This window comes from Oncorhynchus nerka, unplaced genomic scaffold (assembly GCF_034236695.1).
Source record: "Oncorhynchus nerka isolate Pitt River unplaced genomic scaffold, Oner_Uvic_2.0 unplaced_scaffold_1351, whole genome shotgun sequence".
NCBI classification, from domain to species: Eukaryota; Metazoa; Chordata; class Actinopteri; order Salmoniformes; family Salmonidae; genus Oncorhynchus; species Oncorhynchus nerka.
Window position 1 is genome coordinate 1 of NW_027039996.1, and position 129,761 is coordinate 129,761.

The window sequence follows — 129,761 nt, forward strand, 5'->3', positions numbered from 1 at the left end:
CACTCGCCAGCAGGACCCCCTATTGGCCAGCACTCGCCAGCAGGACCCCTATTAGCCAGCACTCGCCAGCAGGACCCCCTATTGGCCAGCACTCGCCAGCAGGACCCCTATTGGCCAGCACTCGCCAGCAGGACCCCTATTGGCCAACACTCGCCAGCAGGACCCCCTATTGGCCAGCACTCGCCAGCAGGACCCCCTATTGGCCAGCACTCGCCAGCAGGACCCCTATTGGCCAGCACTCGCCAGCAGGACCCCCTATTGGCCAACGCTCGCCAGCAGGACCCCCTATTGGCCAACGCCTCTCGGCCCCCAGCCTCCCTCACTCCTCCTGTCACCTTGACACAAAGCCTGCCCATTCAGACCCCACCGATGGGACCGCCTGAGGTGTCAATCTCTCCTGACCCCGCCCCTGAACACACCGGGCGGAGCCACGGCACTTGGCCAATCACAACGAGCCACCGCCGCCAGGGTGAGTTGCCGGGACTACTGACGCCACACACAGATTCTCAACCGTTGATATTTGACCAATCAGATCAGCCGACAGCGGATATTTGACTGATTTGATTCACTGAGTTGGAGGCGGGGCCTTACATGGTGTCAGAGCCACCAATCAGATCAGCCAACAGCGGATATTTGACCAATCAGATCAGCCGACAGCGGATATTTGACTGATTTGATTCACTGACTGATTCATTGGTGTTTTTGTTTTTTTCTCTCAGTGAGATGGAGGCGGGGCCTTACATGGTGTCAGAGCCACCAATCAGATCAGCCGACAGCGGACCTCAGGTGAGACACACCAGTTGTATTAGAGGCTACATTATGACCTGTCGTAGCCTCTGTAATCTCTGAGATTTCTCTCTGATTGGTTCCCCAGGGATACCACATGCCTATGATTGGTCACCCTCCACCCATAAGGCCCTCCCACCCATCAGGTCCACCTCCACAGCCCTCCCATTCCCACAGAGGAGGACCCAGACCACCTTGGGACAGGTACGACACGGATCAAACAGGACTCTAGAATATAGAGGTCATAACAGGACTCTAGAATATAGAGGTCATAACAGGACTCTAGAATATAGAGGTCATAACAGGACTATAGAATATAGAGGTCATAACAGGACTATAGAATATAGAGGTCATAACAGGACTCTAGAATATAGAGGTCATAACAGGGTTACTGTAGAATACAGGACTCTAGAATATAGAGGTCATAACAGGACTCTAGAATATAGAGGTCATAACAGGACTCTAGAATATAGAGGTCATAACAGGACTCTAGAATATAGAGGTCATAACAGGACTCTAGAATATAGAGGTCATAACAGGACTCTAGAATATAGAGGTCATAACAGGACTCTAGAATATAGAGGTCATAACAGGGTTACTGTAGAATACAGGACTCTAGAATATAGAGGTCATAACAGGACTCTAGAATATAGAGGTCATAACAGGACTCTAGAATATAGAGGTCATAACAGGACTATAGAATATAGAGGTCATAACAGGACTATAGAATATAGAGGTCATAACAGGACTATAGAATATAGAGGTCATAACAGGGTTACTGTAGAATATAGAGGTCATAACAGGACTATAGAATATAGAGGTCATAACAGGACTATAGAATATAGAGGTCATAACAGGGTTACTGTAGAATACAGGACTGTAGAATATAGAGGTCATAACAGGGTTACTGTAGAATATAGAGGTCATAACAGGGTTACTGTAGAATATAGAGGTCATAACAGGGTCACTGTAGAATATAGAGGTCATAACAGGACTATAGAATATAGAGGTCATAACAGGACTATAGAATATAGAGGTCATAACAGGACTATAGAATATAGAGGTCATAACAGGGTTACTGTAGAATATAGAGGTCATAACAGGACTGTAGAATATAGAGGTCATAACAGGACTATAGAATATAGAGGTCATAACAGGACTATAGAATATAGAGGTCATAACAGGACTATAGAATATAGAGGTCATAACAGGACTGTAGAATATAGAGGTCATAACAGGACTGTAGAATATAGAGGTCATAACAGGGTTACTGTAGAATATAGAGGTCATAACAGGGTCACTGTAGAATATAGAGGTCATAACAGGGTTACTGTAGAATACAGGACTATAGATTATAGAGGTCATAACAGGGTTACTGTAGAATACAGGACTATAGAATATAGAGGTCATAACAGGACTATAGAATATAGAGGTCATAACAGGGTCACTGTAGAATATAGAGGTCATAACAGGGTCACTGTAGAATATAGAGGTCATAACAGGGTTACTGTAGAATACAGGACTATAGAATATAGAGGTCATAACAGGGTCACTGTAGAATATAGAGGTCATAACAGGACTATAGAATATAGAGGTCATAACAGGGTTACTATAGAATACAGAGGTCATAACAGGGTTACTGTAGAATATAGAGGTCATAACAGGGTTACTGTAGAATATAGAGGTCATAACAGGGTTACTGTAGAATATAGAGGTCATAACAGGGTTACTGTAGAATATAGAGGTCATAACAGGACTATAGAATATAGAGGTCATAACAGGGTTACTATAGAATATAGAGGTCATAACAGGGTTACTGTAGAATATAGAGGTCATAACAGGGTTACTGTAGAATATAGAGGTCATAACAGGGTTACTGTAGAATATAGAGGTCATAACAGGGTTACTGTAGAATATAGAGGTCATAACAGGACTATAGAATATAGAGGTCATAACAGGACTATAGAATATAGAGGTCATAACAGGGTTACTGTAGAATATAGAGGTCATAACAGGACTATAGAATATAGAGGTCATAACAGGACTATAGAATACAGAGGTCATAACAGGGTTACTGTAGAATATAGAGGTCATAACAGGGTTACTATAGAATATAGAGGTCATAACAGGACTATAGAATATAGAGGTCATAACAGGGTTACTGTAGAATACAGGACTATAGAATATAGAGGTCATAACAGGACTATAGAATATAGAGGTCATAACAGGGTTACTGTAGAATATAGAGGTCATAACAGGGTTACTGTAGAATATAGAGGTCATAACAGGGTTACTGTAGAATATAGAGGTTAACAGGGTTACTGTAGAATATAGAGGTCATAACAGGGTTACTGTAGAATATAGAGGTCATAACAGGGTTACTGTAGAATACAGGACTATAGAATATAGAGGTCATAACAGGACTATAGAATATAGAGGTCATAACAGGACTATAGAATATAGAGGTCATAACAGGGTTACTGTAGAATATAGAGGTCATAACAGGGTTACTGTAGAATATAGAGGTCATAACAGGGTTACTGTAGAATATAGAGGTCATAACAGGGTTACTGTAGAATATAGAGGTCATAACAGGGTTACTGTAGAATATAGAGGTCATAACAGGACTATAGAATATAGAGGTCATAACAGGGTTACTATAGAATATAGAGGTCATAACAGGGTTACTGTAGAATATAGAGGTCATAACAGGGTTACTGTAGAATATAGAGGTCATAACAGGGTTACTGTAGAATATAGAGGTCATAACAGGACTATAGAATATAGAGGTCATAACAGGACTATAGAATATAGAGGTCATAACAGGGTTACTGTAGAATATAGAGGTCATAACAGGACTATAGAATATAGAGGTCATAACAGGACTATAGAATATAGAGGTCATAACAGGGTTACTGTAGAATATAGAGGTCATAACAGGGTTACTATAGAATATAGAGGTCATAACAGGACTATAGAATATAGAGGTCATAACAGGGTTACTGTAGAATACAGGACTATAGAATATAGAGGTCATAACAGGACTATAGAATATAGAGGTCATAACAGGGTTACTGTAGAATATAGAGGTCATAACAGGGTTACTGTAGAATATAGAGGTCATAACAGGGTTACTGTAGAATATAGAGGTTAACAGGGTTACTGTAGAATATAGAGGTCATAACAGGGTTACTGTAGAATATAGAGGTCATAACAGGGTTACTGTAGAATACAGGACTATAGAATATAGAGGTCATAACAGGACTATAGAATATAGAGGTCATAACAGGACTATAGAATATAGAGGTCATAACAGGGTTACTGTAGAATACAGGACTGTAGAATATAGAGGTCATAACAGGACTATAGAATATAGAGGTCATAACAGGGTTACTGTAGAATATAGAGGTCATAACAGGGTTACTGTAGAATACAGGACTATAGAATATAGAGGTCATAACAGGGTTACTGTAGAATATAGAGATCATAACAGGGTTACTGTAGAATACAGGACTGTAGAATATAGAGGTCATAACAGGACTATAGAATATAGAGGTCATAACAGGGTTACTGTAGAATATAGAGGTCATAACAGGGTTACTGTAGAATACAGGACTATAGAATATAGAGGTCATAACAGGGTTACTGTAGAATATAGAGATCATAACAGGGTTACTGTAGAATATAGAGGTCATAACAGGGTTACTATAGAATATAGAGGTCATAACAGGGTTACTGTAGAATATAGAGGTCATAACAGGACTATAGAATATAGAGGTCATAACAGGACTATAGAATATAGAGGTCATAACAGGGTTACTGTAGAATATAGAGGTCATAACAGGGTTACTGTAGAATATAGAGGTCATAACAGGGTTACTGTAGAATATAGAGGTCATAACAGGACTATAGAATATAGAGGTCATAACAGGGTTACTGTAGAATACAGGACTATAGAATATAGAGGTCATAACAGGGTTACTGTAGAATACAGGACTATAGAATATAGAGGTCATAACAGGACTATAGAATATAGAGGTCATAACAGGACTATAGAATATAGAGGTCATAACAGGGTTACTGTAGAATATAGAGGTCATAACAGGGTTACTGTAGAATATAGAGGTCATAACAGGGTTACTGTAGAATATAGAGGTCATAACAGGGTTACTGTAGAATATAGAGGTCATAACAGGACTGTAGAATATAGAGGTCATAACAGGACTATAGAATATAGAGGTCATAACAGGGTTACTGTAGAATACAGGACTGTAGAATATAGAGGTCATAACAGGGTTACTGTAGAATATAGAGGTCATAACAGGGTTACTGTAGAATATAGAGGTCATAACAGGGTCACTGTAGAATATAGAGATCATAACAGGACTATAGAATATAGAGGTCATAACAGGACTATAGAATATAGAGGTCATAACAGGACTATAGAATATAGAGGTCATAACAGGACTATAGAATATAGAGGTCATAACAGGGTTACTGTAGAATATAGAGGTCATAACAGGACTGTAGAATATAGAGGTCATAACAGGACTATAGAATATAGAGGTCATAACAGGGTTACTGTAGAATATAGAGGTCATAACAGGACTATAGAATATAGAGGTCATAACAGGGTTACTGTAGAATACAGGACTATAGAATATAGAGGTCATAACAGGACTATAGAATATAGAGGTCATAACAGGGTTACTGTAGAATATAGAGGTCATAACAGGGTTACTGTAGAATATAGAGGTCATAACAGGGTTACTGTAGAATATAGAGGTCATAACAGGGTTACTGTAGAATATAGAGGTCATAACAGGGTTACTGTAGAATATAGAGGTCATAACAGGGTTACTACAGGACTATAGTAGAGGTCATAACAGGACTATAGAATATAGAGGTCATAACAGGACTATAGAATATAGAGGTCATAACAGGACTATAGAATATAGAGGTCATAACAGGGTTACTGTAGAATACAGGACTGTAGAATATAGAGGTCATAACAGGACTATAGAATATAGAGGTCATAACAGGGTTACTGTAGAATATAGAGGTCATAACAGGGTTACTGTAGAATACAGGACTATAGAATATAGAGGTCATAACAGGGTTACTGTAGAATATAGAGATCATAACAGGGTTACTGTAGAATACAGGACTGTAGAATATAGAGGTCATAACAGGACTATAGAATATAGAGGTCATAACAGGGTTACTGTAGAATATAGAGGTCATAACAGGGTTACTGTAGAATACAGGACTATAGAATATAGAGGTCATAACAGGGTTACTGTAGAATATAGAGATCATAACAGGGTTACTGTAGAATATAGAGGTCATAACAGGGTTACTATAGAATATAGAGGTCATAACAGGGTTACTGTAGAATATAGAGGTCATAACAGGGTTACTATAGAATATAGAGGTCATAACAGGACTATAGAATATAGAGGTCATAACAGGGTTACTGTAGAATACAGGACTATAGAATATAGAGGTCATAACAGGGTTACTGTAGAATACAGGACTATAGAATATAGAGGTCATAACAGGACTATAGAATATAGAGGTCATAACAGGACTATAGAATATAGAGGTCATAACAGGGTTACTGTAGAATATAGAGGTCATAACAGGGTTACTGTAGAATATAGAGGTCATAACAGGGTTACTGTAGAATATAGAGGTCATAACAGGGTTACTGTAGAATACAGGACTGTAGAATATAGAGGTCATAACAGGGTTACTGTAGAATATAGAGGTCATAACAGGGTTACTGTAGAATATAGAGGTCATAACAGGGTCACTGTAGAATATAGAGGTCATAACAGGACTATAGAATATAGAGGTCATAACAGGACTATAGAATATAGAGGTCATAACAGGACTATAGAATATAGAGGTCATAACAGGACTATAGAATATAGAGGTCATAACAGGGTTACTGTAGAATATAGAGGTCATAACAGGACTGTAGAATATAGAGGTCATAACAGGACTATAGAATATAGAGGTCATAACAGGGTTACTGTAGAATATAGAGGTCATAACAGGGTTACTGTAGAATATAGAGGTCATAACAGGGTTACTGTAGAATATAGAGGTCATAACAGGACTATAGAATATAGAGGTCATAACAGGACTATAGAATATAGAGGTCATAACAGGACTGTAGAATATAGAGGTCATAACAGGACTGTAGAATATAGAGGTCATAACAGGGTTACTGTAGAATATAGAGGTCATAACAGGGTTACTGTAGAATACAGGACTATAGATTATAGAGGTCATAACAGGGTTACTGTAGAATACAGGACTATAGAATATAGAGGTCATAACAGGACTATAGAATATAGAGGTCATAACAGGGTCACTGTAGAATATAGAGGTCATAACAGGGTCACTGTAGAATATAGAGGTCATAACAGGGTTACTGTAGAATACAGGACTATAGAATATAGAGGTCATAACAGGGTCACTGTAGAATATAGAGGTCATAACAGGACTATAGAATATAGAGGTCATAACAGGGTTACTATAGAATACAGAGGTCATAACAGGGTTACTGTAGAATATAGAGGTCATAACAGGGTTACTGTAGAATATAGAGGTCATAACAGGACTATAGAATATAGAGGTCATAACAGGGTTACTATAGAATATAGAGGTCATAACAGGGTTACTGTAGAATATAGAGGTCATAACAGGGTTACTGTAGAATATAGAGGTCATAACAGGGTTACTGTAGAATATAGAGGTCATAACAGGGTTACTGTAGAATATAGAGGTCATAACAGGGTTACTGTAGAATATAGAGGTCATAACAGGACTATAGAATATAGAGGTCATAACAGGGTTACTGTAGAATACAGGACTGTAGAATATAGAGGTCATAACAGGGTTACTGTAGAATATAGAGGTCATAACAGGGTTACTGTAGAATATAGAGGTCATAACAGGGTTACTGTAGAATATAGAGGTCATAACAGGACTATAGAATATAGAGGTCATAACAGGGTTACTGTAGAATATAGAGGTCATAACAGGGTTACTGTAGAATATAGAGGTCATAACAGGGTTACTGTAGAATATAGAGGTCATAACAGGACTATAGAATATAGAGGTCATAACAGGACTATAGAATATAGAGGTCATAACAGGACTGTAGAATATAGAGGTCATAACAGGACTGTAGAATATAGAGGTCATAACAGGACTGTAGAATATAGAGGTCATAACAGGGTTACTGTAGAATATAGAGGTCATAACAGGGTCACTGTAGAATATAGAGGTCATAACAGGGTTACTGTAGAATACAGGACTATAGATTATAGAGGTCATAACAGGGTTACTGTAGAATACAGGACTATAGAATATAGAGGTCATAACAGGACTATAGAATATAGAGGTCATAACAGGGTCACTGTAGAATATAGAGGTCATAACAGGGTCACTGTAGAATATAGAGGTCATAACAGGGTTACTGTAGAATACAGGACTATAGAATATAGAGGTCATAACAGGGTCACTGTAGAATATAGAGGTCATAACAGGACTATAGAATATAGAGGTCATAACAGGACTATAGAATATAGAGGTCATAACAGGGTTACTGTAGAATATAGAGGTCATAACAGGGTTACTGTAGAATATAGAGGTCATAACAGGGTTACTGTAGAATATAGAGGTCATAACAGGGTTACTGTAGAATATAGAGGTCATAACAGGACTATAGAATATAGAGGTCATAACAGGGTTACTATAGAATATAGAGGTCATAACAGGGTTACTGTAGAATATAGAGGTCATAACAGGGTTACTGTAGAATATAGAGGTCATAACAGGGTTACTGTAGAATATAGAGGTCATAACAGGACTATAGAATATAGAGGTCATAACAGGACTATAGAATATAGAGGTCATAACAGGGTTACTGTAGAATATAGAGGTCATAACAGGACTATAGAATATAGAGGTCATAACAGGGTTACTGTAGAATATAGAGGTCATAACAGGGTTACTATAGAATATAGAGGTCATAACAGGACTATAGAATATAGAGGTCATAACAGGGTTACTGTAGAATACAGGACTATAGAATATAGAGGTCATAACAGGACTGTAGAATATAGAGGTCATAACAGGACTATAGAATATAGAGGTCATAACAGGGTTACTGTAGAATACAGGACTGTAGAATATAGAGGTCATAACAGGGTTACTGTAGAATATAGAGGTCATAACAGGGTTACTGTAGAATATAGAGGTCATAACAGGGTTACTGTAGAATATAGAGGTCATAACAGGGTTACTGTAGAATATAGAGGTCATAACAGGGTTACTGTAGAATATAGAGGTCATAACAGGGTTACTGTAGAATATAGAGGTCATAACAGGACTATAGAATATAGAGGTCATAACAGGGTTACTGTAGAATATAGAGGTCATAACAGGGTTACTGTAGAATATAGAGGTCATAACAGGGTTACTGTAGAATATAGAGGTCATAACAGGGTTACTGTAGAATATAGAGGTCATAACAGGGTTACTGTAGAATATAGAGGTCATAACAGGACTATAGAATATAGAGGTCATAACAGGGTTACTGTAGAATATAGAGGTCATAACAGGGTTACTGTAGAATATAGAGGTCATAACAGGGTTACTGTAGAATATAGAGGTCATAACGGGACTATAGAATATAGAGGTCATAACAGGGTTACTATAGAATATAGAGGTCATAACAGGGTTACTGTAGAATATAGAGGTCATAACAGGGTTACTGTAGAATATAGAGGTCATAACAGGGTTACTGTAGAATATAGAGGTCATAACAGGACTATAGAATATAGAGGTCATAACAGGACTATAGAATATAGAGGTCATAACAGGGTTACTGTAGAATATAGAGGTCATAACAGGACTATAGAATATAGAGGTCATAACAGGGTTACTGTAGAATATAGAGGTCATAACAGGGTTACTATAGAATATAGAGGTCATAACAGGACTATAGAATATAGAGGTCATAACAGGGTTACTGTAGAATACAGGACTATAGAATATAGAGGTCATAACAGGACTGTAGAATATAGAGGTCATAACAGGACTATAGAATATAGAGGTCATAACAGGGGTTACTGTAGAATATAGAGGTCATAACAGGGTTACTGTAGAATATAGAGGTCATAACAGGGTTACTGTAGAATATAGAGGTCATAACAGGTTACTGTAGAATATAGAGGTCATAACAGGGTTACTGTAGAATATAGAGGTCATAACAGGGTTACTGTAGAATATAGAGGTCATAACAGGGTTACTGTAGAATATAGAGGTCATAACAGGGTTACTGTAGAATATAGAGGTCATAACAGGACTATAGAATATAGAGGTCATAACAGGGTTACTGTAGAATATAGAGGTCATAACAGGGTTACTGTAGAATATAGAGGTCATAACAGGGTTACTGTAGAATATAGAGGTCATAACAGGGTTACTGTAGAATATAGAGGTCATAACAGGACTATAGAATATAGAGGTCATAACAGGACTATAGAATATAGAGGTCATAACAGGGTTACTGTAGAATATAGAGGTCATAACAGGACTATAGAATATAGAGGTCATAACAGGACTATAGAATATAGAGGTCATAACAGGGTTACTGTAGAATATAGAGGTCATAACAGGGTTACTATAGAATATAGAGGTCATAACAGGACTATAGAATATAGAGGTCATAACAGGGTTACTGTAGAATACAGGACTATAGAATATAGAGGTCATAACAGGACTATAGAATATAGAGGTCATAACAGGGTTACTGTAGAATATAGAGGTCATAACAGGGTTACTGTAGAATATAGAGGTCATAACAGGGTTACTGTAGAATATAGAGGTCATAACAGGGTTACTGTAGAATATAGAGGTCATAACAGGGTTACTGTAGAATATAGAGGTCATAACAGGGTTACTGTAGAATACAGGACTATAGAATATAGAGGTCATAACAGGACTATAGAATATAGAGGTCATAACAGGGTTACTGTAGAATACAGGACTGTAGAATATAGAGGTCATAACAGGACTATAGAATATAGAGGTCATAACAGGGTTACTGTAGAATATAGAGGTCATAACAGGGTTACTGTAGAATACAGGACTATAGAATATAGAGGTCATAACAGGGTTACTGTAGAATACAGGACTATAGAATATAGAGGTCATAACAGGGTTACTGTAGAATATAGAGATCATAACAGGGTTACTGTAGAATATAGAGGTCATAACAGGGTTACTATAGAATAATGGTCATAACAGGGTTACTGTAGAATATAGAGGTCATAACAGGACTATAGAATATAGAGGTCATAACAGGACTATAGAATATAGAGGTCATAACAGGGTTACTGTAGAATATAGAGGTCATAACAGGGTTACTGTAGAATATAGAGGTCATAACAGGGTTACTATAGAATATAGAGGTCATAACAGGACTATAGAATATAGAGGTCATAACAGGGTTACTGTAGAATACAGGACTATAGAATATAGAGGTCATAACAGGGTTACTGTAGAATACAGGACTATAGAATATAGAGGTCATAACAGGACTATAGAATATAGAGGTCATAACAGGACTATAGAATATAGAGGTCATAACAGGGTTACTGTAGAATATAGAGGTCATAACAGGGTTACTGTAGAATATAGAGGTCATAACAGGGTTACTGTAGAATATAGAGGTCATAACAGGGTTACTGTAGAATATAGAGGTCATAACAGGACTGTAGAATATAGAGGTCATAACAGGACTATAGAATATAGAGGTCATGACAGGACTATAGAATATAGAGGTCATAACAGGGTTACTGTAGAATACAGGACTGTAGAATATAGAGGTCATAACAGGGTTACTGTAGAATATAGAGGTCATAACAGGGTTACTGTAGAATATAGAGGTCATAACAGGGTTACTGTAGAATATAGAGGTCATAACAGGGTCACTGTAGAATATAGAGGTCATAACAGGACTATAGAATATAGAGGTCATAACAGGACTATAGAATATAGAGGTCATAACAGGACTATAGAATATAGAGGTCATAACAGGACTATAGAATATAGAGGTCATAACAGGGTTACTGTAGAATATAGAGGTCATAACAGGACTGTAGAATATAGAGGTCATAACAGGACTATAGAATATAGAGGTCATAACAGGGTTACTGTAGAATATAGAGGTCATAACAGGGTTACTGTAGAATATAGAGGTCATAACAGGGTTACTGTAGAATATAGAGGTCATAACAGGACTATAGAATATAGAGGTCATAACAGGACTATAGAATATAGAGGTCATAACAGGACTATAGAATATAGAGGTCATAACAGGACTGTAGAATATAGAGGTCATAACAGGGTTACTGTAGAATATAGAGGTCATAACAGGGTCACTGTAGAATATAGAGGTCATAACAGGGTTACTGTAGAATACAGGACTATAGATTATAGAGGTCATAACAGGGTTACTGTAGAATACAGGACTATAGAATATAGAGGTCATAACAGGACTATAGAATATAGAGGTCATAACAGGGTCACTGTAGAATATAGAGGTCATAACAGGGTCACTGTAGAATATAGAGGTCATAACAGGGTTACTGTAGAATACAGGACTATAGAATATAGAGGTCATAACAGGGTCACTGTAGAATATAGAGGTCATAACAGGACTATAGAATATAGAGGTCATAACAGGGTTACTATAGAATATAGAGGTCATAACAGGGTTACTGTAGAATATAGAGGTCATAACAGGGTTACTGTAGAATATAGAGGTCATAACAGGGTTACTGTAGAATATAGAGGTCATAACAGGGTTACTATAGAATATAGAGGTCATAACAGGGTTACTATAGAATATAGAGGTCATAACAGGGTTACTGTAGAATATAGAGGTCATAACAGGGTAGAATATAGAGGTCATAACAGGGTTACTGTAGAATATAGAGGTCATAACAGGGTTACTGTAGAATATAGAGGTCATAACAGGGTTACTGTAGAATATAGAGGTCATAACAGGACTATAGAATATAGAGGTCATAACAGGACTATAGAATATAGAGGTCATAACAGGGTTACTGTAGAATATAGAGGTCATAACAGGACTATAGAATATAGAGGTCATAACAGGACTATAGAATATAGAGGTCATAACAGGGTTACTGTAGAATATAGAGGTCATAACAGGGTTACTATAGAATATAGAGGTCATAACAGGACTATAGAATATAGAGGTCATAACAGGGTTACTGTAGAATACAGGACTATAGAATATAGAGGTCATAACAGGACTATAGAATATAGAGGTCATAACAGGGTTACTGTAGAATATAGAGGTCATAACAGGGTTACTGTAGAATATAGAGGTCATAACAGGGTTACTGTAGAATATAGAGGTCATAACAGGGTTACTGTAGAATATAGAGGTCATAACAGGGTTACTGTAGAATATAGAGGTCATAACAGGGTTACTGTAGAATATAGAGGTCATAACAGGGTTACTGTAGAATATAGAGGTCATAACAGGGTTACTATAGAATATAGAGGTCATAACAGGACTATAGAATATAGAGGTCATAACAGGGTTACTGTAGAATATAGAGGTCATAACAGGGTTACTGTAGAATATAGAGGTCATAACAGGACTGTAGAATATAGAGGTCATAACAGGACTATAGAATATAGAGGTCATAACAGGACTATAGAATATAGAGGTCATAACAGGGTTACTGTAGAATATAGAGGTCATAACAGGACTATAGAATATAGAGGTCATAACAGGACTATAGAATATAGAGGTCATAACAGGGTTACTGTAGAATATAGAGGTCATAACAGGGTTACTATAGAATATAGAGGTCATAACAGGACTATAGAATATAGAGGTCATAACAGGACTATAGAATATAGAGGTCATAACAGGGTTACTGTAGAATATAGAGGTCATAACAGGGTTACTGTAGAATATAGAGGTCATAACAGGGTTACTGTAGAATATAGAGGTCATAACAGGGTTACTGTAGAATATAGAGGTCATAACAGGGTTACTGTAGAATATAGAGGTCATAACAGGGTTACTGTAGAATATAGAGGTCATAACAGGGTTACTGTAGAATACAGGACTATAGAATATAGAGGTCATAACAGGACTATAGAATATAGAGGTCATAACAGGGTTACTGTAGAATACAGGACTGTAGAATATAGAGGTCATAACAGGACTATAGAATATAGAGGTCATAACAGGGTTACTGTAGAATATAGAGGTCATAACAGGGTTACTGTAGAATACAGGACTATAGAATATAGAGGTCATAACAGGGTTACTGTAGAATACAGGACTATAGAATATAGAGGTCATAACAGGGTTACTGTAGAATATAGAGATCATAACAGGGTTACTGTAGAATATAGAGGTCATAACAGGGTTACTATAGAATAATGGTCATAACAGGGTTACTGTAGAATATAGAGGTCATAACAGGACTATAGAATATAGAGGTCATAACAGGACTATAGAATATAGAGGTCATAACAGGGTTACTGTAGAATATAGAGGTCATAACAGGGTTACTGTAGAATATAGAGGTCATAACAGGGTTACTATAGAATATAGAGGTCATAACAGGACTATAGAATATAGAGGTCATAACAGGGTTACTGTAGAATACAGGACTATAGAATATAGAGGTCATAACAGGGTTACTGTAGAATATAGAGGTCATAACAGGACTATAGAATATAGAGGTCATAACAGGACTATAGAATATAGAGGTCATAACAGGGTTACTGTAGAATATAGAGGTCATAACAGGGTTACTGTAGAATATAGAGGTCATAACAGGGTTACTGTAGAATATAGAGGTCATAACAGGGTTACTGTAGAATATAGAGGTCATAACAGGACTGTAGAATATAGAGGTCATAACAGGACTATAGAATATAGAGGTCATAACAGGACTATAGAATATAGAGGTCATAACAGGTTACTGTAGAATATAGAGGTCATAACAGGGTTACTGTAGAATATAGAGGTCATAACAGGGTTACAGAGGTTACAGGGTTACTGTAGAATATAGAGGTCATAACAGGGTCACTGTAGAATATAGAGGTCATAACAGGACTATAGAATATAGAGGTCATAACAGGACTATAGAATATAGAGGTCATAACAGGACTATAGAATATAGAGGTCATAACAGGACTATAGAATATAGAGGTCATAACAGGGTTACTGTAGAATATAGAGGTCATAACAGGACTGTAGAATATAGAGGTCATAACAGGACTATAGAATATAGAGGTCATAACAGGGTTACTGTAGAATATAGAGGTCATAACAGGGTTACTGTAGAATATAGAGGTCATAACAGGGTTACTGTAGAATATAGAGGTCATAACAGGACTATAGAATATAGAGGTCATAACAGGACTATAGAATATAGAGGTCATAACAGGACTATAGAATATAGAGGTCATAACAGGGTTACTGTAGAATATAGAGGTCATAACAGGGTTACTGTAGAATATAGAGGTCATAACAGGGTCACTGTAGAATATAGAGGTCATAACAGGGTTACTGTAGAATACAGGACTATAGATTATAGAGGTCATAACAGGGTTACTGTAGAATACAGGACTATAGAATATAGAGGTCATAACAGGACTATAGAATATAGAGGTCATAACAGGGTCACTGTAGAATATAGAGGTCATAACAGGGTCACTGTAGAATATAGAGGTCATAACAGGGTTACTGTAGAATACAGGACTATAGAATATAGAGGTCATAACAGGGTCACTGTAGAATATAGAGGTCATAACAGGGTTATAGAATATAGAGGTCATAACAGGTTACTATAGAATATAGAGGTCATAACAGGGTTACTGTAGAATATAGAGGTCATAACAGGGTTACTGTAGAATATAGAGGTCATAACAGGGTTACTGTAGAATATAGAGGTCATAACAGGGTTACTGTAGAATATAGAGGTCATAACAGGGTTACTATAGAATATAGAGGTCATAACAGGGTTACTATAGAATATAGAGGTCATAACAGGGTTACTGTAGAATATAGAGGTCATAACAGGGTTACTGTAGAATATAGAGGTCATAACAGGGTTACTGTAGAATATAGAGGTCATAACAGGGTTACTGTAGAATATAGAGGTCATAACAGGACTATAGAATATAGAGGTCATAACAGGACTATAGAATATAGAGGTCATAACAGGGTTACTGTAGAATATAGAGGTCATAACAGGACTATAGAATATAGAGGTCATAACAGGACTATAGAATATAGAGGTCATAACAGGGTTACTATAGAATATAGAGGTCATAACAGGGTTACTATAGAATATAGAGGTCATAACAGGACTATAGAATATAGAGGTCATAACAGGGTTACTGTAGAATACAGGACTATAGAATATAGAGGTCATAACAGGACTATAGAATATAGAGGTCATAACAGGGTTACTGTAGAATATAGAGGTCATAACAGGGTTACTGTAGAATATAGAGGTCATAACAGGGTTACTGTAGAATATAGAGGTCATAACAGGGTTACTGTAGAATATAGAGGTCATAACAGGGTTACTGTAGAATACAGGACTATAGAATATAGAGGTCATAACAGGACTATAGAATATAGAGGTCATAACAGGACTATAGAATATAGAGGTCATAACAGGGTTACTGTAGAATACAGGACTGTAGAATATAGAGGTCATAACAGGACTATAGAATATAGAGGTCATAACAGGGTTACTGTAGAATATAGAGGTCATAACAGGGTTACTGTAGAATATAGAGGTCATAACAGGACTGTAGAATATAGAGGTCATAACAGGACTATAGAATATAGAGGTCATAACAGGACTATAGAATATAGAGGTCATAACAGGGTTACTGTAGAATACAGGACTGTAGAATATAGAGGTCATAACAGGGTTACTGTAGAATATAGAGGTCATAACAGGGTTACTGTAGAATATAGAGGTCATAACAGGGTCACTGTAGAATATAGAGGTCATAACAGGACTATAGAATATAGAGGTCATAACAGGACTATAGAATATAGAGGTCATAACAGGACTATAGAATATAGAGGTCATAACAGGACTATAGAATATAGAGGTCATAACAGGGTTACTGTAGAATATAGAGGTCATAACAGGACTGTAGAATATAGAGGTCATAACAGGACTATAGAATATAGAGGTCATAACAGGGTTACTGTAGAATATAGAGGTCATAACAGGGTTACTGTAGAATATAGAGGTCATAACAGGACTATAGAATATAGAGGTCATAACAGGACTATAGAATATAGAGGTCATAACAGGACTATAGAATATAGAGGTCATAACAGGACTGTAGAATATAGAGGTCATAACAGGACTGTAGAATATAGAGGTCATAACAGGGTTACTGTAGAATATAGAGGTCATAACAGGGTCACTGTAGAATATAGAGGTCATAACAGGGTTACTGTAGAATACAGGACTATAGATTATAGAGGTCATAACAGGGTTACTGTAGAATACAGGACTATAGAATATAGAGGTCATAACAGGGTCACTGTAGAATATAGAGGTCATAACAGGGTCACTGTAGAATATAGAGGTCATAACAGGGTTACTGTAGAATACAGGACTATAGAATATAGAGGTCATAACAGGGTCACTGTAGAATATAGAGGTCATAACAGGACTATAGAATATAGAGGTCATAACAGGGTTACTGTAGAATATAGAGGTCATAACAGGGTTACTGTAGAATATAGAGGTCATAACAGGGTTACTGTAGAATATAGAGGTCATAACAGGGTTACTGTAGAATATAGAGGTCATAACAGGACTATAGAATATAGAGGTCATAACAGGGTTACTATAGAATATAGAGGTCATAACAGGGTTACTGTAGAATATAGAGGTCATAACAGGGTTACTGTAGAATATAGAGGTCATAACAGGGTTACTGTAGAATATAGAGGTCATAACAGGACTATAGAATATAGAGGTCATAACAGGACTATAGAATATAGAGGTCATAACAGGGTTACTGTAGAATATAGAGGTCATAACAGGACTATAGAATATAGAGGTCATAACAGGACTATAGAATATAGAGGTCATAACAGGGTTACTGTAGAATATAGAGGTCATAACAGGGTTACTATAGAATATAGAGGTCATAACAGGACTATAGAATATAGAGGTCATAACAGGGTTACTGTAGAATACAGGACTATAGAATATAGAGGTCATAACAGGGTTACTGTAGAATATAGAGGTCATAACAGGGTCACTGTAGAATATAGAGGTCATAACAGGGTCACTGTAGAATATAGAGGTCATAACAGGGTTACTGTAGAATACAGGACTATAGAATATAGAGGTCATAACAGGGTCACTGTAGAATATAGAGGTCATAACAGGACTATAGAATATAGAGGTCATAACAGGACTATAGAATATAGAGGTCATAACAGGGTTACTGTAGAATATAGAGGTCATAACAGGGTTACTGTAGAATATAGAGGTCATAACAGGGTTACTGTAGAATATAGAGGTCATAACAGGACTATAGAATATAGAGGTCATAACAGGGTTACTATAGAATATAGAGGTCATAACAGGGTTACTGTAGAATATAGAGGTCATAACAGGGTTACTGTAGAATATAGAGGTCATAACAGGGTTACTGTAGAATATAGAGGTCATAACAGGGTTACTGTAGAATATAGAGGTCATAACAGGGTTACTGTAGAATACAGGACTATAGAATATAGAGGTCATAACAGGACTATAGAATATAGAGGTCATAACAGGACTATAGAATATAGAGGTCATAACAGGGTTACTGTAGAATACAGGACTGTAGAATATAGAGGTCATAACAGGACTATAGAATATAGAGGTCATAACAGGGTTACTGTAGAATATAGAGGTCATAACAGGGTTACTGTAGAATACAGGACTATAGAATATAGAGGTCATAACAGGGTTACTGTAGAATATAGAGGTCATAACAGGGTTACTGTAGAATATAGAGGTCATAACAGGGTTACTATAGAATATAGAGGTCATAACAGGGTTACTGTAGAATATAGAGGTCATAACAGGACTATAGAATATAGAGGTCATAACAGGACTATAGAATATAGAGGTCATAACAGGGTTACTATAGAATATAGAGGTCATAACAGGACTATAGAATATAGAGGTCATAACAGGGTTACTGTAGAATACAGGACTATAGAATATAGAGGTCATAACAGGGTTACTGTAGAATACAGGACTATAGAATATAGAGGTCATAACAGGACTATAGAATATAGAGGTCATAACAGGACTATAGAATATAGAGGTCATAACAGGGTTACTGTAGAATATAGAGGTCATAACAGGGTTACTGTAGAATATAGAGGTCATAACAGGGTTACTGTAGAATATAGAGGTCATAACAGGGTTACTATAGAATATAGAGGTCATAACAGGGTTACTATAGAATATAGAGGTCATAACAGGGTTACTGTAGAATATAGAGGTCATAACAGGGTTACTGTAGAATACAGGACTATAGAATATAGAGGTCATAACAGGACTATAGAATATAGAGGTCATAACAGGACTATAGAATATAGAGGTCATAACAGGGTTACTATAGAATATAGAGGTCATAACAGGGTTACTATAGAATATAGAGGTCATAACAGGGTTACTATAGAATATAGAGGTCATAACAGGGCTATAGAATATAGAGGTCATAACAGGGTTACTGTAGAATATAGAGGTCATAACAGGGTTACTGTAGAATATAGAGGTCATAACAGGGTTACTGTAGAATATAGAGGTCATAACAGGACTATAGAATATAGAGGTCATAACAGGGTTACTGTAGAATATAGAGGTCATAACAGGGTTACTATAGAATATAGAGGTCATAACAGGGTTACTGTAGAATATAGAGGTCATAACAGGGTTACTGTAGAATATAGAGGTCATAACAGGGTTACTGTAGAATACAGGACTATAGAATATAGAGGTCATAACAGGGCTATAGAATATAGAGGTCATAACAGGGTTACTGTAGAATATAGAGGTCATAACAGGGTTACTGAAGAATACAGGACTATAGAATATAGAGGTCATAACAGGGCTATAGAATATAGAGGTCATAACAGGGTTACTGTAGAATACAGGACTATAGAATATAGAGGTCATAACAGGGTTACTGTAGAATATAGAGGTCATAACAGGACTATAGAATATAGAGGTCATAACAGGGTCACTGTAGAATATAGAGGTCATAACAGGACTATAGAATATAGAGGTCATAACAGGGTTACTGTAGAATATAGAGGTCATAACAGGGTTACTGTAGAATATAGAGGTCATAACAGGGTTACTGTAGAATATAGAGGTCATAACAGGGTTACTGTAGAATACAGGACTATAGAATATAGAGGTCATAACAGGGTTACTGTAGAATATAGAGGTCATAACAGGGTTACTATAGAATATAGAGGTCATAACAGGGTTACTATAGAATATAGAGGTCATAACAGGGTTACTGTAGAATATAGAGGTCATAACAGGGTTACTGTAGAATATAGAGGTCATAACAGGGTTACTGTAGAATATAGAGGTCATAACAGGGTTACTGTAGAATATAGAGGTCATAACAGGGTTACTGTAGAATATAGAGGTCATAACAGGGTTACTGTAGAATATAGAGGTCATAACAGGGTTACTGTAGAATATAGAGGTCATAACAGGGTTACTGTAGAATATAGAGGTCATAACAGGGTTACTGTAGAATATAGAGGTCATAACAGGACTATAGAATATAGAGGTCATAACAGGACTATAGAATATAGAGCTCATAACAGGACTATAGAATATAGAGGTCATAACAGGGTTACTGTAGAATACAGGACTGTAGAATATAGAGGTCATAACAGGGTTACTGTAGAATACAGGACTATAGAATATAGAGGTCATAACAGGATTACTGTAGAATACAGGACTATAGAATATAGAGGTCATAACAGGGTTACTGTAGAATATAGAGGTCATAACAGGGTTACTGTAGAATACAGGACTATAGAATATAGAGGTCATAACAGGGTTACTGTAGAATATAGAGATCATAACAGGGTTACTGTAGAATATAGAGGTCATAACAGGGTTACTATAGAATAATGGTCATAACAGGGTTACTGTAGAATATAGAGGTCATAACAGGACTATAGAATATAGAGGTCATAACAGGACTATAGAATATAGAGGTCATAACAGGGTTACTGTAGAATATAGAGGTCATGACAGGGTTACTGTAGAATATAGAGGTCATAACAGGGTTACTGTAGAATATAGAGGTCATAACAGGGTTACTGTAGAATATAGAGGTCATAACAGGGTTACTGTAGAATACAGGACTATAGAATATAGAGGTCATAACAGGACTATAGAATATAGAGGTCATAACAGGACTATAGAATATAGAGGTCATAACAGGGTTACTGTAGAATACAGGACTGTAGAATATAGAGGTCATAACAGGACTATAGAATATAGAGGTCATAACAGGGTTACTGTAGAATATAGAGGTCATAACAGGGTTACTGTAGAATACAGGACTATAGAATATAGAGGTCATAACAGGGTTACTGTAGAATATAGAGATCATAACAGGGTTACTGTAGAATATAGAGGTCATAACAGGGTTACTATAGAATATAGAGGTCATAACAGGGTTACTGTAGAATATAGAGGTCATAACAGGACTATAGAATATAGAGGTCATAACAGGACTATAGAATATAGAGGTCATAACAGGGTTACTGTAGAATATAGAGGTCATAACAGGGTTACTGTAGAATATAGAGGTCATAACAGGGTTACTGTAGAATATAGAGGTCATAACAGGGTTACTATAGAATATAGAGGTCATAACAGGGTTACTATAGAATATAGAGGTCATAACAGGGTTACTGTAGAATATAGAGGTCATAACAGGGTTACTGTAGAATACAGGACTATAGAATATAGAGGTCATAACAGGACTATAGAATATAGAGGTCATAACAGGACTATAGAATATAGAGGTCATAACAGGACTATAGAATATAGAGGTCATAACAGGACTATAGAATATAGAGGTCATAACAGGACTATAGAATATAGAGGTCATAACAGGGTTACTATAGAATATAGAGGTCATAACAGGGTTACTATAGAATATAGAGGTCATAACAGGGCTATAGAATATAGAGGTCATAACAGGGTTACTGTAGAATATAGAGGTCATAACAGGGTTACTGTAGAATATAGAGGTCATAACAGGGTTACTGTAGAATACAGGACTATAGAATATAGAGGTCATAACAGGACTATAGAATATAGAGGTCATAACAGGACTATAGAATATAGAGGTCATAACAGGGTTACTGTAGAATACAGGACTGTAGAATATAGAGGTCATAACAGGACTGTAGAATATAGAGGTCATAACAGGGTTACTGTAGAATATAGAGGTCATAACAGGGTTACTGTAGAATACAGGACTATAGAATATAGAGGTCATAACAGGGTTACTGTAGAATATAGAGATCATAACAGGGTTACTGTAGAATATAGAGGTCATAACAGGGTTACTATAGAATATAGAGGTCATAACAGGGTTACTGTAGAATATAGAGGTCATAACAGGACTATAGAATATAGAGGTCATAACAGGACTATAGAATATAGAGGTCATAACAGGGTTACTGTAGAATATAGAGGTCATAACAGGGTTACTGTAGAATATAGAGGTCATAACAGGGTTACTATAGAATATAGAGGTCATAACAGGACTATAGAATATAGAGGTCATAACAGGGTTACTGTAGAATACAGGACTATAGAATATAGAGGTCATAACAGGGTTACTGTAGAATATAGAGGTCATAACAGGGTTACTGTAGAATATAGAGGTCATAACAGGGTTACTATAGAATATAGAGGTCATAACAGGGTTACTATAGAATATAGAGGTCATAACAGGGTTACTGTAGAATATAGAGGTCATAACAGGGTTACTGTAGAATACAGGACTATAGAATATAGAGGTCATAACAGGACTATAGAATATAGAGGTCATAACAGGACTATAGAATATAGAGGTCATAACAGGACTATAGAATATAGAGGTCATAACAGGACTATAGAATATAGAGGTCATAACAGGGTTACTATAGAATATAGAGGTCATAACAGGGTTACTATAGAATATAGAGGTCATAACAGGGCTATAGAATATAGAGGTCATAACAGGGTTACTGTAGAATATAGAGGTCATAACAGGGTTACTGTAGAATATAGAGGTCATAACAGGGTTACTGTAGAATATAGAGGTCATAACAGGACTATAGAATATAGAGGTGATAACAGGGTTACTGTAGAATATAGAGGTCATAACAGGGTTACTATAGAATATAGAGGTCATAACAGGGTTACTGTAGAATATAGAGGTCATAACAGGGTTACTGTAGAATATAGAGGTCATAACAGGGTTACTGTAGAATACAGGACTATAGAATATAGAGGTCATAACAGGGCTATAGAATATAGAGGTCATAACAGGGTTACTGTAGAATATAGAGGTCATAACAGGGTTACTGAAGAATACAGGACTATAGAATATAGAGGTCATAACAGGGCTATAGAATATAGAGGTCATAACAGGGTTACTGTAGAATACAGGACTATAGAATATAGAGGTCATAACAGGGTTACTGTAGAATATAGAGGTCATAACAGGACTATAGAATATAGAGGTCATAACAGGGTCACTGTAGAATATAGAGGTCATAACAGGGTTACTGTAGAATATAGAGGTCATAACAGGGTTACTGTAGAATATAGAGGTCATAACAGGGTTACTGTAGAATATAGAGGTCATAACAGGGTTACTAGAATAGAATATAGAGGTCATAACAGGGTTACTGTAGAATACAGGACTATAGAATATAGAGGTCATAACAGGGTTACTGTAGAATATAGAGGTCATAACAGGGTTACTATAGAATATAGAGGTCATAACAGGGTTACTATAGAATATAGAGGTCATAACAGGGTTACTGTAGAATATAGAGGTCATAACAGGGTTACTGTAGAATATAGAGGTCATAACAGGGTTACTGTAGAATATAGAGGTCATAACAGGGTTACTGTAGAATATAGAGGTCATAACAGGGTTACTGTAGAATATAGAGGTCATAACAGGGTTACTGTAGAATATAGAGGTCATAACAGGACTATAGAATATAGAGGTCATAACAGGACTATAGAATATAGAGCTCATAACAGGACTATAGAATATAGAGGTCATAACAGGGTTACTGTAGAATACAGGACTGTAGAATATAGAGGTCATAACAGGGTTACTGTAGAATACAGGACTATAGAATATAGAGGTCATAACAGGATTACTGTAGAATACAGGACTATAGAATATAGAGGTCATAACAGGGTTACTGTAGAATACAGAGGTCATAACAGGGTTACTGTAGAATATAGAGGTCATAACAGGACTACTATAGAATACAGGACTATAGAATATAGAGGTCATAACAGGACTATAGAATATAGAGGTCATAACAGGGTTACTGTAGAATATAGAGGTCATAACAGGACTATAGAATATAGAGGTCATAACAGGACTATAGAATATAGAGGTCATAACAGGGTTACTGTAGAATATAGAGGTCATAACACGGTTACTGTAGAATATAGAGGTCATAACAGGGTTACTGTAGAATATAGGACTATAGAATATAGAGGTCATAACAGGGTTACTGTAGAATACAGGACTATAGAATATAGAGGTCATAACAGGGTTACTGTAGAATATAGAGGTCATAACAGGACTATAGAATATAGAGGTCATAACAGGGTTACTGTAGAATACAGGACTGTAGAATATAGAGGTCATAACAGGGTTACTGTAGAATACAGGACTATAGAATATAGAGGTCATAACAGGACTATAGAATATAGAGGTCATAACAGGGTTACTGTAGAATACAGGACTATAGAATATAGAGGTCATAACAGGGTTACTGTAGAATATAGAGGTCATAACAGGACTATAGAATATAGAGGTCATAACAGGGTTACTGTAGAATATAGAGGTCATAACAGGGTTACTGTAGAATATAGAGGTCATAACAGGGTTACTGTAGAATATAGAGGTCATAACAGGGTTACTGTAGAATACAGGACTATAGAATATAGAGGTCATAACAGGGTTACTGTAGAATATAGAGGTCATAACAGGGTTACTATAGAATATAGAGGTCATAACAGGGTTACTGTAGAATATAGAGGTCATAACAGGGTTACTGTAGAATATAGAGGTCATAACAGGGTTACTGTAGAATATAGAGGTCATAACAGGGTTACTGTAGAATATAGAGGTCATAACAGGGTTACTGTAGAATATAGAGGTCATAACAGGGTTACTGTAGAATATAGAGGTCATAACAGGGTTACTGTAGAATATAGAGGTCATAACAGGGTTACTGTAGAATATAGAGGTCATAACAGGGTTACTGTAGAATATAGAGGTCATAACAGGACTATAGAATATAGAGGTCATAACAGGGTTACTGTAGAATATAGAGGTCATAACAGGGTTACTGTAGAATATAGAGGTCATAACAGGGTTACTGTAGAATACAGAGGTCATAACAGGGTTACTGTAGAATACAGGACTATACAATATAGAGGTCATAACAGGATTACTGTAGAATACAGGACTATAGAATACAGAGGTCATAACAGGGTTACTGTAGAATACAGAGGTCATAACAGGGTTACTGTAGAATACAGAGGTCATAACAGGGTTACTGTAGAATACAGGACTATACAATATAGAGGTCATAACAGGACTATAGAATATAGAGGTCATAACAGGGTTACTATAGAATATAGAGGTCATAACAGGGTTACTGTAGAATATAGAGGTCATAACAGGGCTACTATAGAATATAGGACTATAGAATATAGAGGTCATAACAGGACTACTATAGAATACAGGACTATAGAATATAGAGGTCATAACAGGACTATAGAATATAGAGGTCATAACAGGGTTACTGTAGAATATAGAGGTCATAACAGGGTTACTGTAGAATATAGAGGTCATAACAGGGTTACTAGGACTATAGAATATAGAGGTCATAACAGGGTTACTGTAGAATACAGGACTATAGAATATAGAGGTCATAACAGGGTTACTATAGAATATAGAGGTCATAACAGGACTATAGAATATAGAGGTCATAACAGGGTTACTGTAGAATATAGAGGTCATAACAGGGTTACTGTAGAATATAGAGGTCATAACAGGGTTACTGTAGAATATAGGACTATAGAATATAGAGGTCATAACAGGGTTACTGTAGAATACAGGACTATAGAATATAGAGGTCATAACAGGGTTACTGTAGAATACAGGACTATACAATATAGAGGTCATAACAGGACTATAGAATATAGAGGTCATAACAGGGTTACTGTAGAATACAGGACTGTAGAATATAGAGGTCATAACAGGGTTACTGTAGAATACAGGACTATAGAATATAGAGGTCATAACAGGACTATAGAATATAGAGGTCATAACAGGGTTACTGTAGAATACAGGACTATACAATATAGAGGTCATAACAGGGTTACTATAGAATATAGAGGTCATAACAGGGTTACTGTAGAATACAGGACTATAGAATATAGAGGTCATAACAGGGCTATAGAATATAGAGGTCATAACAGGGTTACTGTAGAATATAGAGGTCATAACAGGGTTACTGTAGAATATAGAGGTCATAACAGGGTTACTGTAGAATATAGAGGTCATAACAGGGTTACTGTAGAATATAGAGGTCATAACAGGGTTACTGTAGAATATAGAGGTCATAACAGGGTTACTGTAGAATATAGAGGTCATAACAGGGTTACTGTAGAATATAGAGGTCATAACAGGGTTACTGTAGAATACAGGACTATAGAATATAGAGGTCATAACAGGACTATAGAATATAGAGGTCATAACAGGACTATAGAATATAGAGGTCATAACAGGGTTACTGTAGAATATAGAGGTCATAACAGGGTTACTGTAGAATATAGAGGTCATAACAGGACTATAGAATATAGAGGTCATAACAGGACTATAGAATATAGAGGTCATAACAGGGTTACTGTAGAATATAGAGGTCATAACAGGGTTACTGTAGAATATAGAGGTCATAACAGGGTTACTGTAGAATACAGGACTATAGAATATAGAGGTCATAACAGGGTTACTATAGAATATAGAGGTCATAACAGGGTTACTGTAGAATACAGGACAATAGAATATAGAGGTCATAACAGGACTATAGAATATAGAGGTCATAACAGGACTGTAGAATATAGAGGTCATAACAGGACTATAGAATATAGAGGTCATAACAGGGTCACTGTAGAATATAGAGGTCATAACAGGGTTACTGTAGAATATAGAGGTCATAACAGGGTTACTGTAGAATATAGAGGTCATAACAGGGTTACTGTAGAATATAGAGGCCATAACAGGGTTACTGTAGAATACAGGACTGTAGAATATAGAGGTCATAACAGGGTTACTGTAGAATATAGAGGTCATAACAGGGTTACTGTAGAATATAGAGGTCATAACAGGGTTACTGTAGAATATAGAGGTCATAACAGGGTTACTGTAGAATATAGAGGTCATAACAGGGTTACTGTAGAATATAGAGGTCATAACAGGGTTACTGTAGAATATAGAGGTCATAACAGGGTTACTGTAGAATATAGAGGTCATAACAGGACTATAGAATATAGAGGTCATAACAGGACTATAGAATATAGAGGTCATAACAGGACTATAGAATATAGAGGTCATAACAGGGTTACTGTAGAATATAGAGGTCATAACAGGGTTACTATAGAATATAGAGGTCATAACAGGACTATAGAATATAGAGGTCATAACAGGACTATAGAATATAGAGGTCATAACAGGGTTACTGTAGAATATAGAGGTCATAACAGGGTTACTGTAGAATACAGGACTATAGAATATAGAGGTCATAACAGGGTTACTGTAGAATACAGGACTATAGAATATAGAGGTCATAACAGGGTTACTGTAGAATATAGAGGTCATAACAGGGTTACTGTAGAATATAGAGGTCATAACAGGGTCACTGTAGAATATAGAGGTCATAACAGGGTTACTGTAGAATATAGAGGTCATAACAGGGTTACTGTAGAATATAGAGGTCATAACAGGGCTATAGAATATAGAGGTCATAACAGGACTATAGAATATAGAGGTCATAACAGGACTATAGAATATAGAGGTCATAACAGGGTTACTGTAGAATATAGAGGTCATAACAGGACTATAGAATATAGAGGTCATAACAGGGTCACTGTAGAATATAGAGGTCATAACAGGGTCACTGTAGAATATAGAGGTCATAACAGGGTCACTGTAGAATATAGAGGTCATAACAGGATTACTATAGAATATAGAGGTCATAACAGGACTATAGAATATAGAGGTCATAACAGGGTTACTGTAGAATACAGGACTATAGAATATAGAGGCCATAACAGGGTTACTGTAGAATATAGAGGTCATAACAGGGTCACTGTAGAATACAGGACTATAGAATATAGAGGTCATAACAGGACTATAGAATATAGAGGTCATAACAGGGTTACTGTAGAATATAGAGGTCATAACAGGGTTACTGTAGAATACAGGACTATAGAATATAGAGGTCATAACAGGACTATAGAATATAGAGGTCATAACAGGACTATAGAATATAGAGGTCATAACAGGGTTACTGTAGAATATAGAGGTCATAACAGGACTATAGAATATAGAGGTCATAACAGGGTTACTGTAGAATATAGAGGTCATAACAGGACTATAGAATATAGAGGTCATAACAGGACTATAGAATATAGAGGTCATAACAGGGTTACTGTAGAATATAGAGGTCATAACAGGGTTACTGTAGAATATAGAGGTCATAACAGGGTTACTGTAGAATATAGAGGTCATAACAGGGTTACTGTAGAATATAGAGGTCATAACAGGGTTACTATAGAATATAGAGGTCATAACAGGGTTACTGTAGAATATAGAGGTCATAACAGGGTTACTGTAGAATATAGAGGTCATAACAGGGTTACTGTAGAATATAGAGGTCATAACAGGGTTACTGTAGAATATAGAGGTCATAACAGGGTTACTGTAGAATATAGAGGTCATAACAGGGTTACTGTAGAATACAGGACTATAGAATATAGAGGTCATAACAGGGTTACTATAGAATATAGAGGTCATAACAGGGTTACTGTAGAATACAGGACTATAGAATATAGAGGTCATAACAGGACTATAGAATATAGAGGTCATAACAGGACTGTAGAATATAGAGGTCATAACAGGACTATAGAATATAGAGGTCATAACAGGGTCACTGTAGAATATAGAGGTCATAACAGGGTTACTGTAGAATATAGAGGTCATAACAGGGTTACTGTAGAATATAGAGGTCATAACAGGGTTACTGTAGAATATAGAGGCCATAACAGGGTTACTGTAGAATACAGGACTGTAGAATATAGAGGTCATAACAGGGTTACTGTAGAATATAGAGGTCATAACAGGGTTACTGTAAAATATAGAGGTCATAACAGGGTTACTGTAGAATATAGAGGTCATAACAGGGTTACTGTAGAATATAGAGGTCATAACAGGGTTACTGTAGAATATAGAGGTCATAACAGGACTATAGAATATAGAGGTCATAACAGGACTATAGAATATAGAGGTCATAACAGGACTATAGAATATAGAGGTCATAACAGGACTGTAGAATATAGAGGTCATAACAGGGTTACTGTAGAATATAGAGGTCATAACAGGGTTACTATAGAATATAGAGGTCATAACAGGACTATAGAATATAGAGGTCATAACAGGACTATAGAATATAGAGGTCATAACAGGGTTACTGTAGAATATAGAGGTCATAACAGGGTTACTGTAGAATATAGAGGTCATAACAGGGTTACTGTAGAATACAGGACTATAGAATATAGAGGTCATAACAGGGTTACTGTAGAATACAGGACTATAGAATATAGAGGTCATAACAGGTTACTGTAGAATATAGAGGTCATAACAGGGTTACTGTAGAATATAGAGGTCATAACAGGGTCACTGTAGAATATAGAGGTCATAACAGGGTTACTGTAGAATATAGAGGTCATAACAGGGTTACTGTAGAATATAGAGGTCATAACAGGGCTATAGAATATAGAGGTCATAACAGGACTATAGAATATAGAGGTCATAACAGGACTATAGAATATAGAGGTCATAACAGGGTTACTGTAGAATATAGAGGTCATAACAGGACTATAGAATATAGAGGTCATAACAGGGTCACTGTAGAATATAGAGGTCATAACAGGGTCACTGTAGAATATAGAGGTCATAACAGGGTTACTGTAGAATATAGAGGTCATAACAGGGTTACTGTAGAATATAGAGGTCATAACAGGGTCACTGTAGAATATAGAGGTCATAACAGGGTCACTGTAGAATATAGAGGTCATAACAGGGTCACTGTAGAATATAGAGGTCATAACAGGGTCACTGTAGAATATAGAGGTCATAACAGGGTCACTGTAGAATATAGAGGTCATAACAGGATTACTATAGAATATAGAGGTCATAACAGGACTATAGAATATAGAGGTCATAACAGGGTTACTGTAGAATACAGGACTATAGAATATAGAGGCCATAACAGGGTTACTGTAGAATATAGAGGTCATAACAGGGTCACTGTAGAATACAGGACTATAGAATATAGAGGTCATAACAGGACTATAGAATATAGAGGTCATAACAGGGTTACTGTAGAATATAGAGGTCATAACAGGGTTACTGTAGAATATAGAGGTCATAACAGGGTTACTGTAGAATACAGGACTATAGAATATAGAGGTCATAACAGGGTTACTGTAGAATACAGGACTATAGAATATAGAGGTCATAACAGGGTTACTGTAGAATATAGAGGTCATAACAGGGTTACTGTAGAATATAGAGGTCATAACAGGGTCACTGTAGAATATAGAGGTCATAACAGGGTTACTGTAGAATATAGAGGTCATAACAGGGTTACTGTAGAATATAGAGGTCATAACAGGGCTATAGAATATAGAGGTCATAACAGGACTATAGAATATAGAGGTCATAACAGGACTATAGAATATAGAGGTCATAACAGGGTTACTGTAGAATATAGAGGTCATAACAGGACTATAGAATATAGAGGTCATAACAGGGTCACTGTAGAATATAGAGGTCATAACAGGGTCACTGTAGAATATAGAGGTCATAACAGGGTTACTGTAGAATATAGAGGTCATAACAGGGTTACTGTAGAATATAGAGGTCATAACAGGGTCACTGTAGAATATAGAGGTCATAACAGGGTCACTGTAGAATATAGAGGTCATAACAGGGTCACTGTAGAATATAGAGGTCATAACAGGGTCACTGTAGAATATAGAGGTCATAACAGGGTCACTGTAGAATATAGAGGTCATAACAGGATTACTATAGAATATAGAGGTCATAACAGGACTATAGAATATAGAGGTCATAACAGGGTTACTGTAGAATACAGGACTATAGAATATAGAGGCCATAACAGGGTTACTGTAGAATATAGAGGTCATAACAGGGTCACTGTAGAATACAGGACTATAGAATATAGAGGTCATAACAGGGTTACTGTAGAATATAGAGGTCATAACAGGGTTACTGTAGAATACAGGACTATAGAATATAGAGGTCATAACAGGACTATAGAATATAGAGGTCATAACAGGACTATAGAATATAGAGGTCATAACAGGACTATAGAATATAGAGGTCATAACAGGGTTACTGTAGAATATAGAGGTCATAACAGGACTATAGAATATAGAGGTCATAACAGGGTTACTGTAGAATATAGAGGTCATAACAGGACTATAGAATATAGAGGTCATAACAGGACTATAGAATATAGAGGTCATAACAGGGTTACTGTAGAATATAGAGGTCATAACAGGGTTACTGTAGAATATAGAGGTCATAACAGGGTTACTATAGAATATAGAGGTCATAACAGGGTTACTGTAGAATATAGAGGTCATAACAGGGTTACTGTAGAATATAGAGGTCATAACAGGGTTACTGTAGAATATAGAGGTCATAACAGGGTTACTGTAGAATACAGGACTATAGAATATAGAGGTCATAACAGGACTATAGAATATAGAGGTCATAACAGGGTTACTGTAGAATATAGAGGTCATAACAGGGTTACTGTAGAATACAGGACTATAGAATATAGAGGTCATAACAGGACTATAGAATATAGAGGTCATAACAGGACTATAGAATATAGAGGTCATAACAGGACTATAGAATATAGAGGTCATAACAGGGTTACTGTAGAATATAGAGGTCATAACAGGACTATAGAATATAGAGGTCATAACAGGGTTACTGTAGAATATAGAGGTCATAACAGGACTATAGAATATAGAGGTCATAACAGGACTATAGAATATAGAGGTCATAACAGGGTTACTGTAGAATATAGAGGTCATAACAGGGTTACTGTAGAATATAGAGGTCATAACAGGGTTACTGTAGAATATAGAGGTCATAACAGGGTTACTGTAGAATATAGAGGTCATAACAGGGTTACTATAGAATATAGAGGTCATAACAGGGTTACTGTAGAATATAGAGGTCATAACAGGGTTACTGTAGAATATAGAGGTCATAACAGGGTTACTGTAGAATATAGAGGTCATAACAGGGTTACTGTAGAATATAGAGGTCATAACAGGGTTACTGTAGAATATAGAGGTCATAACAGGGTTACTGTAGAATACAGGACTATAGAATATAGAGGTCATAACAGGGTTACTATAGAATATAGAGGTCATAACAGGGTTACTGTAGAATACAGGACTATAGAATATAGAGGTCATAACAGGACTATAGAATATAGAGGTCATAACAGGACTGTAGAATATAGAGGTCATAACAGGACTATAGAATATAGAGGTCATAACAGGGTCACTGTAGAATATAGAGGTCATAACAGGGTCACTGTAGAATATAGAGGTCATAACAGGGTTACTGTAGAATATAGAGGTCATAACAGGGTTACTGTAGAATATAGAGGTCATAACAGGGTTACTGTAGAATACAGGACTGTAGAATATAGAGGTCATAACAGGTTACTGTAGAATATAGAGGTCATAACAGGGTTACTGTAAAATATAGAGGTCATAACAGGGTTACTGTAGAATATAGAGGTCATAACAGGGTTACTGTAGAATATAGAGGTCATAACAGGGTTACTGTAGAATATAGAGGTCATAACAGGACTATAGAATATAGAGGTCATAACAGGACTATAGAATATAGAGGTCATAACAGGACTATAGAATATAGAGGTCATAACAGGACTGTAGAATATAGAGGTCATAACAGGGTTACTGTAGAATATAGAGGTCATAACAGGGTTACTATAGAATATAGAGGTCATAACAGGACTATAGAATATAGAGGTCATAACAGGACTATAGAATATAGAGGTCATAACAGGGTTACTGTAGAATATAGAGGTCATAACAGGGTTACTGTAGAATATAGAGGTCATAACAGGGTTACTGTAGAATACAGGACTATAGAATATAGAGGTCATAACAGGGTTACTGTAGAATACAGGACTATAGAATATAGAGGTCATAACAGGACTATAGAATATAGAGGTCATAACAGGACTGTAGAATATAGAGGTCATAACAGGGTCACTGTAGAATATAGAGGTCATAACAGGGTCACTGTAGAATATAGAGGTCATAACAGGGTTACTGTAGAATATAGAGGTCATAACAGGGTTACTGTAGAATATAGAGGTCATAACAGGGTTACTGTAGAATATAGAGGCCATAACAGGGTTACTGTAGAATACAGGACTGTAGAATATAGAGGTCATAACAGGGTTACTGTAGAATATAGAGGTCATAACAGGGTTACTGTAAAATATAGAGGTCATAACAGGGTTACTGTAGAATATAGAGGTCATAACAGGGTTACTGTAGAATATAGAGGTCATAACAGGGTTACTGTAGAATATAGAGGTCATAACAGGACTATAGAATATAGAGGTCATAACAGGACTATAGAATATAGAGGTCATAACAGGACTATAGAATATAGAGGTCATAACAGGACTGTAGAATATAGAGGTCATAACAGGGTTACTGTAGAATATAGAGGTCATAACAGGGTTACTATAGAATATAGAGGTCATAACAGGACTATAGAATATAGAGGTCATAACAGGACTATAGAATATAGAGGTCATAACAGGGTTACTGTAGAATATAGAGGTCATAACAGGGTTACTGTAGAATATAGAGGTCATAACAGGGTTACTGTAGAATACAGGACTATAGAATATAGAGGTCATAACAGGGTTACTGTAGAATACAGGACTATAGAATATAGAGGTCATAACAGGGTTACTGTAGAATATAGAGGTCATAACAGGGTTACTGTAGAATATAGAGGTCATAACAGGGTCACTGTAGAATATAGAGGTCATAACAGGGTTACTGTAGAATATAGAGGTCATAACAGGGTTACTGTAGAATATAGAGGTCATAACAGGGCTATAGAATATAGAGGTCATAACAGGACTATAGAATATAGAGGTCATAACAGGACTATAGAATATAGAGGTCATAACAGGGTTACTGTAGAATATAGAGGTCATAACAGGACTATAGAATATAGAGGTCATAACAGGGTCACTGTAGAATATAGAGGTCATAACAGGGTCACTGTAGAATATAGAGGTCATAACAGGGTTACTGTAGAATATAGAGGTCATAACAGGGTTACTGTAGAATATAGAGGTCATAACAGGGTCACTGTAGAATATAGAGGTCATAACAGGGTCACTGTAGAATATAGAGGTCATAACAGGGTCACTGTAGAATATAGAGGTCATAACAGGGTCACTGTAGAATATAGAGGTCATAACAGGGTCACTGTAGAATATAGAGGTCATAACAGGATTACTATAGAATATAGAGGTCATAACAGGACTATAGAATATAGAGGTCATAACAGGGTTACTGTAGAATACAGGACTATAGAATATAGAGGCCATAACAGGGTTACTGTAGAATATAGAGGTCATAACAGGGTCACTGTAGAATACAGGACTATAGAATATAGAGGTCATAACAGGACTATAGAATATAGAGGTCATAACAGGGTTACTGTAGAATATAGAGGTCATAACAGGGTTACTGTAGAATACAGGACTATAGAATATAGAGGTCATAACAGGACTATAGAATATAGAGGTCATAACAGGACTATAGAATATAGAGGTCATAACAGGACTATAGAATATAGAGGTCATAACAGGGTTACTGTAGAATATAGAGGTCATAACAGGACTATAGAATATAGAGGTCATAACAGGGTTACTGTAGAATATAGAGGTCATAACAGGACTATAGAATATAGAATACTATAGATAGGTCATAACAGGACTATAGAATATAGAGGTCATAACAGGGTTACTGTAGAATATAGAGGTCATAACAGGGTTACTGTAGAATATAGAGGTCATAACAGGGTTACTGTAGAATATAGAGGTCATAACAGGGTTACTGTAGAATATAGAGGTCATAACAGGGTTACTGTAGAATATAGAGGTCATAACAGGGTTACTGTAGAATATAGAGGTCATAACAGGGTTACTGTAGAATATAGAGGTCATAACAGGGTTACTGTAGAATACAGGACTATAGAATATAGAGGTCATAACAGGACTATAGAATATAGAGGTCATAACAGGGTTACTGTAGAATATAGAGGTCATAACAGGGTTACTATAGAATATAGAGGTCATAACAGGACTATAGAATATAGAGGTCATAACAGGGTTACTGTAGAATACAGGACTATAGAATATAGAGGTCATAACAGGGTTACTGTAGAATACAGAGGTCATAACAGGGTTACTGTAGAATACAGAGGTCATAACAGGGTTACTGTAGAATACAGAGGTCATAACAGGGTTACTGTAGAATACAGGACTATAGAATACAGAGGTCATAACAGGGTTACTGTAGAATACAGAGGTCATAACAGGGTTACTGTAGAATACAGAGGTCATAACAGGGTTACTGTAGAATACAGAGGTCATAACAGGGTTACTGTAGAATACAGAGGTCATAACAGGGTTACTGTAGAATACAGAGGTCATAACAGGGTTACTGTAGAATACAGAGGTCATAACAGGGTTACTGTAGAATACAGAGGTCATAACAGGGTTACTATAGAATATAGAGGTCATAACAGGACTATAGAATATAGAGGTCATAACAGGGTTACTGTAGAATATAGAGGTCATAACAGGGTTACTGTAGAATATAGAGGTCATAACAGGGTTACTATAGAATATAGAGGTCATAACAGGACTATAGAATATAGAGGTCATAACAGGGTTACTGTAGAATATAGAGGTCATAACAGGGTTACTGTAGAATATAGAGGTCATAACAGGGTTACTGTAGAATATAGAGGTCATAACAGGGTTACTGTAGAATATAGAGGTCATAACAGGGTTACTGTAGAATATAGAGGCCATAACAGGGTTACTGTAGAATACAGGACTGTAGAATATAGAGGTCATAACAGGGTTACTGTAGAATATAGAGGTCATAACAGGGTTACTGTAAAATATAGAGGTCATAACAGGGTTACTGTAGAATATAGAGGTCATAACAGGGTTACTGTAGAATATAGAGGTCATAACAGGGTTACTGTAGAATATAGAGGTCATAACAGGACTATAGAATATAGAGGTCATAACAGGACTATAGAATATAGAGGTCATAACAGGACTATAGAATATAGAGGTCATAACAGGACTGTAGAATATAGAGGTCATAACAGGGTTACTGTAGAATATAGAGGTCATAACAGGGTTACTATAGAATATAGAGGTCATAACAGGACTATAGAATATAGAGGTCATAACAGGACTATAGAATATAGAGGTCATAACAGGGTTACTGTAGAATATAGAGGTCATAACAGGGTTACTGTAGAATATAGAGGTCATAACAGGGTTACTGTAGAATACAGGACTATAGAATATAGAGGTCATAACAGGGTTACTGTAGAATACAGGACTATAGAATATAGAGGTCATAACAGGGTTACTGTAGAATATAGAGGTCATAACAGGGTTACTGTAGAATATAGAGGTCATAACAGGGTCACTGTAGAATATAGAGGTCATAACAGGGTTACTGTAGAATATAGAGGTCATAACAGGGTTACTGTAGAATATAGAGGTCATAACAGGGCTATAGAATATAGAGGTCATAACAGGACTATAGAATATAGAGGTCATAACAGGACTATAGAATATAGAGGTCATAACAGGGTTACTGTAGAATATAGAGGTCATAACAGGACTATAGAATATAGAGGTCATAACAGGGTCACTGTAGAATATAGAGGTCATAACAGGGTCACTGTAGAATATAGAGGTCATAACAGGGTTACTGTAGAATATAGAGGTCATAACAGGGTTACTGTAGAATATAGAGGTCATAACAGGGTCACTGTAGAATATAGAGGTCATAACAGGGTCACTGTAGAATATAGAGGTCATAACAGGGTCACTGTAGAATATAGAGGTCATAACAGGGTCACTGTAGAATATAGAGGTCATAACAGGGTCACTGTAGAATATAGAGGTCATAACAGGATTACTATAGAATATAGAGGTCATAACAGGACTATAGAATATAGAGGTCATAACAGGGTTACTGTAGAATACAGGACTATAGAATATAGAGGCCATAACAGGGTTACTGTAGAATATAGAGGTCATAACAGGGTCACTGTAGAATACAGGACTATAGAATATAGAGGTCATAACAGGACTATAGAATATAGAGGTCATAACAGGGTTACTGTAGAATATAGAGGTCATAACAGGGTTACTGTAGAATACAGGACTATAGAATATAGAGGTCATAACAGGACTATAGAATATAGAGGTCATAACAGGACTATAGAATATAGAGGTCATAACAGGACTATAGAATATAGAGGTCATAACAGGGTTACTGTAGAATATAGAGGTCATAACAGGACTATAGAATATAGAGGTCATAACAGGGTTACTGTAGAATATAGAGGTCATAACAGGACTATAGAATATAGAGGTCATAACAGGACTATAGAATATAGAGGTCATAACAGGGTTACTGTAGAATATAGAGGTCATAACAGGGTTACTGTAGAATATAGAGGTCATAACAGGGTTACTGTAGAATATAGAGGTCATAACAGGGTTACTATAGAATATAGAGGTCATAACAGGGTTACTGTAGAATATAGAGGTCATAACAGGGTTACTGTAGAATATAGAGGTCATAACAGGGTTACTGTAGAATATAGAGGTCATAACAGGGTTACTGTAGAATACAGGACTATAGAATATAGAGGTCATAACAGGACTATAGAATATAGAGGTCATAACAGGGTTACTGTAGAATATAGAGGTCATAACAGGGTTACTATAGAATATAGAGGTCATAACAGGACTATAGAATATAGAGGTCATAACAGGGTTACTGTAGAATACAGGACTATAGAATATAGAGGTCATAACAGGGTTACTGTAGAATACAGAGGTCATAACAGGGTTACTGTAGAATACAGAGGTCATAACAGGGTTACTGTAGAATACAGAGGTCATAACAGGGTTACTGTAGAAACAGGGTTACTGTAGAATACAGAGGACAGGGTTATAGAATACAGAGGTCATAACAGGGTTACTGTAGAATACAGAGGTCATAACAGGGTTACTGTAGAATACAGAGGTCATAACAGGGTTACTGTAGAATACAGAGGTCATAACAGGGTTACTGTAGAATACAGAGGTCATAACAGGGTTACTGTAGAATACAGAGGTCATAACAGGGTTACTGTAGAATACAGAGGTCATAACAGGGTTACTGTAGAATACAGAGGTCATAACAGGGTTACTATAGAATATAGAGGTCATAACAGGACTATAGAATATAGAGGTCATAACAGGGTTACTGTAGAATATAGAGGTCAGGTCATAACAGGGTTACTGTAGAATATAGAGGTCATAACAGGTTACTATAGAATATAGAGGTCATAACAGGAGGTCTATAGAATATAGAGGTCATAACAGGGTTACTGTAGAATATAGAGGTCATAACAGGGTTACTGTAGAATATAGAGGTCATAACAGGGTTACTGTAGAATATAGAGGTCATAACAGGGTTACTATAGAATATAGAGGTCATAACAGGGTTACTATAGAATATAGAGGTCATAACAGGGTTACTGTAGAATATAGAGGTCATAACAGGGTTACTATAGAATATAGAATATAGAGGTCATAACAGGGACTGTAGAATATAGAGGTCATAACAGGGGTAGAATACTGTAGAATATAGAGGTCATAACAGGGTTACTGTAGAATACAGGACTATAGAATATAGAGGTCATAACAGGGTTACTGTAGAATATAGAGGTCATAACAGGGTTACTGTAGAATACAGGACTATAGAATATAGAGGTCATAACAGGACTATAGAATATAGAGGTCATAACAGGGTTACTGTAGAATACAGGACTGTAGAATATAGAGGTCATAACAGGACTATAGAATATAGAGGTCATAACAGGGTCACTGTAGAATACAGGACTATAGAATATAGAGGTCATAACAGGGTTACTGTAGAATATAGAGGTCATAACAGGGTTACTGTAGAATACAGGACTATAGAATATAGAGGTCATAACAGGGTTACTGTAGAATACAGGACTATAGAATATAGAGGTCATAACAGGACTATAGAATATAGAGGTCATAACAGGACTATAGAATATAGAGGTCATAACAGGGTTACTGTAGAATACAGGACTATAGAATATAGAGGTCATAACAGGACTATAGAATATAGAGGTCATAACAGGGTTACTGTAGAATATAGAGGTCATAACAGGGTTACTGTAGAATACAGGACTATAGAATATAGAGGTCATAACAGGACTATAGAATATAGAGGTCATAACAGGGCTATAGAATATAGAGGTCATAACAGGGTTACTGTAGAATATAGAGGTCATAACAGGGTTACTGTAGAATATAGAGGTCATAACAGGGTTACTGTAGAATACAGAGGTCATAACAGGGTTACTATAGAATATAGAGGTCATAACAGGGTTACTATAGAATATAGAGGTCATAACAGGGTTACTATAGAATATAGAGGTCATAACAGGGTTACTATAGAATATAGAGGTCATAACAGGGTTACTATAGAATATAGAGGTCATAACAGGACTATAGAATATAGAGGTCATAACAGGACTATAGAATATAGAGGTCATAACAGGACTATAGAATATAGAGGTCATAACAGGGTTACTGTAGAATACAGGACTATAGAATATAGAGGTCATAACAGGGTTACTATAGAATATAGAGGTCATAACAGGGTTACTATAGAATATAGAGGTCATAACAGGGTTACTGTAGAATACAGAGGTCATAACAGGGTTACTATAGAATATAGAGGTCATAACAGGGTTACTGTAGAATATAGAGGTCATAACAGGGTTACTGTAGAATATAGAGGTCATAACAGGGTTACTATAGAATATAGAGGTCATAACAGGGTTACTATGGAATATAGAGGTCATAACAGGGTTACTGTAGAATACAGGACTATAGAATACAGAGGTCATAACAGGGTTACTGTAGAATACAGGACTATAGAATACAGAGGTCATAACAGGGTTACTGTAGAATACAGAGGTCATAACAGGGTTACTATAGAATATAGAGGTCATAACAGGGTTACTGTAGAATACAGGACTATAGAATATAGAGGTCATAACAGGGTTACTGTAATGCTGTTTTGTCACCTTTGCATAAGAGCTACTAAATGACTCAAGTCTAAATTGTAACCCACCCCCCTCTCTCTCACCCCCCTCCAGACCCTACAGACCTCTTTCTGACCACACTCCCCCCACGCCACCCCTTCCTTCCGCCCCGGGCCCAGCCCCTCACCTCTACCCGGGCCCTAACCTCTACCACCCTCCCCCAACCCCACTCCATCCCGCCCCAGTCCTACCCCCTCCCTACTCCACCGGACCCCCTCCCCCTGTTAACTACCCCCTCATCAGCCCCTCTACCCACACGGCCAGATGCCTCCGGGGGTTAATGCCCCTGGGTTCCCCTCCCAACACCCAGCCCCACTCGCTGGGCCCCCGCCCCTCCTACCCTCCGGACCCCCTCTCTCCAAGGAGGACTTCTACAGACAGAGGAGACTCCAACAGGAACAGTGAGTTGCACCTGATTTCATTCATTGTAATGATGCTGTAGTGGGGGGAATGTGGGAATGTTACCCGGGCTAGTAGTGGGGGGGGAATGTTACCCCGGGCTAGTAGTGGGGGGAATGTTACCCGGGCTAGTAGTGGGGGGGTGTTACCCTGGCTAGTGGGGGGGCAGAACCTTGCCCGGGCTAGTAGTGGGGGGGAATGTTTCCCGGCTAGTAGTGGGGGGATGTTACCCCGGGCTAGTAGTGGGGAGGGGTATGTTACCCCGGGCTAGTAGTGGGGAGGGGATGTTACCCGGGCTAGTAGTGGGGAGGGGATGTTACCCGGGCTAGTAGGGGGGAATGTTACCCCGGCTAGTAGTGGGGGGGAAATGTTACCCGGCTAGTAGTGGGGGGATGTTACCCGGGCTAGTAGTGGGGGGATGTTACCCCGGGCTAGTAGTGGGGGGGGATGTTACCCGGGCTAGTAGTGGGGGGGGAATGTGGGAATGTTACCCCGGGCTAGTAGTGGGGGGGAATGTTACCCTGTGCTAGTAGTGGGGGGGTGTTAGCCTTGCTAGTGGGGGGAAGAATGTTACCCCGGGCTAGGAGGGGGGGGGATGTTACCTTCAGACATGTATTATGGGATGTGACCAGTCCTGTCTCTCTGTGTTACCAGGGTAACGTCCAAGCTGGATGAGTTCACTAAAGACTTTGCCAAAGAGCTGATGGAATACAGACCTGCTCCCAAGAGACGGAGACGCTCCTACTCCAGGTAACACGATGACATCTCATCATATTTCTGGATTAAACCTCTTGAACTGTTCATAGACATATCTTCTCTGACAGAGACATATCTAGGACAGAGATGATATGAATTGTGTAGAGATGGTAAACAGACATATCAAGTGTTTTATTTTCCTTTTTTTAGGTCTCGTTCCTACAGTCGTTCTCCGTTCAGCCGTTCCCCCTACTCCCGATCTCCTCGCTCCCGCTCCAGGTCTTACTCGTACACCCCCAGCCGCTCGCGCTCCCGTTCCAGGTCTTACGGACGCTCCCCCTTCTCCAGACGCAACGGAGGCCGGGGAGGACGCAGCCGCTCCTACGGCCGCTCGCCACGGTCCCGCTCACGCTCCCGTTCCTACGGCTACCGTCGCTCCGGCTCTCCTCGCTCCCCTCCGCCTTACCGAGGTGGTGGTGGTGGTGGTGGTGGGGGGGGCTGGGAAGGAGGAGACGGAGCTGAAGGAGGAGGAGGGGGGTATCGGCCCAGGTCTCGCTCCCCGGGGGGCTACAGGAGGAGCAGGAGTCCTGGAGGGGTTAGAGGTCACCATAAGCCCCCCCCTCGAGAGCCGGCTCCTTACGAGCCTAAAGGCGGACCTGACCTGTCTCCCGGGGGCAGGGAGCGCTGGGAGAGAGACAGCTACAGACAGTGGGAGAAAGAGTACAGGGACTGGTACAACAAGTACTACAAAGACTACAGTACCCAGCATGCCTCGGTGCACCACCGCGGTGGCCGGGGAAGCAGAGAGAGGGACCGCCTCACCCCTCCTCCCAGAGACTACTCCCCCCAGGGGCGGGTGAGGAGGGGTGAGAGAGGGGGACCTCCCGGACCCCACAGAACTCACCACGCCTTGTCCGCTCTGCCCTCTGTCTCCGTCAGGGGGGGCGGAAGTAAGGAACGCACGCAGGGGGGAACCAAAACGTCAGAGGGCGGAACTAAAACTCTGAAAGGGAAGAAACTGAAGAAAAAGAAGAACGGGGAGGAGCTGGATTCAGCCGACCAATCGTTGGACAGGGGAGACGCCACACCCGTCAGGGACGAGCCAATGGATGATCTCCACACCCTGACCCCTAGCAAAGCCCCACCCACCTCCACCAAGGTCTCGAGCAATAAGGCAGCGCTTCTAACCGGTAAAACCCCTCCCACCTCGTCCGGCCAATCAGAGAAGAGCAGGAAGGAGAAGGGGGGTAAGGTGAAAGTAAAGACGGAGGGAAAGGTGAAAGGAGAGAAGGTTAAGAGAAAGACTGGAGGAGAGGCGACGGTCACAACCTCTAAGAACAAAGAGTCTTCCGCCGCTAAACCAACCAAAGCATCTAAAGTCAAACCGGACGAGCCAATCAGGAGAGAGAAGGGGCGGAGCACCCCTACTGTTCGAGGAGGTTTGGCTAAACTCCCCCTCCCCCTGCCCCGCCCCCTCCCCCCTCACCCCCACGACCTCCCTAAACACCTGGGCGACGCCCGGGGGGGAAGGAGAGATCCCATTCACAGTGTCGGGGTACGCCCCCCTGGTCGCCCCCACCAGCCTGCACCTCCCTCCCCAGCAGAGAAGAGGAGGAGAGTGGAGGAGAGGGAAAGGGGGAGGGGGATGGGGGGGCCCCCGCCTAAGCTCCGCCGCGCCGAGGGTCCGTACCCCCAGAGAGGACTTCCTGCCAAGCCTTCCCTCCTCCTGAACCTGGCATGCAGAGAGTCGGGTAGAGGAGAGGGTCTGCTCCCCATCCCTGGTTCCTCACAGACAGGGAGGCTAGACCGTTTCCATCCCATCTCCATCTCCATCCCTGGTTCCTCCATGGACCTGGGGAGAGAGGGGAGAGGCGACGGGCTGCTGCCCACCCCAGGGAGCTCTGAGGCGGGCAGAAGAGAGAGAGACCCCCTGTCAATCTGGCCTCTCATGGGTCTGCAGGTCAAACCCTTCCCCCAGAGGAGAATCAAACTGAACAGAGACCTGGGGAGGAACAGCAGTATGGCCCGCCCAGAGGAGAGACCAGCTCCAGCTGTTAATATCACCACCACTATCACTGGAGAGAGACCTGCTGGTCCTGAGAGAGGAGGAGCAGAGAGGGATGGAGGGACGGAGAGGGTGGCGGTGATGGTGGAGCGGAGGTCGTCTGGCGAGAAGTCAGAGGTCAGGTCTGTTAGGTCCGAGAGGCCGTCGTCAGGAGAACGTTTGCCGGAGAGAGGAGGAGGAAGGTCAGTCTCTCTAGACCGCATGACCATCGCGGAACGCTCAGCCATCGCTAAGAAACCTGATGTCACCGGGGAGAGAACAGAGAGCGAGTACACGCCGCCCGCTGAGAGCGAGAGACCAGCTGAGAGCTCCAAGGAGAGAGAGAGACCAGCTGAGAGCTCCAAGGAGAGAGAGAGACCAGCATCAGCCAAGACGGACAGGTCATTATCCAGGGAGAAGTCAGCCACCAGGGATCAAAAAGGAGAGAAGACGTCGTCCTCCGTAGACAGACCTGCCTCTACAGGAGAGCGAGCGGCAGGGTCCCAGAGAGAGACTGTAGCTGAAGACAGAGCAGCGGCGGTGGTGGTGGTGGTGAAGGAGGGTTCTGGTTCTGGAAAGACCAGAAAGATCAGCAGAAAGAGTTCTGAGCCCACGACCCACCACTCATCAGACCACTCTGTCACTTCAACTGGGTGAGTTGCCCTTTCGACCTCTGACCTTCCAACGGTTCTTTATTAGCCCGTGTTGTTAATCAACAATCATCATCAGCGTTCTAGAGCTTTCTCCTTTAGTTGACACTATCAGCGTTCTAGAGCTTTCTCCTTTAGTTAACACTATCAGCGTTCTAGAGCTTTCTCCTTTAGGTAACACAATCAGCATTCTAGAGCTTTCTCCTTTAGGTAACACAATCAGCATTCTAGAGCTTCCTCCTTTAGTTGACACTATCAGCGTTCTAGAGCTTTCTCCTTTAGTTAACACTATCAGCGTTCTAGAGCTTTCTCCTTTAGTTAACACTATCAGCGTTCTAGAGCTTTCTCCTTTAGTTAACACTATCAGCGTTCTAGAGCTTTCTCCTTTAGTTAACGCTATCAGCATTCTAGAGCTTTCTTCTAGAGCTTTCTCCTTTAGTTAACACTATCAGCGTTCTAGAGCTTTCTCCTTTAGTTAACGCTATCAGCATTCTAGAGCTTTCTCCTTTAGTTAACACTATCAGCGTTCTAGAGCTTTCTCCTTTAGTTAACACTATCAGCATTCTAGAGCTTTCTCCTTTAGGTAACACTATCAGCGTTCTAGTGCTTTCTCCTTTAGGTAACACTATCAGCGTTCTAGTGCTTTCTCCTTTAGTTGACACTGTCAGCGTTCTAGAGCTTTCTCCTTTAGGTAACACTATCAGTGTTCTAGAGCTTTCTCCTTTAGTTGACACTGTCAGCGTTCTAGAGCTTCCTCAAGTTAAAACAATCAGCATTCTAGAGCTTCCTCCTTTAGTTAACACTATCAGCGTTCTAGAGCTTTCTCCTTTAGTTGACACTATCAGCGTTCTAGAGCTTTCTCCTTTAGTTGACACTATCAGCGTTCTAGAGCTTTCTCCTTTAGTTGACACTATCAGCGTTCTAGAGCTTTCTCCTTTAGTTAACACTATCAGCGTTCTAGAGCTTCCTCCTTTAGTTGACACTATCAGCGTTCTAGAGCTTTCTCCTTTAGTTGACACTATCAGCGTTCTAGAGCTTTCTCCTTTAGGTAACACAATCAGCATTCTAGAGCTTCCTCCTTTAGTTGACACTATCAGCGTTCTAGAGCTTTCTCCTTTAGTTGACACTATCAGCGTTCTAGAGCTTTCTCCTTTAGTTAACACTATCAGCGTTCTAGAGCTTTCTCCTTTAGTTAACACTATCAGCGTTCTAGAGCTTTCTCCTTTAGTTAACACTATCAGCGTTCTAGAGCTTTCTCCTTTAGTTAACACTATCAGCGTTCTAGAGCTTTCTCCTTTAGTTAACGCTATCAGCATTCTAGAGCTTTCTTCTAGAGCTTTCTCCTTTAGTTAACACTATCAGCGTTCTAGAACTTTCTCCTTTAGTTAACGCTATCAGCATTCTAGAGCTTTCTCCTTTAGTTAACACTATCAGCGTTCTAGAGCTTTCTCCTTTAGTTAACACTATCAGCGTTCTAGAGCTTTCTCCTTTAGTTAACACTATCAGCGTTCTAGAGCTTTCTCCTTTAGGTAACACTATCAGTGTTCTAGAGCTTTCTCCTTTAGTTGACACTGTCAGCGTTCTAGAGCTTCCTCAAGTTAAAACAATCAGCGTTCTAGAGCTTCCTCCTTTAGTTAACACTATCAGCGTTCTAGAGCTTTCTCCTTTAGTTAACACTATCAGCGTTGCCCTCTACTGTGTGAATTGTGATCGAATATTCTGCACAGACCGGTGCAACAACCAATCAGAGCTGCAGTAGGCCTATATGCAAATAGCCATTGCCATATATGGATCTGTGCCATTCACTGAACAAATAACCACAGTAGCCTACTTGGCCACTGTCAATACTGGAACTTAAAGCAGGTAGGCCCTTCACAGTAAACGGGTGGGGCCTTCACAGTAAACGGGTGGGGCCTTCACAGTAAACGGGTAGGGCCTTCACAGTAAACGGGCAGGGGCCTTCACAGTAAACGGGTAGGGGCCTTCACAGTAAACGGGTAGGGGCTTCACAGTAAACGGGTAGAGCCTTCACAGTAAACGGGCGGGGCCTTCACAGTAAACGGGCGGGGCCTTCACAGTAAACGGGTAAGGGCCTTCACAGTAAACGGGTAAGGGCCTTCACAGTAAACGGGTAGGGCCCTTCACAGTAAACGGGTAGGGCCCTTCACAGTAAACGGGTAAGGCCCTTCACAGTAAACGGGTAAGGCCCTTCACAGTAAACGGGTAAGGCCCTTCACAGTAAACGGGTAAGGCCCTTCACAGTAAATGGGTAAGGCCCTTCACAGTAAACGGGTAGGGCCCTTCACAGTAAACGGGTAGGGGCCTTCACAGTAAACGGGTAGGGGCCTTCACAGTAAACGGGTAGGGGCCTTCACAGTAAACGGGTAGGGGCCTTCACAGTAAACGGGTAGGGGCCTTCACAGTAAACGGGTAGGGGCCTTCACAGTAAACGGGTAGGGGCCTTCACAGTAAACGGGTAGGGGCCTTCACAGTAAACGGGTAGGGCCTTCACAGTAAACGGGTAAGGGCCTTCACAGTAAACGGGTAAGGGCCTTCACAGTAAACGGGTAAGGGCCTTCACAGTAAACGGGTAAGGGCCTTCACAGTAAACGGGTAAGGGCCTTCACAGTAAACGGGTAGGGCCTTCACAGTAAACGGGTAAGGGCCTTCACAGTAAACTGCCGGAAGTTGCACAGTATTTTCACAACATTCAAGTTTGACCTGAAATGTCTCAGTCCCGAAACAAATGAGGGAACATTGGTTAGAATGGTTTCTAACCCCTGATCCTAGATCTGTGGGTAGAATGGTTTCTAACCCTGGTCCTAGATCTGTGTATATAACATGGGTATAATGGTTTCTAACCCCTGATCCTAGATCTGTGTATATAACATGGGTATAATGGTTTCTAACCCCTGATCCTAGATCTGTGTATATAACATGGGTATAATGGTTCCTAGTTGATGTTCTCTCTAACCCCTGATCCTAGATCTGTGTATATAACATGGGTATAATGGTTCCTAGTTGATGATCTCTCTAACCCCTGATCCTAGATCTGTGTATATAACATGGGTATAATGGTTCCTAGTTGATGATCTCTCTAACCCCTGATCTTGGATCTGTGTGTTCCAGCAGCAGCAGGTCTGACCCGAGCCAGAGCCAGGGTGCTATGTCAAAACCCCGGGACCTCCAGACCCAGAGGAGACCCAGTCCCGTCCAGTTCCCCAGCCCAGGCAGGGAGAGGAGGGACCGTGGGACCGGAGGAGTCCTCATCCAGCCTCCACCCCGGTCCAAGTGGGAGAGAGAGGAGGAGGAGGAGGAAGAGGAGCAGCACTCAGCGTCCAGGGAGAATGGGGCGTTGGCGGTTTCCTCCTCCGTGCCCAGAGACGCTCTGAGGAGAGAAGTCTCACCAGCACCGCCTAGTGGCCAAGGCAGGAGGTGCAGGGTAGTGTCTCTAAAACAGCCAACACAGAGGGGAGGAGAGGGAGGGAGGAGGGGACTAGAAGGAGGGAGGAAGGCAGAGGGCTTAAAAAGGGGCAGGTGAACTTTAGAAAACCAGCTAAGACCGAATCCAGAGGAGTGAAGGAGGAAGGAAGAGGAGGGGTAGGGAGGGAGGAGAGTCGAGGGGCGGGGCCAGAGCCAAGGCGACAGCGTCTGTGTTCTGACCTGGGTAGAGAGACGGACGAGGCAGCCTTCGTCCCCGACTACAGCGAAGGGGAGGGGTCAGACGGGGAGCGGGGCAGTGGCCTGAGCCATAGCCCCTCTCACAACACCCAGAGCCCCGCCTCCCAGAGCCCCGGCGGCTCCCCTAGCAACCACAGCGGCTCCACGGCGACGGACAAGAAGAAGAAGAAGAAACACAAGAAACATAAAAAACACAAGAAGCACAAGAAGCATTCTGCCGACGTTGAGCCTCCCGTCGAAGGAAGGAAGGAACACAAACACAAGAACAAGAAGAAGAAGCACAGGAAGACTAAAGAGGAAGAGGGAGGAGGAGGGGAGGCAGAGGAGAAGACCGGGCAGGAGTCAGCCACCATCTGAGACCCTGCTAGCTCCGTTAGCATCTAGCTCATGGTTACAACCTGAGTTTTTTTTCCTAGTTCATGCTAGCTCTTTTAGCATCTAGCTAAAGACTACAACTGAGACTGCTAGCTCATGCTAGCTCCGTTAGCATCTAGCTAATGGTTACAACCCAATTTTGCTAGTTTATGCTAGCTCCGTTAGCATTTAGCTAAAGGTTAAAACTGGACAAAACCTTCTTGGGGGATACTTTGTCAAATTCTTTTAAATACTTAAGCTGAGCTGGATATTGTTTGTTTATCTATAATGGAACCACTGGAATAAGTGGAGCTCACCTCAGATATTTGTAAGTATTTTATGTTTTCTGTTAATGTGATGCTGTCTCTCTGATGCAGGTTCTCTGTGAATGTGTTTTTGTACAAAGATGATGCTGCATTATATTCAATTACCCTGATCTATGACTATAAGGTGTCTGAAACTCTGAAGTGTCCCAAATTTAACCCTGTTCACTATATAGTACACTACGTTTGACCAGAGTCGTATGAGCCCTAGTCATTAGAACCCTAGTCTAATGGGCCCTAGTCATTAGAGCCCTAGTCTAATGGGCCCTAGTCATTAGAGCCCTAGTCTAATGGGCCCTAGTCATTAGAGCCCTAGTCTAATGGGCCCTAGTCATTAGAGCCCTAGTCTAATGGGCCCTAGTCATTAGAGCCCTAGTCTAATGGGCCCTAGTCTAATGGGCCCTAGTCTAATGGGCCCTAGTCTAATGGGCCCTAGTCATTAGAGCCCTAGTCTAATGGGCCCTAGTCATTAGAGCCCTAGTCTAATGGGCCCTAGTCATTAGAGCCCTAGTCTAATGGGCCCTAGTCTAATGGGCCCTAGTCATTAGAGCCCTAGTCTAAGGGGCCCTAGTCCAATGAGCCCTAGTCATTAGAGCCCTAGTCATTAGAGCCCTAGTCATTAGAGCCCTAGTCTAATGGGCCCTAGTCATTAGAGCCCTAGTCTAATGGGCCCTAGTCATTAGAGCCCTAGTCTAATGGACCCTAGTCATTAGAGCCCTGGTCCAATGAGCCCTAGTCATTAGAGCCCTAGTCTAATGGGCCCTAGTCATTAGAGCCCTAGTCTAATGGGCCCTAGTCATTAGAGCCCTAGTCTAATGGACCCTAGTCATTAGAGCCCTGGTCCAATGAGCCCTAGTCATTAGAGCCCTAGTCTAATGGGCCCTAGTCATTAGAGCCCTAGTCTAATGGGCCCTAGTCTAATGGGCCCTAGTCATTAGAGCCCTAGTCTAATGGGCCCTAGTCATTAGAGCCCTAGTCATTAGAGCCCTAGTCATTAGAGCCCTAGTCATTAGAGCCCTAGTCTAATGGGCCCTAGTCATTAGAGCCCTAGTCTAATGGGCCCTAGTCATTAGAGCCCTAGTCTAATGGGCCCTAGTTTATAGGACTCTGGTCGAATGTAGTTCACTATAAAGGGATTAGAGGTTAATTTGGGACACCTCCCTGATGTATAGTAGGTTATATCATCATGTTCATATGAACTGATCTGCAGCCGGGCTAACTGATCTGCAGCCGGGCTAACTGATCTGCAGCCGGGCTAACTGATCTGCAGCCGGGCTAACTGATCTGCAGCCGGGCTAACTGAATGGTGACTAGTGGAAGTTACTGTTATATACTTTTTTTCCCCTTTAAACTTTCTGACTGTTGTCTTTTCATTTATAGTTTGGTGAATAAAACCTGTCTAATGTTTATTATCAGAATACCACAGTTCTTGTGTTTTATTGACTGTGACACATTTTTCACATGTTTAAATGGTTTATTTTCTAAACTCATAACACTTGTAAAACCTGCATTTATGTCCAGAACCCTTTTGATCAGCCATTCATTGGAGTTCAACACTATTCTCATTAACGCAACATCAATGTTTTGGGAAACACCATATGTACATTTAGCTGAGTCACCAGTCCGTAATGATAAGCTGGTTAGTCACCAGTCCATAATGATAAACTGGTTAGTAACCAGTCCGTAATGATAAGCTGGTTAGTCACCAGTCCGTAATTTTTATTTTTTTATTTCACCTTTATTTAACCAGGTAGGCTAGTTGAGAACAAGTTCTCATTTGCAACTGCGACCTGGCCAAGATAAAGCATAGCAGTGTGAACAGACAACACAGAGTTACACATGGAGTAAACAATTAACAAGTCAATAACACAGTAGAAAAAAAAATGGGCAGTCTATATACAATGTGTGCAAAAGGCATGAGGAGGTAGGCGAATAATACAATTTTGCAGATTAACACTAGGGTGATAAATGATCAGATGGTCATGTACAGGTAGAGATATTGGTGAGCAGAAAAGTAAATAAATAAATAAAAAAAACAGTATAAAAACAGTATGGGGATGAGGTAGGTGAAAATGGGTGGGCTATTTACCAATAGACTATGTACAGCTGCAGCGATCGGTTAGCTGCTCGGATAGCTGATGTTTGAAGTTGGTGAGGGAGATAAAAGTCTCCAACTTCAGCGATTTTTGCAGTTCGTTCCAGTCACAGGCAGCAGAGTACTGGAACGAAAGGCGGCCAAATGAGGTGTTGGCTTTAGGGATGGTCAGTGAGATACACCTGCTGGAGCGTGTGCTACGGATGGGTGTTGCCATCGTGACCAGTGAACTGAGATAAGGCGGAGCTTTACCTAGCATGGACTTGTAGGTGACCTATAGCCAGTGGGTCTGGCGACGAATATGTAGCGAGGGCCAGCCGACTAGAGCATACAAGTCGCAGTGGTGGGTGGTATAAGGTGCTTTGGTGACAAAACGGATGGCACTGTGATAGACTGCATCCAGTTTGCTGAGTAGAGTGTTGGAAGCCATTTTGTAGATGACATCGCCGAAATCGAGGATCGGTAGGATAGTCAGTTTTACTAGGGTAAGCTTGGCGGCGTGAGTGAAGGAGGCTTTGTTGCGGAATAGAAAGCCGACTCTTGATTTGATTTTCGATTGGAGATGTTTGATGTGAGTCTGGAAGGAGAGTTTGCAGTCTAGCCAGACACCTAGGTACTTATAGATGTCCACATATTCAAGGTCGGAACCATCCAGGGTGGTGATGCTAGTCGGGCATGCGGGTGCAGGCAGCGATCGGTTGAAAAGCATGCATTTGGTTTTACTCGCGTTTAAGAGCAGTTGGAGGCCACGGAAGGAGTGCTGTATGGCATTGAAGCTCGTTTGGAGGTTAGATAGCACAGTGTCCAATGACGGGCCGAAAGTATATAGAATGGTGTCGTCTGCGTAGAGGTGGATCAGGGAATCGCCCGCAGCAAGAGCAACATCATTGATATATACAGAGAAAAGAGTCGGCCCGAGAATTGAACCCTGTGGCACCCCCATAGAGACTGCCAGAGGACCGGACAGCATGCCCTCCGATTTGACACACTGAACTCTGTCTGCAAAGTAATTGGTGAACCAGGCAAGGCAGTCATCCGAGAAACCGAGGCTATTGAGTCTGCCGATAAGAATATGGTGATTGACAGAGTCGAAAGTAATGATAAGCTGGTTAGTAACCAGTCCGTAATGATAAGCTGGTTAGTAACCAGTCCATAATGATAAGCTGGTTAGTCACCAATCCGTAATGATAAGCTGGTTAGTAACCAGTCCATAATGATAAGCTGGTTAGTCACCAATCCGTAATGATAAGCTGGTTAGTAACCAGTCCATAATGATAAGCTGGTTAGTCACCAATCTGTAATGATAAACTGGTTAGTCACCAGTCCATCATAAGCTGGTTAGTCACCAATCCGTAATGATAAGATGGTTAGTCACCAATCCGTAATGATAAGCTGGTTAGTCACCAATCTGTAATGATAAGCTGGTTAGTCACCAGTCCGTAATGATAAGCTGGTTAGTCACCAATCCGTAATGATAAACTGGTTAGTCACCAATCCGTAATGATAAACTGGTTAGTCACCAATCCGTAATGATAAGATGGTTAGTCACCAATCCGTAATGATAAGCTGGTTAGTCACCAATCCGTAATGATAAGCTGGTTAGTCACCAATCCATAATGATAAGATGGTTAGTCACCAATTGATAAAGGAATTTATGTTTAAGATAATGACTAAAGTATTCCAGCCTGAAGCAGTACAACAGAGTGAAATGTATTAGAATTATAAGAGTATAATTCTCTACTGTGTGTGTGCATAGGAAGACTAAGACAGTATGTTAGGCTACGTGCCAATGGATGATTTTCAGAACTCTGAAAAATCTCAGAACTCAGAACCTTTTTGCAGAATTCTGAGACTTAGTCTAATTCTTCTATTAGCCAGGGCCTTACAACCTCTGGGGAATTGGTCAAAGCTCATAGTGATTATTATCATCATTGGGATTAGATATTCTCCTGACACCAATCCATAATGATAGGCTCACTGGTTAGTCATTCAGTTTAGTCACCAATCCATAATGATAGGCTCACTGGTTAGTCATTCAGCTTAGTCACCAATCCATAATGATAGATAGGCTCACTGGTTAGTCATTCAGTTTAGTCACCAATCCATAATGTTAGGCTCACTGGTTAGTCATTCAGCTTAGTCACCAATCCATAATGATAGATAGGCTCACTGGTTAGTCATTCAGTTTAGTCACCAATCCATAATGATAGGCTCACTGGTTAGTCATTCAGTTTAGTCACCAATCCATAATGATAGATAGGCTCACTGGTTAGTCATTCAGTTTAGTCACCAATCCATAATGATAGATAGGCTCACTGGTTAGTCATTCAGTTTAGTCACCAATCCATAATGTTAGGCTCACTGGTTAGTCATTCTGACATTTAGGTGACCATTCAATCAGATCTAACCTGAATAATGGTGTAGATTATGTCAGATTCTGAGGTGTAGATTACACATAATTTAATTAATTAATTACACCGCAACTGTTGTGGAAATTCTAATCAGAAGGAAGAGGCTGCAGTTTCTTAAAACAACGTTTATTATAAGAATTACAATTCTTGAGGGGTTAACAATCACTCAGTGGTGCGGAGATAAGAGCCCCTGAACAGAGTTGGGTCTCAGGTTTAATCAAAAGCTCTTTGTCTACATAGCAGTCAGCAGAAGTGTGAAAGCATAAAAGGGTATATTGATATCAAGCAGGAACAACAAGATTAGCTCAGAGCAGGTGGAGTTTCTGTCTCCAGGTCATATTGCTGTTGCTATACAAAAGTAATATTTCAGTTCTCCTCCAATCAGCTGGAAGACAGGATGTAGCTGCACCCTCAGTGTCTGGAAGACAGGATGGAGCTGCACCCTCAGTGTCTGGAAGACAGGATGTATCTGCACCCTCAGTGTCTGGAAGACAGGATGTAGCTGCACCCTCAGTGTCTGGAAGACAGGATGCAGTATCACAAAGTTACACCCAATCGGCTGTCGGCTTTAAACCCAGAGGCCTACCTGTCGGCTTTAAACCCATAGGCCTACCTGTCGGCTTTAAACCCAGAGGCATACATTTAAACCCAGAGGCCTACCTGTTGGCTTTAAACCCAGAGGCCTACCTGTTGAATTTAAACCCAGAGGCCTACCTGTTGGCTTTAAACCCAGAGGCCTACCTGTTGGCTTTAAACCCAGAGGCCGACCTGTTGGCTTTAAACCCAGAGGCCTACTATGTTGGCTTTAAACCCAGAGGCCTACTATGTTGGCTTTAAACCCAGAGGCCTACCTGTTGGCTTTAAACCCAGAGGCCAACCTGTTGGCTTTAAACCCAGAGGCCCACCTGTTGGCTTTAAACCCAGTTGCCCACCTGTTGGCTTTAAACCCAGAGGCCCACCTTTAAACCCAGAGGCCCACCTTTAAACCCAGAGGCCCACCTTTAAACCCAGAGGCCCACCTTTAAACCCAGAGGCCCACATTTAAACCCAGAGGCCCACCTTTAAACCCAGGGGCCCACCTTTAAACCCAGGGGCCTACCTTTAAACCCAGGGGCCTACCTTTAAACCCAGAGGCCTACCTTTAAACCCAGAGGCCTACCTGTTGGCTTTAAACCCAGCGGCCTACCTGTTTCTAACTCAAGCCAAAAGACACAGAGTGGAAAAGAGCTGATCCACCTATTCAATGCATAAACAGTATAGAACATAATCTTGTAATTTTGCACCGTACCGTATCAGGCTAATCGGGGTGTAGATTACAGCATTATATCAGGCTAATAAAGGTGTAGATTACAGCATTATATCAGGCTAATCGGGGTGTAGATTACAGCATTATATCAGGCTAATCGGGGTGTAGATTACAGCATTATATCAGGCTAATCGGGGTGTAGATTACAGCATTATATCAGGCTAATCGGGGTGTAGATTACAGCATTATATCAGGCTAATAAAGGTGTAGATTACAGCATTATATAGAGCTAATCGGGGTGTAGATTACAGCATTATATCAGGCTAATAAAGGTGTAGATTACAGCATTATATCAGGCTAATAAAGGTGTAGATTACAGCATTATATCAGGCTAATAAAGGTGTAGATTACAGCATTATATCAGGCTAATAAAGGTGTAGATTACAGCATTATATCAGGCTAACAAAGGTGTAGATTACAGCATTATATCAGGCTAATCGGGGTGTAGATTACAGCATTATATCAGGCTAATAAAGGTGTAGATTACAGCATTATATCAGGCTAATAAAGGTGTAGATTACAGCATTATATCAGGCTAATAAAGGTGTAGATTACAGCATTATATCAGGCTAATCGGGGTGTAGATTACAGCATTATATCAGGCTAATCGGGGTGTAGATTACAGCATTATATCAGGCTAATCGGGGTGTAGATTACAGCATTATATCAGGCTAATCGGGGTGTAGATTACAGCATTATATCAGGCTAATCGGGGTGTAGATTACAGCATTATATCAGGCTAATAAAGGTGTAGATTACAGCATTATATCAGGCTAATCGGGGTGTAGATTACAGCATTATATCAGGCTAATCGGGGTGTAGATTACAGCATTATATCAGGCTAATAAAGGTGTAGATTACAGCATTATATCAGGCTAATAAAGGTGTAGATTACAGCATTATATCAGGCTAATAAAGGTGTAGATTACAGCATTATTATATCAGGCTAATCAGGGGTGTAGATTACAGCATTATATCAGGCTAACAAAGGTGTAGATTACAGCATTATATCAGGCTAATCAGGGTGTAGATTACAACATTATATCAGGCTAATCGGGGTGTAGATTACAGCATTATATCAGGCTAATCGGGGTGTAGATTACAGCATTATATCAGGCTAATAAAGGTGTAGATTACAGCATTATATCAGGCTAATAAAGGTGTAGATTACAGCATTATATCAGGCTAATCGGGGTGTAGATTACAGCATTATATCAGGCTAATCAAGGTGTAGATTACAGCAATATATCAGGCTAATAAAGGTGTAGATTACAGCATTATATCAGGCTAATAAAGGTGTAGATTACAGCATTATATCAGGCTAATAAAGGTGCAGATTACAGCATTATATCAGGCTAATAAAGGTGTAGATTACAGCATTATATCAGGCTAATCGGGGTGTAGATTACAGCATTATATCAGGCTAATAAAGGTGTAGATTACAGCATTATATCAGGCTAACAAAGGTGCAGATTACAGCATTATATCAGGCTAATAAAGGTGTAGATTACAGCATTATATCAGGCTAATAAAGGTGTAGATTACAGCATTATATCAGGCTAATAAAGGTGTAGATTACAGCATTATATCAGGCTAATCGGGGTGTAGATTACAGCATTATATCAGGCTAATAAAGGTGTAGATTACAGCATTATATCAGGCTAATCAGGGTGTAGATTACAGCATTATATCAGGCTAATCGGGGTGTAGATTACAGCATTATATCAGGCTAATCGAGGTGTAGATTACAGCATTATATCAGGCTAATCGAGGTGTAGATTACAGCGTTATATCAGGCTAATCGGGGTGTAGATTACAGCATTATATCAGGCTAATAAAGGTGTAGATTACAGCATTATATCAGGCTAATAAAGGTGTAGATTACAGCATTATATCAGGCTAATAAAGGTGTAGATTACAGCATTATATCAGGCTAATCGGGTGTAGATTACAGCATTATATCAGGCTAATCGGGTGTAGATTACAGCATTATATCAGGCTAATAAAGGTGTAGATTACAGCATTATATCAGGCTAACAAAGGTGCAGATTACAGCATTATATCAGGCTAATAAAGGTGTAGATTACAGCATTATATCAGGCTAATAAAGGTGTAGATTACAGCATTATATCAGGCTAATAAAGGTGTAGATTACAGCATTATATCAGGCTAATCGGGGTGTAGATTACAGCATTATATCAGGCTAATAAAGGTGTAGATTACAGCATTATATCAGGCTAATCGAGGTGTAGATTACAGCATTATATCAGGCTAATCGAGGTGTAGATTACAGCATTATATCAGGCTAATCGGGGTGTAGATTACAGCATTATATCAGGCTAATCGGGGTGTAGATTACAGCATTACATCAGGCTAATAAAGGTGTAGATTACAGCATTATATCAGGCTAACAAAGGTGTAGATTACAGCATTATATGTAGTTACACCTCGGACATCACCTGAATAAAAACAATGAAACGACTCTGCAGTTGTCGGATATCGCGGGTTAAGGTAGAATCTAGCCTTAATGTTTATCATTTGTATCCAATGAAACGACTCTGCAGTTGTCGGATATCTAGGTTACGGTAGAATCTAGCCTTAATGTTTATCATTTGTATCCAATGAAACGACTCTGCAGTTGTCGGATATCGCGGGTTACGGTAGAATCTAGCCTTAAATGTTTATCATTTGTATCCAATGAAACGACTCTGCAGTTGTCGGATATCGCGGGTTACGGTAGAATCTAGCCTTAATGTTTATCATTTGTATCCAATGAAACGACTCTGCAGTTGTCGGATATCGCGGGTTACGGTAGAATCTAGCCTTAATGTTTATCATTTGTATCCAATGAAACGACTGTGCAGTTGTCGGATATCGCGGGTTACGGTAGAATCTAACCTTAATGTTTATCATTTGTATCCAATGAAACGACTCTGCAGTTGTCGGATATCGCGGGTTAAGGTAGAATCTAGCCTTAATGTTTATCATTTGTATCCAATGACAAGTTGTGAGCATGTTGAGAAATGTGTCCGTTCTCCGGGCTGGATTCAATCAGATCCGTTTCCATCTGCATAGCGGTTGTTTTGGCGGAACTGCAATAGAGCTGTCCAATCCACAAGCGGCTCCTGGCATGATAAATAAAGCGGACATTGCCATTGACTGCACAGAGTCAATCCCATGAGGCCGTGTTTCAAAGTTCGAACGATGTTATTGACTACACACCTTGATAGAAATACTCATTTTGTTGAATGTTTATGTAAAATGTCGTTTATATATATATATTTACACTTTCTCATTCGGGAACTTCTAATGTGGGTGTGGCTTTGTGACAATGATGAAAAAATCTAAAACTCACACTTTATAAAAGCCCTTTTTACATCAGCAGAAGTCACAATGTCCTTGGTACAGAAACCAAGCCGAAAACCCCAAACAGCAGGCATTGCAAACGTAGAAGCAACGGTGGCTTTAGTGAAAAAACTAACCGGTCGACCTCTCCACATGACGTGGATTTAATGGCCGTCGGTGATGAGACTGACCAGAGTGATGTAACAATGGAAACCAGAGTAGTTTGACAGAGGCTGTTGTATGAGGTGCAGTCATTGGTGTAGAGTGAGTAGAGGGGAGGGGAGAGTAATCCTTGCTGCTCTCTGGATGCTGAGGGACAAAGAGTCACGTTTTAGCCTAAATTAAAAACTTTTGGGTTTAGGTCAAATCCACGACACTGAGTGAAAGCCTGTGTGGTTTCAGTTGTGGGAATTGTCAAGGACAACCTAGAAGTGTTTCATGTTTCACAGTTGTTACTGTGTGTCCATGATGCTCATTCTATAAAATGTGTTCCATCATTTACAAAATTACATATTTGATCCAGGCATATCTATCAGTGAGTGTTATCTTGTGCACAGCCATTATAGGCCTCACTCCTGTGTGTGGTAAGGTTTCTCTCAGGTGTGCATTCTCTTGTGCGAAACTAGAGTTCCCGAATTAGTGAATCTCTTCCCACATTCATCACAGCTGTAAGGCTTCTCTTCTGTATGTGTCCGCTGGTGTGATTGCAGACTGCTCCTGTTACTGAAACACTTGTCACATTCATCACAGCTGTAAGGCTTCTCTTCTGTATGTGTCCGCTGGTGTGATTGCAGACTGCTCTTGTCACACTAATCACAGCTGTGAGGTTTCTCTCCGGTGTGAATCCTCCTGTGGTACGTCAAAACCACGGCCTGAGGGAATTCCCGCAGTCGGTGGTGCATATGAATGGTTTCTCTCCCGTGTGTGTCATCTGGTGGTACTTCAGATGCTGAGGGGAGCTGAAGCTGCGCTCAGAGGGTGCAGTGGTAGGGTGTCCCACTATGTTTGCGCTGAACGTGGCATCTCAGGTCCATTAAACACTTGAAGCTCTTGCCGCACTCTGCGCAGTAGTGAGGTTTCTCTCCTGTGTGTCTCTGCTGGTGTCTTGTAAGGTGACTCTTCAAAGTGTATCTCTTGTCACACTCTGAGCAGCTGTATGGCCTCTCTCCTGTGTGGACTCTCTGGTGAATCTTTAAGTAATCAGATCTAGAAAAACTGAGTCCACAGGCTGTGCAGCAGTATGGTTTCTTTTGGAGTGAGTTTGCAAGTCACCTGACGTGACAAATCTCATCCCACACTGATCACAGTGGTGCGGCTTCTCTCCTGTGTGCCTTCTCTTGTGAACTTTCAAGGCGCTGGCCTGGGCAAAACTCTTCCCACAGTCAGGGAAAGGGCATTGGTATGGCCTCTCTCCTGTGTGTCTTCGCTGGTGAATTCGCAAGGTTGCCATTGTGGCAAAGTTGTTCCCGCAGTCTGAGCAAGAGAACGGTTTCTCTCCCTTGTGACTACGCTTGTGTCCTTTGAGAGACTGTTGCCGAAGGAAGCTCTTGTCACAGTGGGAGCAGTGGTAAGGCTTCTCTCCAGTGTGTATAAGCTGGTGTTTCTTCAATGCGTCTGGCGTTGTGCAGCTCGACTCACACTGGGAGCAGTGGTACATCTTCTCTGAATGTGTGAACTTGTGATTTTTTAATGAGCAAAGTCTTGGAAAGCTCTTCTTGCAGTCAGAGCACTGATAGGGTTTCTCTCCTGTGTGTATTATTCGGTGTGTCCCAAGATCGGCTCTATGTGCAAACTTCTGCCCACATTCAGAGCACTCGTACGGTTTCTCTCCAGTGTGAATCCGCATGTGTCCTTCCAGTGCCCTGGCAGAAGAGAGACTAGCACCGCACTGGGAGCAGCAGTGAGGTTTATCTTCTGTGTGTCTGACCTCATGTTCTTTCAGAGATCTGTTGTTAATGAAACTCAGCTCACACTTAGAGCAGTGGTATGGCTTTTCTCCTGTGTGAATTTGCATGTGAATTTTCAGGTGATCGGACCGTCCAAATCTCCTGTGGCAAACATTGCAGCTGTGTGGTTTCTCACCTGTGTGAATTCTCTGGTGTGTGCACAGGGCTGAATTAGTGGCAAAGCTCAACTTACAGTGGAAACAGTGGAAGGGTTTCTGTCCAGTGTGTGTTCGCTTATGCTGCTCTAGAGAATTAGATGATCCTAGCTTCTTGCCACACTGTGGACATTGGTATCCTTTCTCTCCAGTGTGCACTTTCTTATGTCGCAAGAGCCCACTCTTAACAGCAAACCTCTTCCCACACTCAGTACATTGGTGGGGCTTTTCTCCAGTATGTATTAGCTGGTGACGTCTTAAAGAAGATAAAAATCTGAAGTTTTTCCCACAGTCGGTGCATTGATAAGGTTTCTCCCCTGTGTGAATCCTCTGGTGTAGTCTGAGTAATTTAGAAGAGGAATAGCTTCCCCCGCACAGCTCACAGTGGTGAGGCTTCTCTCCTGTGTGTATTTGTTTGTGTTCAGACAGTGCTGAGGCTTGTTTGAAACTCTTCCCACACTCAGAGCAATGGAAAGGTCTCTCTCCAGTGTGAATCCGCTGGTGAGCTTTTAAGCGTTGCGATGTAACAAATCTCTTCCCGCAGTCAGAGCAACAGTGTGGTTTTTCGCCGGTGTGTTTTATTCTCTCGTGTAACCGTAAACCACTGGAGTCTTTAAATCTCTGCCCACATTCTGAGCACTGGTATGGTTTTTCTCCAGTGTGAATCCGCATGTGTCCTTCCAGTGCACTGGCAGAGGAGAGGCTAGCTCCACACTGGGCGCAGCAGTGAGGTTTCTCTCCAGTATGAATTCTCTGGTGTCCTCTAAGGTTTACTTTAGAGGTGTAACTCTTCCCACAGTCAGAGTAGCAGTGAGATTTCTTCCGTGTGGGTCTCTGCTGGTGTTTCTTGAGGTGTTCTGATCTGGAGAGACTTTTCTCTGCTTCCTCAGCATAAGCCTCCCAAGTTGACAAGCCCCTTATACTGAGAGAGTGACGGTTAGGACTGTCCCCTGTGAAGCAAAGACAGACAGTTATGGTTCCTTCATATCGAAGACAGATTTAGGCCCAGCTTTTCACACTCTAGTAACCGAATTTAAGCATTTAAAATCTTCAAATGTAAAATCGTGTTAAATCTTCAAATTGTCAATATATCCAAGGGTGTAGGAGTGTTGTAATGATAAATTAAATCTAGAATCGGCTTCCTACTTTGCAACAAAGCCTACTTCACTCACGCACCCAAACATACCCTCGTAAAACTGACTATCCTACCGATCCTCGACTTCAGCGATGTCATTTACAAAATAGCTTCCAATACTCTACTCAGCAAACTGGATGCAGTCTATTACAGGTCTATCTGTTTTGTCACCAAAGCCCCATATACTACCCACCACTGCGACCTGTATGCTCTCGTTGGCTGGCCCTCGCTACATATTCGTCGCCAGACCCACTGGCTCCAGGTCATCTATAAGTCTTTATGCTAGGTAAAGCTCCGCCTTAGCTCACTGGTCACCGTAGCAACACCCACCCATAGCCACTGTTTACAGACCTTTTTTCTATTGGGTTATTGACTGTACACTTGTAAATTCCATGTGTAACTCTGTGTTGTTGTTTGTGTCGCACTGCTTTGCTTTATCTTGGCCAGGTCACAGTTGTAAATGAAAACTTGTTCTCAACTAGCTTACCTGGTTAAATAAAGATGAAATATATACATATATTTTTTAAATTCTACATCTTTAAACAGATTGTATTTAGTGGTAATTAATGACATTCAGGCAGTGTCCTATAATAAATGTTTGTAAGATCATAAACCCACTTAGCGCCGGTGTTTTCCTGCAGTCGACCAGCCGCACAGACACCCTCTTCAGACCCAGCAGTAAGGTGTTACCAGGAGACGTACGACCCAGGGACTCCGGGAGGAGTAGGGGGGAGGAGGGTTGGAGGGTGAGTGTTTCCTGTTAATCCAAAAAGAGAGGAGTGTTGTCAAGTAATTTAAAATACTCAAATCATTCCAATCCCGTTTAAAAAGGCAAACGTTAACCTCTTTGGGATAGGGGGCAGCATTTTCACTTTTGGATAAATAGCGTGCCCAATTACAACTTCCTGCTACTCATGCCAAGAATATAAGATATGCATATTATTAGTAGATTTGGATAGAAAACACACTGACGTTTCTAAAACGGTTTGAATCATGTCTGTGAGTATAACATAACGTATGTAGCAGGCAAAACCCCGAGGACTAACCATTCAGAATGATTTATTTTTGAGGTCACTGTCTGTTCAATTCTATTTGGGAAACGATATTTCTTAGGAACTTGTTTTCAGTTCCTACCGCTTCCACTGGATGTCACCAGTCTTTGGAATTTGGTTGAGGTTATTCATTTGTGCAATGAAGAAGTACGGCCATCTTGGACCAGGGCAACGTTATGTGTACTGTTGAGAGTTGCGCAAGACTTGAAAAGTAGCGTTGGTTTGTGATCCTCCTGCATTGAAAACAGATAGACCAGTCTTCAATTTGATCGATTATTAATGTTTAAAAATACCTAAAGTTGTATTACAAAAGTAGTTTGAAATGTTTTGGCAAAGTTTACAGGTAACTTTTGAGATATTTTGTAGTGGCGTTGTGCAAATCGGAAGCTGTTTTTTTCTGGATCAAACGCGCCAAATAAATTGACATTTTGGAGATATAACAACGGAATTAATTGAACAAAAGGACCAATTGTGATGTTTATGGGACATATTGGAGTGCCAACAAAAGAAGCTCATCAAAGGTAAGGCATGATTTATATTTTATTTCTGCGTTTTGTGTGGCGCCTGCAGGGTTGAAATATGCTATTGTCTCTTTGTTTACGGTTGTGCTATAATTAGATAATAGCGGCTTTCGCATAAGAACTTCTCCAGAGGAAGTTGACGCCAATATTTCGACCTAATTCCTCTCCTAGTGCAGAAATGCTAGTTTAGTTCCAACCTCTGAAAACCGACAAAATATGGATTAAATTCAGCACGTCACCTTCTGTGTGCACAGCCAAGTGGAACTTGTGGTCTTCTTTTATTAAAAGATACAAACTGTCGGTTTGCATTTCAGGCCTGGCGGGAAGCAAACATCATTCTGCTGACCAAGACTAGTAAAAACACCCTTTACTGGCTCAAACAGCCAGAACATGCTCAGAACATTTGACAGACTAACACCTCTCGATATTTCTCCTCTCTAAGCTTAAGAGCTTGAAACGGAGATATCTTTAGTTGTTCTCAAAACACGGTCTGGGCGTACTGCCAAATTGCAGATACTGATAGGTGATTTGTACAGTCAGCCACTTGCATGAACACAGAAATTGGTTTATAAAACAGCAGATGAATAGATCGCTGCAATTAGTTGTAAGAAAAGCACAAACATTAAAATGCCCATTACATTATGCTACAGTAGGTAACTAACTAGACTGTCCAACAAATACAAGCAGCAGCAACTCCTATGTCAAGTTGCGTTTACAACTATTATATATTTTCTTTCACTGTTATGAAATGAAGAGAGATAAAAAACCTTGATTGAGATATTCTGCAGACCAAATTAACCGTAACTGTGTCAGGAGCAGAAAAATATGCCCGGATCTCCAGTTGGTAGCTCGTTCAGGAAAATTCAAGGCTTTGCTGCGGCCTACTTTAGCAATCTTCCATTCAGCAATTCACGGCCATTATTACCGTTCGGGAGAGCAACGATATATTAACCTACGTAAACAATACTTAGTAAAGCGAAATTAATTAAACAATAAATGAAACTGTGCTATAAGTTAAATAAATTTGTCACCACCTGACGGAGATCCGTGAAACTTGTTACCACGTTCGTGGTCGCCGACGTGTTTTTATTTATATTTTACATGCGTCTTACTCACCTGATTCATTGTAGACACTCGTTTACGGTCGGTCGTTTGCAGAGTTCAGGCCAAGTGAACCAGATGAGATGTTTATCCCTAGTCTGTTGAATTGTAGATTATGGAGGTAACGGTATATTCTAACCAGTGACTCTTTGCCTAAAGTCCCGAAAGAAAAGACAGATTCCGCCTTCACATCCGTTCCATTGAAAACATTTCCTTCACGTTACCGTTCTGCTGGTCGCAGATCATGAAATGGCCGCAGAAAGGCGGACATGTTTTTCAAAATAAGAGTCGTCCTCCAATAACAAGCGAATTTATAGATTTTGAAGCACTATCTTGCAGTACAACTGTACACAGCATTGCAACCACATAGAGGGGAAAAAAAAACATAATTTGATGCATTTTTAAATTATTTTCATTACACTGAACACAAATATTAATGCAACATGTAAAATGTCGGTCGCATGTTTCATTCGCACAAAAAGCGTATTTCTCTCAGAAAGTTGTTTCCATCCCTTTTAGGGAGAATTTCTCCTTTGCCAAGATAATCCCTCCATGTTTAATCAGCTTTTTGATAAACCTGGTCATTCTGGGGGGGTATTTTTTGTCTGTAATAAAGTCGTGAGGATGGACTCAATTGTTGCTGACATCCGGATCAGGTTGACTGGGAGTTTTTTTCTAGTACTTTCTGCCGCAAGTAGTACATCCCCTGGATGACCGCTGGGACCTGGTCCTCCCGATAGAGGCCGGGACGTGGTCCTCCTGATAAAAGGTGGTGGGAGATGATGGCTCCCAAGAATTTGAATGATTCAGCCTTGCTAACAGCTAAGCCATCAATCTGGTTTTCTCTAGTCATGGGCTCATAGCCGTCGGTGAGTGAAATCCACAAATCCAATTGTATTTGTCACATGCTGTTACGTGTAAATGAGTGAAGAGGTGTGGAGTCAGGCGCAGAGAGCAAAGGATGTGGGAAAAACAACACGCTTTAATGTCCTGGAAACATAACATGTACAAAAGTGGAAACACAAATGAACAGAAATATAAACGGACAGCGTGAAACCCAAATGCCAACCAAATACACTCAAACAAAGAAACAGGAGAACAAGCCCGCACGAAACAGAAGCGGGCTGAACAGACTATATATAACCCTATCCTAACAACCAAACAAGAAACAGGTGATACCAATTAGACAGAACTAAACGAACACAGAACAACGGATAGTAGACCGGCGACGACGACCGCCGAGCGCCACCCGAACAAGAAGGGGAGTCACCTTCGGTAATATTCGTGACACATGCGCCGAACACAACAGGTGTTCAGCTTACAGTGAAATGCTTACTAACAAGCCCTTAACTATTAAGTACAGAATAGATAAGTAAAAAAATTGATATAAATTAAAAGAGCAGCACTAAAATAACACTAGCGAGGCTATACACAGGGGGCACCGGTTAGTCGAGGTAATTGAGGTAATATGTAGGTAGAGTTAAAGTGACTATGGATAGATTATAAACAGAGAGTAGCAGCAGGATTAAGGGGGGTCAATGAAATGAGTCTTGGTGGCATTTTGACTAGATGTTCAGGAGTCTTATGGCTTGGGGTAGAATCTGTTTTAGAAGCCTCTTGAACCTAGATTTCGCGCTCCGGTACCACTTGCGGTGCGGTAGCAGAGAGAATAGTCTGACACGGATGGATGGAGTCTGACAACTTATAGGGCCTTCCTCTTGTAACCAGTGTGAAATGGCTAGCTGGTTAGCGGTGTTGCGCGCGTTTCAATCAGTGACGTCACTCGCTCTGAGACCTTGAAGTAGTTGTTCCCCTTGCTCTACAAGGGCCGCAGCTTTTGTGGAGCGATGGGTAACGATGCCTCAAGGGTGTCAGTTGTTGATGTGTGCAGAGGGTCCCTGGTTCGAGCCCAGGTAGGGGCGAGGAGAGGAACGGAAACAATACTGTTACACTGACACCGTCTGGTATAGAGGTCCTGGATGACAGGAAGCTTGGCCCCGGTGATATATTGGGCTATATTGTCATGCCCTCTTCACAACTGTCATGGTGTGTGTGGACCATAAAAGTTTGTTGGTGATGTGGACACCAAGGAACTTGTAGCTCTAAACCTGCTCCACTACAGCCCCGTCGATGAGAATGGTGGCGTGGCCTCCTTTTCCTGTAGTCCACAATCTGCTTTGTCTTGATCACGTAGAGGGAGAGGTTGTTATCCTGGCACCACACGGCCAGGTCTCTGACCTCCTCCTTATAGGCTGTCTCATCGTTGTCTGCGTTCAGGCCTACCACTGTTGTGTCATCAGCAAACTTAATGGTGTTGGGAGTCGTGCCTAGCCATGAGTGAACAGGGAGTACAGGAGGGGACGGAGCACATTCACCCCTGAGGTGCCCCCGTGTTGAGGATCATTGTGGCAGATGTGTTTTTACCTACCCTTACCACCCGTCAGGAAGTCCAGGATCCAGTTGCAGAGGGAGGTTTTTAGTCCCAGGGTCTTTAGCTTAGTAATGAGCTTTGAGGGCACTATGGTGTTGAACGCCGAGCTGTAGTCAATAAATAGCATTCTCACATCGGTGTTCCTTTTGTCCAGGTGGGAAAGGGCAGTGTGGAGTGCAATAGAGATGGCATCATTTGTGGATTTGTTGGGGCGGTAGACAAATTGGGGTGGGTCTATGGTTTCTGGGATAATGGTGTTGATGTGAGTCATTACCTTAGTGTTCTTGGGCACAGGGACTATGGTGGTCTGCATGAAACATGTTGGTATTACATACTCAGACAGGGAAATTGAAAATGTCAGTGAAGACACCTGCCAGTTGGTCAGAGTTCACAATTCGGAGTTCACAGCCTTGTGAATGTTGACCTGTTTAAAGGTCTTATATCTGCTGCGGACAGTGTGATCACACAGTCATCCAGAACAGCTGATGCTCTCATGCATGTTTCAGTGTTACTTGCCTCAAAGTGATCATAGAAGTAATTTAACTTGACTGGTAGGCTCACAGTCACTGGGCAGCTCACAGCTGTGCTTCCTTTGCAGTCTGTAATGGTTTGCAGGCCCTGCCACATCCGATGAGCATCGGAACAGGTGTAGTACGATTCCATCTTAGTCCTGTATTGACGCTTTGCCTGTTTGATGGTTCATCAGAGGGCATAGCAGGATTTTTTTTATAAGCTTCCGGGTTAGAGTCCCGCTCCTTGAAAGCAGCAGCTCTACCCTTTAGCTCAGTGCGGATGTTGCCTGTAATCCATGGCTTCTGGTTTGGGTATGTACGTACAGTCACTGTGGGGCTTCTGGTTGGGATGTGCATCTCAAAGCATTCTTAGCATAAATGACTACACATTTAGCGTAGTGTAGAGCTCAAAATCAACCTGATACCCCAAAATAAACTATTTCAAAATAAGGTCTAAATCAATTACGAGCGCAGTTGACCAAACCCCTCCCTTTCCCGGCACTCAAATCTTCTGGCATTTCTTCATGTTCTTCTTCAGATAGGTTCAGAGTTCAAAAGTGGATAGGCCATGATAATGTCCTAATGTCATCGTCTCCGCTGAGCCCCACCACAACTCCTACTAGGTCTTGTCCATTTGCCAACCAGTATACCAGCAATATGAGAGAAGTTTTGGAAACGGATCTCTCTCCATGCTCACTTCACGTGGACTCCTTTGGCACTCCTGAGAGGAAAAGGCAGTTGATACCTTCAACTGGACGCTGTACAACGGTTGCTGGGGCTCGGACTCAGGTCTCTCGTTAGAAGTGGCGCCAGGACAGGGACACAGCGCCTTTTCTTCAGCCGGGTTAGAGTTTTTTGAGGTCCGTTTGGTCAAATGATCCCTTCCATGCATCTAGATACACTCTGTAGTCACCTTTCTCAAAAAGAGGACAGATCAGAACAGTTCCGTTCATTTCTGACTCAGGAAATCCAGACAAGCTGACTGTTAATGACAAATTATTACTTAGGACCAATATTCTTAAAACACGTCAAAGAAAACACCACATTCTGTTGATACCATGTTTTTTCGAATTGGTTTATCCTCCCTTATAGTGTCAACCTGGTAGCAGAGCCACGGGGTCAGGAGGTTATGGCGATCATCCAGCAGACCCAATCTGGGGAGATTTGTATCGAAACAAATAACAAAACTATACACCCCTTAATTCCTACATATCACTTCTCACAGGGGTTTAAAAAAGGGCATCGACTGTCTACCGGTCATCAGTCCATATGTGGATTGTAAAGGGTTTTCCTATTAGAACTAAGCAAGCTGCTAAAATGTAAAAACATAAAACAAACACTGGCTGCTAGAACTTAAGAAAAACACAGGCGATAGTTGAAATGACAAATCAGAAAACTCAGGATTTCAGTCAGTAACACAGACCCAATGCTAATGAAATGACAATTAAATCCTGCAAATAACCCGGACATAATGGTCTGTAGTCCTTAACATCTGGGCACAACAATAAACAAGACAATTACCAGGTCATCAAAGTGTTCCTCCGTAGAGACTTCACACATGTGCAAAAGGGGATTTTAGCTTTTCAATCGGCTTCTATTACATCACATCGGCTTCTATTACATCACATCGGCTTCTATTACATCACATCGGCTTCTATTACATCACATCGGCTTTTATTACATCACATCAGCTCCGTAATGATTATTATCTTGATGAAAAACCCCTAAGTCAGGCTTTGTACTACTACGTTATTTAAGTCAGGCTTTGTACTACTACCTTATATAAGTCAGGCTTTGTACTACTACGTTATATAAGTCAGGCTTTGTACTACTACGTTATATAAGTCAGGCTTTGTACTACTACGTTATATAAGTCAGGCTTTGTACTACTACCTTATATAAGTCAGGCTTTGTACTACTACCTTATATAAGTCAGGCTTTGTACTACTACGCTATATAAGTCAGGCTTTGTACTACTACGTTATATAAGTCAGGCTTTGTACTACTACGTTATATAAGTCAGGCTTTGTACTACTACGTTATATAAGTCAGGCTTTGTACTACTACGTTATATAAGTCAGGCTTTGTACTACTACGTAGTACTTCCGCCTGGCTACTCCAACCTCGGCCAACAGCTCCGCCCCCCCCGCAGCTCCTCGCCCAAGCCTCTCCAGGTTCTCCTTTACCCAAATCCAGATAGCAGATGTTCTGAAAGAGCTGCAAAACCTAGACCCGTACAAATCAGCTGGGCTTGACAATCTGGACCCTCTATTTCTGAAACTATCTGCCGCCATTGTCGCAACCCCTATTACCAGCCTGTTCAACCTCTCTTTCATATCGTCTGAGATCCCCAAGGATTGAAAGCTGCCGCAGTCATCCCCTCTTCAAAGGGGGAGACACCCTGGACCCAAACTGCTATAGACCTATATCCATCCTGCCCTGCCTATCTAAGGTCTTCGAAAGCCAAGTCAACAAACAGGTCACTGACCATCTCGAATCCCACCGTACCTTCTCCGCTGTGCAATCTGGTTTCCGAGCCGGTCACGGGTGCACCTCAGCCACGCTCAAGGTACTAAACGATATCATAACCGCCATCGATAAAAGACAGTACTGTGCAGCCGTCTTCATCGACCTCGCCAAGGCTTTCGACTCTGTCAATCACCATATTCTTATCGGCAGACTCAATAGCCTCGGTTTCTCGGATGACTGCCTTGCCTGGTTCACCAATTACTTTGCAGACAGAGTTCAGTGTGTCAAATCGGAGGGCATGCTGTCCGGTCCTCTGGCAGTCTCTATGGGGGTGCCACAGGGCTCAATTCTCGGGCCGACTCTTTTCTCTGTATATATCAATGATGTTGCTCTTGCTGCGGGCGATTCCTGATCCACCTCTACGCAGACGACACCATTCTATATACTTTCGGCCCGTCATTGGACACTGTGCTATCTAACCTCCAAACGAGCTTCAATGCCATACAGCACTCCTTCCGTGGCCTCCAACTGCTCTTAAACGCGAGTAAAACCAAATGCATGCTTTTCAACCGATCGCTGCCTGCACCCGCATGCCCGACTAGCATCACCACCCTGGATGGTTCCGACCTTGAATATGTGGACATCTATAAGTACCTAGGTGTCTGGCTAGACTGCAAACTCTCCTTCCAGACTCACATCAAACATCTCCAATCGAAAATCAAATCAAGAGTCGGCTTTCTATTCCGCAACAAAGCCTCCTTCACTCACGCCGCCAAGCTTACCCTAGTAAAACTGACTATCCTACCGATCCTCGATTTCGGCGATGTCATCTACAAAATGGCTTCCAACACTCTACTCAGCAAACTGGATGCAGTCTATCATAGTGCCATCCGTTTTGTCACCAAAGCACCTTATACCACCCACCACTGCGACTTGTATGCTCTAGTCGGCTGGCCCTCGCTACATATTCGTCGCCAGACCCACTGGCTCCAGGTCATCTACAAGTCCATGCTAGGTAAAGCTCCGCCTTATCTCAGTTCACTGGTCACGATGGCAACACCCATCCGTAGCACACGCTCCAGCAGGTGTATCTCACTGATCATCCCTAAAGCCAACACCTCATTTGGCCGCCTCTCGTTCCAGTACTCTGCTGCCTGTGACTGGAATGAACTGCAAAAATCGCTGAAGTTGGAGACTTTTATCTCCCTCACCAACTTCAAACATCAGCTATCCGAGCAGCTAACCGATCGCTGCAGCTGTACATAGTCTATTGGTAAATAGCCCACCCATTTTCACCTACCTCATCCCCATACTGTTTTTATACTTTTTTTATTTTATTTATTTATTTACCTTTCTGCTCTTTTGCACACCAATATCTCTACCTGTACATGACACATCTGATCATTTATCACCCCAGTGTTAATCTGCAAAATTGTATTATTCGCCTACCTCATGCCTTTTGCACACATTGTATATAGACTGCCCATTTTTTTTTCTACTGTGTTATTGACTTGTTAATTGCTTACTCCATGTGTAACTCTGTGTTGTCTGTTCACACTGCTATGCTTTATCTTGGCCAGGTCGCAGTTGCAAATGAGAACTTGTTCTCAACTAGCCTACCTGGTTAAATAAAGGTGAAATAAATAAAAAAAACGTTATATAAGTCAGGCTTTGAACTACTACAAGTCAGGCTTTGTACTACTACCTTATATAAGTCAGGCTTTGTACTACTACAAGTCAGGCTTTGTACTACTACCTTATATAAGTCAGGCTTTGTACTACTACGTTATATAAGTCAGGCTTTGAACTACTACAAGTCAGGCTTTGTACTACTACCTTATATAAGTCAGGCTTTGTACTACTACCTTATACAAGTCAGGCTTTGTACTACTACCTTATATAAGTCAGGCTTTGTACTACTACCTTATATAAGTCAGGCTTTGTACTACTACCTTATATAAGTCAGGCTTTGTACTACTACCTTATATAAGTCAGGCTTTGTACTACTACGTTATATAAGTCTAGTGGAAATTCCAACTTTAATTCGCTCGGATTTATTCAATACAGCAACTCATCTCTTACTGCAAAAAAAATAAAAAATCAGGCCTTTATGGGCAGTTCTCTATTTGTATTACCTGGATGTAGAAAATCAAATAAGCGTTTAGACAGTCATCTAATGCTTTTAACCTTACCTCTATCATATGATCCTTTTAACCTTACCTCTATCATATGATCCTTTTAACCTTACCTCTATCAAATGATCCTTTTAACCTTACCTCTATCAAATGATCCTTTTAACCTTACCTCTATCAAATGATCCTTTAACCTTACCTCTATTTAACCTTTCTATCAAATGATCCTTTTAACCTTAACTCTATCAAATGATCCTTTTAACCTTACCTCTATTTAAACCTCTATCAAATGATCCTTTTAACCTTACCTCTATCAAATGATCCTTTTAACCTTACCTCTATCAAATGATCCTTTTAACCTTACCTCTATCATATGATCCTTTAAAATCAAATGATCCTTTTAACCTTACCTCTATTTAACAGTCATCAAATGATCTTTTAACCTTACCTCTATCAAATGATCCTTTTAACCTTACTCTATTTAACCTTACCTCTATCAAATGATCCTTTTAACCTTACCTCTATCAAATGATCCTTTTAACCTTACCTCTATTTAACCTTACCTCTATCAAATGATCCTTTAACCTTACCTCTATCAAATGATCCTTTTAACCTTACCTCTATCAAATGATCCTTTTAACCTTACCTCTATCAAATGATCCTTTTAACCTTACCTCTATCAAATGATCCTTTTAACCTTACCTCTATCAAATGATCCTTTTAACCTTACCTCTATTTAACCTTACCTCTATCAAATGATCCTTTTAACCTTACCTCTATCAAATGATCCTTTTAACCTTACTCTATTTAAGCTCTATCAAATGATCCTTTTAACCTTACCTCTATCAAATGATCCTTTTAACCTTACTCTATCAAATGATCCTTTTAACCTTACCTCTATCAAATGATCCTTTTAACCTTACCTCTATTTAACCTTACCTCTATCAAATGATCCTTTTAACCTTACCTCTATCAAATGATCCTTTTAATCCTATTTAACCTTACCTCTATCAAATGATCCTTTTAACCTTACCTCTATCAAATGATCCTTTAACTTACCTCTATTTAACCTTACCTCTATCAAATGATCCTTTTAACCTTACCTCTATCAAATGATCCTTTTAACCTTACCTATCAAATGATCCTTTTAACCTTACCTCTATCAAATGATCCTTTTAACCTTACCTCTATCATATGATCCTTTTAACCTTACCTCTATCAAATGATCCTTTTAACCTTACCTCTATTTAAACCTCTATCAAATGATCCTTTTAACCTTACCTCTATCAAATGATCCTTTTAACCTTACCTCTATTTAACCTTACCTCTATCAAATGATCCTTTTAACCTTACTCTATCAAATGATCCTTTTAACCTTACCTCTATCAAATGATCCTTTTAACCTTACCTCTATTTAACCTACCTCTATCAAATGATCCTTTTAACCTTACCTCTATCAAATGATCCTTTTAAACTATTTAACCTTACCTCTATCAAATGATCCTTTTAACCTTACTCTATTTAACCTTACCTCTATCAAATGATCCTTTTAACCTTACCTCTATCAAATGATCCTTTTAACCTTACCTCTATCAAATGATCCTTTTAACCTTACCTCTATCATATGATCCTTTAACCTTACCTCTATCAAATGATCCTTTAACCTCTATTTAACCTTACCTCTATCAAATGATCCTTTTAACCTTACCTCTATCAAATGATCCTTTTAACCTTACCTCTATTTAACCTTACCTCTATCAAATGATCCTTTTAACCTTACCTCTATTTAACCTTACCTCTATCAAATGATCCTTTTAACCTTACCTCTATTTAACCTTACCTCTATCAAATGATCCTTTTAACCTTACCTCTATCAAATGATATTTAACCTTACCTCTATCAAATGATCCTTTTAACCTTACCTCTATTTAACCTTACCTCTATCAAATGATCCTTTTAACCTTACCTCTATTTAACCTTACCTCTATCAAATGATCCTTTTAACCTTACCTCTATCAAATGATCCTTTAACCCTCTATTTAACCTTACCTCTATCAAATGATCCTTTTAACCTTACCTCTATCAAATGATCCTTTTAACCTTACCTCTATCAAATGATCCTTTTAACCTTACCTCTATTTAACCTTACCTCTATCAAATGATCCTTTTAACAATAAATACAGCAACTCATCTCTTACTGCAAAAAAATAATAATTTTTCAGGCCTTTATGGGCCGTTCTCTATATGTATTACCTGGATGTCATCTAATGCTTTTAACCTCTATCAAATGATCCTTAAAGGGACCGTGCTGAACCCCTCAGAATAATTTGTTCACCCCTGACGTATGGGTGTTCAGGGTTGCATATTATTAGTATTTCCATTAACAAATCTTTTATTATTAATATTCATCTCTAGTAATCAATTATATGCACATACAATTTTTTTTGGGGGGGGGGAATTGTATCTATATTGTCACAGAATCAATACATAAATGTAGGAAATCTTAGTTACTCACATTAATTCAAGAGTGTTTCCAATGACTTCTCCCTTTATCCCTACGAATCAGCTAAGCCGTATCGAAACTTATCCACGTTTTAAATTTATTTTAGTCTAATTATGCACATTTCTATACTTTATCACAAACACAGGGAATAACACCTAAACAAACTTCAGATGAACGCGTATTTCCAACCTCACACATCACAAACACTTCTCCCTTTATCCCTACGAATCGAAACTGATCCACATTTTGTATTTTTTGAGTCTTATTATTACACATTTCTATACTTTAAATCACAAACTTCAGATGAACACGTATTTCCAAACTCACACAACTGTCATATCACAAACACAGGGAATAACACCTAAACAATAGTAACCCAGGCCATACCGGTTACCTCATTTATCAAACATTTGATCAAAACATTACACGTTATAATTTGAACTTCACCAAGCAGAGTTCTCTCTCTCTCTCGCAAGATCACCCACACACACTAGTCCTTCACTCCACATGAACCTCACCAGTCCTACTGTGATCAACTCAGTACCACGGATCTGGACTTATTAATTAGCAACCATGCCCAAGGATACCACATTTAAGAACACTTATCAATGGAGTCCTGCTGGTTTACATCAGCTATGGCCCTCTGAAGGAAGACCTCGCTCTGAGCGTCAACAGGGGGCATTTATTTTTATAATTTCATCACTTATGGGACAGATAGTACTGAGGTAGGCTTGGACCATGTCGGAGATCTGGCATCCACCCGCGCACGCTACCTCTCAGATCTTAGGCGGATCCAACTGCTCAATAATGAGTATGGTTTTCCCTAAGATCCCAATTTCTGATTCCCTGTTTACCCAGATATTCAGGAGCGGTCAACAGGTGTTTCAGATCACCTCCTCGTCACCAAAAATATAAATGGTTCCCACAGTTTACCCAGATCTTCAGGAGCAGTCAACAGGTGTTTCAGATCACCTCCTCGTCACCAAAAATATAAATGATTCCCACAGTTTACCCAGATCTTCAGGAGCAGTCAACAGGTGTTTACCCAGATCTTCAGGAGCAGTCAACAGGTGTTTACCCAGATCTTCAGGAGCAGTCAACAGGTGTTTCAAACAATCATCTTTATTTAATATTGATTAATTATTGCAATAATGAAAGACTAATCAAGCCCAACACTCTTGACTGTTGGGCAGAGCAGCCAAAACTTTACAGGCAATGCTTTTTCCACCCCTCCCCTGGAGATTGGGTCACCATAAAAGCCACTTTGGGTTTATCCTGTGGTCATCTGCACTGGGGGGCGGGGGTTGTTCTACTCCCCTAGGTTCTCCTCATCTGGGTTACATTACATAACCACATCTTATCTATTGGATTTTAGGCTCCTCTCAGTTCACACAGATATTTAAAAATAACATACATTTCTTACTATTAGTTAAGTATATAATCAAACTATTAATAACAAACTAAATCTGGTAAATATGTAATTTTTCTAATATACTTTTTATCATTTTATTTTAAAAAATTAGATTTTTTTTTTTTTTTTTTTTTACATATTAGAAAAACAGTGGTAAAGCATTTCCCCACAGTCAGAGCAGTGGTGAGGTTTCTCTCGGTTAAAAAAAATGGGTTGCCTGAGAGAACAAAACTCTTCCTACAGTCAGAGCAGTGGTGAGGTTTCTCTGTGTGTCAGCTGGTGTCTAGTAAGGTGACACTTCAAGGTGTAACTCCTGTCACACTCTTAGCAGCTGTACGGCCTCCCTCCTGTGTGGACTCTCTGGTGAATCTTTAAGGAATCAGATCAAAAACTAAGTCCACAGGCTGTGCAGCAGTAAGGCTTCTATTTGGAGTGAGTTTGCTGGTGAGATTGAAAGTCACCCGACGTGACAAAACTCATCCCACACTGATCACAGTGGTGTGGCTTCTCTCCTGTGTGCCTTCTCTTGTGAACTTTCAAGGCGCTGGCCTGGGAAAAACTCTTCCCACAGTCAGGGAAAGGGCATTGGTATGGCCTCTCTCCTGTGTGTCTTCGCTGGTGAATTCGCAAGGTTGCCATTGTGGCAAAGTTGTTCCCGCAGTCTGAGCAAGATTATGGTTTCTCTCCCTTGTGAAGACGCTCGTGTCCTTTGAGAGACTGTTGCCAAAGGAAGCTCTTGTCACAGTGGGAGCAGTGGTAAGGCTTCTCTCCAGTGTGAATAAGCTTGTGTTTCTTCAATGCACCTAGCGTTGTGCAGCTCGACTCACACTGAGAGCAATGGTACATCTTCTTCTCTAAATGTGTGAACTTGTGATTATTTAAAGAGTCAAGTCTGGAAAAGCTCTTCTTGCAGTCAGAGCAGTGATAGGGTTTCTCTCCTGTGTGTATTCTTCGGTGTGTCCTAAGATTGGCTCTGTGTGCAAACTTCTGCCCACATTCAGAGCACTCATACGGTTTCTCTCCAGTGTGAATCCGCATGTGTCCTTCCAGTGCCCTGGCAGAGGAGAGACTAGCACCGCACTGGGAGCAGCAGTGAGGTTTATCTTCTGTATGTCTGACCTCATGTTCTTTCAGAGATCTGTTGTTAGTGAAACTCAGCTCGCACTTAGAGCAGTGGTATGGCTTTTCTCCCGTGTGAATTTGCATATGATTTTTCAGGTGATCCGACCGTCCAAAACTCCTCTGGCAAACATTGCAGCTGTGTGGTTTCTCACCTGTATGAATTCTCTGGTGTGTGCACAGGGCTGAATTAGTGGCAAAGCTCAACTTACAGTGGAAACAGTGGAAGGGTTTCTGTCCAGTGTGTGTTCGCTTATGCTGCTCTAGAGAATTAGATGATCCTAGCTTCTTGCCACACTGTGGACATTGGTAGCCTTTCTCTCCAGTGTGCACTTTCTTATGTCGCAAGAGTCCAGTCTTAACAGCAAACCTCTTCCCACACTCAGTACATTGGTGGGGCTTCTCTCCAGTATGTCTTAGCTGGTGACATCTTAAAGAAGATACAAATCTGAAGTTTTTCCCACAGTCAGTGCATTGGTAAGGTTTCTCCCCTGTGTGAATCCTCTGGTGTAGTCTGAGTAATTTAGAAGAGGAATAGCTTCCCCCGCACAGCTCACAGTGATGAGGCTTCTCTCCTGTGTGTATTCGTTTGTGTTCAGACAGTGCTGAGGCTTCTGTGAAACTCTTCCCACACTCGGAGCAGTGGAATGGTCTCTCTCCAGTGTGAATCCGCCAGTGAGCTTTTAAGCTTTGTGATGTAGCAAATCTCTTCCCGCAGTCAGAGCAACAGTGTGGTTTTTCACCGGTGTGTTTTATTCTCTCGTGTATCCGTAAACCACTGGAGTCTTTAAATCTCTGCCCACATTCTGAGCACTGGTATGGTTTTTCTCCAGTGTGAATCCGCATGTGTCCTTCCAGTGCACTCGCAGAGGAGAGGCTAGCTCCACACTGGGCGCAGCAGTGAGGTTTCTCTCCAGTATGAATTCTCTGGTGTCCTCTAAGGTTTACTTTAGAGGTGTAACTCTTCCCACAGTCAGAGCAGCAGTGAGGTTTCTTCCTCATGGGTCTCAGCTGTTGTTTCTTGAGGTGTTTCTGATCTTGAGACACTTTTCTCTGCCTCGACAGCATCATGATGTTTTGCCTGCCCAGATGACAAGCCCCTTCTACCGAGAGAGTGACAGATAGGACTGTCCCCTGTGAAGAAAAGACAAGACAGTTATGGTTCGATGCCAGATTTAGGCATTCTGACATTTCACACTCTAGTAACCGAATTTAAGCATTTAAAATCTTCAATGTAAAATCGTGTTAAATCTTCAAATTGTCAATGTATCCAAGGGTGTAGGAGTGTTGTAGTGATAAATTAAATCTAGAATCGGCTTCCTACTTTGCAACAAAGCCTCCTTCACTCACGCTGCCAAACATACCCTCGTAAAACTGACTATCCTACCGATCCTCGACATCATTTACAAAATAGCTTCCAATACTCGACTCAGCAAACTGGATGCAGTTTATCACAGTGCCATCCGTTTTGTCACCAAAATCCCTTTATACCACCCACCACTGCGACCTGTATGCTCTAGTCGGCTGGCCCTCGCTACATATTCGTCGCCAGACCCACTGGCTCCAGGTCATCTATAAGTCTATGCTAGGTAAAGCTCCACCTTAGCTCCCTGGTCACCTATCCCTCCAGTGTTAATTTTCTAAATTGTAATTACTTCGCTACTATGGCCTATTTATTGCCTTACCTCCTAACGCCATTTGCACACATTGTATATAGACTTTTTTCCTATTGTGTTTTTGACTGTACTCTTGTTTATTCCATGTGTGTTGTTGTTTGTGTCGCACTGCTTTGCTTTATCTTGGCCATGTCGCAGTTGTACACTAGCCTACCTGGTTAAATAAAGGTGATTTATTTTAATTTGACATCTTTTAAACAGATTGTAGTTAGTGGTAATTAATGACATCCAGGGAGTGTCCCAAAATACATTTATATAACAGCATGAACCCACTTAGCGCCGGTGTTTTCCTGCAGTCGACCAACCGCACAGACAACCTCTTCAGACCCAGCAGTAAGGTGTTACCAGGAGAGGTACGACCCGGGGACTCCGGGAGGGGTAGGGGGGAGGAGGGTTGGAGGGAGAGTGTTTCCTGTTAACTCAAAGAGAGGAGGAGTGTTGTCATATTGGTACAAAACAATAATAGATATATAGATAATAGATAATGATCTAAAACAAGTCTTCAAATAGTAAACCTTTGTCCAGAAAACTGTTCCTAATGTCCTATTTATAGTCTAGTGTTGCATTATGGGAACGGTGTCTCCACGTATAGTCTAGTGTTGCATTATGGGAACTGTGTCTCCACGTATAGTCTAGTGTTGCATTATGGGAACTGTGTCTCCACGTATAGTCTAGTGTTGCATTATGGGAACTGTGTCATGGGCATTTTGGATATATATGGAAGGAATTAATAGAACAAAAAGGACCAATTGTGATGTTTATGGGACATATTGGAGTGCCAACAAAAGAAGCTTGTCAAAGGTAATGCATGTTTTATATTTTATTTCAGCGTTTTGTGTAGTGCCTGCAGGGTTGCAATATGCTAATCCCTTTGTTTACTGCTGGTGCTATCATCAGTTAACCTCTTGAAGCTAGGGGGCACTATTTTTATGTTTGGAAAAAACAACGTTACCAAAGTAAACAGCCTATTTCTCAGGACCAGATGCTAGAATATGCATATAATTGACAGATTAGGATAGAAAACACTCCAAAGTTTCCAAAACTGTCAAAATATTGTCTGTGAGTAAAACAGAACTGATATAGCAGGCGAGAGCCTGAGAAAAATCCAATCAGGAAGTGACTCTTATTTTGAAACCCCTGTTTTCCTATGCATCCCTATTGCCCATTGAAAGGGATATCAACAAGATTCCTTTTTCTATGGCTTCCCCAAGGTGTCAACAGCCTTTAGACATAGTTTCAGGCTTTTATTTTGAAGAATGAGCGTGAGCGACCACATTGCGTAAGCGGACAGGTGGGGGCTCTCAGAGTGATTTGTGCGCAAAAGAGAGAGGCGGCCATTGTTACTCCCGGTCCTAGTGAAAAACCAACTGTCCCGGTTGATATATTATCGAATAGATATTTGAAAAACTGCGTTGTCGTGACCGCTCTTTCTGGTGGATTCCTGGGCATAACACACCAAACTAACGGAGGTATTTGGATATAAAAAATATCTTTATGGAACAAAAGGAACATTTGTTGTCTAACTGGGAGTCTCGTGAGTGAAAACATCCGAAGATCATCAAAGGTAAACAATTAATTTGATTGCTTTTCTGATTTTCGTGACCAAGTTACCGGATAATAGGTGTACTTATTGTTTTGCTCTGCTATCGATAAACAAACGCTTGTATTGCTTTCGTTGTTAAGCATAATTTCAAAATCTGAGACAACAGGGTGATTAACAAAAGGCTAAGCTGTGTTTCGCTATATTTCACTTGTGATTTCATGAATATTTTCTAGTAATATTATTTGACTGTTGCGCTATGTTATTCAGCGTTGCTGATGACAAATATACCGGATCCGGTATAACACAATCAACAAGGTAGGTCGTACAGACCTTAGTTATGTTGCATCTGGACTGCTGTCCAGTCATGTGGTCAGGTGCCACAAAGAGGAACTTAAAGTTACAATTGACTCAGAACAGAGCAGCACAGCTGGCTCTTAAATGTACACGGAGAACTAACAATGATATGCATGTCAATTTCTCCTGGCTCAAAGTAGAGGAGTAGATGCATCACTGCATGTATTTGTGAGAGGTGTTGACAAGCTGAATGCACGAGCTGTCTGCTTGAACTACTGGCACACATCTCAGACACCCAATCATACCCCGCATACTAGAGGTCGACCAACTATGATTTTTCAACGCCGATACCGATTATTGGAGGACCCAAAAAGGCCAATACCGATTAAATCGGCCGATTATTATTTATTTATTTGTAATAATGACAATTACAACAATAATTACAACAATACTGAATGAACACTTATTTTAACTTAATATAATACATCAATAAAATCAATTTAACCTCAAATAAATAATGAAACATGTTCAATTTGGTTTAAATAATGCAAAAACAAAGTGTTGGAGAAGAAAGTAAAAGTGCAATATGTGCCATGTAAAAAAGCTAACATTTAAGTTCCTTGCTCAGAACATGAGAACATATGAAAGCTGGTGGTTCCTTTTAACATGAGACTTCAATATTCCAAGGTAAGAGGTTTTAGGTTGTAGTTAATATAGGAATTATAGGACTATTTCTCTCTCTACCATTTGTATTTCATATACGTTTGACTATTGGATGTTCTTATAGGCACTTTAGTATTGCCAGTGTAACAGTATAGCTTCCGGCCCTCTCCTCGCTCCTACCTGGGCTCGAACCAGGAACACATATAGGACTATTCGGAATCGAATGCTGTGCATTGAGCTGTTTATGACTACCATCGCTCAGTCAGGACTGCTCTATCAAATCAAAAATCATAGACTTAATTATAACATAATAACACACTGAAATACGAGCCATAGGTCATTAATAATTAATAATCGATTCCTGAAACTATAATTTCGAAAACAAAGCTTTTATTATTTCAGTGAAATACGGAACCGTTCCGTATTTTATCTAACGGGTGGCATCCCTAAGTGTAAATATTGCTGTTACATTGTACAACCTTCAATGTTATGACACTCTAGACCCAAACTGCTACAGACCTATATCTATCCTACCCTGTCTTTCTAAGGTCTTCGAAAGCCAAGTTAACAAACAGATTACCGACCATTTCGAATCCCACCGTACCTTCTCCGCTATGCAATCTGGTTTCAGAGCTGGTCACGGGTGCACCTCAGCCACGCTCAAGGTCCTAAACGACATCATAACTGCCATCGATAAGAGACATTACTGTGCAGCCGTATTCATCGACCTGGCCAAGGCTTTCGACTCTGTCAATCACCACATTCTTATTTGCAGACTTGATAGCCTTGGTTTCTCAAATGATTGCCATGCCTGGTTTACCAACAACTTCTCTGATAGAGTTCAGTGTGTCAAATCGGGGGGCCTGTTCTCTGGACGTCTGGCAGTCTCTATGGGGGTGCCACAGGGTTCAATTCTCGGGCTGACTCTCTTCTCTGTATACATCAATGATGTCGCTCTTGCTGCTGGTGATTCTCTGATCCACCTCTACGCAGACGACACCATTCTGTGTACTTCTGGCCCCTCTTTGGACACTGTGTTAACTTTAATTTTTTTTATTTTATTTTTTATTTTACCTTTATTTTACTAGGCAAGTCAGTTAAGAACAAATTCTTATTTTCAATGACGGCCTAGGAACAGTGGGTTAACTGCCTGTTCAAGGGCAGAATGACAGATTTTGTATCTTGTCAGCTCGGGGGATTTGAACTTGCAACCTTTCGGTTACTAGTCCAATGCTCTAACCACGAGGCTACCCTGCCGCCACACTAACCTCCAGACGAGCTTCAATTCCATACAACTCTCCTTCTGTGGCCTCCAACTGCTCTTAAACACAAGTAAAACCAAATGCATGCTATTCAATCGATCACTGCCCGAAACCTGCTCGCCCGTCCAGCATCACTACTCTGGACGGTTCTGACTTCTACAAATAAGTGGGTGTCTGGTTAGACTGTAAACTCTCCTTCCAGACTCACATTAAGCATCTCCAATCCAAAATTAAATCTAGAATCGGCTTCCTATTTCACAACAAAGCCTCCTTCACTCATGCTGCCAAACATACTCTCGTAAAATTGACCATCCTACCGATCCTCGACTTCGGTTATGTCATCTATAAAATAGTCAACACTCTACTCAACAAACTGGATGCAGTCTATCACAGTGCCATCCGTTTTGTCACCAAAGCCCCATACACTACCCACCATTGTGACCTGTACACTCTCGTTGGTTGGCCCTCGCTTCATACTCGTCGCCAAACCCACTGGCTACAGGTTATCTACAAGTCTCTACTAGGTAAAGCCCCGCCTTAAATCAGCTCACTGGTCGCCATAGCAGCACCCACTCGCAGCACGCGCTCCAGCAGGTATATCTCACTGGTCACCCCCAAAGCCAATTCCTCCTTTGGTCGTCTCTCCTTCCAGTTCTCTGCTGCCAATGACTGGAACGAACTGCAAAATCTCTGAAGCTGGAGACTCATATCTCCCTCACTAGCTTTAAGCACCAGCTGTCAGAGCAGCTCACAGATCACTGCACCTGTGCACAGCCCATCTGTAAACAGCCCATCAATCTACCTCCTCCCCATACTGTGTTTATTTACCTTGCTCCTTAGCACACCAGTATCTCTACTTGCATATTCATCTTCTGCAAATCTACCATTCTAGTGTTTAACTGCTATATTGTAATTACTTTGCCAACATGGCCTATTTATTGCCTTAACTCCCATATCTTACCTCATTTGCACTCACTGTATATAGACCTTGTTTTCTTTTGTTCTACTGTATTATTGACTATGTTTTGTTTTTTCCATGTGTAACTCTGTGTTGTTGTATTGCTTTGCTTTATCTTGGCCAGATCGCAGTTGTAAATGAGAACTTGTTCTCAACTAGCCTACCTGGTAAAATAAAGATGAAATATATATATATTTTTTAAATGCCATAATTGCGTAAATTTCTGGCAAATTAGTTCGCAGCGAGCCAGGCGGCCCAAACTGTTGCATATACCCTGACTCCTCGTGCAATGAATGCAAGAGAAGTGACAATTTCACCTGGTTAATATTGCCTGCTGACCTGGATTTCTTTTATCTAAATATGCAGGTTTAAAAATATATATTTCTGTGTATGGATTTTAAGAAACGCATTGATACTTATTTTCCACCATGATTTGCAAATAAATGTATTAACAATCCTAAAATGTGATTTTTCTGGATTTTTTCTCTCTCATTTTGTCTGTCATAGTTGAAGTGTACCTTATGATGAAAATTACAGGCCTCTCAACTTTTTAAGTGGGAGAACTTGCACAATTGGTGGCTGATTAAATACTTTTTTGCCCCACTGTATAGTATAATACAGTAGGTCTAACTAACCAGACTAATTATAGTATACTACAGTAGACCTAACTAACCAGACTAATTATAGTATACTACAGTAGACCTATCCATTCATACTAATTATAGTATACTACAGTAGACCTATCCATTCAGACTAATTATAGTATACTACAGTAGACCTAACTAACCAGACTAATTATAGTATACTACAGTAGACCTAACTAACCAGACTAATTATAGTATACTACAGTAGACCTATCTAACCAGACTAATTATAGTATACTACAGTAGACCTATCTAACCAGACTAATTATAGTATACTACAGTAGACCTATCTAACCAGACTAATTATAGTATACTACATAGACCTATCCATTCAGAATAATTATAGTATACTACAGTAGACCTATCTAACCAGACTAATTATAGTATACTACAGTAGACCTAACTAACCAGACTAATTATAGTATACTACAGTAGACCTAACTAACCAGACTAATTATAGTATACTACAGTAGACCTATCCATTCAGACTAATTATAGTATACTACAGTAGACCTATCTAACCAGACTAATTATAGTATACTACAGTAGCCTAACTAACCAGACTAATTATAGTATACTACAGTAGACCTAACTAACCAGACCTAGTAGACCTACTAACCAGACTAATTATAGTATACTACAGTAGACCTATCTAACCAGACTAATTATAGTATACTATACTACAGTAGAACTAACCAGACTAATTATAGTATACTACAGTAGACCTATCTAACCAGACTAATTATAGTATACTACAGTAGACCTAACTAACCAGACTAATTATAGTATACTACAGTAGACCTAACCAACTAACCAGACTAATTATAGTATACTACAGTAGACCTAACTAACCAGACTAATTATAACCAGACTAACCAGACTAATTATAGTATACTACAGTAGACCTAACTAACCAGACTAATTATAGACTACAGTAGACCTATCCATTCAGACTAATTATAGACTAATTATAGTATACTACAGTAGACCTATCTAACCAGACTAATTATAGTATACTACAGTAGACCTAACTAACCAGACTAATTATAGTATACTACAGTAGACCTATCTAACCAGACTAATTATAGTATACTACAGTAGACCTAACTAACCAGACTAATTATAGTATACCAGACAGTAGACCTAACTAACCAGACTAATTATAGTATACTACAGTAGACCTATCTATTCAGACTAATTATAGTATACTACAGTAGACCTAACTAACCAGACTAATTATAGTATACTACAGTAGACCTAACTAACCAGACTAATTATAGTATACTACAGTAGACCTAACTAACCAGACTAATTATAGTATACTACAGTAGACCTATCCTAACCAGACTAATTATAGTATACTACAGTAGACCTAACTAACCAGACTAATTATAGTATACTACAGTAGACCTAACTAACCAGACTAATTATAGTATACTACAGTAGACCTAACTAACCAGACTAATTATAGTATACTACAGTAGACCTATCTAACCAGACTAATTATAGTATACTACAGTAGACCTAACTAACCAGACTAATTATAGTATACTACAGTAGACCTAACTAACCAGACTAATTATAGTATACTACAGTAGACCTATCCATTCAGACTAATATAGTATACTACAGTAGACCTATCCATTCATAGTATACTACAGTAGACCTATCTAACCAGACTAATTATAGTATACTACAGTAGACCTAACTAACCAGACTAATTATAGTATACTACCAGACTAATTATAGTATACTACAGTAGACCTAACTAACCAGACTAATTATAGTATACTACAGTAGACCTATCTAACCAGACTAATTATAGTTATAGTAGACCTACTAACCAGACTAATTATAGTAGACAGTAGACCTAACTAACCAGACTAATTATAGTATACTACAGTAGACCTATCCATTCAGACTAATTATAGTATACTACAGTAGACCTATCCATTCAGACTAATTATAGTATACTACAGTAGACCTATCTAACCAGACTAATTATAGTATACTACAGTAGACCTATCCATTCAGACTAATTATAGTATACTACAGTAGACCTAACTAACCAGACTAATTATAATATACTACAGTAGACCTAACTAACCAGACTAATTATAGTATACTACAGTAGACCTAACTAAGCAGACTGTCCAACAAATACAAGAAGAAGCAATTCCTATGTCAAGTCGCGTTTACAACAATTATATATTTTATTTAAGGTTAATTTGGTCTGCAGAATATCAGAATCAATGTCTTTCAGGAGCAGACATATGTCCGGGTCTCCAGTCGGTAGCTCGTTCAGGAAAATCCAAGGCTTTGCTGCGGCCTACTTTAGCAATCTTCCATTCAGCAATTCACGGCCATTATTACCGTTCGGGAGAGCAACGATATATTAACCTACGTAAACAATACTTAGTAAAGCGAAATTAAACAATAAATGAAACTGTGCTATCAATTAAATAACGTGTGTCACAACCTGACGGAGATCCGCGAAACGTGTTACGTAGTTCTTGGCCGCAGACGTGTTTTTAAATATATATATTACATGTAACTCACCTGATTCATTGTAGACACTCGTTTACGGTCGGTCGTTTGCAGAGTTCAGACCAAGTGAACCAGATGAGATGTTTATTCCTAGTCTGTTGAATTGTAGATTAGGGAGGTAGAGTTTATTCCTGTGACTGTGGGACTATGGTTCCATTTCCATTATTAGCAGCATCTAGGCTGTCCACTTTGAAGAGCTGAGACAGAATGGCTATATAAGGAATGGAACGTATAGGACCAGGACCCCGCTACCATTATAACCTATACAGCAGTCAGATGTGGGCGTTAACAAGCAAGAACTGAGATGGAAAGATGATGGTGGAGAAAGGTCAAGGAAAGCTATTTTCATACAGAGGGAGGGGGCTCTATACGTTATGCAAAGACAGAATCCTATAAAGGCAGGACTCTGTAATATGAGAATTTTGTATTTTTCATGAAAGGGTTCGGCTCTGTTAAGTTTGTAATAAAGTCTATATTGAATTCACAAGTTCTAGAAAGAGTGGTATATTTCTGAGTCAATATTCCACCACATGACTCTCTGCCTAAAGTCTCGAAAGAAAAGACAGACTCCGCCTTCACATCCGTTCCATTGAAAAGATTTCCTTCACGTTACCATTCTGCTGGTCGTAGATGATGAAATGGCCGCAGGAAGGCGGATATGTTTTTCAAAATAAGAGTCGTCCTCCAATAACAAGCGAATTTATAGATTTCTATATTGCAGTACAACTGTACACAGCATTGCAAACACATAGGAGGAAAAAAACACAGATCTTTTGATGCATTCTTAAATTGTATTTTATTACACTGAACACAAATATTAATTCAACATGTAAAGTGTTAGTCCCATGTTTCATACGAACAAAATGCTTATTTATTTACTTCCCTGTTAGGGAGCATTTCTCTTTTGCCAAAATAATCCATCCAGGTGTTTTTTTTATTATCAAAAAGCTGATTAAACAACATGATTATTACACAGGTGCACCTTGTGCCGAGGACAATAAAAGGCGGCTCTAAAATGTGTAGTTTTGTCACACAACATGATGCCACAGATGTATCAAGTTTTGAGAGAACCTGCAATTGGCATGCTGTCTGCAGGAATGTCCACCAGAGCTGTGGCTTGATAATTTAATGTTAATTTCTCTACCATAACCTGCCTCCAACATCATTTTAGTGTATTTGGCAGTATGTCCAACCGGCCTCACAACCACAGACCATCCTAGGATATATGGTATATTCTAGAATTCATCCATGATGTCATAATGACAGTTTAACCAGGTTTCTAGGATATATAGTATATTCTAGAATTCATCCATGATGTCATAATGACAGTTTAACCAGGTTTCTAGGATATATAGTATATTCTAGAATTCATCCATGATGTCATAATGACAGTTTAACCAAGTTTCTAGGATATATAGTATATTCTAGAATTCATCCATGATGTCATAATGACAGTTTAACCAGGTTTCTAGGATATATAGTATATTCTAGAATTCATCCATGATGTGATAATGACAGTTTAACCAGGTTTCTAGGATATATAGTATATTCTAGAATTCATCCACGATGTGATAATGACAGTTTAACCAGGTTTCTAGGATATATAGTATATTCTAGAATTCATCCATGATGTCATAATGACAGTTTAACCAGGTTTCTAGGATATATAGTACATTCTAGAATTCATCCATGATGTCATAATGACAGTTTAACCAGGTTTCTAGGATATATAGTATATTCTAGAATTCATCCATGATGTCATAATGACAGTTTAACCAGGTTTCTAGGATATATAGTATATTCTAGAATTCATCCATGATGTCATAATGACAGTTTAACCAGGTTTCTAGGATATATAGTATATTCTAGAATTCATCCATGATGTCATAATGACAGTTTAACCAGGTTTCTAGGATATATAGTATATTCTAGAATTCATCCATGATGTCATAATGACAGTTTAACCAGGTTTCTAGGATATATAGTATATTCTAGAATTCATCCATGATGTCATAATGACAGTTTAACCAGGTTTCTAGGATATATAGTATATTCTAGAATTCATCCATGATGTCATAATGACAGTTTAACCAGGTTTCTAGGATATATAGTATATTCTAGAATTAATCTATGATGTCATAATGATAGTTTAACCAGGTTTCTAGGATATATAGTATATTCTAGAATTCATCCATGATGTCATAATGACAGTTTAACCAGGTTTCTAGGATATATAGTATATTCTAGAATTCATCCATGATGTCATAATGATAGTTTAACCAGGTTTCTAGGATATATAGTATATTCTAGAATTCATCCATGATGTCATAATGATAGTTTAACCAGGTTTCTAGGATATATACTATATTCTAGAATTCAGCCTCATCGCTGCTCCCTCCCCTCAGACTGACTTTTAGATGCCATCAAGTCCAGTAATAATTTATAAAAAATAAAATTATAAAAGCTGTCAAGTAATACAACAAATTATATATTACCAGTGCGATCATATAACTCAAATTTCAAAATATAATGTCAACATGGTCTGAGAAGAACAACACTGGCAGGACAATTCAAGCAGAGCCAATACGCCCAGTGTCAATGTATTGGGTCTATAGCCCAGTGTCAATGTATTGGGTCTATAGCCCAGTGTCAATGTATTGGGTCTTTAGCCCAGTGTCAATGTATTGGGTCTATAGCCCAGTGTCAATGTATTGGGTCTTTAGCCCAGTGTCAATGTATTGGGTCTTTAGCCCAGTGTCAATGTATTGGGTCTATAGCCCAGTGTCAATGTATTGGGTCTTTAGCCCAGTGTCAATGTATTGGGTCTATAGCCCAGTGTCAATGTATTGGGTCTTTAGCCCAGTGTCAATGTATTGGGTCTATAGCCCAGTGTCAATGTATTGGGTCTTTAGCCCAGTGTCAATGTATTGGGTCTATAGCCCAGTGTCAATGTATTGGGTCTTTAGCCCAGTGTCAATGTATTGGGTCTATAGCCCAGTGTCAATGTATTAGGTCTTTAGCCCAGTGTCAATGTATTGGGTCTATAGCCCAGTGTCAATGTATTGGGTCTTTAGCCCAGTGTCAATGTATTGGGTCTTTAGCCCAGTGTCAATGTATTGGGTCTTTAGCCCAGTGTCAATGTATTGGGTCTATAGCCCAGTGTCAATGTATTGGGTCTATAGCCCAGTGTCAATGTATTGGGTCTATAGCCCAGTGTCAATGTATTGGGTCTTTAGCCTAGTGTCAATGTATTGGGTCTATAGCCCAGTGTCAATGTATTGGGTCTTTAGCCCACTGCACAAACCTCATTGATACAGAACTGTTTTTAATTGGTTAATGTTGCATAGGCTTATGTTTTTTTAAAGTCATGTTTAAAAACAAAATCTGAGTGGTAGGTCTTAGCTTGCATTTTGACTCGGGGAAAGAGAGGTTTGTGACCACTGTACTAAGTAAATGACCTTTATAACAGCATTTTCAGGATGTTATGTCACAACAATATATATATATTTTTTTACAAAAAGCAATCTATTATTATGGTTTTTGAACACTATAAATTTGCATCATAGCTGTACTTTTAGATGATGGTTGACGCGCTTGTTTGCCATTAGCCAATCAGCGTTTCTCAACGAGTTCAAAGCACGTGAAAGCGTCCAACTCGTTACTCGTGATCCAAAAGGTTGGTAACCACTGCATTTGCTGAATCAATGTATCCTGTTGGTGGCTAATTGCCTCCTAAATCACGTTAGCCTGTCTTCTATGCTAATATTAGCTAGCTAGATAACTTATAGCTAGCCAACTTGAACCTGCCAGTCGGTGACGGATTGCTAAAATCAACATTCGCTAGAACAGTTTAAACTATTTTGATGAACTTACAATGTCCGCAACACCGAGGAAATCGTGACAGGTGGGTGGAGTTATATGGATGAGATGTGTGAATACAAAGTACATTTACATTTAAGTCATTTAGCAGACGCTCTTATCCAGAGCGACTTACAAATTGGTGCATTCACCTTATGACATCCAGTGGAACAGTAGTGCATCTAAATCTTTTAAGGGGGGGGGGGGGGTGAGAGGGATTACTTTATCCTATCCTAGGTATTCCTTAAAGAGGTGGGGTTTCAGGTGTCTCCTGAGTATATAGTACACTATATACACACACAACAGTACACGGAGACCCCTTCAAATGAGTGGATTCGGCTATTTCAGCCACACCCGTTGCTGACAGGTTTATAAAATTGAGCACACAGCCATGCAATCTCCATAGACAAACATTGGCAATATAATGACCTTACTGAAGAGTTCAGTGACTTTCAACGTGGCACCGTCATAGGATGCTACCTTTCCAACAAGTCAGTTTGTCAAATTTCTGCCCTTCTAGAGCTTCCCCTGGTCAACTATACGTGCTGTTATTGTGAAGTGGAAACATCTAGGAGCAACAACGGCTCAGCCGCGAAGTGGTAGGCCACACAAGCTCACAGAACAGGACTGCTGAAACGCATAGCGAGCAAAAATTGTCTGTCCTCGGTTGCAACACTCACTACCGAGTTCCAAACTGCCTCTGGAAGCTACGTCAGCACAAGAACTGGTCGTCGGGAGCTTCATGAAATGGGTTTCCATGGCCGAGCAGCCTCACACAAGCCTAAGATCACCATGCGCAATGCCAAGCGTCGGCTGGAGTGCTGTAAAGCTCGCCACCATTGGACTCTGGAACAGGGGAAATTAGTTCTCTGGAGTGATGAATCACGCTTCACCATCTGGCAGGACAATCTGGTTTTGGCAGATGCCAGGAGAACACTACCTGCCTGAATGCACAGTGTCAACTGTAAAGTTTGGTGGACAGAGGAATAATGATCTGGGGATGTTTTTTCATGGTTCGGGCACCTTAGTTCCAGTGAAGGGAAATCTTAGTGCTACAGCATACAATGACATTCTATACGATTCTGTGCTTCCAACTTTGTGGCAACAGTTTGGGGAAGGCTCTTTCCTGTTTCAGCATGACAATGCCTGTGCACAAAGCAAGGTCCATTCAGGAATGGTTTGTCGAGATTGGTGTGGAAGAACTTGACTGGCCTGCACAGACCCCTGACCTCAACCCCATTGAACATCTTTGGGATGAATTGGAACGCCGACTGCGTGCCAGGTCTAATCTCTCACTAATGCTCTTGTGGCTGAATGGAAGCAAGTCCCCGCAGCAATGTTCCAACATCTAGTGGAAAGCCTTCCCAGAAGAGTGGAGGCTGTTATAGCAGCAATGTTCCAACATCTAGTGGAAAGCCTTCCCAGAAGAGTGGAGGCTGTTCTAGCAGCAATGTTCCAACATCTAGTGGAAAGCCTTCCCAGAAGAGTGGAGGCTGTTATAGCAGCAAAGGGGGACCAACTCCATATTAATGCCTTCCCTGAAGAGTGGAGGCTGTTATAGCAGCAAAGGGGGGACCAACTCCATATTAATGACTTCCCAGAAGAGTGGAGGCTGTTATAGCAGCAAAGGGGGGACCAACTCCATATTAATGACTTCCCAGAAGAGTGGAGGCTGTTATAGCAGCAAAGGGGGGACCAACTCCATATTAAAGATGTAGTTCTAGCCATCACTCTGGATGTAGTTCTAGCCATCACTCTGGATGTAGTTCTAGCCATCACTCTGGTTGTAGATCTAGCCATCACTCTGGTTGTAGATCTAGCCATCACTCTGGATGTAGTTCTAGCCATCACTCTGGATGTAGTTCTAGCCATCACTCTGGTTGTAGTTCTAGCCATCACTCTGGTTGTAGTTCTAGCCATCACTCTGGTTGTAGTTCTAGCCATCACTCTGGATGTAGTTCTAGCCATCACTCTGGATGTAGTTCTAGCCATCACTCTGGATGTAGTTCTAGCCATCACTCTGGATGTAGTTCTAGCCATCACTCTGGTTGTAGTTCTAGCCATCACTCTGGTTGTAGTTCTAGCCATCACTCTGGTTGTAGTTCTAGCCATCACTCTGGTTGTAGTTCTAGCCATCACTCTGGATGTAGTTCTAGCCATCACTCTGGATGTAGTTCTAGCCATCACTCTGGATGTAGTTCTAGCCATCACTCTGGATGTAGTTCTAGCCATCACTCTGGTTGTAGTTCTAGCCATCACTCTAGATGTAGTTCTAGCCATCACTCTGGTTGTAGTTCTAGCCATCACTCTAGATGTAGTTCTAGCCATCACTCTGGTTGTAGTTCTAGCCATCACTCTAGATGTAGTTCTAGCCATCACTCTGGTTGTAGATCTAGCCATCACTCTGGATGTAGTTCTAGTAGTTCTAGCCATCACTCTGGTTGTAGTTCTAGCCATCACTCTAGATGTAGTTCTAGCCATCACTCTGGATGTAGATCTAGCCATCACTCTGGATGTAGTTCTAGCCATCACTCTGGTTGTAGATCTAGCCATCACTCTGGTTGTAGTTCTAGCCATCACTCTGGATGTAGTTCTAGCCATCACTCTGGATGTAGTTCTAGCCATCACTCTGGATGTAGTTCTAGCCATCACTCTAGTTGTAGTTCTAGCCATCACTCTGGTTGTAGTTCTAGCCATCACTCTAGATGTAGTTCTAGCCATCACTCTGGATGTAGTTCTAGCCATCACTCTGGTTGTAGTTCTAGCCATCACTCTGGTTGTAGTTCTAGCCATCACTCTGGATGTAGTTCTAGCCATCACTCTGGATGTTTTCTCCTCCCTTCCTAGCAGAAGAAGATAGAAATATGAATGAATAGAAGGGGCATCTGTATTCAAGTCAATGAAGGCATCATGTAGGGTTTCCCACTCTGTCCTCAGAACCCCAAGGGGAAGCACGTTTTGTTTTCTCCTCCCCTCCTAGCACTGCACAGCTAATTCAAATCAACTAATCATCAAACGTTGAATCAGCTGTGTAGTGTTAAGGGCAAAAAAACTAAACGTGTACCCCTTGTTGAACCGAGGATCGAGTTTAGGAAACTCTGGCAGAATGGGTGGAGTGGCAGCCATTTTGAGTGTACCCATGCCAGGAAGTAAAAGTAGGAAGTGTACCCTTCAATATGTGCTGTGATTGGTTGAGTAAACTCAACTGTCATTACAAAAAATACATTCCATTGCATGAGCCACATCAGTTAAATGAACATTCTACATTACCATGGCAATCCAGCATCAGTTAAATTAACATTCTACATTACCATGGCAATCCAGCATCAGTTAAATGAACATTCTACATTACCATGGCAATCCAGCATCAGTTAAATGAACATTCTACATTACCATGGCAATCCAGCATCAGTTAAATTAACAATCTACATTACCATGGCAATCCAGCATCAGTTAAATTAACATACCACATTACCATGGCAATCCAGCATCAGTTAAATGAACATTCTACATTATCATGGCAATCCAGCATCAGTTAAATGAACATTCTACATTACCATGGCAATCCAGCATCAGTTAAATTAACATTCTACATTACCATGGCAATCCAGCATCAGTTAAATTAACATACCACATTACCATGGCAATCCAGCATCAGTTAAATTAACATACCACATTACCATGGCAATCCAGCATCAGTTAAATGAACATTCTACATTACCATGGCAATCCAGCATCAGTTAAATTAACATTCTACATTACCATGGCAATCCAGCATCAGTTAAATTAACATTCCAAAACACCATGGAAATGATTGCATCACAATACAAGGCGGACATTGTGAGTGAACCTATGTGTTTACCAGTCAACTGCCAGGGTTGGACCTTCCAAGCCAGTTCTATTCATTCTTATTTGTATGGTATGGTATTACAGTGATCTAAACTAGAGACAGAGTTGGAGCCAACAACCTACAGGAGGGTGGCTCTCCAGGAACAGGGTTGGAGCCAACAACCTACAGGAGGGTGGCTCTCCAGGAACAGGGTTGGAGCCAACAACCTACAGGAGGGTGGCACTCCAGGAACAGGGTTGGAGCCAACAACCTACAGGAGGGTGACTCTCCAGGAACAGGGTTGGAGCCAACAACCTACAGGAGGGTGGCTCTCCAGGAACAGTACTAAACAACATATTCAAGTGTAAAACTTCAGTAGAATGGCCCTTTAAAACCACACATGGGTTTAACAATTGCATAGTTTGTGTCCTTGTTAAGACAGTACTCACTCATGGTGTTAATCAGATCTCCTGTCTCCTCCTCCTCTCCTTCCTCCAATGTGACAGTCATCTCCCCCTCTTCTCCTTCTTCCTCAACTCCAAACACGTCTTCCTCTTCTTTCACCGTGACAGTCATCTCCTCCTCTTTCACTCTTTCAATTGCATCCTCTTCTTTCACTGTAACACCTTCTTCTTCTTTCACTGTAATTTCTTCCTCTTCTTCTTTCACAGTAACATCCTCACCCTCTACTTCTCTTCTAACAGTCTCTTCTTCTTTCACAGTAACATCCTCACCCTCTACTTCTCTTTTAACAGGCTCTTCCTCTTTCACAGTAACATCCTCACCCTCTACTTCTCTTTCAACGGTCTCTCCTTCTTTCTCCTCTTCTGTACCGGGTGGGAAGTAGCTTAGTGAGCTCATGGTTGGGGATGTTAGCTAGCTAGGTTAGCCTAGCACTAGGCTAATGCTATTTGAGCTATTCAGAAAGTTACTAGCAACGTAAAGGGGCTAACTACCTATACGACAAAAGTGTAATTACAACAAAGTGGCTATTTTACATCGAAAGCGTATACAGAGCTTAAATGTTTCGGCTGTGTTGGCTAGCAAGCTACCGAAGTGGCTGACAAGCTGCTGTTGTTGAAAGAACGTCCCGTCCACTAGAATACACGTCACGCTGGCAGCGTCGCCTGAAAGATGCGCATCTGCTGACTGGAGTAGACAACGCAGTTAAGGAAAATATGTTATAATTGAACACATTTATGAAGATTTTACACTATTGTGGAGAGATGTACTGTTTGGATTCTTTACATACAATAGAAATAAGCGGAATCATTTTTATGTAATTAATTTCATTATTCTTTTGGCCAAATTTCATATACACAAATGTAAATTTACAAACAGAAAACCACATTTTCGTATCCTACAAAAAGAAATTGAACTGTATTTTAAGACGGTTAAATGCTCTACTAACAAAAAAAGCTGTTAGAATTGTAAGTATATGCATGTCCCTTAAGGTCCTTGTGTAATTGTAATGTGATATTGTACCCCTAGCCCCGCCCCCAGCCCCGCCCCCAGCCCCGCCCCTAGCTCGATTGTCCATTGTTTGTAATCTATGTATGCCTGTGTTCCCTCATGTGCTTTATGTATTGATTTGTTATTAATAAAAAATAAAAAACTTTAAAAAAATATATAAAAAAAAAAAAAGAAAAAAGAAAAAAAAAAAGTTAAGGAAAATATGTATTTAATTTTTTATGTAAGTTAATTAAATTATGATATATTGATAATAATAATAATAATTATATAATGATATATATATATATATATTATATATATATTAACGCAGTTAAAGGAAAATATGTATTTAATTTTTTTATGTAAGTTAATAAAATAAAAAAAATGTATTTAATTAAATAATGTTATATTGAGATGTATAAAGAGAAGCATGTGTTGATTGATTAGTTCAGAATTTTAATGAGTGGGAATTTAAAACAAACTTCACACAAACTAAACATCTACATTTAAAGCAATTTCTGATTCATTCAGTCAAACAATGTACAGCACCAATTAAAAGTTTGGACACACCTACTCATTCAAGGTTTTTTATTTTATTTTTTATTTTTTTACAATTTTCTACATTGTAGAATAATAGTGAAGACATCAAAACTATGAAATAACACATATGGAAGTAACCAAAAAAGTGTTAAACAGATTAAAATATATTTATATTTTAGACTTTTCAAAGTAGCCACCCTTTGTCTTGATGACAGCTTTGCACACTCTAGGTATTCTCTCAACCAGCTTCATGAGGTACCTGGAATGCATTTTAATTGTTAGAAGCTCATTTGTGGAATTTCTTTCCTTCATAATCAGTTTGAGCCAAACGGTTGTGTTGTGACAAGCCAGGGGTTGGAAACAGAAGATATTTGGTAAAAGATCAAGCCCATATTATGGCAAGAACATCTCAAATAAGCAATGAGAAAAGACAGTCCATCATTACTTTAAGACATGAAGGTCAGTCAATCTGGAAAATGTCAAGAACTTTGAAACTTCAAGTGCAGTCACAAAAACCATCAAGCGCTATGATGAAACTGGCTCTCATGAGGACCGCCAGAGAAAAGGAAGACCCAGAGTTACCTCTGCTGCAGAGGATAAGTTCATTAGAGTTACCAGCCTCAGAAAATGCAGCTTAAATAAATGCTTCACAGAGTTCAAATAACAGACACATCTCAACATCAACTGTTCAGAGGAGACTATGTGAATCAGGCCTTCATGGTCGAATTGCTGCAAAGAAACCACTAATAAAGGACACCAATAAGAAGAAGAGACTTGCTTGGGCCAAGAAACACTGGACATTAGACCGGTGGAAATCTGTCTTTTGGTCTGATGAGTCGAAATGTGAGGTTTTTGGTTGCACCTGCTGTGTCTTTGTGAGACGCAGAGTAGGTGAACGGACGATCTCCGCATGTGTGGCTCCTACAGTGAAGCTTGGAGGTGTGATGGTGCTTTGCTGGTGACTCTGTCAGTGATTTATTTAGTGGGACTATCATTTGTTTTTCAACAGGGCATTGACCCAAAACACACCTTCAGGCTGTGTAAGGGCTATTTGAAGGAGAGTGAAGGAGAAGGAGAGTGATGAAGGAGAGTGATGGAGCGCTGCATCAGATGACCTGGCCTCCACAATCACCTGACCTCAACCCAATTGAGACGGTTTGGGATGAGTTGGACAGCAGAGTGAAGGAAAAGCAGCCAACAAGTGCTCAGCATATGTGGGAAAGCCTTCAAGACTGTTGAAAAATAATTCCAGGTGAAGCTGGTTGAGAGAATGCCAAGAGTGTGTAAAGCTGTCATCAAGGCAAAGGGTGGCTACTTTGAAGAATCTAAAATATATTTTGATTTGTTTAACACTTGTTTTGTTATTACATGACTCCATGTGTGTTATTTCATAGTTTTGATATCTTCATTATTATTCTACAATGTAGAAAATAGCAAAAATTAAAGAAAAACCCTTTAATGAGTAGGTGTGTCCAAACTTTTGACTGGTACTGTAGGTGTATTGTTTGTTAAACTTTGCAATCAATGTTTTTTTCTTGGCATACATTTTAAAATGGAAACGTGAGTCTCAGCATCACTCCGTTACAGTGGAATGGCCCATAAACAAAAACCTAAATTCTCAGGTCAAAAACACAAGTCAGAACACAGCCTCTCTATTCTCTCATGTGATTTCAGGTCCTCTGCCCGGGAAAATGTCTTTCCACAATGAGAGCAGTGGTATGTCTTCTCCTCCTGTGTATGTATTCTTTCATGCTTATTCAGATGCCTTAACCGGTTAAATCTCTTTCCACACTGGGAGCAGTGGTATGTCTTATCCCCTCCTGTGTGTGTCCTGTCATGTCTATTCAGGCCTCCTAGCTGGGTAAAACTCTTTCCACACAGGGAGCATTGGTATGGCTTTGCTCCTGTGTGGGTATTCTCGTGAGTTTTCATGGTCACCAACCACCTAAAACTCTTTTCACAATAGGAACAGTGGTAAGGCTTCTCACCTGTGTGTATTCTCTCGTGCATTTTCAGGGACCCTGACTTGGTAAAACTCTTTCCACATTGGGAGCAGTGGAAAGTCTTCCTCCCCTTCTGTGTGTATTTTCTCGTGTGTTTTCCAGTTCCCTATCCAGGTAAAACTCTTTCCACATTGGGAGCAGTGGTAAGGCTTCTCTCCTGTGTGTATTATCTCATGCGCTTTCAGGTTGCCCAACTTAGTAAAACTCTTTCCACAGAGGGAACAGTGGTGTTTTCCTGCTGGTTTGGGCGTCTCTGGGTCTGGTTCCCCTGAAGGACTCTTCCCGCTGTCAGAGTGAGAGTCTGGTTTCTCTCCTGCCAAAGACAAACAGATTATTTTAGTTAAACAGAGGCCTGAATGAAAGCTCCACATGATAATACTGTCTTCCTATTTGGTTGAATCAAGAGTTGCCTCAGTAACATTGCTGTTAAAAATAAACTTGGTTTTAAAGGCAAACAATATAGAGCTTCAAATTGAATCTTGCACTTATGGAATGCCATGTTTATAGGCTGAGCAGAGCTCTGTAATAATAGATAATGTCATGGTTACAGGCCGAGCAGAGCTCTGTAATAATAGATAATGTCATGTTTATAGGCTGAGCAGAGCTCTATAATAATAGATAATGCCATGTTTATAGGCTGAGCAGAGCTCTGTAATAATAGATAATGTCATGTTTATAGGCTGAGCAGAGCTCTGTAATAATAGATAATGTCATGTTTTAGGCTGAGCAGAGCTCTATAATAATAGATAATGCCATGTTTATAGGCTGAGCAGAGATCTATCATAATGATAATGTTTATAGGCTGAGCAGAGCTCTGTAATAATAGATAATGTCATGTTTTAGGCTGAGCAGAGCTCTATAATAATAGATAATGTCATGGTTACAGGCTGAGCAGAGCTCTATAATAATAGATAATGTCATGGTTACAGGCTGAGCAGAGCTCTGTAATAATAGATAATGTCATGTTTATAGGCTGAGCAGAGCTCTATAATAATAGATAATGTCATGTTTACAGGCTGAGCAGAGATCTATAATAATAGATAATGTCATGTTTACAGGCTGAGCAGAGATCTATAATAATAGATAATGTCATGTTTATAGGCTGAGCAGAGCTCTATAATAATAGATAATGTCATGTTTTAGGCTGAGCAGAGCTCTATAATAATAGATAATGTCATGTTTTAGGCTGAACAGAGCTCTATAATAATAGATAATGCCATGTTTATAGGCTGAGCAGAGCTCTGTAATAATAGATAATGTCATGGTTACAGGCTGAGCAGAGCTCTATAATAATAGATAATGTCATGGTTACAGGCTGAGCAGAGCTCTGTAATAATAGATAATGTCATGTTTATAGGCTGAGCAGAGATCTATCATAATGATAATGTTTATAGGCTGAGCAGAGCTCTGTAATAATAGATAATGTCATGTTTTAGGCTGAGCAGAGCTCTATAATAATAGATAATGTCATGTTTATAGGCTGAGCAGAGATCTATCATAATGATAATGTTTATAGGCTGAGCAGAGCTCTGTAATAATAGATAATGTCATGTTTTAGGCTGAGCAGAGCTCTATAATAGATAATGTCATGTTTTAGGCTGAGCAGAGCTCTATAATAGATAATGTCATGGTTACAGGCTGAGCAGAGCTCTATAATAATAGATAATGTCATGTTTTAGGCTGAGCAGAGCTCTATAATAGATAATGTCATGGTTACAGGCTGAGCAGAGCTCTATAATAATAGATAATGTCATGTTTATAGGCTGAGCAGAGCTCTGTAATAATAGATAATGTCATGTTTATAGGCTGAGCAGAGCTCTATAATAATAGATAATGTCACGGTTACAGGCTGAACAGAGCTCTATAATAATAGACAATGTCATGTTTATAGGCTGAGCAGAGCTCTATAATAATAGATAATGGCATGTTGAGACTGAACAGAGCTCTATAATAATAGATAATGTCATGTTTATAGGCTGAGCAGAGCTCTATAATAATAGATAATGTCATGTTTATAGGCTGAGCAGAGCTCTATAATAATAGATAATTTCATGTCTCCAGGCTGATCAGAGCTCTATAATAACGGAGCTCTAAATGCATCATTGTTAATTAACACTGGTGCTCCCAACTTAAACAAGTGAAGACAACATAAAATATAACCAGGAACAAATATTAGTTTTAAATCCATTGAGATATAGCCAATAGGGCCTAGTTTTAAATCCATTGAGATATAGCCTATAGGGCCTAGTTTTAAATCCATTGAGATATAGCCAATAGGGCCTAGTTTTAAATCCATTGAGATATAGCCTATAGGGCCTAGTTTTAAATCCATTGAGATATAGCCTATAGGGTCTAGTTTTAAATCCATTGAGATATAGCCTATATGGCCTAGTTTTAAATCCATTGAGATATAGCCTATAGGGCCTAGTTTTAAATCCATTGAGATATAGCCTATAGGGTCTAGTTTTAAATCCATTGAGATATAGCCTATATGGCCTAGTTTTAAATCCATTGAGATATAGCCTATAGGGCCTAGTTTTAAATCCATTGAGATATAGCCTATAGGGCCTAGTTTTAAATCCATTGAGATATAGCCTATAGGGTCTAGTTTTAAATCCATTGAGATATAGCCTATATGGCCTAGTTTTAAATCCATTGAGGTATAGCCTATATGGCCTAGTTTTAAATCCATTGAGATATAGCCTATAGGGCCTAGTTTTAAATCCATTGAGATATAGCCTATAGGGCCTAGTTTTAAATCCATTGAGATATAGCCTATAGGGCCTAGTTTTAAATCCATTGAGATATAGCCTATAGGGTCTAGTTTTAAATCCATTGAGATATAGCCTATATGGCCTAGTTTTAAATCCATTGAGATATAGCCTATAGGGCCTAGTTTTAAATCCATTGAGATATAGCCTATCGGGCGTAGTTTTAAATCCATTGAGATTTAGCCTATAGGGCATAGTTTTAAATCCATTGAGATATAGCCTATAGGGCCTAGTTTTAAATCCATTGAGATATAGCCTATAGTGCATAGTTTTAGAGCAAATAAATCCCAGAACAACAGCAAAGGACCTTGTGAAGATGCTGGAGGGAACAGGTACAAAAGTATCTATATCCACAGTAAAACAAGTCCTATAACGACATAACCTGAAAGGCCGCTCAGCAAGGAAGAAGCCACTGCTCCAAAACTGCCATAAAAAAAGCCAGACTACGGTTTTCAACTGCACATGGGGACAAAGATCGTACTTTTTGGAGAAATGTCCTCGGGTCTGATGAAACTTTTTGGCCATAATAACCATCGTTATGTTTGGAGGAAAAAGGGGGAGGCTTGCCGAAGAACACCATCCCGACCGTGAAGCACAGGGGTGGCAGCATCATGTTGTGGGGGTGCTTTGCTGCAGGAGGGTGCACTGGTGCACTTCACAAAATAGATGACATGATGAGGATGGAAAATGATGTGGATATATTGAAGAAACATCTCTAGACATCAGTCAAGAAGTAAAAGCTTGGTCACAAATGGGTCTTCCAAATGGACAATGACCCCACGCATACTTCCAAAGTTGTGGCAAAATGGCTTAAGGACAACAAAGTCAAGGTATTATCGTGGCCAACACAAAGCTCTGACCTCATTCCTATAGAATATTTGTGGGCAGAACTGAAAAAGCTTGTGCCAGCAAGGAGGCCTTACAAACCTGACTCAGTTACACCAGCTCTGTCAGGAGGAATGGGCCAAAATTCACCCAACTTTTTGTGGGAAGCTTGTGGAAGGCTACCCGAAACGTTTGACCCAAGTTAAACCATTTAAAGGCAATGCTACCAAATACGAATTGATGGCTACCTCAGCATTCTGGTTACTACGTGATTCCATATGTGTTATTTCATAGTTTTGATAGTCTTCACTATTATTCTACAATGTAGAAAAAAAGTCAAATTAAGAAAAACCCTTGAATGAGTAGGTGTGTCCAAACTTTTGACTGGTACTGTATATGATGTGGTATCAGACATCAGGTGGTTGCCATAGTAACATACTATACAATGTGGTATCGTTTATACGACATTTTAATCAGATCAGTCTGCCTTACAATATAACGGAAAAACGTAGGACCTAATAAAACCATAGATTTTATAAACAAATGATTTAGATCTTCAAATCATATTTTAGAAAAAATATATTTAAAAAAAAAATTTAATTGTGAAAAAAAATATAACGGTGAACATTTTATCCATTAACATTTTGTTGGTTGAGTCCCCACTCTGTAGCTTTAACAATTCCTACAGCACAACATTATTCAAGTGTAGAATACCCATTTAAAAAGCACACATTAGTTCAACAACTGCAGAGTTCGTGCCCTTGTTTTTTAAGACTTACTGGTGGTAATCAGATCTCCGGTCTTCTCTTCTTGTTCCTCCTCCCCCAATGTAACGGTAATCTCACCCTCCTCCTCTTTCACTCCAAAAACTGCATCCACCTCTTTCACTTCCCCTTCTTTCACAGTAACATCCTCCCCCTCTTCCTCTTCTTTTACTGTAACATCCTCCTCCTCTTTCACTCTGAACTCGTCTTCCTCTTCTTTCACTGAAACGTCTTTCTCTTCTTCCTTCACTGTAACAGCCTCACCCTCTACTTGTTTTTGTATTGTAACATCCTCCTCTTCCTTCTCTTCTTTCACGACAACGTTCAGCCACAGACCCTCTTTCTCCGTCCAGCAGACCTCCTCTTCTTTATCAGGAGGAGAGTAGCTCAGTGAACTCATGGTCGGGGATGTTATCTAGCTAACTAGTTAGCATTAACGATTAGCCTGGAGCTACTGCTATCTTAACCAGACGGGTAGATGACTACGGTAACTAACAACGTAGGCATGAATATTAAATTAAATGGGATAACAAGTAGATACGACAGAAGTGTGTTTAAAACATAGGTAGTAATACACCGGAGCAGTCTAAATAGCTTTAATGTTTCGGCTTTGTTGTCTAGCAAGCTCGGTAGGTGTCTGACTAGCTGTTGTTGTTGAAGAAACGTCCCGTCCACTAGATTATACGTCACACTGGCAGCGTCGCCTGAAAGACGCTCATCGCCATCTGCTGACTGGAGTTGGTAACGCAGTTGAGGGAAAAATTATTTCATTATAAAATACAATTCTATAGATACGTACAAATAGAAGCATGTGTTGATTGATTAGTGCAGATGTTTAATGAGTGAACATTTTAATCAAACTCAACATCTACTACACATTTTGGCTTGGCCCCTAAGACCCTCACAATTTTTTACAGATGCACAATTGAGAACTTCCTGGTACGACAACAGCACCACCCACAACCGCTGGGCTTTCCAACGCATCACCGGGGGCAAACTACCTGCCCTCCAGGACACCTACAACACCCGATGTCACAGGAAGGCCAAAAATATCATCAAGGACATCAACAACTGAGCCACGGATGATTCTCCCCGCTATCATCCAGAAGGCGAGGTCAGTACAGGTGCATCAAAGCTGGGGCCAAGAGACTGAAAAACAGCTCCTATCTCAAGGCCACCAGACTGTTAAATAGCCACCACCAGCCGGCTACCTCCCGGTAACTCAACCCTTCACCACAGCGGCTGCTGCCCTATATACATAGACATGGAAACACTGGTCACTTTAATAATGTTTACATTCTGCTTTACTCATTTCAAATCATATCAAATTGTATTTGTCACTTGCGCGAAATACAACAGGTGTAGACGTTATAGTGAAATGCTTTACAAGCCCTTAACCAACGATGTGCTGAATACAACAGGTGTAGACGTTACAGTGAAATGCTGACTTACAAGCCCTTAACCAACGATGTGCTGAATACAACAGATGTAGACGTTACAGTGAAATGCTGACTTACAAGCCCTTAACCAACGATGTGCTGAATACAACAGATGTAGACGTTACAGTGAAATGCTGACTTACAAGCCCTTAACCAACGATGTGCTGAATACAACAGATGTAGACGTTATAGTGAAATGCTTTACAAGCCCTTAACCAACGATGTGCTGAATACAACAGGTGTAGACGTTACAGTGAAATGCTGACTTACAAGCCCTTAACCAACGATGTGCTGAATACAACAGATGTAGACGTTACAGTGAAATGCTGACTTACAAGCCCTTAACCAACGATGTGCTGAATACAACAGATGTAGACGTTACAGTGAAATGCTGACTTACAAGCCCTTAACCAACGATGCAGTTTTAAGAAAAGACCTAAAACATCAAAAGTAAGAAAAAAAATTAAGCGTTAAGAAAGAGCAGCAGTAAATAACAACAGCAGAGCTACCAGTAAATAACAACAGCAGAGCTACCAGTAAATAACAACAGCAGAGCTACCAGTAAATAACAACAGCAGAGCTACCAGTAAATAACAACAGCAGAGCTACCAGTAAATAACAACAGCAGAGCTACCAGTAAATAACAACAGCAGAGCTACCAGTAAATAACAACAGCAGAGCTACCAGTAAATAACAACAGCAGAGCTACCAGTAAATAACAACAGCAGAGCTACCAGTAAATAACAACAGCAGAGCTACCAGTAAATAACAACAGCAGAGCTACCAGTAAATAACAACAGCAGAGCTACCAGTACATAACAACAGCAGAGCTACCAGTAAATAACAACAGCAGAGCTACCAGTAAATAACAACAGCAGAGCTACCAGTAAATAACAACAGCAGAGCTACCAGTAAATAACAATAGCAGAGCTACCAGTACAGAGTCAACAGCAGAGCTACCAGTAAATAACAACAGCAGAGCTACCAGTAAACAACAACAGCAGAGCTACCAGTACATAACAACAGCAGAGCTACCAGTAAATAACAACAGCAGAGCTACCAGTACAGAGTCTATAGCAGAGCTACCAGTAAATAACAACAGCAGAACTACCAGTAAATAACAACAGCAGAGCTACCAGTACATAACAACAGCAGAGCTACCAGTAAATAACAACAGCAGAACTACCAGTAAATAACAACAGCAGAGCTACCAGTACAGAGTCAACAGCAGAACTACCAGTAAATAACAACAGCAGAGCTACCAGTACAGAGTCAACAGCAGAGCTACCAGTAAATAACAACAGCAGAGCTACCAGTAAATAACAACAGCAGAGCTACCAGTACATAACAACAGCAGAGCTACCAGTAAATAACAACAGCAGAGCTACCAGTACAGAGTCTATAGCAGAGCTACCAGTAAATAACAACAGCAGAGCTACCAGTAAATAACAACAGCAGAGCTACCAGTAAATAACAACAGCAGAGCTACCAGTAAATAACAACAGCAGAGCTACCAGTAAATAACAACAGCAGAACTACCAGTAAATAACAACAGCAGAGCTACCAGTAAATAACAACAGCAGAGCTACCAGTACATAACAACAGCAGAGCTACCAGTAAATAACAACAGCAGAACTACCAGTAAATAACAACAGCAGAGCTACCAGTACAGAGTCAACAGCAGAACTACCAGTAAATAACAACAGCAGAGCTACCAGTAAATAACAACATCAGAGCTACCAGTACAGAGTCAACAGCAGAACTACCAGTAAATAACAACAGCAGAGCTACCAGTAAACAACAACAGCAGAGCTACCAGTACATAACAACAGCAGAGCTACCAGTAAACAACAACAGCAGAGCTACCAGTACATAACAACAGCAGAGCTACCAGTAAACAACAACAGCAGAGCTACCAGTAAACAACAACAGCAGAGCTACCAGTACATAACAACAGCAGAGCTACCAGTACAGAGTCAATAGCAGAGCTACCAGTACAGAGTCAATAGCAGAGCTACCAGTACAGAGTCAATAGCAGAGCTACCAGTACAGAGTCAATAGCAGAGCTACCAGTACAGAGTCAATAGCAGAGCTACCAGTACAGAGTCAATAGCAGAGCTACCAGTACAGAGTCAATAGCAGAGCTACCAGTACAGAGTCAACAGCAGAGCTTCCAGTACAGAGTCAACAGCAGAGCTACCAGTAAATGGGGCGGCAGGGTAGCCTAGTGGTTAGAGCGTTGGACTAGTAACCGAAAGGTTGCAAGTTCGAATCCCCGTACAAATCTGCAGGTATGCTCAGCAGGTACAAATCTGTCGTTCTGCCCCTGAACAGGCAGTTAACCCACTGTTCCTAGGCCGTCATTGAAAATAAAAATTTGTTCTTAACTGACTTGCCTAGTAAAATAAAGGTAAAATATAAAAAAATAAAAATAACAACAGCAGAGCTACCAGTAAATGACAACAGCAGAGTATCGGTTGCAAAGTAATTGAGAAAAAAGTACATACAGGTAGGGTTGTTAAAGTTGCTAGGCAAAAGATAATAACAGAGAGTAGTAGCAGTGTGGGGGGGGTGCAAATAGTCTGGGTAGCCATTTGATTAGCTGTTCCGGAGTCTTATGGCTTGGGGGGTAGAAGCTGTTAAGAAGCCTCTTGGACCTAGACTTGGCGCTCCGGTACCGCTTGCCGTGCGGTAGCAGAGAGAACAGTCTATGACTAGGGTGGCTGGAGTCTTTGACAATTTTTAGGGCTTTCCTCTGACACCGCCTGGTATAGAGGTCCTGGATGGCCGGAAGCTTGGCCCTAGTGATGTACTGGACCCTCTGTAGTGCCTTGCGGTCGGAGGCCGAGAAGTTGCCATACCAGGCAGTGATGCAACCCGTCAGGTTGCTCTCGATGGTGCAGCTGTAGAACCTTTTGAGGATCTGAGTACCCGTGCCAAATCTTTTCAGTCTCCTGAGAGGGAATAGGTTTTGTCGTGCCCTCTTCACAACTGTCTTGGTGTGCTTGGACCATGTTAGTTTGTTGGTGATGTGGACGCCAAGGAACTTGAAACTCTCAACCTGCTCCACTACAGCCCCGTCGATGAGAATGGGGCATGCTCGGTCCTCTTTTTCCTGTAATCCACAATCATCTCTTTTGTCTTGATCACGTTGAGGGAGAGGTTGTTGTCCTTGCACCACATGGTCAGGTCTCTGACCTCCTCCCTATAGGCTGTTTCATCATTGTCAGTGATCAGGCCTACCACTGTTGTGTCATCAGCAAACTTAATGATGGTGTTGGAGTTGTGCCTGGCCGTGCAGTCTTGAGTGAACAGGGAGTACAGGAGGGGACTGAGAACGCACCCCTGAGGGGCCCCCGTGTTGTGGTGGATGTGTTGTTACCTACCCTTACCACATGGGGGTGGCCCGTCAGGAAGTCCAGGATCCAGTTGCAGAGGGAGGTGTTTAGTCACAGGGTCCTTAGCTTAGTGATGAGCTCTGAGGCCACTATGGTGTTGAACGCTGAGCTGTAGTCAGTGAATAGCATTCTCACGTAGGTGTTCCTTTTGTCCAGGTGGGAAAGGGCAGTGTGGAGTGCAATAGAGATGGCATCATCTGTGGATCTGTTGGTGCGGTATGAAAATCGAAGTGGGTCTAGGGTTTCTGGGATAATGGTGTTGATGTGAGCCATGACCAGCCTTTCAAAGCATTTCATGGCTACAGACCATGAGTGCTACGGGTCGGTAGTCATTTAGGCAGGTTACCTTAGTGTTCTTGGGCACAGGGACTATGGTGGTCTGCTTGAAACATGTTGGTATTACAGACTCAGACAGGTTTAAAATGTCAGTGAAGACACTTGCCAGTTTGTCAGTGGATGCTCGGAGAACACGTCCTGGTAATCTGTCTGGCCCAGTGGCCTTGTGAATGTTGACCTGTTTAAAGGTTTTGTTCACATTGGCTTCTGAGAGCGCTACCACAGTCATCCAGAACAGCTGATGCTCTCGTGTGTCTCAGTGTTGCTTACCTGTATTCTATTCTACTGTACTGTAGTCAATGCCACTTCGACATTTGCATCTTTTTTCATTCCATTCTTTGACTTTTAGATTTGTGTGTATTGTTGTGAATTGTTAAATACTAGTGCACTGTATGGAGCTCGGAACACAAGCATTTAGTTAGATACTACTGCACTGTTGGAGCTAGGAACACAAGCATTTAGTTAGATACTACTGCACTGTTTGGAGCTCGGAACACAAGCATTTAGTTAGAGACTACTGCACTGTTGGAGCTAGGAACACAAGCATTTAGTTAGATACTACTGCACTGTTTGGAGCTAGGAACACAAGCATTTAGTTAGATATTACTGCACTGTTGGAGCTAGGAACACAAGCATTTAGTTAGATACTACTGCACTGTTGGAGCTAGGAACACAAGCATTTATTAGATATTACTGCACTGTTGGAGCTCGGAACACAAGCATTTAGTTAGATACTACTGCACTGTTGGAGCTAGGAACACAAGCATTTAGTTAGATACTACTGCACTGTTGGAGCTAGGAACACAAGCATTTAATTAGATATTACTGCACTGTTGGAGCTCGGAACACAAGCATTTAGTTAGATACTACTGCACTGTTTGGAGCTGGGAACAAGCATTTAGTTAGATACTACTGCACTGTTGGAGCTCGGAACACAAGCATTTAGTTAGGTACTACTGCACTGTTGGAGCTCGGAACACAAGCATTTAGTTAGATACTACTGCACTGTTGGAGCTAGGAACACAAGCATTTATTAGATATTACTGCACTGTTGGAGCTCGGAACACAAGCATTTAGTTAGAGACTACTGCACTGTTGGAGCTCGGAACACAAGCATTTAGTTAGATACTACTGCACTGTTGGAGCTCGGAACACAAGCATTTAGTTAGATACTACTGCACTGTTGGAGCTAGGAACACAAGCATTTAGTTAGATACTACTGCACTGTTGGAGCTAGGAACACAAGCATTTAGTTAGATACTACTGCACTGTTGGAGCTAGGAACACAAGCATTTAGTTAGATATTACTGCACTGTTGGAGCTGGGAACACAAGCATTTAGTTAGATACTACTGCACTGTTTGGAGCTGGGAACACAAGCATTTAGTTAGATATTACTGCACTGTTGGAGCTCGGAACACAAGCATTTAGTTAGATACTACTGCACTGTTGGAGCTCGGAACACAAGCATTTAGTTAGATACTACTGCACTGTTTGAGCTCGGAACACAAGCATTTAGTTAGATACTACTGCACTGTTGGAGCTAGGAACACACGCATTTAGTTAGATACTACTGCACTGTTGGAGCTAGGAACACAAGCATTTAGTTAGATACTACTGCACTGTTGGAGCTAGGAACACAAGCATTTAGTTAGATACTACTGCACTGTTGGAGCTGGGAACACAAGCATTTAGTTAGAGACTACTGCACTGTTGGAGCTAGGAACACAAGCATTTAGTTAGATATTATTGCACTGTTGGAGCTAGGAACACAAGCATTTAGTTAGATACTACTGCACTGTTGGAGCTAAGAACACAAGCATTTAGTTAGATACTACTGCACTGTTGGAGCTAGGAACACAAGCATTTAGTTAGATATTACTGCACTGTTGGAGCTCGGAACACAAGCATTTAGTTAGATACTACTGCACTGTTGGAGCTAGGAACACAAGCATTTAGTTAGATACTACTGCACTGTTGGAGCTAGGAACACAAGCATTTAGTTAGATACTACTGCACTGTTGGAGCTAGGAACACAAGCATTTAGTTAGATACTACTGCACTGTTTGAGCTCGGAACACAAGCATTTAGTTAGATACTACTGCACTGTTGGAGCTCGGAACACAAGCATTTAGTTAGATACTACTGCACTGTTGGAGCTCGGAACACAAGCATTTAGTTAGATACTACTGCACTGTTGGAGCTCGGAACACAAGCATTTAGTTAGATACTACTGCACTGTTGGAGCTCGGAACACAAGCATTTAGTTAGATACTACTGCACTGTTGGAGCTCGGAACACAAGCATTTAGTTAGATACTACTGCACTGTTGGAGCTCGGAACACAAGCATTTAGTTAGATACTACTGCACTGTTGGAGCTCGGAACACAAGCATTTAGTTAGATACTACTGCACTGTTGGAGCTAGGAACACAAGCATTTAGTTAGATATTACTGCACTGTTGGAGCTGGGAACACAAGCATTTAGTTAGATACTACTGCACTGTTTGGAGCTGGGAACACAAGCATTTAGTTAGATATTACTGCACTGTTGGAGCTCGGAACACAAGCATTTAGTTAGATACTACTGCACTGTTGGAGCTCGGAACACAAGCATTTAGTTAGATACTACTGCACTGTTGGAGCTAGGAACACAAGCATTTAGTTAGATATTACTGCACTGTTGGAGCTGGGAACACAAGCATTTAGTTAGATACTACTGCACTGTTTGGAGCTGGGAACACAAGCATTTAGTTAGATATTACTGCACTGTTGGAGCTCGGAACACAAGCATTTAGTTAGATACTACTGCACTGTTGGAGCTAGGAACACAAGCATTTAGTTAGATACTACTGCACTGTTTGGAGCTCGGAACACAAGCATTTAGTTAGATACTACTGCACTGTTGGAGCTCGGAACACCAGCATTTAGTTAGATACTACTGCACTGTTGGAGCTCGGAACACAAGCATTTAGTTAGATACTACTGCACTGTTGGAGCTCGGAACACAAGCATTTAGTTAGATACTACTGCACTGTTGGAGCTAGGAACACAAGCATTTAGTTAGATACTACTGCACTGTTGGAGCTAGGAACACAACCATTTAGTTAGATACTACTGCACTGTTGGAGCTAGGAACACAAGCATTTAGTTAGATACTACTGCACTGTTGGAGCTAGGAACACAACCATTTAGTTAGATACTACTGCACTGTTGGAGCTCGGAACACAAGCATTTAGTTAGATACTACTGCACTGTTGGAGCTAGGAACACAAGCATTTAGTTAGATACTACTGCACTGTTGGAGCTAGGAACACAAGCATTTAGTTAGATACTACTGCACTGTTGGAGCTGGGAACACAAGCATTTAGTTAGATACTACTGCACTGTTGGAGCTCGGAACACAAGCATTTAGTTAGATACTACTGCACTGTTGGAGCTCGGAACACAAGCATTTAGTTAGATACTACTGCACTGTTGGAGCTCGGAACACAAGCATTTAGTTAGATACTACTGCACTGTTGGAGCTCGGAACACAAGCATTTAGTTAGATACTACTGCACTGTTGGAGCTCGGAACACAAGCATTTAGTTAGATACTACTGCACTGTTGGAGCTCGGAACACAAGCATTTAGTTAGATACTACTGCACTGTTGGAGCTCGGAACACAAGCATTTAGTTAGATACTACTGCACTGTTGGAGCTCGGAACACAAGCATTTAGTTAGATACTACTGCACTGTTGGAGCTAGGAACACAAGCATTTAGTTAGATATTACTGCACTGTTGGAGCTGGGAACACAAGCATTTAGTTAGATACTACTGCACTGTTTGGAGCTGGGAACACAAGCATTTAGTTAGATATTACTGCACTGTTGGAGCTCGGAACACAAGCATTTAGTTAGATACTACTGCACTGTTGGAGCTCGGAACACAAGCATTTAGTTAGATACTACTGCACTGTTGGAGCTAGGAACACAAGCATTTAGTTAGATATTACTGCACTGTTGGAGCTGGGAACACAAGCATTTAGTTAGATACTACTGCACTGTTTGGAGCTGGGAACACAAGCATTTAGTTAGATATTACTGCACTGTTGGAGCTCGGAACACAAGCATTTAGTTAGATACTACTGCACTGTTGGAGCTAGGAACACAAGCATTTAGTTAGATACTACTGCACTGTTTGGAGCTCGGAACACAAGCATTTAGTTAGATACTACTGCACTGTTGGAGCTCGGAACACCAGCATTTAGTTAGATACTACTGCACTGTTGGAGCTCGGAACACAAGCATTTAGTTAGATATTACTGCACTGTTTGAGCTCGGAACACAAGCATTTAGTTAGATACTACTGCACTGTTGGAGCTCGGAACACAAGCATTTAGTTAGATATTACTGCACTGTTGGAGCTCGGAACACAAGCATTTAGTTAGATACTACTGCACTGTTGGAGCTCGGAACACAAGCATTTAGTTAGATATTACTGCACTGTTTGAGCTCGGAACACAAGCATTAAGTTAGATACTACTGCACTGTTGGAGCTCGGAACACAAGCATTTAGTTAGATATTACTGCACTGTTGGAGCTAGGAACACACGCATTTAGTTAGATACTACTGCACTGTTGGAGCTAGGAACACAAGCATTTAGTTAGATACTACTGCACTGTTGGAGCTAGGAACACAAGCATTTAGTTAGATACTACTGCACTGTTGGAGCTGGGAACACAAGCATTTAGTTAGAGACTACTGCACTGTTGGAGCTAGGAACACAAGCATTTAGTTAGATATTATTGCACTGTTGGAGCTAGGAACACAAGCATTTAGTTAGATACTACTGCACTGTTGGAGCTAAGAACACAAGCATTTAGTTAGATACTACTGCACTGTTGGAGCTAGGAACACAAGCATTTAGTTAGATATTACTGCACTGTTGGAGCTCGTAACACAAGCATTTAGTTAGATACTACTGCACTGTTGGAGCTAGGAACACAAGCATTTAGTTAGATACTACTGCACTGTTGGAGCTAGGAACACAAGCATTTAGTTAGATACTACTGCACTGTTGGAGCTAGGAACACAAGCATTTAGTTAGATACTACTGCACTGTTTGGAGCTGGGAACACAAGCATTTAGTTAGATACTACTGCACTGTTGGAGCTCGGAACACAAGCATTTAGTTAGATACTACTGCACTGTTGGAGCTCGGAACACAAGCATTTAGTTAGATACTACTGCACTGTTGGAGCTCGGAACACAAGCATTTAGTTAGATACTACTGCACTGTTGGAGCTCGGAACACAAGCATTTAGTTAGATACTACTGCACTGTTGGACCTCGGAACACAAGCATTTAGTTAGATATTACTGCACTGTTGGAGCTCGGAACACAAGCATTTAGTTAGATACTACTGCACTGTTGGAGCTCGGAACACAAGCATTTAGTTAGATATTACTGCACTGTTTGAGCTCGGAACACAAGCATTTAGTTAGATACTACTGCACTGTTGGAGCTCGGAACACAAGCATTTAGTTAGATATTACTGCACTGTTGGAGCTAGGAACACACGCATTTAGTTAGATACTACTGCACTGTTGGAGCTAGGAACACAAGCATTTAGTTAGATACTACTGCACTGTTGGAGCTAGGAACACAAGCATTTAGTTAGATACTACTGCACTGTTGGAGCTGGGAACACAAGCATTTAGTTAGAGACTACTGCACTGTTGGAGCTAGGAACACAAGCATTTAGTTAGATAGTATTGCACTGTTGGAGCTAGGAACACAAGCATTTAGTTAGATACTACTGCACTGTTGGAGCTAAGAACACAAGCATTTAGTTAGATACTACTGCACTGTTGGAGCTAGGAACACAAGCATTTAGTTAGATACTACTGCACTGTTGGAGCTAGGAACACAAGCATTTAGTTAGATACTACTGCACTGTTGGAGCTGGGAACACAAGCATTTAGTTAGAGACTACTGCACTGTTGGAGCTAGGAACACAAGCATTTAGTTAGATATTATTGCACTGTTGGAGCTAGGAACACAAGCATTTAGTTAGATACTACTGCACTGTTGGAGCTAAGAACACAAGCATTTAGTTAGATACTACTGCACTGTTGGAGCTAGGAACACAAGCATTTAGTTAGATATTACTGCACTGTTGGAGCTCGGAACACAAGCATTTAGTTAGATACTACTGCACTGTTGGAGCTAGGAACACAAGCATTTAGTTAGATACTACTGCACTGTTGGAGCTAGGAACACAAGCATTTAGTTAGATACTACTGCACTGTTGGAGCTAGGAACACAAGCATTTAGTTAGATACTACTGCACTGTTTGGAGCTGGGAACACAAGCATTTAGTTAGATACTACTGCACTGTTGGAGCTCGGAACACAAGCATTTAGTTAGATACTACTGCACTGTTGGAGCTCGGAACACAAGCATTTAGTTAGATACTACTGCACTGTTGGAGCTCGGAACACAAGCATTTAGTTAGATATTACTGCACTGTTGGAGCTAGGAACACACGCATTTAGTTAGATACTACTGCACTGTTGGAGCTAGGAACACCAGCATTTAGTTAGATACTACTGCACTGTTGGAGCTAGGAACACAAGCATTTAGTTAGATACTACTGCACTGTTGGAGCTGGGAACACAAGCATTTAGTTAGAGACTACTGCACTGTTGGAGCTAGGAACACAAGCATTTAGTTAGATATTATTGCACTGTTGGAGCTAGGAACACAAGCATTTAGTTAGATACTACTGCACTGTTGGAGCTAAGAACACAAGCATTTAGTTAGATACTACTGCACTGTTGGAGCTAGGAACACAAGCATTTAGTTAGATATTACTGCACTGTTGGAGCTCGTAACACAAGCATTTAGTTAGATACTACTGCACTGTTGGAGCTAGGAACACAAGCATTTAGTTAGATACTACTGCACTGTTGGAGCTAGGAACACAAGCATTTAGTTAGATACTACTGCACTGTTGGAGCTAGGAACACAAGCATTTAGTTAGATACTACTGCACTGTTTGGAGCTGGGAACACAAGCATTTAGTTAGATACTACTGCACTGTTGGAGCTCGGAACACAAGCATTTAGTTAGATACTACTGCACTGTTGGAGCTCGGAACACAAGCATTTAGTTAGATACTACTGCACTGTTGGAGCTCGGAACACAAGCATTTAGTTAGATACTACTGCACTGTTGGAGCTCGGAACACAAGCATTTAGTTAGATACTACTGCACTGTTGGAGCTCGGAACACAAGCATTTAGTTAGATATTACTGCACTGTTGGAGCTCGGAACACAAGCATTTAGTTAGATACTACTGCACTGTTGGAGCTCGGAACACAAGCATTTAGTTAGATATTACTGCACTGTTTGAGCTCGGAACACAAGCATTTAGTTAGATACTACTGCACTGTTGGAGCTCGGAACACAAGCATTTAGTTAGATATTACTGCACTGTTGGAGCTAGGAACACACGCATTTAGTTAGATACTACTGCACTGTTGGAGCTAGGAACACAAGCATTTAGTTAGATACTACTGCACTGTTGGAGCTAGGAACACAAGCATTTAGTTAGATACTACTGCACTGTTGGAGCTGGGAACACAAGCATTTAGTTAGAGACTACTGCACTGTTGGAGCTAGGAACACAAGCATTTAGTTGGATATTATTGCACTGTTGGAGCTAGGAACACAAGCATTTAGTTAGATACTACTGCACTGTTGGAGCTAAGAACACAAGCATTTAGTTAGATACTACTGCACTGTTGGAGCTAGGAACACAAGCATTTAGTTAGATATTACTGCACTGTTGGAGCTCGGAACACAAGCATTTAGTTAGATACTACTGCACTGTTGGAGCTAGGAACACAAGCATTTAGTTAGATACTACTGCACTGTTGGAGCTAGGAACACAAGCATTTAGTTAGATACTACTGCACTGTTGGAGCTAGGAACACAAGCATTTAGTTAGATACTACTGCACTGTTTGGAGCTGGGAACACAAGCATTTAGTTAGATACTACTGCACTGTTGGAGCTCGGAACACAAGCATTTAGTTAGATACTACTGCACTGTTGGAGCTCGGAACACAAGCATTTAGTTAGATACTACTGCACTGTTGGAGCTCGGAACACAAGCATTTAGTTAGATACTACTGCACTGTTGGAGCTCGGAACACAAGCATTTAGTTAGATACTACTGCACTGTTGGAGCTCGGAACACAAGCATTTAGTTAGATACTACTGCACTGTTGGAGCTCGGAACACAAGCATTTAGTTAGATACTACTGCACTGTTGGAGCTCGGAACACAAGCGTTTAGTTAGATACTACTGCACTGTTGGAGCTCGGAACACAAGCATTTAGTTAGATACTACTGCACTGTTGGAGCTCGGAACACAAGCATTTAGTTAGATACTACTGCACTGTTGGAGCTCGGAACACAAGCATTTAGTTAGATATTACTGCACTGTTGGAGCTAGGAACACACGCATTTAGTTAGATACTACTGCACTGTTGGAGCTAGGAACACAAGCATTTAGTTAGATACTACTGCACTGTTGGAGCTAGGAACACAAGCATTTAGTTAGATACTACTGCACTGTTGGAGCTGGGAACACAAGCATTTAGTTAGAGACTACTGCACTGTTGGAGCTAGGAACACAAGCATTTAGTTAGATATTATTGCACTGTTGGAGCTAGGAACACAAGCATTTAGTTAGATACTACTGCACTGTTGGAGCTAAGAACACAAGCATTTAGTTAGATACTACTGCACTGTTGGAGCTAGGAACACAAGCATTTAGTTAGATATTACTGCACTGTTGGAGCTCGGAACACAAGCATTTAGTTAGATACTACTGCACTGTTGGAGCTCGGAACACAAGCATTTAGTTAGATATTATTGCACTGTTGGAGCTAAGAACACAAGCATTTAGTTAGATACTACTGCACTGTTGGAGCTAGGAACACAAGCATTTAGTTAGATACTACTGCACTGTTTGGAGCTGGGAACACAAGCATTTAGTTAGATACTACTGCACTGTTGGAGCTCGGAACACAAGCATTTAGTTAGATACTACTGCACTGTTGGAGCTCGGAACACAAGCATTTAGTTAGATACTACTGCACTGTTGGAGCTCGGAACACAAGCATTTAGTTAGATACTACTGCACTGTTGGAGCTCGGAACACAAGCATTTAGTTAGATACTACTGCACTGTTGGAGCTCGGAACACAAGCATTTAGTTAGATATTACTGCACTGTTGGAGCTCGGAACACAAGCATTTAGTTAGATACTACTGCACTGTTGGAGCTCGGAACACAAGCATTTAGTTAGATATTACTGCACTGTTTGAGCTCGGAACACAAGCATTTAGTTAGATACTACTGCACTGTTGGAGCTCGGAACACAAGCATTTAGTTAGATATTACTGCACTGTTGGAGCTAGGAACACACGCATTTAGTTAGATACTACTGCACTGTTGGAGCTAGGAACACAAGCATTTAGTTAGATACTACTGCACTGTTGGAGCTAGGAACACAAGCATTTAGTTAGATACTACTGCACTGTTGGAGCTGGGAACACAAGCATTTAGTTAGAGACTACTGCACTGTTGGAGCTAGGAACACAAGCATTTAGTTAGATATTATTGCACTGTTGGAGCTAGGAACACAAGCATTTAGTTAGATACTACTGCACTGTTGGAGCTCGGAACACAAGCATTTAGTTAGATACTACTGCACTGTTGGAGCTAGGAACACAAGCATTTAGTTAGATATTACTGCACTGTTGGAGCTCGGAACACAAGCATTTAGTTAGATACTACTGCACTGTTGGAGCTCGGAACACAAGCATTTAGTTAGATACTACTGCACTGTTGGAGCTCGGAACACAAGCATTTAGTTAGATACTACTGCACTGTTGGAGCTCGGAACACAAGCATTTAGTTAGATACTACTGCACTGTTGGAGCTCGGAACACAAGCATTTAGTTAGATACTACTGCACTGTTGGAGCTCGGAACACAAGCATTTAGTTAGATACTACTGCACTGTTGGAGCTCGGAACACAAGCATTTAGTTAGATACTACTGCACTGTTGGAGCTCGGAACACAAGCATTTAGTTAGATATTATTGCACTGTTGGAGCTAGGAACACAAGCATTTAGTTAGATACTACTGCACTGTTGGAGCTAAGAACACAAGCATTTAGTTAGATACTACTGCACTGTTGGAGCTAGGAACACAAGCATTTAGTTAGATATTACTGCACTGTTGGAGCTCGGAACACAAGCATTTAGTTAGATACTACTGCACTGTTGGAGCTCGGAACACAAGCATTTAGTTAGATACTACTGCACTGTTGGAGCTCGGAACACAAGCATTTAGTTAGATACTACTGCACTGTTGGAGCTCGGAACACAAGCATTTAGTTAGATACTACTGCACTGTTGGAGCTCGGAACACAAGCATTTAGTTAGATATTACTGCACTGTTTGAGCTCGGAACACAAGCATTTAGTTAGATACTACTGCACTGTTGGAGCTCGGAACACAAGCATTTAGTTAGATATTACTGCACTGTTGGAGCTAGGAACACACGCATTTAGTTAGATACTACTGCACTGTTGGAGCTAGGAACACAAGCATTTAGTTAGATACTACTGCACTGTTGGAGCTAGGAACACAAGCATTTAGTTAGATACTACTGCACTGTTGGAGCTGGGAACACAAGCATTTAGTTAGAGACTACTGCACTGTTGGAGCTAGGAACACAAGCATTTAGTTAGATATTATTGCACTGTTGGAGCTAGGAACACAAGCATTTAGTTAGATACTACTGCACTGTTTGGAGCTGGGAACACAAGCATTTAGTTAGATACTACTGCACTGTTGGAGCTCGGAACACAAGCATTTAGTTAGATACTACTGCACTGTTGGAGCTCGGAACACAAGCATTTAGTTAGATATTATTGCACTGTTGGAGCTAAGAACACAAGCATTTAGTTAGATACTACTGCACTGTTGGAGCTAGGAACACAAGCATTTAGTTAGATACTACTGCACTGTTGGAGCTAGGAACACAAGCATTTAGTTAGATACTACTGCACTGTTGGAGCTGGGAACACAAGCATTTAGTTAGAGACTACTGCACTGTTGGAGCTAGGAACACAAGCATTTAGTTAGATATTATTGCACTGTTGGAGCTAGGAACACAAGCATTTAGTTAGATACTACTGCACTGTTTGGAGCTGGGAACACAAGCATTTAGTTAGATACTACTGCACTGTTGGAGCTCGGAACACAAGCATTTAGTTAGATACTACTGCACTGTTGGAGCTCGGAACACAAGCATTTAGTTAGATATTATTGCACTGTTGGAGCTAAGAACACAAGCATTTAGTTAGATACTACTGCACTGTTGGAGCTAGGAACACAAGCATTTAGTTAGATACTACTGCACTGTTGGAGCTAAGAACACAAGCATTTAGTTAGATACTACTGCACTGTTGGAGCTGTTGTACACCCGCAATAACATCTGCTAAATATGTGTATGTGACTAATACATTGATTTGTATTTAAGCGTTTTCTTTATTTATTCAGTCAACTAGACAGATAACTTTAAAATAAGCATTTAGCTCTATACTACTATATGTAGATACTTAGTTGCATCATGTAGATGTATATAATGAACAGACTAGGTCTATACTGCTCCTACATGGTGTAACAATACATCATGTAGATGTATATAATGAACAGACTAGGTCTATACTACTCCTACATGGTGTAACAATACATCATGTAGATGTATATAATGAACAGACTAGGTCTATACTGCTCCTACATGGTGTAACAATACATCATGTAGATGTATATAATGAACAGACTAGGTCTATACTGCTCCTACGTGGTGTAACAATACATCATGTAGATGTATATAATGAACAGACTAGGTCTATACTACTCCTACATGGTGTAACAATACATCATGTAGATGTATATAATGAACAGACTAGGTCTATACTGCTCCTACATGGTGTAACAATACATCATGTAGATGTATATAATGAACAGACTAGGTCTATACTGCTCCAACATGGTGTAACAATACATCATGTAGATGTATATAATGAACAGACTAGGTCTATACTGCTCCAACATGGTGTAACAATACATCATGTAGATGTATATAATGAACAGACTAGGTCTATACTGCTCCAACATGGTGTAACAATACATCATGTAGATGTATATAATGAACAGACTAGGTCTATACTGCTCCTACATGGTGTAACAATACATCATGTAGATGTATATAATGACCAGACTAGGTCTATACTGCTCCTACATGGTGTAACAATACATCATGTATATAATGAACAGACTAGGTCTATACTACTCCTACATGGTGTAACAATACATCATGTATATAATGAACAGACTAGGTCTATACTACTCCTACATGGTGTAACAATACATCATGTATATAATGAACAGACTAGGTCTATACTACTCCTACACGTGGTGTAACAATACATCATGTATATAATGAACAGACTAGGTCTATACTGCTCCTACACGGTGTAACAATACATCATGTATATAATGAACAGACTAGGTCTATACTGCTCCTACATGGTGTAACAATACATCATGTAGATGTATATAATGAACAGACTAGGTCTATACTGCTCCTACATGGTGTAACAATACATCATGTAGATGTATATAATGAACAGACTAGGTCTATACTGCTCCTACATGGTGTAACAATACATCATGTAGATGTATATAATGAACAGACTAGGTCTATACTGCTCCTACATGGTGTAACAATACATCATGTATATAATGAACAGACTAGGTCTATACTACTCCTACATGGTGTAACAATACATCATGTAGATGTATATAATGAACAGACTAGGTCTATACTGCTCCTACATGGTGTAACAATACATCATGTAGATGTATATAATGAACAGACTAGGTCTATACTGCTCCTACATGGTGTAACAATACATCATGTAGATGTATATAATGAACAGACTAGGTCTATACTGCTCCTACATGGTGTAACAATACATCATGTATATAATGAACAGACTAGGTCTATACTACTCCTACATGGTGTAACAATACATCATGTAGATGTATATAATGAACAGACTAGGTCTATACTGCTCCTACATGGTGTAACAATACATCATGTAGATGTATATAATGAACAGACTAGGTCTATACTACTCCTACGTGGTGTAACAATACATCATGTATATAATGAACAGACTAGGTCTATACTACTCCTACATGGTGTAACAATACATCATGTAGATGTATATAATGAACAGACTAGGTCTATACTGCTCCTACGTGGTGTAACAATACATCATGTAGATGTATATAATGAACAGACTAGGTCTATACTGCTCCTACATGGTGTAACAATACATCATGTAGATGTATATAATGAACAGACTAGGTCTATACTGCTCCTACGTGGTGTAACAATACATCATGTAGATGTATATAATGAACAGACTAGGTCTATACTGCTCCTACGTGGTGTAACAATACATCATGTAGATGTATATAATGAACAGACTAGGTCTATACTGCTCCTACATGGTGTAACAATACATCATGTATATAATGAACAGACTAGGTCTATACTACTCCTACGTGGTGTAACAATACATCATGTATATAATGAACAGACTAGGTCTATACTGCTCCTACATGGTGTAACAATACATCATGTATATAATGAACAGACTAGGTCTATACTGCTCCTACGTGGTGTAACAATACATCATGTAGATGTAGATAATGAACAGACTAGGTCTATACTGCTCCTACGTGGTGTAACAATACATCATGTAGATGTATATAATGAACAGACTAGGTCTATAATGCTCCTACATGGTGTAACAATACATCATGTAGATGTATATAATGAACAGACTAGGTCTATACTGCTCCTACGTGGTGTAACAATACATCATGTAGATGTATATAATGAACAGACTAGGTCTATACTGCTCCTACGTGGTGTAACAATACATCATGTAGATGTATATAATGAACAGACTAGGTCTATACTGCTCCTACATGGTGTAACAATACATCATGTATATAATGAACAGACTAGGTCTATACTACTCCTACGTGGTGTAACAATACATCATGTATATAATGAACAGACTAGGTCTATACTGCTCCTACATGGTGTAACAATACATCATGTATATAATGAACAGACTAGGTCTATACTACTCCTACGTGGTGTAACAATACATCATGTATATAATGAACAGACTAGGTCTATACTGCTCCTACATGGTGTAACAATACATCATGTATATAATGAACAGACTAGGTCTATACTGCTCCTACGTGGTGTAACAATACATCATGTATATAATGAACAGACTAGGTCTATACTACTCCTACGTGGTGTAACAATACATCATGTATATAATGAACAGACTAGGTCTATACTGCTCCTACATGGTGTAACAATACATCATGTATATAATGAACAGACTAGGTCTATACTACTCCTACGTGGTGTAACAATACATCATGTATATAATGAACAGACTAGGTCTATACTGCTCCTACATGGTGTAACAATACATCATGTATATAATGAACAGACTAGGTCTATACTGCTCCTACGTGGTGTAACAATACATCATGTATATAATGAACAGACTAGGTCTATACTACTCCTACGTGGTGTAACAATACATCATGTATATAATGAACAGACTAGGTCTATACTGCTCCTACGTGGTGTAACAATACATCATGTATATAATGAACAGACTAGGTCTATACTGCTCCTACATGGTGTAACAATACATCATGTATATAATGAACAGACTAGGTCTATACTGCTCCTACATAGTGTAACAATACATCATATATAAAATGAACAGACTAGGTCTATACTGCTCCTACATGGTGTAACAATACATCATGTAGATGTATATAATGAACAGACTAGGTCTATACTGCTCCTACATGGTGTAACAATACATCATGTAGATGTATATAATGAACAGACTAGGTCTATACTGCTCCTACGTGGTGTAACAATACATCATGTAGATGTATATAATGAACAGACTAGGTCTATACTACTCCTACATGGTGTAACAATACATCATGTAGATGTATATAATGAACAGACTAGGTCTATACTGCTCCTACATGGTGTAACAATACATCATGTAGATGTATATAATGAACAGACTAGGTCTATACTGCTCCAACATGGTGTAACAATACATCATGTAGATGTATATAATGAACAGACTAGGTCTATACTGCTCCAACATGGTGTAACAATACATCATGTAGATGTATATAATGAACAGACTAGGTCTATACTGCTCCAACATGGTGTAACAATACATCATGTAGATGTATATAATGAACAGACTAGGTCTATACTGCTCCTACATGGTGTAACAATACATCATGTAGATGTATATAATGACCAGACTAGGTCTATACTGCTCCTACATGGTGTAACAATACATCATGTAGATGTATATAATGAACAGACTAGGTCTATACTGCTCCAACATGGTGTAACAATACATCATGTAGATGTATATAATGAACAGACTAGGTCTATACTGCTCCTACATGGTGTAACAATACATCATGTATATAATGAACAGACTAGGTCTATACTGCTCCAACATGGTGTAACAATACATCATGTAGATGTATATAATGAACAGACTAGGTCTATACTACTCCTACATGGTGTAACAATACATCATGTATATAATGAACAGACTAGGTCTATACTACTCCTACATGGTGTAACAATACATCATGTATATAATGAACAGACTAGGTCTATACTACTCCTACACGTGGTGTAACAATACATCATGTATATAATGAACAGACTAGGTCTATACTGCTCCTACACGGTGTAACAATACATCATGTATATAATGAACAGACTAGGTCTATACTGCTCCTACATGGTGTAACAATACATCATGTAGATGTATATAATGAACAGACTAGGTCTATACTGCTCCTACATGGTGTAACAATACATCATGTAGATGTATATAATGAACAGACTAGGTCTATACTGCTCCTACATGGTGTAACAATACATCATGTAGATGTATATAATGAACAGACTAGGTCTATACTGCTCCTACATGGTGTAACAATACATCATGTAGATGTATATAATGAACAGACTAGGTCTATACTGCTCCTACATGGTGTAACAATACATCATGTAGATGTATATAATGAACAGACTAGGTCTATACTGCTCCTACATGGTGTAACAATACATCATGTATATAATGAACAGACTAGGTCTATACTACTCCTACATGGTGTAACAATACATCATGTAGATGTATATAATGAACAGACTAGGTCTATACTGCTCCTACATGGTGTAACAATACATCATGTAGATGTATATAATGAACAGACTAGGTCTATACTGCTCCTACATGGTGTAACAATACATCATGTAGATGTATATAATGAACAGACTAGGTCTATACTGCTCCTACATGGTGTAACAATACATCATGTATATAATGAACAGACTAGGTCTATACTACTCCTACATGGTGTAACAATACATCATGTAGATGTATATAATGAACAGACTAGGTCTATACTGCTCCTACATGGTGTAACAATACATCATGTAGATGTATATAATGAACAGACTAGGTCTATACTACTCCTACGTGGTGTAACAATACATCATGTATATAATGAACAGACTAGGTCTATACTACTCCTACATGGTGTAACAATACATCATGTAGATGTATATAATGAACAGACTAGGTCTATACTGCTCCTACGTGGTGTAACAATACATCATGTAGATGTATATAATGAACAGACTAGGTCTATACTGCTCCTACATGGTGTAACAATACATCATGTAGATGTATATAATGAACAGACTAGGTCTATACTGCTCCTACGTGGTGTAACAATACATCATGTAGATGTATATAATGAACAGACTAGGTCTATACTGCTCCTACGTGGTGTAACAATACATCATGTAGATGTATATAATGAACAGACTAGGTCTATACTGCTCCTACATGGTGTAACAATACATCATGTATATAATGAACAGACTAGGTCTATACTACTCCTACGTGGTGTAACAATACATCATGTATATAATGAACAGACTAGGTCTATACTGCTCCTACATGGTGTAACAATACATCATGTATATAATGAACAGACTAGGTCTATACTGCTCCTACGTGGTGTAACAATACATCATGTAGATGTAGATAATGAACAGACTAGGTCTATACTGCTCCTACGTGGTGTAACAATACATCATGTAGATGTATATAATGAACAGACTAGGTCTATAATGCTCCTACATGGTGTAACAATACATCATGTAGATGTATATAATGAACAGACTAGGTCTATACTGCTCCTACGTGGTGTAACAATACATCATGTAGATGTATATAATGAACAGACTAGGTCTATACTGCTCCTACGTGGTGTAACAATACATCATGTAGATGTATATAATGAACAGACTAGGTCTATACTGCTCCTACATGGTGTAACAATACATCATGTATATAATGAACAGACTAGGTCTATACTACTCCTACGTGGTGTAACAATACATCATGTATATAATGAACAGACTAGGTCTATACTGCTCCTACATGGTGTAACAATACATCATGTATATAATGAACAGACTAGGTCTATACTACTCCTACGTGGTGTAACAATACATCATGTATATAATGAACAGACTAGGTCTATACTGCTCCTACATGGTGTAACAATACATCATGTATATAATGAACAGACTAGGTCTATACTGCTCCTACGTGGTGTAACAATACATCATGTATATAATGAACAGACTAGGTCTATACTACTCCTACGTGGTGTAACAATACATCATGTATATAATGAACAGACTAGGTCTATACTGCTCCTACATGGTGTAACAATACATCATGTATATAATGAACAGACTAGGTCTATACTACTCCTACGTGGTGTAACAATACATCATGTATATAATGAACAGACTAGGTCTATACTGCTCCTACATGGTGTAACAATACATCATGTATATAATGAACAGACTAGGTCTATACTGCTCCTACGTGGTGTAACAATACATCATGTATATAATGAACAGACTAGGTCTATACTACTCCTACGTGGTGTAACAATACATCATGTATATAATGAACAGACTAGGTCTATACTGCTCCTACGTGGTGTAACAATACATCATGTATATAATGAACAGACTAGGTCTATACTGCTCCTACATGGTGTAACAATACATCATGTATATAATGAACAGACTAGGTCTATACTGCTCCTACATAGTGTAACAATACATCATATATAAAATGAACAGACTAGGTCTATACTGCTCCTACATGGTGTAACAATACATCATGTATATAATGAACAGACTAGGTCTATACTGCTCCTACATGGTGTAACAATACATCATGTAGATGTATATAATGAACAGACTAGGTCTATACTGCTCCTACATGGTGTAACAATACATCATGTATATAATGAACAGACTAGGTCTATACTGCTCCTACATGGTGTAACAATACATCATGTAGATGTATATAATGAACAGACTAGGTCTATACTGCTCCTACATGGTGTAACAATACATCATGTATATAATGAACAGACTAGGTCTATACTGCTCCTACGTGGTGTAACAATACATCATGTATATAATGAACAGACTAGGTCTATACTGCTCCTACGTGGTGTAACAATACATCATGTATATAATGAACAGACTAGGTCTATACTACTCCTACGTGGTGTAACAATACATCATGTATATAATGAACAGACTAGGTCTATACTGCTCCTACATGGTGTAACAATACATCATGTATATAATGAACAGACTAGGTCTATACTGCTCCTACATGGTGTAACAATACATCATGTATATAATGAACAGACTAGGTCTATACTACTCCTACGTGGTGTAACAATACATCATGTATATAATGAACAGACTAGGTCTATACTGCTCCTACGTGGTGTAACAATACATCATGTATATAATGAACAGACTAGGTCTATACTGCTCCTACATGGTGTAACAATACATCATGTATATAATGAACAGACTAGGTCTATACTACTCCTACGTGGTGTAACAATACATCATGTATATAATGAACAGACTAGGTCTATACTGCTCCTACATGGTGTAACAATACATCATGTATATAATGAACAGACTAGGTCTATACTGCTCCTACATGGTGTAACAATACATCATGTAGATGTATATAATGAACAGACTAGGTCTATACTGCTCCTACATGGTGTAACAATACATCACGTAGATGTATATAATGAACAGACTAGGTCTATACTGCTCCTACATGGTGTAACAATACATCATGTAGATGTATATAATGAACAGACTAGGTCTATACTGCTCCTACATGGTGTAACATCATGTAGATGTATATAATGAACAGACTAGGTCTATACTGCTCCTACATGGTGTAACAATACATCATGTAGATGTATATAATGAACAGACTAGGTCTATACTGCTCCTACGTGGTGTAACAATACATCATGTAGATGTATATAATGAACAGACTAGGTCTATACTGCTCCTACGTGGTGTAACAATACATCATGTAGATGTATATAATGAACAGACTAGGTCTATACTGCTCCTACACGGTGTAACAATACATCATGTAGATGTATATAATGAACAGACTAGGTCTATACTACTCCTACATGGTGTAACAATACATCATGTAGATGTAGATAATGAACAGACTAGGTCTATACTGCTCCTACGTGGTGTAACAATACATCATGTAGATGTATATAATGAACAGACTAGGTCTATACTGCTCCTACGTGGTGTAACAATACATCATGTAGATGTATATAATGAACAGACTAGGTCTATACTGCTCCTACATGGTGTAACAATACATCATGTATATAATGAACAGACTAGGTCTATACTACTCCTACGTGGTGTAACAATACATCATGTATATAATGAACAGACTAGGTCTATACTGCTCCTACATGGTGTAACAATACATCATGTATATAATGAACAGACTAGGTCTATACTGCTCCTACGTGGTGTAACAATACATCATGTAGATGTAGATAATGAACAGACTAGGTCTATACTGCTCCTACGTGGTGTAACAATACATCATGTAGATGTATATAATACACGAACAGACTAGGTCTATACTGCTCCTACATGGTGTAACAATACATCATGTAGATGTATATAATGAACAGACTAGGTCTATACTGCTCCTACGTGGTGTAACAATACATCATGTAGATGTATATAATGAACAGACTAGGTCTATACTGCTCCTACGTGGTGTAACAATACATCATGTAGATGTATATAATGAACAGACTAGGTCTATACTGCTCCTACATGGTGTAACAATACATCATGTATATAATGAACAGACTAGGTCTATACTACTCCTAGTCGTGGTGTAACAATACATCATGTATATAATGAACAGACTAGGTCTATACTGCTCCTACATGGTGTAACAATACATCATGTATATAATGAACAGACTAGGTCTATACTGCTCCCTACATGGTGTAACAATACATCATGTATATAATGAACAGACTAGGTCTATACTGCTCCTACATGGTATAACAATACATCATGTATATAATGAACAGACTAGGTCTATACTGCTCCTACGTGGTGTAACAATACATCATGTATATAATGAACAGACTAGGTCTATACTACTCCTACGTGGTGTAACAATACATCATGTATATAATGAACAGACTAGGTCTATACTGCTCCTACGTGGTGTAACAATACATCATGTATATAATGAACAGACTAGGTCTATACTGCTCCTACATGGTGTAACAATACATCATGTATATAATGTAACTAGGTCTATACTGCTCCTACATGGTGTAACAATACATCATGTATATAATGAACAGACTAGGTCTATACTGCTCCTACATGGTGTAACAATACATCATGTATATAATGAACAGACTAGGTCTATACTGCTCCTACATGGTGTAACAATACATCATGTATATAATGACAGACTAGGTCTATACTGCTCCTACATGGTGTAACAATACATCATGTAGATGTATATAATGAACAGACTAGGTCTACTGCTCCTACATGGTGTAACAATACATCATGTAGATGTATATAATGAACAGACTAGGTCTATACTGCTCCTACATGGTGTAACAATACATCATGTATATAATGAACAGACTAGGTCTATACTGCTCCTACATGGTGTAACAATACATCATGTAGATGTATATAATGAACAGACTAGGTCTATACTGCTCCTACATGGTGTAACAATACATCATGTATATAATGAACAGACTAGGTCTATACTACTCCTACGTGGTGTAACAATACATCATGTATATAATGAACAGACTAGGGTCGTGGTGTATACATCATGTAGATATATAATGAACAGACTAGGTCTATACTCCTACATGGTGTAACAATACATCATGTATATAATGAACAGACTAGGTCTATACTGCTCCTACATGGTGTAACAATACATCATGTATATAATGAACAGACTAGGTCTATACTGCTCCTACATGGTGTAACAATACATCATGTATATAATGAACAGACTAGGTCTATACTGCTCCTACATGGTGTAACAATACATCATGTATATAATGAACAGACTAGGTCTATACTGCTCCTACAGGTAACAATACATCATGTAGATGTATAATGAACAGACTAGGTCTATACTGCTCCTACATGGTGTAACAATACATCATGTATATAATGAACAGACTAGGTCTATACTGCTCCTACATGGTGTAACAATACATCATGTATATAATGAACAGACTAGGTCTATACTGCTCCTACATGGTGTAACAATACATCATGTAGATGTATATAATGAACAGACTAGGTCTATACTGCTCCTACATGGTGTAACAATACAT

The 129,761-nt window shown here is 39.9% G+C and overlaps 3 protein-coding genes and 1 pseudogene across 5 annotated transcripts; 1 reads left to right on the forward strand and 3 right to left on the reverse strand.

The window, feature by feature from the left end:
* Positions 1-4: 4 nt before the first annotated feature.
* Positions 5-50,632, forward strand: LOC135568887 (E3 ubiquitin-protein ligase RBBP6-like; annotated as a pseudogene).
* A 3,198-nt stretch (positions 50,633-53,830) lies between these two features.
* On the reverse strand, positions 53,831-64,543 carry LOC135568890 (zinc finger protein 883-like). Of its 3 annotated transcripts, none has more exons than XM_065015670.1 (4): positions 64,297-64,543; positions 62,226-62,364; positions 58,563-61,422; positions 53,831-54,237 (listed from the first exon to the last, which is right to left on the reverse strand). In XM_065015670.1, the coding sequence occupies exons 1-3, from the start codon at positions 64,303-64,305 to the stop codon at positions 59,564-59,566; spliced, it is 2,007 nt and encodes a 668-aa protein (XP_064871742.1). In that variant the 5' UTR covers positions 64,306-64,543; the 3' UTR covers positions 53,831-54,237; positions 58,563-59,563. The 3 variants fall into 3 exon arrangements, with proteins under 3 accessions (XP_064871742.1, XP_064871741.1, XP_064871740.1); XM_065015669.1 differs by having other exon boundaries at positions 58,509-61,422; XM_065015668.1 differs by having other exon boundaries at positions 58,382-61,422.
* Positions 64,544-75,427: 10,884 nt separating this feature from the next.
* Positions 75,428-86,974, reverse strand: LOC135568888 (zinc finger protein 658B-like). Its single transcript, XM_065015666.1, has 3 exons — positions 86,458-86,974; positions 78,808-78,946; positions 75,428-77,992 (listed from the first exon to the last, which is right to left on the reverse strand). The coding sequence occupies exon 3, from the start codon at positions 77,927-77,929 to the stop codon at positions 76,412-76,414; it is 1,518 nt and encodes a 505-aa protein (XP_064871738.1). The 5' UTR covers positions 77,930-77,992; positions 78,808-78,946; positions 86,458-86,974; the 3' UTR covers positions 75,428-76,411.
* Positions 86,975-96,019: 9,045 nt separating this feature from the next.
* LOC135568889 (zinc finger protein 239-like) lies at positions 96,020-103,151 on the reverse strand. The gene is made up of 2 exons (XM_065015667.1): positions 102,503-103,151; positions 96,020-98,440 (listed from the first exon to the last, which is right to left on the reverse strand). The coding sequence occupies exons 1-2, from the start codon at positions 102,885-102,887 to the stop codon at positions 98,109-98,111; spliced, it is 717 nt and encodes a 238-aa protein (XP_064871739.1). The 5' UTR covers positions 102,888-103,151; the 3' UTR covers positions 96,020-98,108.
* Between the last annotated feature and the right edge of the window lie 26,610 nt (positions 103,152-129,761).

Coding starts and splice junctions, on each gene's coding strand:
- LOC135568889 (XM_065015667.1), bottom strand. CDS start 102,887: ATGAGTTCACTGAGCTACTCTCCTCCTGATAAAGAAGAGGAGGTCTGC. Junction 98,441..102,502: donor CGGAGATCTGATTACCACCA/GTAAGTCTTAAA, acceptor TGTCTTTGGCAG/GAGAGAAACCAGACTCTCAC.
- LOC135568888 (XM_065015666.1), bottom strand. CDS start 77,929: ATGATGCTGTCGAGGCAGAGAAAAGTGTCTCAAGATCAGAAACACCTC.
- LOC135568890 (XM_065015670.1), bottom strand. Junction 61,423..62,225: donor CAGGAAAACACCGGCGCTAA/GTGGGTTTATGA, acceptor TTTGCTTCACAG/GGGACAGTCCTAACCGTCAC.